General features: G+C 36.8%; 1 protein-coding gene and 1 long non-coding RNA gene across 8 annotated transcripts; both read left to right on the plus strand.

Annotated features, from left to right (window-relative positions):
- Window positions 1-11,577: 11,577 nt before the first annotated feature.
- Window positions 11,578-17,547, plus strand: LOC139702097 (uncharacterized). Its single transcript, XR_011704696.1, has 3 exons — window positions 11,578-12,133; window positions 15,879-15,943; window positions 16,715-17,547. It is a non-coding gene; the product is annotated as an uncharacterized lncRNA (long non-coding RNA).
- A 26,408-nt stretch (window positions 17,548-43,955) lies between these two features.
- Window positions 43,956-121,354, plus strand: Pcmtd1 (protein-L-isoaspartate (D-aspartate) O-methyltransferase domain containing 1). 7 transcript variants are annotated; one of them, XM_027932836.2, is made up of 6 exons: window positions 44,083-44,171; window positions 80,768-81,198; window positions 94,642-94,744; window positions 107,778-107,949; window positions 109,961-110,084; window positions 118,165-121,354. In XM_027932836.2, the coding sequence occupies exons 2-6, from the start codon at window positions 80,892-80,894 to the stop codon at window positions 118,530-118,532; spliced, it is 1,074 nt and encodes a 357-aa protein (XP_027788637.1). In that variant the 5' UTR covers window positions 44,083-44,171; window positions 80,768-80,891; the 3' UTR covers window positions 118,533-121,354. The 7 variants fall into 7 exon arrangements, with proteins under 7 accessions (XP_071458476.1, XP_027788640.2, XP_027788637.1 ...); XM_071602375.1 differs by lacking the exon at window positions 80,768-81,198 and having other exon boundaries at window positions 43,956-44,171; XM_027932837.2 differs by lacking the exons at window positions 44,083-44,171; window positions 80,768-81,198 and adding an exon at window positions 101,744-101,935 and having other exon boundaries at window positions 94,676-94,744.
- Window positions 121,355-121,896: the final 542 nt, after the last annotated feature.

A 121,896-nucleotide genomic window follows, 5' to 3' on the forward strand; every position in this document is an offset into this window, starting at 1 on the left:
CCTTGCTATGTTGCTGAGGCTAACCGGGGGAACTTGCCATCCTCCTGCCTCAGCCTCCTGAATCACTGAGATTACAGGCATGCTCACCATGCCTGGTTTATGAATATATTTTTTAAAAACTCAAGAAAAAAGAAAAGTCTGCTCAGCTGGGTGGAGCAGCACAGGCCTGTAATCCCAGTGGCTTGGGAGGCTGAGACAGGAGAATTGCAAGTTCAAGCCTCAGCAACTGTGAGGCACTAAGCAACTCAGTTGTCTCCAAATAAACTACAAAATAAGGCTGCAGATGTGTCTCAGTGGTCGAGTGCCCCTGAGTTCAATCCCTTGGTACTTGTACCATCACTATTAAATGTTTAACAATCCTCTGGTCCCAGGGAGGACAGGCACAGGAGCAGAGCTACACTGGCTCAGCAAGTCCAGCCCAGGTGGCAGAATGAGAAGCTCATCTTCCACAGAGCAGAATATCCAGTATGGCTTTCAGTCAGACCCAAATGTGTTTCCTCTATCCTATTTCCTTAAGAATTTGGAAACCCTTTGGACAATGTCATCCCTCATTAGGCAAATGACAGAGGTGAAGAAGCCAGAATTGAGTGATCCCATAAACACCCAAGGCTGGCAAGCAAAAAAAAAATCATAACTTTCTTTTTGCCTCCTGCTACGCCCCCCCCCCCCAGCCATTGATTATTTGCTGTAGCTCCTCTGCCAAGTTACAGAGAATTTTGATGAGAACTTTGTAATATTCATACCAACAAAACAGTGATTTTTACCTTTGTTCATGAAGGATGTTTTTGCTTTTTTTTTTTTTTTTTGGTGCTGGGGATGGTACCAATGGCCTCAGCATGGTGAGCATGTGTTCTCACACTAAGCTTCACTACCCAGCCTATTTTAAAATAAAAATTCAGGCTGGGGTTGTAGCTCAGCAGCAGAGTGCTTGCCTAGCATGCGTTTGGCACTGGGTTTGATTCTCAGCACCACATAAAAGTAAATAAAATAAAGGCATTCTGTTCACCTACAACTACAAATTTTTTTTAAAAAAATCCATTACTCTCCAATAGAATACTTTTGGGGAAAATATGTATACTTATGTTTCTAAAATTTGGATTATCATCAATGTTTTCTAAATTTGTATGTTCTCTATTAAGGTTTCGATATTATGTCTAGATTTTTTTTTCTTTCTTTTTCTTGCAGTACTGGTGACTGAACCCCGGGGTGCTCTACCACTGAGCTACATCCCCAGTCCTTTTTAAAAAATGAAAACAACCTTTCTTTAAAAATTTCAAAATTTTGTTTTAAGGTATGATGTCTGAGTGGGCACGGAAGTCTTCATTATATACTAAATGTTTCATTTCAGGCATTTATAGTTAGTAGCTTTCTAGGAATTTAGTGAATCCATAGTATATCCAAGCATTTGTGAAATGACTCATTATGTAATATTTTTACTTTTCAATATTTACATATATATGAATATATAAATACATATATATAAATGTGTGTACATATATACATTCATATATATTATTAGGTTTTGTTTGCTTTGCAGTAAAAGAGATAAAAGCAAGAGCCTCCAGTGCACTAGGTAAGTGCTCTACCACTGAGCTACATCCCCAGATCTTTTTATTTTTAAAATATTATTATTTCATGTTAAAACAGAGTCTCACTAATTTGCTGAGGCTGGCCTCAAACTTGTAATCCTCCTGCCTCAGCCAATCAAGTTGCTGGGATTACAGGTGTGCACCACTGTACCTGGCCAGAGTGTATCTGTCAGCTCAGGCTGCCATAACAAACTACCATAGACTGGTTGGCTTCAAAAATTGAAATTTATTTTCTCAGTTATTTTGTTTTTGTTTTGTAATACTGGGGATCAAACCCAGGGCCTCCCATATGCAAGGCAAGCAATTTACCAGTGACCAATACCTCCAACCCTTATTGTCTTACAGTTTCAAAGCTTGAAATCCAAGTCAGAGTGTCAACAGATAGGTTTTTGGTGAGGTCTCTCTTCCTGGCTTATATAGATGGATATTCTGTCCTATGCACTCAACTATATCCTCCCAAACTTCACAGGTTGATTTATCAAAGATTCTATTTCTGAGTTTTTAAAAAATGTGGTAAGTAAGTGATCTTTCAGGAAGCAATCACTTATCTTAGACTTGTGCTTATCTTCATTTTATCTATAAAGCAGGAAACGATTGTTGAGTGTAAAGCTATAGTGAATTCCGGAGATCCAAAGTTTTCTGTCAACAGCTTTGGCTGGATTGTCTTCACAGTGGATGGGTAAATCCCTGTGATGTGACCGCACAATAAGGATCATCTGCTCTGGGACAACATTTGCATGCTGGTAGGGAGCTGTGTTTATTCGTTACATTTAATTAAGGTATAGGTTCAGCTTCTGTGACCAATCTGTTTTACATTAAATTATAACTTTCCTTCTTGATGTGCTATTTAATGAATAAAATATTTAAACTAGAGTTATGAAATTTTAAATCTATTTATTTATCTTTTGCAGGCAATTTCTTATTTTGATTATCAAATGATAATATCATAAAACATTTCAGAAAAAAAAATTTAGCAAAGAGATAACTCTAGCTGGGCGCTATGGCACATGCTTGTAATCCCAAAGGCTTGGGAGGCTGAGGCAGAAAGATCACAAGTTCAAGACCAGCCTCAGCCATTTAGTGAGGGCCTCAGCAACTTAGCAAGACCCTGTCTCAAAATAAAAATTTTAAAAAGGGGCTGGGGATGTGGCTCAATGGTAGAATGTTTGCCTAGCATGGGTAAGGCACTGGGTTTGATTCTTGGCGCCACATATAAGTAAATACAATAAAGGTCCATTGACAACTAAAAATATTTAAAAAAATACAACTAACTGGCCAAAATTGTGAAAAATAAGCTCTGGTGGGTAGAGCGGCACCTTGCCTTCTCTCATTTCTGTAGTGTGCTCTTTGGTATCTCAGAGTTTACCTAATGCTTGAGATTTAAAGGAAACATTCCACATCGTGAAGCGGCAGGTACACTGGGAGTAGACAGGGCTGGCCAGACATCATTACTCCCCAGCTTTGAATGTCAGCCATACTGATCTGGTGTTACATTTTTTTTTTAAATAGCCAGTTATTTATTTAATACTTAGGAAAGTTATGTTGGCTGAAGGAGAAAAAAATAATCACAGAGTTAACAGAAAACTACTATGATTTATTATTTATTTATCTACAATTTAATCATCTGATCATCCAGACACTGGACAAAACACTGCGGATAACAAAATGCGAAGTCAAGTTGGGGGAGACCCCTACTTATAGCTCTCTAGGGACTTCCAAATCTGTGATCCTGGGTGATGGCTCATCCTGGGTTTACCTAACCTGAGCTCTCCCTGGTCGCACTTTCTAGCCTTCTCTCTGCCCAGTGGTCTCAGAGCTCTTCCTCAGGTGCACCAAGCATGAGTCTCCTTCAGGACTCTTGCGTTGCTGTTTCCTTAGCTAAAAGATTTACACTTAGATGTTATCCCTGCTCCATGCTCTGCCCAAAAGCTATCTCCTGAGACCTGGTAACAATTTTCCACATTTGGAGACTTCTGGTTCCTACGTGGGTCATCTCAGCCTGCTTGCTTCGTGTCTCTCCATAATACTTATCCCTTCTGAAAACATCATAAACCTATTTGTCCACTGATTTACTGTTAATCTCGCCAACTAGAATATGAACTCCATTGAGGACAGAGATTTTGTTTTATGGATGCGGTGTTCCCATGGATTTAAAATAGTGTCTGGAACCTAGACAATAATCAATAAATATTTGTTTGGGTGAATGAATGAATAAAGACATAATTGTTAGGGAGTGGGGAGATAGACATGCCACAAAAAAATTACCACAAGGAGGCACAAAGTCCAAATCCTTTGGGGGAGGTGGTAAAGAGTGAAGTCTTCCCAAACAATGACTTTTAAGAGAACTTTGAAGATAAAGATTTTGGTGCTAGTGGAAAAGTAGAAAGGGGCATCATATTGCTGGAGGGGAATCAACATGTGTAAAGGCATGAAGGTACAGCACTATTAAGTTCAAGGAAAGGTTGGATATTTGGTGCAAATACAAACAAAAGGACATCATACTCTAGTGTTAGAAAGTGGAGAAATCACAACTATCACAATAATAGGCACCAGAATCCTTCACAGAAGTTAGGTCTTGGCTCATTCAAGTCAGATAATATTTTTTCAGGGCTCAAACCCAGGCCAGTTAAATGCTCTATACCCCCAACCCCAAGTTGGATAATATAAGGAGCATTACCAGATTATTTACAAGGATGGATCAGTGATTAAATACACCTACTAGAAATAATGCCATCCCCCAGGAGATTTGGCCATTGAGAGACCTGACAAGCAATGGAAGAATGACCAAAACCCACTGAGGGCAACCAGAAAGGACACTGCCAATTCTCGGGACCTGGTCCCAAAGTAGCAGAGGTACTCAAACCTAGACCTTGCCTTCTCTCAGTTTCCTGTCATGTCTTGCTTTCTCCCATGGGACGAACCTAACTGGAAACCTAAGATGAGAGAATTGTGCTAATGCAGATCCCAGACTTCCTGGGCCACAGAACAGGACAGAGAGAAAATTCCAAGGGACAATGAGAAAGTATCCATTGAAAGGATAAAAGAAACTGAAGTTAAAATGTAAAAGACCAAGCATTGTAAAGCTTCTAAGCTGCAAAGCCTGAGTTAAAATATAAAGGACCAGGTATTGTAAAGTTTCTATGCTACACTCAAAGCCTGAAATTCCTGTGGCAGTTAAGACAATTCCCGGAACATGCCCATGGGAAGGGACTGAGGGAAGGATATGAGGACAGAGAAAAGAGAGAAAAGAACCATTGTATATAGTGTACACAGTGTAGCTTCTCCCCTGGAAAGAACCAAGGATGGCCAGTGATTTAGCACATCCTGGCCAGACACATTGTATGTATGAGTAGGTCATTTATTTATGTTCTTATGGAAACTCATCAGGGAACTAGGAGGTTTCTTATATAGGGCATCTTGGTGGTACTCAGAGATAGCACCATAGAAATAGAATCATGGAGGCAGAACAGGCCCTGAAATTCCTACAAATCTTTCAGGCTGTTGGTTATTGTGAAACACTGCGAAATTGCTAAGGTTTGCCAAATTCTGCCTAGATTTTGCAGTTCCAAAAAGTGGTGGAATTTGCTTTCCAAGCAATGGTCAAAATATACATGCATGTACGTGAAGGGTTGTGGTGGTAGCAGTGCAGAAGTTGGGTTGGAGTGGGAAGAGACCGAGGCAGAGTGAACCCCTCACCTATAGCAAAACCAGTAAGTTTGCCCTTGGATCTTCTTAAATATGTAATATCCCAAATTTAAGTTATAAATGTCATCATTAATAAAATCACTCAGACTCTATGGTTTCACATTTTCTTAGACCTTGTGCTATTTCATTTAAATCTCTCATTTGTTCAACTGCCACTAATCACTTCCTCTGCACATTTTTTTTCTTTTCCTTTTTCTAACTTCAGTTTATTTTGTATAAGAGTAACAACTTCTCTTCTCTCTCCCACACAGTGTGGTACCATGGTTCCTCCAGATCACCTTTCATGCACACTCCTTACCATCTGTTGTTTCTGTGAATTAATTATTCTAACCAGGGAATAATGGTTTCATCTTACTAGTTATAAATTTGTTTAAGAAGCTGGATGCAATAGTGCAGGGCTGTAATCCCAGTGGCTCTGAAGGCTGATTCAGAAGAATCACAAATTTGAGGTCAGCCTTAGGAACTTAGTGAGACCACAGCAACTGAGAGACTCTGTCTCAAAATAAAACAATAAAAAGGGCTAGGGATGTAGCTTAGTGGTAAAGTGTCCCCGGGTTTGATTCCTGTACTCACCCTCACAAAAAATTTTCTTAAATATTCTATTGTGTTGGAAGACAGAAGATAACATTAAAAATAACAAATTGCATTCTTTTATTTTTTTAAAGGAAAACAATGTTTATAAAAGCAAATACTGATTTTTTTCATTAGTATATTTCTTCTTGTTTTTAGCTAAGATCAAAGTAGAATCCTGGGCTGTAACTTGGTAAACTTGAGCACTTTGAAAAGGCCAGAGATTTCATAATATCATCCACATGATCAAAATTGACTGTATATAACCCCAGTGTCCCACATGCTTATCTGTAAAGACATGACTTAATAGGAATGTTGAGATTTGAAAGGCCATTGTCCTTGGTAAGGACAATAACTTCCTAGAATTCAACAGTTTTGTTTCCTGTAATTTTCATTTTTGGGAAACCCATGAGTTTTATGAAATCTGATGTTTATTTATGGTACTGTTTTTAAGAAATTGTCAGACATGAGCCATTTTCTAATACTCATAAAAGGATACAGGTATTGAAGTGGTACCCCCTTTCTCCACAGAAAAGTATTAACTGGGCTTCTCCAGAAATCTTCACCATGGCTGATTTTAGGACTGTCAGCAAAAGAGTCTCTGCAAAAGAGTTCAATTTAGATGAACTTCATATTTTCCTGTCACCCTGTTTCACTTGGCCACTGTCTGGGAGGATACCAGCACTCCAGGTCTGGACACCCCTTACTAGTTTTTCACAAACGTATCCAGTATAGTAGTTTGTAGAAATGTGAAAACACAGCCTCTGGCCTTGAGCTGGGCTTCACAGAGATGTCTACATTTTTAAGTTACAAATGGGCTCCATGGTAATAGCTGGCAGAGGGACAATGCTTTCTTCACTTCTGCAAATCTGACCTTGATAAATGGTCATGAGTAACATGAGATGAATTCTAAAAAGCATGAGATGTTCTTTGGTCTTCACATCTTGCCCTGGTGCTTTAGGATGCTTGGAACTTTGTTATATTTTTGTTACAAAATAAAGTCCTCCTCCTTGTTTCCCCAACTAAGAAAGGTAGAATTGCAATTTGAGGTTACTAATGGCAATAAAGATGGCGGCTGTTCCTCTTGCCCAGGCACAAGGCAGCCTCTACAGAAGAGTGACCATGAGTTTACTTAATGAACTGACATATGGCACTCATCATATGCCTGGCAATTTTCTGAGTGATTTACAAGTAGTGTTGAAGCCAGATTTAAAGATAGGTAGTTAGTATAGTTAGGTAAATCAGGTGCAATATCAAGTAAAATTGAAAATGAAGGCCAAGTTGAGAATGGAGCCCGGGAAAGCAGAGCAGCACTTGGGGAAATTGAAATGTTACTGTTCCAAAGGCCCAGAGCCCATTCTAAAGAAATGTTAAAGGAGCAGCTCTGAGCAAACAGGGAGGTGCTAATCAAAAGCCGCCCCAGACCCTTCCTGCCCAGATTACTCCTCTGACCCATCTGCCCCTCACCTTTTGGGTCTCCCCACCTACATTCTATCACTGCGAGATAACAGAACAAAAGACAGGAACTCTGACAGAAATGCAGGGAAGTGAAAGAAGACCTTATGTATAAAAAAAGGGAAGACCTTCCACGGATTCCACCTATTGGGTCCCCCTCCCCCCACCAGAAGTCTTTTCTGCTGTCCATAATAAAGCTTCTACTTTCCACTCTAAACTTGCCTCGTTATGCTTCTCTGGTGTTATACTTCAGCATTGGGGAAGCGAGGACTTGTCACCAATAAACAGCAATAACAGTGTTCACTTATGGAATCTTTAAGATTAACCTATGAGGTAGTACTATTGTCAGCCCAAGGAAAAATTATTAATAAACATTTCTATTATTACCTCTCCTAATAGTTTTGGACTTCAAATTCTCAGAACTTTGTCACCAAAAACTAACACATCAATAATGAAAAAAAAAATTGCACTAGTAAAAGATGAAGAAATTGGGACAGAAGATATAATTCTAAGTAGAAAATAAAAAGAACATTGGAAAAATCTTCTGTCAGGCCAAGTACAGTGGGGTAGACTTATGCTTGAATTCGGGACCCCCAAAAGACCACCAGAGACCAAGATCTATGTAAGCAGCAGAGAGGTGTTTATTGCGAGCTAGCTCGGTCCTTCACGTGCACACAGCAACTGGTGATGCTGAGAGGCCCCGAGCCCAGGGTTTGCAGCAGTTTCCTACATTCTTTGGGGAAGGCAAGGACCCCACATACATCATAGCATCTCTTAGCACATACATCATAGCATCTCTTAGCAAATCATCACACATGGCGGGAAAATCATAATAAAACAACTCTAAAACATGATTAGCACATTCACTGGCTGGAACAAATTGGGATTCCTTTGAACTGATTGGTTTAAGCCACAAGGGGAGTACTTGATGAACTACATGGTTTCCCAACATATTATCAACCACCATAAACTACTGGGAGGGTCATCTGGCATCCCAGGTATTTTTCCAGTCTCATGCTGATTGATGGCTGCTAGGGGGTTGCCATGGGTCCCCACCTAGCCTGACTGAGTCAGGGACACCTAGCGCAGCAGATCTCTCCTGTTATTTGTAGATAAACAACTCAGCAGGGTGGGTATGTGCCTAGGAGTGCTCTGTGGGTCTTTCCAAGGACAAGGGTCACGCCCCCTCCCTTGGGCAGGTTTTGCTCTGAGGTAGGGGCTGGCTTTTCAATACCTGTAATCCCAGTGACTTGGGAGGCTGAGGCAGGAGGATTCACAATTTTTTTGCCCAGCCTAAGCAACTTTGAGAGATTCTGTCTAAAAATAAATAAAATAAATTTTAAAAGAAGGAAATGGGAATGTAGTTCAGTGGTAAAGCACTTGGGTTCAATTCCCGCTACCCACCCCTGCCAAAAAAAAAAAAAAAAAAAAGAGTTAAGAAAATAAAAATTCTTCTGCTGAGAGTCCCTTGGAACTCTGAAGTAAATTTGGGACACATTAAATGGAAAGGAGTCTTCCTTGTCACATTTGAATAAGAAGTCACACAGGGTGCAGTGGTGCAGGTTCTTAGTAATGGTGAGGTTCTTAGTAACTCAGTGAGATCCTATCTCTAACTTAAAAAAGTAAAAATAGAGCTGGGGATGTGGTTCAGTGATCCAGCACCCCTGAGTTTAATCCCCGGTAACTCTGGGAGTTGTCTGAGACTGCAGTTCCAAATCTTTGGAGGTAGAGCCCCAGGCGCTCTGTTGGAGGCCATCAGTCCTCCATGCCATACTGACTCTGAGACTCTCTCCACATCTCCAAAGCCCAAAAAACAACAATAATTTTAATTTTCAATAAAAGTAGAAATGTTATTCTTCATGTGCTGAACCTACAATTCACCTTATAGTGATAGAATATAATTATGATGTTGAAAGTTTCTCTGAATGGTTCTGCATGGGAGATAATTGACCTTCAAAAATGGACAAAGGGAAGACAGGACATAGCTTATGTGAAAGTACCTCTAAGGAAGACATAGCCTCAAGTTGCTGGGAGCCATTAGCCAAGTAGGTATGACAATTTCCTTGCCAGCGTACCCCATGTTGCTGACATGTTGCAGCGACATTGAATGTAGGTGACCTTGCTCAAGGACCAAGGCAGATTAGGGTGTTCCCGGTTTAAGATAGTCATGTTTAGGGCGTTCCCAGTTTAGGTTCCAGGTTTAAGGTTTAAGATTATTCCTGCTGGGAATAGGGCGTATCCTGCTGCCTGAGTTCCCCTTGAGTTCTCACGGGATTCAGACAGTATATTTTGGAGATAGAAGCCCAGTGGATGTGGATTTGGGCAGAGAACGTGGACTTCCCCAGAACGTGATTGTAGACGGCTGGTGTGAGTTCGGGAATAAAGAGTTGCTGTTTGAATCTACAAGCTGTGTGGTGGCTCGTGATTGTGTGCCCAGCCAGACTGCGGCATCAAGTGACTAAATTTGTGACATCTTTTTACTCTGGATGGATAGAAAAGTGTAATGGTTAATTTGAATTGTCAACTTGATTGGATTAAGAGATGCTGGTGATTAAGAGGCTTCAGAGTATATGCATGAGGCTCTGTCTAGGAATGACTGGCATGGGAATAGCCAACTGAAGTGGAGACCCCCCCCCCCCCCGCAAGTGTGGGCAGCACTGTTCAATAGGATGGTGGCTTGCGTGGATTAAAAATTGGAGGAACAAGGAATCAGCAGAAGCAAGCTTGATTCTTCCTGAACAGGTTCTTGATTGCTGCTGCAATCATCTGAGGATATCAGACTCTCTCTTCTTCACTCTTCCAAAGCGAACTCTACCAGTGATTCTCCAGGGAGTTTCCAGAAGCCTTCGGTCTCAGACTAGGATAGCACCATGAATCCCTCTAGTTCTGGGGCTTCAGCCTCTTGACCATGCAGCTACTGATTCTTCCAGCTCTCCAGCCACCGCCTGTAGACTATCCAGCTTCTGGTTGCATAAGTCAACCTAATAAATCCCCTTTTTATAATCATACTTCCAGTTGATTCTGTTTCTCTAGAGATCCCTGACTAATGCAAAAAGTTTATCTTAAAATAACTTTTTTTTTTTTGTCATAGAAAATCAAATCTTGGTCTTCATGCATGCTAAACAAATGCACTGCTACTGAGCTATGTTATGCTTGAATTCGGGACCCCCCAAAAGACCACCAGAGACCAAGATCGATGTAAGCAGCAAAGAGGTGTTTATTGCGAGCTAGCTCAGTCCTCCATGCACACACACAACAACTGGTGATGCTGAGAGGTCCCGAGCCCAGGATTTGCAGCAGTTTTATGCATTCTTTGGGGGAAGGCAGGGACTTTACATACATCATAGCATCTCTTAGCAAATCATCACACACCACGGGAAAATCATAAAACAACTCTAAAACATGATTAGCACATTCACTGGCGGGAACAAGTTGGGGATTCATTTTAACTGATTGGTTTAAGCAACGAGGGGAGTACTTGCTAAACTAGGTGGCTTCCCCAACATATTATCAACCACCATAAATTACTGGGAGGGTCATCTGGCATCCCAGGTATTTTCCTGGTCTCATGCTGATTGATGGCTACTAGGGGGTTGCTATGGGTCCCCACCTAGCCTGACTGAGTCCGGGAAACCCAGGGCAGCAGATCTCTCCTGTTATTTGTAGATAAACAACTCAGCAGGGTGGATATGTGCCTAGGAGTGCTCTGTGGGTCTTTCCAAAGACAAGGGTCACGCCCACTCCCTTGGACAGGTTTTGCTCTGAGGCTGAGGCTGGTTTTTCAAGCTATATATCAGCAGCCCTAAAACCTAAATTTGTGTGTGTGTGTGTGTGTGTGTGTGTGTGTTTCTTGATACTAGGAATTTAAACCAGGGGCAATTTATCACTGAACCACATTCCTAATCCTGTTTTATTTTTTAAAAATTTAAGATAGTGTCTCACTAAATTGCTTACGGCCTCACTAAGTTGCTGAGGCTGGCCTTGAACTTGCCATCCTTCTGTGTCAGCGTCCTGAGCTACTGAGATCACAGGTGTGCATCATTGCACCTTGCAATGTGTGGCTTTTTTCTCTTAAATTCTTACTACATCCAAATTTAGTAGAAGAATGGAGTATGCGAGATGTGTGTGGGGTGGGGGGGATTGGCATCTACGAACAGTGAAACATATTACATTTTCACTACCTTTTTTTAAGACTCTTAACTATTTAAAAAAATGAAAAATGACAACTGTTGGGTGCAGAGCAGACTGAACTGTGTTGTCTGCAGGGCAGGCTGAACAGATGTTGGCTGCAAGATAGCCCACGCACTCAAACCCCCCTCTATCTGGTCCTTTATCACCTGTTTGTGTCAAGTCTGAACATTCAACCCTGTTCAAGGCTGAACACTTAACCCCCCCTTGGGTCAACAAGGCAGCTTGCAGACCCAGAGGCCCCATTAGATTTGGGCTATAAAAACTCCCTCCTGCCAGGCCCCCCCCTCTCCCTCTCTCTCTTGCTCTCTCTCTCTTGCTCCCTCTCTCTTGCTATCTCTCTTGCTTTCTCTGTCTCTCTCCTGTGTGCGCTTCCTCTCTCTCTCTCTCTCTCTCTCTCTTTCCTTCTTTCCTTTCTCTTTGTTGCACTGCTGCAATAAAGATCTTTTGGTTGCTCCGAGTGTTGTGGTCACTTTCCTTTCATTGGTGCCGAAACCCGGGAGAGGGTTAAAACCCACTTTTGGGTCCCTCTTCCTTCGGAAGTGCCACTCACCGGATGGCCTGAACCCAGGCCTGAACCCATTTTCTCGACTGCCAGAACTCCATCCACCACCGACCTTCGATTGGTGAGTTTCCCCTTCCTGGAGTCCTAAACCCAATGGTGGTGTCAGGAGGATTTGGCCGTTGATTGTCCGGTAAACCTCTTTGCCCATCTGCGGGGAGGAAAACACCCCACCACAGCCTTTAAGGCTACGGTGGCCCTCAGGGACTCCTTCCTAGGGCAGAATAGACTCCTGGGTTCAAAATTATTCCCTTCCCTTCCCAGTTGTTAGTTACCAGCATAGGCTTTGTAGGTCTCCCTCAAAGGACTGTGTAACTTCCAGGGACACATAACAGAGAACTGAACATCACAGTCCACCCAGACCTTCACCATCTCTGTGGCTCTCCTAAAATCCTAGTCCTCACACCTTCAAGACTCGGCTGCTAGAGAGAACCTTACCCTCCCCTTCCTCCCTCTTCCCCTGTCTCTCTCTTTCCCCTCTTTCCGGCTCTGCGAGTCTCCGGCCTCTCCAGGAGGGGTCCTGAAAAGAAAAGCCTTGGGCAAGGTCTCCCACAGCTCCAGCTCCGTCCAGGACGAGAGCTTCGACTGTCAGGATTCAGTGACGATCAATCTCTGCAGCTCGAACCTGCCACTAAGGCACTCCTGATTTTTGGCTCTAGCGGGGACGCCCCTTTTGCCAATAAATCAGTTTCCTCCTTCTCTCTTATACTACGGTTGCGCCTCCTTCCTTCTCCTCTATACCAAGTTTGCGTCCTCTTCCCTCCTCCTTATACTACTTTGCGACATGGGTAATGTGTCCTCTCTGCCGGTAGACTCTCCCCTACAATGCCTCTTGGATAACCTCAAAACCCTCTCCTTGACACCAGACATCAAACCCCCAAAATTGATCAAATATAGCACCCAGGCCTGGCCCACTTATCCCTTAGACAACCAAAGCAGATGGCCCCCCTTTTGGGTCCCTGGATCCCTCCATTCTAAGGGATCTCTACAATTACTGTGGGCATTCGAAAAAATGGGTAAAAAGCTGCTATATCAAAGCGTTCTTCTTGCTTGTGCTCTCTGCACCTCTTGCAGACCTCTGCAAATTCTTCTAGCTTGCAAACCAACACCCACAACCACTGATCCCCAATCTTCTCCTCCTCTGGACTCATCCACTACTTTTGACCCTACTGATGAATCTCCACCCTATCGCCCGGCTCAAATAGGTCCTCACCCTCAACCTTCTGCCCCAGCCCCTCCACTGTCTCCCCCACCTGAACAACCTGACTTCTCCTCTCCACTCACTAGATCAAAAACCTAAACAACCGTCTTTCCTCAAAACATTGCCTGTTTTCTGAGGTAGCAAGTACTGAAGGAATCCCTTCACCCACTCACTCCTCTCTTCTCCTGTCAGCGCCCACACCAGGTGCCACCAGGTCCTCTTACCAGCTAACCCAAAGCTCAAACAAGCTGAGGAAAGCCCTTGGACCCCTATCAGAGATCTGGTGAAAATGGCCTTTAAAGTTGCTTTGTCATCACTGAAAACAGGTTACTAAAAATTGTCGCTTACAGGCTTTTTTGGGATACTCACTCCCATCCTCCCCTCTGCTCTACCTGTTCTGCTGCTCAAGTTTTCCTTGCTAGGGAAAATCCTATTCTTTTACATCACTCCTTCCTCATTCTCAGATCCACCAAGCTACTCTCAGCCCCGCCTTCCTGTCTTCTCCTCCTTACCCAGGCCCACAGAAAAGGCTTAACTGACCTTCTCCAGAAATCTTCACCATGGCTGATTTTAGGACTTTCAACAAAAGAATCTCCACAAAAAGTTCAATGTAGATAAACTTCCTATTTTCCTGTTGCCCTGTTTTACTTGGTCACTGGCTGGAAAAATCAGCACTCAAAAAGTTAGACAGCCCCTTACTAGTTTTTTCACAAAATATGTGAACAAGGCCTCTGGCCTTGAGCTGGGGCTTCACAGAGAAGTCTACATGTCTAAGATAAGGAGGTTACCAACTGGGCTCCATGATAACAGCTGGCAGGGGTGGGGAGGGTGGGGGGAAGAGGAGAGAAAGGGAAAAAAAAGCTCTCCCCCTCCCAAGTGTCCTTAAAGGGTTAACTTGCCCAGAACAGAGGGAAAAAAAAAAAACAAACTGCTTTTTGTGAACTTCTGCAGACTGCAAACTTCTGAGCCCCTTCCCTTACATGTTGGGTACAAAATTCTGAAACAACCTAAACTTGGGGTTCAGGGGATTAATTGATTACAACAGAAGCAGTGCCCTCTAAATCCGGCTGCAACCAAATAAAACTATTTCCCTTTCTTCAGTGCTATCTTAGGTGCCTTGCCTTGTCTGTTCCTACAACAGTATAATTCTATATACTTAAACATTGTTCATGTTTTCATGAAATGGTCAACAGATGTGATTAATTGTGTACTGCAAATAACAAAATATCTCTTATTAAAATGAAATAATTTGCCTCAATTCAGAAATTTACAAGGATTATTTAAAAATGTAAAAAAAGAAAGAGTTAACAAATAGGAAAGAGAAATTAGAAGGTTCTAGGTATGGATTTAATAGAAGGAAAATGTGTTTCTGGATAAGAGAGTCTATTAAGTAAATAAGAGGGTTTAAGTAAGTGCTAAAGAAGGTCTGTATATACAACTATGGTTAAACAACAACTGTTATTTTGCAATATTGTAATATGTTATTTCTTTAAAAGCTAAACTTGATTAATATAAAAACATCAGTAGTAATTGTGGTGCTATTACTCTTCTTTGTATATTAAATGTATTCATATTTTCCAGGTATATGTCATTAAGATAAAAGCTTTAAAAAACTGTATCAAGCTGGTGTTCTCCAAAAGGTTGCATGGTTATTTTAGGCTTATAAAAATAACATATCGGAGATTTATTTATATCATTTAATGTTTTATAACTGGACCTGTTATCAATAAGATTAATATAAAGTTCTATACACTGGGTACAATTTAAATGTAATATACTGTATTACCTAGTATTCATGTGACATCAAGCAATAATATATATAAACTTTATAAAATAATATTAAAAAAAATATCAGCTTCAATACTAGAACACTTTACCTAAGATTTATAAATCTTAGCCTTACCTGAGATAAGGCTGTGCTTCCCATCTTACTACATGTAAGAATGACTCCAAAGTAGGCCAGACTTCAGCTAAAGCCCAAAACTCTTAATTTAGGGTGAAACTGACTTTGCTGGATGTTTATGATCAAGACTTAAAGTTAAATTAAAATGGCCAAGAAAACCAATATTTGTCTCTGGCCCTCTGAGTCAGTCTGAATCCAGGGAACAGGGAACTTCTCTAAAGAGCTTTGCAACTCTGGGCCACATAACCTCCTGATCAGGGAGATTAATGAGACCACTGGAGAATGAAAAGCCAATCAGTGCATTTGCTGTGAATAGGAGGGTCATTGGAGACAGGAGACATCCCTGATGCTTCCAAGGGAAGCCACATGGTCAAGCAAGACCTGGACCCATCCTAGCGCAAATGGCACTAACAGAACTATGAAGCTGCTCTCAGGTTCCCCCACGAGCGACTCCTATGGGAATTCAGCTGACTCTTAACAATAGATAAAAACAAAGTCAATTTTGACCAACTTGGTCTTAAACACCTACCAAAACCAGTTAAGCCAAAACCAGTCATTCCTGGGAGTAATAAAGGACAAGAACAGCTAGAAAAGAGGAGACAGGAACTAAGCCAACAGGCTCCATGGGGAATGTTCAGTTAAGTATGGCCTTGGCTCCTCCCCTCACAGGACCCCTATTAGTCCTCTCTATGTTTCTCCTAATAGGACCATGTCTATTAAATTGCCGACAGAAGTTCATGCAAGATTGCTGGGAGCCATTAGCCAAGTAGGTATGACAATTTCCTTGCCAGCGTACCCCATGTTGCAGTGACATTGAATGTAGGTGACCTTGCTCAAGGACCAAGGCGGATTAGGGCGTTCCCGGTTTAGGTTCCAGGTTTAAGGTTTAAGATTATTCCTGCTGGGAATAGGGCGTATCCTGCTGCCTGAGTTCCCCTTGAGTTCTCACGGGATTCAGACAGTATATTTTGGAGATAGAAGCCCAGTGGAGGTGGATTTGGGCAGAGAACCTGGATTTCCCCAGAACGTGATTGTAGACGGCTGGTGTGAGTTCGGGAATAAAGAGTTGCTGTTTGAATCTACAAGCTGTGTGGTGGCTCGTGATTGTGTGCCCATCCAGACTGCGGCACAAGATCAGATACACAAATTCACCAACAAGCTGGTCAATCAACTACTTCTTTAAGACTACCAGCCCTGATGCCCAAGATGGACACCTACGACTCATGACCAACTCATCTGGCTCCAGAGACTCTGTGCCCATCTAAAACCCTCTCTAACCCTTTTTCCAATTTTCACAACCCCTCTTTCACTTCCTAGGAATGAGAACTACTCTCCAGCACATCCACTCTGCTTATTCTGTCTGCTCTACAGTATCCCCACAAGGAAGCATCAAACCTAAACTCCCCCTGGTACCACCATGTCTCCCACCTTAAAAAGGCACTTGTTCCAAATGTCCAGTCCTGGACTTCCACCATGCCCACCAAACTCAAAATTTCTCGCCAACCCTCTTCTTCTTTTACTAATCATTATTCTCTCTCAAGTTTTTATCTCAAACCACAGATACTGCTTCTACATCAACGTGACATGACACCAGGATGACACCACCCACTCTCAGTTTATGGGTCAAGGCGATTGCCCTTCCACTGGCTGCAATCAGGCTGTCAACCTTAACATTACTGGATTCAACCAAGCCACCTCCAATACTTCCTAGAGTCCCTGCTACAGGACCAGTGGCTGATACCAAGAATCTCCTCCATCTAGGACTGGTTTGATGCCATCGAGGACTTTGGCTTCAAGGAACTTTTATGGACTTTACCCCTACCACAGTAGTTGTCTGTAGTCACTGAGTGTAATTTCTGGCTGCCCTGGTGTTCTCAGACCTGTCCCCCGAACATTCCTCTACTTCCCCTTCTAGGTCTAACGCCGCCCACCATTAAGCAGGAAGAAGCCAGAGGACTTTACGCTTTCCCCTGTGTCACTTAGAAAAACAAAAGGGGAGGAATGTTGGGTGCAGAGCAGGCTGAACAGATGTTGGCTGCAAGATAGCCCACGCACTCAAACCCCCCTCTATCTGGTCCTTTATCACCTGTTTACCTCAAGTCTGAACATTCAACCCTGTTCAAGGCTGAACACTTAACTCCCCCTTGGGTCAACAAGGCAGCTTGCAGACCCAGAGGCCCCATTAGATTTGGGCTATAAAAACTCCCTCCTGCCAGGCCCCCTCTCTCTCCCTCTCTCTCTTGCTCTTTCTCTCTTGCTCTCTCTCTCTTGCTTTCTCTGTCTCTCTCCTGTGTGCGCTTCCTCTCTCTCTCTCTTTCCTTCTTTCCTTTCTCTTTGTTGCACTGCTGCAATAAAGATCTTTTGGTTGCTCCGAGTGTTGTGGTCACTTTCCTTTCAACAACTATTACAATTTCATGTGTTAACTAGTACATACCACAGTTGACTGACATTGAAGATGTTATGCTCGAATTCGGGACCCCCAAAGACCACCAGAGACCCAAGATCAATGTAAGCAGCAAAGAGGTGTTTATTGCGAGCTAGCTCGGTCCTCCGCGCACACACACACAACAACTGGTGATGCTGAGAGGTCCCGAGCCCAGGGTTTGCAGCAGTTTTATACATTCTTTAGAGATGGCAGGGACTTCACATACATCATAGCCTCTTTTAGCAAATCATCACACACCGCGGGAAAATCAAATAACAACTCTAAAACATGATTAGCACATTCACTGGCGGGAACAAGTTGGGTAGGGGTGATTGGTCAGTACAAAAGGGGTATTTATTTGAACTGATTGGTTTAAGCCAAGAGGGGTGTACGTACAGAACTACATGGTTTCCCAACACCATAAACTACTGGGAGGGTCATCTGGCATCCCAGGTATTTCCCTGTCTCATGCTGATTGGTGGCTGCTAGGGGACTGCTATGGATCCCCACCTAGCATGACTGAGTCAGGGACACCTGGCGCAGCAGATCTCTCCGGTTATTTGTAGATAAACAACTTAGCAGGGTGGGAATGTGCTTAAGAGTGCTCTGTGGGTCTTTCCAAGGACAAAGGCCATGTCCCTTCCTTGGACAGGTTTTGCTCTGAGATAGAGGCTGGTTTTTCAAAGACAAATTTAGACTGTTAGTATAGATAGATAAATCCAGTCAGGTCAGATCAAGAAGGCCAATTTTGAGTGAGTCTGGTGGAAGATGGTCCCCTGGGGGATTGAAATGTTAATTCCTTCAGAGCCCCTCCTCCACCCTTATCAAGAAACTCCAACCTGTTGCTAAGGTAACCTGTCCCAGGAATTGCCCCTCCCTATAGAAAGCTATAGGGTTGTTAATGTGTCCTTGGCTGCTCCATCCCACCCTTCCCCCTTCAGCCAGTTTTGGCCATCCCACCAAGAATTTGAAAAACCAGCCTCTACCTCAGAGCAAAGCCTATCCAAGGAAGGAACATGACCTTTGTCCTTGGAAAGACCCACAGAGCACTCCTAGGCACATTCCCACTTTGCTAAGTTGTTTATCTACAAATAACTGGAGAGATCTGCTGTGCCAGGTGTCCCTGACTCAGTCAGGCTAGGTGGGGATCCATAGCAGTCCAGATGACCCTCCCAGTAGTTTATGGTGGTTGATAAAGTATTGGGAAACCTTGTAGTTCAGCAGGTACACCCCTCTTGGCTTAAACCAATCAGTTCAAATGAATCCCCCTCTTGTAGTAATCAATCACTCATACCCAACTAGTTCCCGCCAGTGAATGTGCTAATCATGTTTTATGATTTTCCCGTGGTTTGTGATGATTTGCTAAGAGATGCTATGATGTATGTGAAGTCCCTGCTTTCTCCAAAGAGTGTATAAAACTGCTGCAAACCCTCGTCTCCGGGTCTCTCAGCGTCACCAGTTGCTGTGTGTGCACGTGGAGGACCGAGCTAGCTCACAATAAACACCTCTTTGCTGCTTACATAGATCTTGGTCTCTGGTTGGTCTTTTGGGGGTCCCGAATTCAAGCATAACACAGCTTGATTCCACGCTATTCAAAAGGCACTGTGTCCCTTCCCCTAGGACATTATAGACATCTGCCTCTTGGAAGCTGAGTCATCATGGAAGAAAAGTGAAGAAAAACTTGAAACCCTGGGCTAAGGCCTTGGGCCAGAAGTGCCCAAGTTACCACTGTTCCATTTCTTTGATGAACAGTTAGTCCAACTTCATGGAGGCTGCTGGGAAACATAGCCAGGTGCTGTACCAGGAAAAGGGAGGCTCTGTTCCACATCTTGCAATCCTGATGAAACTACTCCACATGGGTCACTGCTTTGGATCTTAGAATATGAGAGAAAGAGGGGGGAGAGGGGAGGGAGGAGAGAGAAAAAGAGCGGAACAAAGCGGCTGCCCACACAGAGCTCACATTCTAGTGAAGCAAGAGTCAGAAATGCATTCATGACATCAATTCACATAGTGACAAGAGCTATGAAGAAAATAAAACAGGGGCATGTGCAAGGGAGAGTGAAAAGGGGTAGTAAAAGGTAACTGCATAGCATGTGTCATGCTGTGTATCTACTAGAATGATAACTATTAAAACACAGGAGAACATATTTACGTAATTAGAGAAAGAAGTCTTTCTGGATCACATAAGATCAAAATCAGGTATTGTAGGCACCCTTCTGTGGAAGCAAGACATTCTTACAGATCAAATAGAATCTATTAATAGAAATTGAAATCTGGAGTCATTAGAGGTACAGACTGAGAACTGTTCAGTAAGCACTTGAGGTTCTGCAATGAGGAAGTAGCAGAAAAAAAAAAAAAAGCAAGAAAAGGGCCAACAGAACCTACATGAGAGAAGAATGAAAATCCACAACAGATAGGTAGCTGGCTAAGCGTTTCCATTTTAAATGAAGAAAGATGGAAAACAGAAAAGACTTTTTTTGCACGAAGTCAGGCATACTTGAATTACAAACGACACTAAACCTATCCCAAAGTAATTCTTCTCATTAAATCCATTTTATTATCTATATTTATAAAGTCCCCGGTTGAAGAACCCTTCTAATTTAATTATAATTTTATTATAATAATAAAAATGACATTAACCTTAATAGTTTACAGAGATTGGAAAGTGGGAAGGGGAAAAGAGGTGGAGAGAGGGTGGAATAGGAAATGTAGGCATACACAGATTTTTCTTAAAGATAGGAAGATATTGATATCTTAGAAGAAATAAATTTAATAGAATAAAAAAAAATAGGAGAACAGCAACAAGGACTAAGTGAACAGTCTTTGTACCCATCCCTGGAAAAGGGTGGCAATGTCTAATGATGATATTAAACAGCCATGGCTTAGTCCATTTTATGTTGTGTAAGAGATGCCTGAGACTGGGTAATTTATAAAAACAAATAGGTTCATTTAGCTCATGCCACTAGAGACTGGGAAATTCAAGACCAGGAGGCTGTATTTGGTGAGGGTCTTCTGCTGTATCATGATATGCTTGAAAAGAAGTGGAAGGGCAAAAGAGAGAGGATAAAAAAGGAATCAAAAGTTTGATGACAAACTGCTCTTAATATAACTCAATCTCACAGCAATTACATTAACCCCTTTCATGGGGGGAGAGTCCTGGACATCTCTTAAAGGCCCTGCCTCTTCATACCATTGCACTAAAAAGTTAAATTTCAACATGAATTTGTCCTGGTTGACTCACATCCACACCATATTAAGGAGTTAATATAGTTTTAGAGGAAGAAAAGGAACACCACAAGAATTTGTAAAGGAATGATCAAACCTGGTGTTGCCTCCTCGGGAGAGTGGGCCAGAGAATAAAGGAGGATGGGACAAGGGAATATTGATTCTGTGACATCTTGTAGCAAAATTTGATTTCTGTTAACCAAGACACATGTGCTAATATACATTTATTCATTTGGGTGCTTGGGATTAAATCCAGATTCCTTTGCATACCAGGCAGTACTCTATCACAGCTACATTCCCAGGCCTAGCACAAATTTTTAATTTTTTTAAATTTTATTTTTAGTTGTAGATGGACTCATACCTTTATTTTATTTATTTTATGTGGTGCTGAGGATCGAACCCAGTGCCTCGCCCATGCTTGCCTGGCACTCTACCACTGAGCCGCAAACCCAGCCCCAATTTTTAATTTTTTATAAAGATCTTAATTGGCTTTATTTCTGACTCTAGAATCAGGCAATGCTTTGTTTCAAAAAATAGAATGAGTGTTCCCTCTGTTATAACTTGAAAATGGAAATGATAACCTTTCCAGGTATCACTATAAATAAATATCTGAGTCAGGTGGAACATCAGGTAACTGTGACCTGCATAGAATGCTTCTAACAGGTAAGTAAGAATGACTCTAACTATCAATGTGCTACCTGAAAACCTACATCAGACTTTCCTGAGGCAGATGTTGCAAATTAAAATTCCTGAGCTCAACTTGGAACTCTGATTCTGAGAGTGGGAGGTTGCTGAGAATTATCATTTCAATACAATAAAGTTCCTCTTCTCACATTCAAAAAGATTTGGAGATTGGAAAGCATTTTAAATACTAGAATCTGAAAAACCAGCCTCTATCTCAGAGCAAAGCTGTCCAAGGAAGGGACATGGCCTTTGTCCTTGGAAAAACCCATGGAGCACTCCTAGGCACATTCCCACCCTGCTAAGTTGTTTATCTACAGGAGAGATCTGCTGCGCCTGGTGTCCCTGACTCAGTCAGGCTAGGTGGGGATCCATAGCAGTCCCCTAGCAGCCACCAATCAGCATGAGACAGGGAAATACCTGGGATGCCAGATGACCCTCCCAGTAGTTTATGGTGGTTGATAACATATTGGGAAACCATGTAGTTCAGCATGTACACCCCTCGTGGCTTAAACCAATCAGTTCAAACGAATACCCCTTTTGCACTGACCAATCACCCCTACCCAACTTGTTCCCGCCAGTGAATGTGCCAATCATGTTTTAGAGTTGTTATTTGATTTTCCCGAGGTGTGTGATGATTTGCTAAGGGATTCTATGATGTATGTGAAGTCCCTGCCCTCTCCAAAAAATGTACAAAAATGCTGCAAACCCTGGGCTCGGGGCCTCTCAGTGTGCGTGCTGAGGACCGAGCTAGCTCGCAATAAACACCTCTTTGCTGCTTGCATCGATCTTGGGTCTCTGGTGGTCTTTGGGGTTCCCGAATTCGAGCATAACAAATCTACATAAATCTGAGGTGTGAAGGTCACCTCTGTTTGGGATACAATGATACTTTTTATACCAACATTATTTTTTAAATGTAGGCATTAGAGTTAATGCCATACGCAATAGACTGAATGTCTGTATCTCTCTGAACTTCCTATGTTGAAATCATAATTCCCATGGATGGGTATTAAGAGGTGGGCGTTTGGGAGGTGATTAGGAAAGCAGAGCTGCCCTGGATGGGATTAGCACCCTTATAAAAAGATCCCCAGAGAGCTTCCTTGTCTCTTCCACTATGTGAAGATGCAGTGAGAAGACATCTATGCATAAAACAGGAAGTGGGCCTCATGGAGGACTGAATCAGCAGGTACCTGATCTCAGACTTCTCAGCCATCCTAACTACGCAAAATGAATTTTCACTGTATATAAGCTATGTATCTCTCTGTATCCTACGGGTGCTGGGAAACAGATTTGAGATCCCAGCAGAAGAAAGATGTGAGGTGCAATTGGATAATCGACATGCTTTACTGGAAGTCCCAGGGAGAGATCTAACCATAGCCATCTTATAGCCATCTTGGGCCTGCCCCACACTTTGGTATTCTTTTATAGCAGCCTGAACACACTAGGGCACCATAGCTATTAGGTACCTAAATCTGTTGCTACCAGAGCTCCTGGGTCAGTAGTGAAATGGGAAGCATGGGCATGCAGGGTGATTTGGACAGTGATAGGGAGAAAGGACACATCTCTTATATGCAGGAGCAAAGGGGGAGTAGCCACAATTAAGGTCAAGAGTACAGAACAGAGATGGGCACAGTGGCACATGCCTGTAACCCCAGCTAGTTGGGAGGCTGAGGCAGGGGGATTACAAATTTGAGATCAGCCTTGTCAACTTAGGAAGACCCTAAGGGCTGGGGATGTAGCTCAGTGGCTAAGCACTTGCCTACTGTGTGTAAGACCCTGAATCACAGATACAAACTAATAAAACAGAACAGAACAGAGGATGGTTCCAGCGCTATAGCAGGTGAATCATCCAATATCCACTCCAGTGCTTTATGAAGGGAGGAATATATATATTTGGAAATAAGGTAGGACCTCTATTTATTTGACTTGTGGGATCTGGAGCCTAAGGACTATTTCTTTTACTGCAATTATTTTTTTCTCGTGGCCTTTGGCTATTGTTGCCTGAGAAAGAATGTGGTGTTTGAAACAGAAAATGGAATATTAGTATTTTTTTAAGATTCAGACCCAGAAACCATTTTTAATAATTACATGTATTTTTATCAAGTATTTTTAAAAAATTTGTGTGATTGTGTGTATGTGTTGTTGTTTTTGAGACAGAGTCTTGCTATGTCGTCCAGGCTGGTTTTGAAGTATTGTGCTTAAGATATCCTGAGCAACTGAGACTACAGGCACAGGCCACCATTCCTGTCTATCAATCACTTATTAAGCACAGTCTGTGGTTCACTTAACATTTATTGATGACGTGTTTGATATTATGGTGTGAAAGGTAAGAGAAATGTTTGCCCATGAAGATTCAATTAAGAAAGCAAACAAACAATTATGAAAATGGTGAAGAAGTAGTCTTGACTCCAGTTAGAAAAGGTGGTGTACTTTACATGGTAAGTTCAAAGATGGAAATGAATCCACTTGTAGATACATCTGCAACTATAAGTAGCTTGATATCATCAGAAGGTTTGGGGGCTATGAATGATAGTGGTAGGCAGTGGCTCTACCTAGGCTGATCACTGGAATCATCCTCAGAAACTTTTTTTCTTTATTTTATTTGCAAAAACAGGCTGCTGGTTGCAGGATAGTTTGCCAACCTCTTTATAATTCTGAAGACTTTTTTTTTTTTTTTTTTTGGTGTTGTCAGATATGAAATCCAGGACTTTTATGCATTGTAGGTTTATGCTGTACTACTGAGCTACATCCCTACCCCCAGAAACTTTTATAACATTGCAAGGGGTCAGCAAACATGGCCAAGGAGGCAGCTCCAAATGTTTCTCCCTCCATAGGAAAAAAAAAAAAAATCAACCAGAAATGGTTAGAACCAGCTTTGCTAGAACTGTGGAAAATAGCCCACAAGTGAACACTAAATGAAGGAAAAATGGTAGGAAAGCTTGGTGGCATTTTTATTTGCCCTTGTCATACCTCCTCCCAGGTTGGGGTGGTCTTGAAGATAGCACTCTATGTTCCCAGTGTGGACCCTGATCCCTGGTCTGGAGGGAGTAAAGCAGAGCAGACCTTGTTCGCAAAGAATTGAGCATGTCTGTTCAAACCTGTCTGGGGTATTTGAAGTTCTGATACAGAGCAGTTATCAATTTAGAATTTGCAAATGCTGGGAAAGTAGCAAGCATTCCTCAAAACATTGTACAGTGAGCAAACTTTTGTTAGCTTTCCATTACAATAATAATGTACCTCAGATAATTAGCTTTAAAAGGGGAAAGGTTTACTGTGGCTTACAAGTTCAGAATTTCAGTCTATGACCAGTTGGCCTTGTTGCTTTTGGTTGTGGTGAGGCAGCATATCATGGGGAGAATGTGGTAGAGCGACCTGTTCATCTCTTGGTGGCCAGGAAGCAAAAAGAACAAAGAAAGTGCTGGGGTTCCAACTTCCTTTAAGGGCACCCTGCCAATGACATAACTTCCTGTCAGTAGGCCCCACCTCTTAAAAGGTTACACCACCTCCCAATAGTGCCACAGGGTGGAGATAAGCCTTTAATATGTGGACCTCTGGGGGCAGTTCCAAACCATAGCATCCAACAACTCAGATGCATCTCAAAGGCATTATCCTCAGTGAAAAGAAAGAGCCAATCTCAAGAGGTGATTTACTGAATGATTCCATTTACAAAAGAATTTTTACATAAAAAATATGCAGATGGAAAACAAATTAATGGTTTTCAGTGGTTAGGAATGGTAGCAAGGAATGGATATGATTATAAAGGGGTTCCAAAAGAAAGATCTTCATGATGATAGAAGAGTCTGTCTTGATTATAGTGCTGGTTACAGGAATTTACATGTGATAAAATTACATAAAATTATGTACACAGATTGTACCAATGACAAGTTTTTAGTTTTGATGGTGTTTTATAATTATGTATGATATAACTATTGGGGAAAACCAGGTGAACTCTCTCTTCTCTCTTTCCAACTTCCTGTGAATATATAATTATTTCAAAATAAAGAGTGAAAGCTGAATATGGTGGCCCATGCCTATAATCCCAGTGACTTAGGAGGCTGAGACAAGGGGATTTCAAGTTTGAGGCCAGCTTCAGAAACTTGTCTCAAAATAAAAAAGTAAAAGGTCTGGGAACTTGGCTTAGTGGTAAAATACCCCTGGCCTCAATCCCCAGTACAGAAAGATCAAAATAAAAAAGCAAAGCAAAACAAGGGGTTGAGGTTGTGGCTTAGTGGTAGAGAGCTTGCCTAGCAGGTGTGAGGCTCTGGGATTGATCCTCAGCACCACATAAAAATAAATAAATAAAATAAAGATATTGTGTCCATCTACAACTAAAAATATTTAAAAACAGTGAAATGTATTCAAATAAAGAAATGATTAGAAATTTTCAAGAGAATTGAAATATATTGAACAAGGAATATTTTTTTCTTACTAATAAAGAAAAAAGCAGTCTCTAAAAGAAGAAAGACAACAAATAGTCTTTAATAAAGCAATGATGTATGATATAACTAAATGAAAACCTGGGTTGATTTTAAGAAAAAAAAGTTAGATGTAAGAAAGGAGCATCAGTTTGAACAATTCTTATTTATTTATTTATTTCTTGACTTGAACAACAGAAATTTGAATATTTCTTCATAAGTGGTAGATTGATTATTTCTGGAGAAGACAACATTTTCATAGCCTTAATAATAAGATTATGTTTTATGGTTTTCAATTTTTTGGGGTGGGGGGGTACCAGGTATTGAATTCAGGGGCACTGGACCACTGAGTCACACCCCCAGCCCTATTTTGTATTCTATTAGAGACAGGATCTCACTGAATTGCTTAGGGCCTCACTAATTTGCTGAGGCTGGCTTTGAACTTTTGATCCTTCTGCCTTCACCTCCCAGAGCCGCTGGGATTACAGGTGTGTATCACCGCGCCCGGCTGGTTTTCAATTTTTAAGACTTAACTGCTATACTAAAATGTAAGACAGATATGGCTGTAGGACAGAACAAAATGTGGACAACTGTCTGTTGTTTTGACTTAAAATGTATTTTATTTTAAACTGATACATAGTGATTTTTACATTTTTATGGGGAACAGTATGACATTTCAATATGTTTATAAAGTATAATTTTCAGGTCAGTGTAATTGGCATTATCTATCACTTGAAACATTTAGAATTTTATGCTGGGAACTTGGAAAAATCCTCTGGTGCACAGAAGTGAAATCACAGTTTACAAAAGTTGGAAAATAGAAAGGGACAAAGAGGGTGGTGGTGGGTGGGCAGTGCAAGGGAATGAATTTTCAAATTTCAAAGTGCAGAGTCAGGAGAGTCTATCTTTGTGAATGTTACTTTTTAAAGATGTTTTGGTGTATGATTTTGGGTGTTATGGTTTGGATGTGAGATGTCCCCCAAAAGCTCATGTGTGAGACAATACAAGAAGGTTTAGGAGAGAGATGATTAGGTTATGAGAGCCTTGACCCAATCAGTGAATTAATCACCTATGGGATTAATTGAGTGGTAATTGAAGGCAGGTAGGGTGTGGCTGGAGGAAGTGAGGTGTGGCTTTGGGGTATATATTTGTATTTGGCAAGTGGAGCTGTCTCTGCTCTCTGATCATCATGTGAGCTGCTTTCCTGCATCATATTCTTCTCCCAAGTTATTCTGCCTCACCTTGAGCCCCAAGGAATGGAGCCTGCTGCCCATGGATTGAGACCTCTGAAACTGTTAGCCCTCACATAATTTTTTCTCCTTTACAGTTGTTCTGTTTGAGTCCTTTAGTCACAGCAGTGAAAAAGCTGACAAAATATAAAATTATAAAGGTAAAAAGTAAGAAAATAAAAATACTAATAATACTGTAAAGGGGCATTAAATCTAAATCTTTGAAAAAGTCTAAAGTTGATAAAAGCTGATGAATCAATAAATAATGGCATAAGCACCTTGTTAAGATATAAAGAAAGAGCCAGGAGCAGTAGCTACTCAGGAGGCTGAGGCAGGAGGATTACAAGTTCAAGGCCAGCCTCAGTAACTTAGCCAGACCCTCAAAATAAAATAAAAAAAGATTTGGGGATAAAATAGCTCTGTGGCAGAGTGCTTTCTTGGCATGCAAGAGACACTGGATTTGATCACCAGTCCCATGGAGGGAAAAAGATATAAAAGAGTAGTCATAAGAGCTCAAATAAATGATTAAAAATTGTTAAATTAAGCATGGTGGTACATATCTGTACTTACAGTTATTTGGGCTATTTGGGAGGCTGAGGCAGGGGGATTGCAAGTTTGAGATTAGCCATAGCAACTTAGCAAGACCCTGTCTCGAAATAAAAAAGGGTTGAGGGTGTAACTCAGTCATAGGACATATCTGGGTTCAATCCGCAACACAATACACACACACACACACACACACATGTACTAAATTCAAATGGGTCTATTATATATGTGTGTGTATATATATGTAGATATTTTATATGGTATATATTTAAACAGGTGCTATTACATAAATAAGTACTCTTATTAAGGCTCTGCCCTTAGTACTTACAAAATAACTAGTCCTGGCTTTGAAGGGGTACCTATCTATAAGTCTGGTTTTTAATACAAATGGCATTAGCTGCACAGTATGAGATAAATGAAACCACCACTCTAGAACAACTTCTTTGGCTGCTCATATTTTTATGAATAGTAATGTAGAAAACTTGTAAGTCCTCTTGATACACTAATAAGAATTTTTCATTCAATATTTTATTCTACCATATACAGGTGCAAAAATTTTGTATATGTATTTTCAGCCACTCTCAAGTGTACTTGAGGGTGAGGCCTCTGTCTGATACATGTCCTTGCCTTCTTTATAGCACCTAGTGCTCAATAACTCTTTGGTGCAAGCAATGGTTATTTTTCTCTTCCTGTATTATAATAGTATTTGCTTCTAATCAGACAATACTTTTCACTAATGAGTTTGCATTGTATGTTGCAGTTTTGATACTGCATATTGAATTCCATACCAGAGAAAAGAGGTTAGGCATTTTTTTTTCACATATGGGTTTCTTAGTTTAGTCTTTAAAAAGTCAACAAATGGTTAATTTTCACAGAAGATATACTAATAAGACCATTAATGCAAGTATATGAGTTAGCTTATGGCTTTTCTTCTTAGCTACTGTGTAAATTCAAAGGTGTCAATGAAAAAATTCACCCCATTAAACAGGCAAGAAAGACTTTATTCAAAACTATCTCAATACTCCCAGTATAGCAGGGGTAGCTGGGGATTTACACGCAATGGGTAGGCAGGGTGAAGGAGTCAGTGGATGGAAAATTACGAAGACAGGCTTGGTTAGGTATTGTTATGGACTGAATGTTTGTGTGTTCTCCCATCTCTTGTCCCAGATACATATGTTGAAGCCCTAATGCCTTAGTTTGGCTGTATTTAAAGTAACAAATTAATTAAATAAGGTCATAATGGTGGGGTTCTGATGCACTGGGGTTAGTTAGTGTCCTTACAAAAAAGAGTCACATTCTGCCTCTCAGCAAAGAGATCCCATGAGCATACAATGAGAAAGCAGATGTGTAAACTATGTGGGAGAGGTCATCAGAAACCATACATGCTGGGCTGGAGTTGCAGCTCAGTGGTAGAGTGCTTGCCTAGCACATGTGAGGCACTGGGTTCTATATCCAGTACCTCATAAAAATAAATAAATGAAATAAAGGCATCCTGATCTCAGACCTCCTGAATTGTAAGAAAATGTCTGTTGTTTAAGCCACTGGCTCTATGGTATTTTATCATGGCAGTCTGAGCAGACTTATCCAACAACGGTGTTGGGATTCTTGCTAACTGAGCTCAGTAGGCCAAGGGTAAGGCCTAGTCAAGAAGAGGGCTAAAAGTAGCTTAATTAAAGTTTGGCCAGTCCCTCCCTCTTAAGGAAAGAAGAGACATTATTTTTTTCCTCTGAACAATATAAATTAATTTCTTGCTTGGTTGTTTTATGTTTACTAAGGACAAGCTAAACCATCCTGTTGAGATTTGACAGTAGAAAATTTAAAAAAAAATTTTTGTAGTTGTAGATGGACAGAATGCCTTTTTCATTTGTTTGTTCTTATGTGGTACTGAGGATCGAACCCAGCACCCCATGCATGCTAGGCAAGTGCTCTGTCACTAAGCTACAGCCCCAGCCAGACAGTAGAGAAATTTTGCTGAATGGTGCAAGCATATAATGAAGGGCATTTCTATGAAAATAAAAGAAAACCAAAGACAAATAGCTGGATCAGATGATAAACCCCGTTTGAGAGTGCTGATTATGGGCTTGAAATGTTTTCAAAAGATGGAGTAAAGGTGACAGAGGAAATCTAGCTGCAGACCAAGTCCTGGTCTTCAGTTTGAGTGTTTTGGTGATGACAAAGATATCAGAGAGGGTTTGGTAAGATCATCCATGACCATGGTTATTTTGTGAAGCAGGGCATGGCTGATGATGGCGGTCCAGTGAGCATCCCAAGGGACACGAAGTCTGCCTATACATGATCATCTGTGAAAAGTCCTTCAAAATATCTTATTCAGATATCCAGCCTCAGCTCTCAGGGATCTTTTAGATTCAGGGAGAAAGGCCAGGCCAGCTTCAAAACAACTTAGAGACCAGTTAAGAATGTGGAGAGCCAGGTTTTATTTACTTGTTTTTATGGAACTGGGGATTGAACTTCATACCTAGTAGGCAAGCGCTCTGCCACTGAGCTTCATCCCCAGCACCCTACACCTTCATTTTACAAAAAAAAAAATTGAATCAGGATCTTGCTAAATTGTCCAGGTAAGCCTCAAACTTGCAATCTTCCTGCCTCAGCAACCTAAGTAGCAGGGATTACAGGCATGTGACACTCTACCCAGTGACTGACAGGTTTAAGTCAGGAAGGTGTGAGATAGAAAAAAAAATTAGAAATGTTTAGAGAGTTCTAGTCAAATACAAGTAGGAATTGAGAAGAATTTAAAATTTGGCAAGAACTCATAAAATGTGTGAAAGAGTAGAGTCCAGTAGAATTTGCAGGGAGGCAGCAGAACCAGGCATGTTACAGAGTTGAAAATTAGCTCATAGACAACAAACAAGAGTAACATCTGACTGGGTGCCATGAAGCACACCTGTAATCCCAGGAGGCTGAGACAGGAGGATTGCAGTTTCAAAGCCATCAAAGCTCGCAAGAGCGAGGTGCTAAGCAACTCAGTGAGACCCTGTCTCTAAATGAAATACAAAATAGGACTGGGGATGTGGCTCAGTGGTCGAGTGACCCTGAATTCAATCCCCGGTACCTCTGCCCTGTCCCCCCCCCAAAAAAAAAAAAGAGTAACACCTGTTAGCCCACAAGTGTGTATTTTATATTGAAATGTAAGCTTTCTTTCTACAGCCACAACCAATAATTTTCACAAAGGATATGCTAATAGTCCATTAATGCACCTGCAAAAAACACTAAGGGTCTTTATTCCTGGCTACTATTTAAGTTATACAACTGTAAGATAAACATATATGTTTATCTTTTTGGTACTGGGGATTGAACTCAGGGCACTTTATCACTGAACTACATTTTCAGTTCTTCCACCCACCTTTTTGAAAATTTTGAGACAGAGTCTCACTAAGTTGCTAAAGGTCTCACTAAATTGCTGTGGCTTGCCTTGAACTTGTGGTCCTCTGCCTCAACCTCCTCTCTGGGATTGCAGAGTCACTGTCCCCAGCTAGCTAGATATATATTTATAAAGTATGCATTAATGATTTTTAATTTGTTACTGTTAATGTTATTAGACTGAAAGGATCTTGAATCATCTTTTGAATTTTTTCTTGTCTGCTGTTGATTCTTTTTAGTGACAAATAAAACTTTAAACTCCTGACTCTATTAAGTTGGTATCTTCATAGAGTTTTTACCAAGACTCTGACTAAGCATGAAGGTAGTTAAGAAGTGAAGGGACATTCCTCTCCATCTAAGAATATGTTTTTCAGTTTCATAATCCCCCAAATAAATAAACTCTTTGGTATTTGGCTTCTTGTTTGAATATCCACCAGAGATTGTGCTCTTATTTTCAGAAAATGGACAATTACTACCCTCTTGCAGATAGAGTGAGCCACTGGAATAGTTCTGGGTAACGAGTTGTGGACAGAAGCATGTATGTCATTTCTAAGCAAGTTTACTTATTTGATAGCATAAGAAAAATGTAAGAGAACCGAGCAAGGGGCACATGTCTATAATCCCAGCTATATGGGAGGCTGAGGCAGGAGGATGGCAAATTAAAGGCCAGTGGAGGTAATTTGGTGAGACTCTGTCTCAAAATAAAAAGCAGTGGGGATGTAACCCAGTGGTAGAGTGCCCCTGGGTTCAATGCCCAGTCCTGGGTGGGAGGATCCCCAAGCAAAACAAAGAAAAACAATAAAAAAGAAAATGCAAGAGCTCTCTCTGCATCTTTACAGTTGTGGAAAGCACATATTAATGTGGCACTGTTTGGAATGCTGAACCAATCCAGGGAGCAAAGCTGCCCTAGAATATTATCTGATAAGTAAAAAACTGAAGTTAATTAGTTAAACTAATTCATTTTTGTGTTAGATCATCATAACTAGACGAGGCAGATTGATACAGCTTAATGAATCATTTGTTAGCAAAACTAATTTGTCATCCAAACCTGAGAACTTTTGAGAATGAAAGGGGACTCAATTAATAATTACATCAGAATAGCCAGTTTGTAAACTGGGACTATTCTAAGAAAATCAGGATGGTCACCTTACATACATGGTAAGTATGTATACACAAGTGTTGAGACCTCTGACTACCTGAGAGCTTTCCAAGAATATTTTCTAGTAATTAAAGCCACAGTAGATTACACGAGTGTTAGATCGTAAGATAATATAGCTAATGAGGGTAAAAATCTTAGTTTGGAAAGTTTGATGGGCCATCTCAGAGACTTGGGAGGCTGAGGCAGGAGGATCACAAGTTCAAGGACAGTCTCAGTAACTCACTGAGATCTTGTCTCAAAAAATAAAAGGGATATGGGCTGGGGATGTGGCTCAAGCGGTAGCGCGCTCGCCTGGCATGCGTGTGACCCGGGTTCGATCCTCAGCACCACATACAAAGATGTTGTGCCCGCCAAAAAACTAAAAAATAAATGTTAAAAAATTTAAAAAAAAAGGGGGATATAGTTCAGCAGTACAGTGCTTGCCTAGCTTGTGTGAGGTCTGGGTTCAACAGCCAGGATTGGGATCGGGGGTGATTTGGGCTCTTACATATGATCAAATCATTGAAGAGGCTCTGTTGCTCAGGGGCCAAAGATTGTGAAATGCCCACTATCCCTGTTGTAGGGACAAACGAGGCAAGGCACCGAAGATAGCAGGAAACAGTTTTATTTGGCTGCAGCCAGGTTCAGAGGGTACATACAGCCTTTGCTGTAATCAATCAATCCCCTGAACCCCAAGTTCAGGGAGTTTCAGAGTTTTATACCCAGCATGTAAAGGGAGTGGCTCAGAAGTTCACAGTCTGCAAAAGTTCACATAAAAGCAGCTTTTTCTTTCACTGTTCTGGGCAAGTTAACCCTTCAAGGACAACACCTGAGAAGGGAGAGCTTCATCTCCCCTTTCTTTCCTCCCCCTGCCAGCTGTTACCATGGGCCCATTTGTAACTTATCTTAAAAATGTAGACATCTCTGTGAAGCCCAGCTCAAGGCCAGAGGCCTTGTTTGCACATTTCTACAAAGTACTATACTGGATACATTTGTGAAAACTAGTAAGGGGGTGTCCAGCACCTGGAGTGCTGGTATCTTCTAGGCCAGTGGCCAAGTAAACAGGGTGACATGAAAATAGGAAGTTTATCTACAATGGACTCTTTTTCTGACAGTCCTAAAATCAGCCATGGTGAAGAGGGCTTCTCTGTGGGGAAAGGGGGTGCCACTTCATCCCAAGTGACAAGAATCCTTCACTTCTGGAGATTCTGCTGGTTCCATTTTATATCTGGGGCATGAAGAAATGAGGTAAAGCTAGAAACCCAAGATCTGAAGGTCCTGCCTCCCTATGTGAACCAAGCATCCCTCTCCCCTGAGGGCTTATCTCATACTTGAAGATAGTAGGTCTTCCAGCCCTTTGTCAGAAATAGATTTTGTTGCTCAATGCATTCATAATCCTCTCTTTTATTCTTACTCTGAAGAGGGGATATAGCTCAGTTGGTAGAGTGTTTCCCTCACATGTACAAGGTCCTGGGTTCAATCCCTAGCACTACCAAAAAAAAAAAAAAAAAAAAAAAAAAAAAGAAAAGAAAAAGCAACAAAACAACAGAAAACACAACCTCAAAACTTCACCAAGGTGAGAAATCATAACGCTTGGTTACTTGCTGTTGTGGTATGAATTGATCCATTGATGGGAGGTGGCAGAAGGTGAGACCTAGTTGGAGGGAGTAGGACATTTAGGGTATACCCTTTAAGGCTATATTGGATCCTGTTCTCTGCTTTTCAGTCACCATGGAGTGAGCAGTTTTGCTGTTCTGTCTCCCTGCCATGATGTTTTGCATTGCCATGGGCCCAAAGTGATGGGGCCAAGTATGATTAAGTTTCTGAAACCATAAGCCAAAATAAATCTTTCCTCCTTTAAATTGATTTACCTCAGTTATTTTGTCACAGCAGCAGAAAACTAACGCTAAAGCTGCTAAAACAGATTAAGAGAAAGGGAAAAGGTATGGAATAGAAACATAAACTAATATTGCAGAGATATATCTCAACTTTCAGTCTTTTTAAATTTTTTTCCTTTTTCTTTCTTTCTTTATTTTTTTACATACCTGACAATAGTGGAATGCATTACACTCATCATTACCCATTTACAGCACAATTTTTCTTACCTCTGTATATAAAGTATGTTCACGCCAAATTATGCCATTATACATGTACTCCTTTTTTTTTTTTGCATTACAATTCTTAATACACATATATGCCACAATTTTCATATCTCTGTTCAACTTTCAGTCTTTTAACTAGTAACTGAGGGAAGCTAGGGAAATGAAAGTCCTGCCTTTAAATTTAGCTGTACCTTACCCTGAAGGTCTAAATTGCCTATGAGTAATGGGACATCATTTTTAATTTCTTTGCAAGAATTTTAGGTTGAGGGTTTATTTATTTATTTAATGAAGTGTTTACATAAAAATATTCCTGTGCAGGAAAAAAAACTCAGTTTATATAAGAAGCATTTTGTCATGAATTCCTTCATCATATGGTCTTTTCAACATGGTATTAGGTGAGTCCTAGGACTAATAGAACACACTGCACTAAAAGGAAAGGAAAGGTTGGGTCACAGAACAATGCAGATGGAGAAGGCCTGGGTGACATTATAGAGGTGTAGGCACCCACAGTGCATTTACTGAGGTGACCAAAAAGAGCGGGAGGGTGGTTGCCACACATGCTGCTCATGTTACACACTGATTTACGGCCAGTTCTGGCAGCAGAGGCCATGGGGGAAGCGTGATCCAATCACTTGTGCTTTTTGGATTGCGTTTGTCACTTCGCCATGACCTTCAAAGTGAATAACACTGAATACTTTTCCAGAAAGTTTGGGGTTGGCCAACCTCTATAAATATCACTGGAAAGGATATAGAACTTAAAACACACTGATTTTTCCACTATTTTTGCTAAAAGGAATAACATTAATTAGCCTAAGATTTTGCTTTAGGATTTTTCATTTAAAAGTCTCTGTCCTGCCTTAATGGATTTATTGTCATAACCATTATTATTATTATTATTATTATTATATTTATTCTTTAGTTTTAGGTGGACACAATATCTTTATTTTACATTTATGTGGTGCTGAGGATCGAACCCAGTGCCTTGTGCATGCCAGGCAAGCACTCTACCACTGAGCCACAACCCCAGCCCCCATTTTTAATATTATTTTAGCAAACTATTAAATTTAAATGGAATTTTAAAAACACATTATATGAAGATCAGTTAATTCTGGTTAATTCTTGGTAATTATTGTACTTTTCAATCTCTACAGAACAGGAAGAATCTATAAATCAGAATTATCAGTTCATTGTCTGGTCTTATTACTGTGGATCAAAATCTGACCAGGAAAGATGAGTTTATTGACCAAGGAATTCATCACCTTCATTTCAGAATTCAAATGTCAGTTTAAAAAAAGGAACACTAAGTTTTGTCTCCTTGGTGTCTACTGCATCACCTCAACTGGCCAGTCCACTTTTGGGAAAACACATCACAAATTATCGGTCAGCATTACTCTTTGACATCCCTGTCTCTAAAATGACCATTCTTATCATTTCTGTAATTTGAAAGTTCTTATCAGAATTTCCCATCTTGATTCAAATTTGACTTTTGATAAGAAATACTTCTATGAAGCAACAGCATTTTTTTTTTTTTTTTTTTTTTGGTGCTGAGGATTGAACCCAGGGCCTTGTGCATGTGAGGCAAGCACTCTACCAACTGAGCTATATCCCAGCCCTGCTACAACATTTTATTTGTACCCTTACTATTATATCCTGAGTAACTTTCTTCCATGCAGCTCTTTTTCTTTAGAGAGAGAATTTTTTAATATTTATTAAATATTTTTTAGTTTTCGGCAGACACAACATCTTTGTTTGTATGTGGTGCTGAGGATCAAACCCGGGCCGCACGCATGCCAGGCGAGCGCGCTACCGCTTGAGCCACCTCCTCAAGCCCTCCATGCAGTTCTTGAAAACAAGTTTATGTGTTATGCGCCAATTCGGGACCCCAAAAAGACCACCAGAGACCAAAATCGATGTAAGTAGCAAAGAGGTGTTTATCGAGAGCTAGCTTGGTCCTCTGTACACACACAGCAACTGGTGATGCTGAGAGGCCCGGAGCCCAGGGTTTGCAGCAGCTTTATACATTCTTTGGAGAAGGCAGGGACTTCACATACATCATAGCATCTCTTAGCAAATCATCACACACCGCGGGAAAATCAAACAACAACTCTAAAACATGATTAGCACATTCACTGGCAGGAACAAGTTGGGTAGGAGTGATTGGTTAGTACAAGAGGGGGATTCATTTGAACTGACTGGTTTAAGCCACGAGGAGAGTACATGCTGAGCTACATGGTTTCCCAACATGTTATCAGCCACCATAAACTACTGGGAGGGTCATCTGGCATCCCAGGTATTTCCCTGTCTCATGCTGATTGGTGGCTGCTAGGGGGTTGCTATGGGTCCCCACCTAGCCTGACTGAGTCAGGGACACCCAGCAGCAGATCTCTCCTGTTATTTGTAGATAAACAACTCAGCAGGGTGGGTGTGTGCCTAGGAGTGCTCTGTGGGTCTTTCCAAGGACAAAGGTCATGCCCCCTTCCTTGGACAGGCTTTGCTCTGGGGTAGAGGCTGGCTTTTCATATGAAGACAGGAAATATCTCAGAGATTAATGTAATATCCTTAGCATTATCTAGTGTGTCAGGAAATATTTATTGAAATTAATAGTTTCTTTTAAAATACGAATTTAAGCTGGGTATGGTGGTGTGTGCCTGTAATCCCAGCAACTAGGAAGGCTGAGACAGGAAGATTTGTAAGTATTCAAGGTCAGTGGGGCCAATTTAGTAAGACTCTGACTTGAAATAAAAAATAAGTAGGGCTGGGGATGTAGCTCGGTGACAACGTACCCCTGTGTTCATTCCCTAGTACTGCAAAAAACAAAAATTAAAGATTACATAAAAATAAAAAATGAATTTATATGTATATATGTATGTTTGTATATATATGTGTGTGTGTGTGTGTGTGTGTGTGTGTGTATATATATATATATATATATATATATATATATATATATATATATTTATATTTGGCGGTGCTAGAATTGAACCCAAGAACATGCTAGGGGAGCGCTCTACCCCTGAGCTATATTCCAACCTACTTACTATGGTTTTGATAAATTTAGTTTATAATAAAGAATATCTTCATAGGTTTAAAACCATATAAGAGTAATTATAATTTTAGTTAGAGTCACCATTTTCTTTACTGTAGACAATACATTAGAAATGTTTATTTTTCTACAAAAGCCTATTTTGTTGATTTTTTTTTAATTTTAAGAATTAGCCTATCCATATTAAATCTACTATATTTTTCAAGTTATAATTAATAACCTGTCTGTAAAATATGAGGGGCTGATCAGATGATTTCTAAAGGTTTCTATTAGTATTCCTTAATTTCATCTTCCATTTTGTATACAGCTCACTAAAATATAGGTTCCAAGAGAGCAAGAGCCTTTTCAGACTTACTACCTGCTGTTTCTCTTAATGTCCAGTATATCCTACAATATAATAAACAATTGTTGAATGAATCCATCAACTATACTTTTGTCCTTCCTTTCCTAAATGCTTATATATTATGGAAATTCTACCCACTATTTTTCAGTGGATCAACTATCACAAGCAAGCTTTGTGCTCCTGTTAAACTTCTCATAATCTATTTAGACAGAATTGTCAACACAAATTAAATGTGAACACAACTATAAGAAGAGCAATAACAAGATAGTCTAGGCAGGTGATACCAAAGGAAAAGAAGGATTGGCCATCACAAGTTTGAGGTCAGCCTAGGCAACTTAGTGAGACCTATTTAAAAATAAAATAAAAAGAGCTGGGGATGTAGTTCAGTGGTAGAGTGCTTGCCTAGCAAGGGTGAGGCCCTGGGTTCTATCTCTAGCACTATTAAAAGAAAAACTAGTAGAAGAAAAAAGACTAGTTAATTTGGCCTGTGTAAACTTTACTAAATGAAGAATAAGAGGTATAGATGATTTTAAGTTTTCTTTGTCTTCTTTATGTCCTCCCTTTTCTCACTCTTACTTTCTTCCTTCCTTCTTCTTATCAGAAATAAAATACTATATTTATAAAATACAATTCCTATAGTATCTAGGAAGTATGAAATGGGTATATTTCCAGGTTCTTTTTCCATTCTTCACTAGCAAAACACTAATTTTACCAAATTTGAAGGTTATATACCAGTGTAATACTTTTCAAATTCATGAAAAAAACTTGATTAAATGCAACTCTCTGGAAGAGAACTTGGTATAAAAAAAATCTAAAAATGAATCTGAGTCCTGTGTAAAATAAGAGTTTTATCCTTTCTTAAATATTAATTATCTCTAAAAATGGAATGACTTTTTCTACTTACTAGGATCTGAATACTCATGCAGAGAAAAATACATAAGAAATTGAAAAAAAAAGGAGATATAGAAGGTGAAAATTTCATGGAAATATCTTTTTTTTTTTTTTGGTGGCACTGAGGGTTGAACTCAGGTGCTCTAGCACTGAGCTACATTCTCAGCCCCTCCCACTACCTTTTTTTTTTTTTTTTTTTTTTTAAATAAATTTTGAGACAAGGTAATGCTAAGTTGCCCAGGATGGCCTTCCACTTGCAATCCTCCTGTCTCAGCCTCCCAAGTAGCTGGGATTACAGGTGTGTGCCACCATGTCTGGCTGAAAACAGGATATCTCTTTTTCTTTTTTGCCATTTTTCTTTTCTTTTCTTTTTTTTTAAATTTTTATTGTTGGTTGTTCAAAACATTACATAGTTCTTGACATATCATATTTCACACTTTGATTCAAGTGGGTTATGAACTCCCATTTTTTACCCTGGCAGCAGAATACAACAGACACTAGTATGGCAATATGTAAAACAGTGGATGTGTAACCGATGTGATTCTGCAATCCGAAACAGGATATCTTAAATATCATTTTGTCAATAAAATAACAACTTAATTATTGTTATTATTTTATCAACTATGACATATAGTTAGCTACTTAGAGTAAATCCTTCCCTAAATTGTGATTCTAATGAAAAAAATTTATATTTGATATACTCATTATTCAAATATTTCAATTGTTTAAGATAAAATAATTAAAGTTTTTATGTTTTTCTTTAGTATAATGAATTAACCAGCTGAAGAGGAAAAAAGCAGATGTATTTTAAAGTAAATTCTTACAAATTGAGAAATGAGACCTAAAACAATCATTTAAATGTCTTTGATACTATAGTGTCAGATGAAGTAATAAGGAGGGACATACATTATGCATATTTATCACATAATGCATATATATTGTGGCTTAAAGTTATTAGAGATTATATTTGAGTTAATTTCCAATTGGATATAGACTGTACAAATTTTATTTATTCATTTTTTATCTCATTTTAAAAATTTTAATTTGTTATCTATGACAGCAGAATGAATGCATTATAATTCATATTACACATACAGAGCACATTTTTTTTATATCGCTGGTTGTACACTCAAATTTTATTTTTAACATTAAACAAGCCAGAATTTCTGAAGTATTCACTTAAGATTAAATGATTTTAGGAAAGTATATTGTCATAATTTATTTTCAGTTGCACATACAATACCTTAGATTTCAATAGTTACTGAATTTAAGCCATTAAAAACAATCTTAAAAATTTTATGCCTTTCAGGTTTTTTCTGTGATTTTTTTTTTTTTTTTGGTGGAGGGAAATGGTAGACTACAGCAAATTGTGTATATTTACATTTGTTATGTGTCTTACAATAGTAACATTCTCTTAGATTCCAGGTTGCTTTTTCTAAAGACTTATTGTAAAATAACTTTATAAAAATTTTGTCACAGTTTCTGAAAGTATTAGGGAGTTTCAGATAATAGAGAATAGTTATGAAATGCTTGGAAACTACAGGAGTCTGCTATCAACTTGGGTATTTTGGTTGAGCAGTTTTGGAAGGAAAAAAAAAACAAAGAACAGCTAAAATAAAGGTTAAGGCCCAGTATAGTAGCTTTGGTGCACAATTTAGGCAATCTTCCAGTGGGGAAAGGACTGCTTGTGCCGTCTTTTCAGTCATATCCACAAACACACACAGCATTTTTACTGAGAACCATGATGGCAGCAATGCAACAAAAACATACTGTGGCCCAAAGGATTAAGAAAGGTTCATAGTGGAAGAAATCCTGGAGCAAGTCCATGAACAATGGGTGCATTTTCCTCAGCTATTATAGACATTGGCAATATTTAAAATGAAGCATTTTTGTAAAAGGAAGCCTATTTTCTACCCACTCTCATATGTGTGAATCACGTATTTTATATAAAAATCAAAACCTGACAAGTACAGTTTGTGGTTTGAGTCAATGGTTCTCAATATTTAACGTGTATCAGAATCATCCAGAAGGCTTATTAAATTTGTCAGACTGGTCCTAAGAATTTGCACTTCTTGGTTCCTCTGAAATTTGATGTTGCTGGGTCATTAGGGGAGAACTGTCTTGCTCCTTTCCACCATGTGAAGACACAGTAAGAAGCTGCTGTCTATGAACCAGAGTGAGCCCTCACCAGATACCTACATGGTTTTCCAACACATTATCAACCACCATAAACTACTGGGAAGGTCATCTGGCATCCCAGGTATTTCCTTGTCTCATGCATGCTAGGGGTTGCTATGAATCCCCACCTAGTCTGACTGAGTCAGGGACACCCAGAGCAGCAGATTTCTCCAGTTATTTGTAGATAAACAACTTAGCAGGGTGGGAATGTGCCTAGGAGTGCTCTGTGGGTCTTTCCAAGGACAAAGGTCATGTCCCTTCCTTGGACAGGCTTTGCTCTGAGGTAGAGGCTGGTTTTTCAGTTGTAGCAGCCTTAACAGACTAATACAATTATCATCTTCTAAACAAATTAAGTTTTTTTTTTTTTTAATTCATAAGGAAATGCTGATGTGTTGTTTTGCTTTTCAAATAGAGTAAAATTAAGTACAATGAAAATAATTCTTTCAGAGGAAGTATTTGTTTCACTGGCATTTTTTTTTTTTTTTTTTTTTGTGCTGAGGAGTGGGTACAGGTTATGGACCCAACTAAAATAGTACAAGGAAATAAAATTGAAGAATAAACTAGTTTCACATTTAGTAGGATATTAGTTTTGGGTTTTCTCCAAATAGTGCGGATAAAATGAGAGACCCGAGTAACAAACTAGACTTGGCTCTAAAAAACATAGTCAAAACCTATTACATGACACAGGTGTTAGGAAATTACTAAATAATCAAAACAAAACGAAACAACAACAACAACAACAAAACAACAAAAGAAAATAACAAAGCCAAAAAGGTGTTAGGAAGGTACTAGATGTTTTAAGGTAATATTGGCAACACATGGAGACTTCCAATTCTCAAGGCCAAATAAAACAGTGAATGTCATGTCTATATGAAATGTGAACTTCTAGGATGATGAGAGTAGTTTGTATATGGAACATGGTTCAGTTTAATAAATATTTGTTGAATGCTTTATGCATTTAAATAACAGAGTCTTTCTTATATAACAAGGGTTTTCTGCCTACACGGAACTCTGAACAGAGTGCCAAACAGCTATACTACACTTTGAGTATTTTCTGCTTAATAATAAAATTGAAGTGACCCAGTATGAAGAATTATTATAGCAAATGTTACCTCTGTGGCCAGGACCAGACTTGCTCTAACAATGGATCAAGAACATTTAAAATTTAAATTACCATTCAACAATGGGTATTAATTTTGTAGCAAACAATGGGTGCAAAGTATTAATATTGTAGCAAACCAGGCTGTGGAGAGAAACAATGGACACATTGGACACATTAAGAATGCACCCACCCTTTATGGGTTACAGGTAAGTAGGAATACACATTCATAAGAATTAATGATATGCAAAAAGTGTTAAATGGAGACACAATCAGAAATCCTCTGCAGGTGGAGGTGGGTGGCACCCTGAGGTATGTGTAACACAGGAAGGTAGAGTTGATAGCTTGATTATTTGTGGTTCAGCTATTCTCATAAGAGTAACACTTGGTTCTTTTTATTAACAAAGTACTTATTACTAGCCTGATTAAAAATGAAATAACAAAAAAAGCAAAAGAGAAAAATGAACTATATCTAACTTTAATTCAGTAGAAATCTAGTTGTGAAAAATTGCTATAGCAGAAGGGAGAAAGAAAATATACGAAGAAATGAAGGCAAGTCAAAACAGATGTTCAGTGATTTTAGCCCTCTTCTTAATTTAGATTACCATTTGTACTCATTTTGTTTATGGTAAGATATTTTCATGTACTAAAATTTCTGCTTGGAATAGCAGAAAACTAATCCTGTAAAACTTGTTATGCGATCCCATCAGTTAGGAGTGCTCTAGGCTCAGGCAAGAGAGCCAAAGATGGGACTAAATGAATCTGTGACCCCTAGCTATACTACAGAAGACAGATGAGCAGAGATTTTTGCACAGTTCAGAGCACTGGATATGCACTCATACCTTAAATTCAAAATGATGTTGAGCTGAATGGTAGGTCATCTTACTAGCAATTTTGTTCTGAAGTTATTTTATGAGTTGAAGCTTTGACCTTACTAGTGTGTTCTTTCACACACTTTGTACACCATCAGTTGGATCAGTTGCCATAGAAAGCAGTAACCTGGGCATCGAGGGTGTTCTAATTCTAATGTACCTTAAGAACCCTATAAGGGTAGTCTTCAATCATTGATAACAAAGCTGAAAATCAATACAATTCAAGCAATGCGTGCTCTAACAGACTAGTGGTTTGGAGGGGAATATACACAGAAAGACTAGTGAACAGAAAAGCGATGTGACACTGGATATTTAGCAGAGAAATGATACCTTTTATGTGTATTATAATCCATTGAAAAACATTATGTGTAGTATGTAGCTTTCCAGGAGTTAGGGTTAGGGTTAGTCTTAAAAAGCAAGAATAACATTTTTACTGTTCAGGACCATTAGTGGCAGTGCTTTCCTAGCTTGGTTGATCAATATGCCACTCTATCCCCTTCTCAACTTTCTCTTTCCTCTTGATAACGTGTGGTTAAACACACTAAAAGAAACTTGCTTGACACAATATCTTCAGAGTGTTGAATGCTATGCACACTTGGGATGTTCAAGCGCCCACGCCCATAGCTCCCTCCCAGAGTCAGGTCAAGGTCTCAAGAATCTGCAGGTCCACCTTCAGGAACCGGAGGCGAGGCGCCCATGCCACCCGGGGAGGGCGCGCACGCTCTGGAAGCGCTTACGACCGGCGTGGGGGGCGGGACTTTGGGACGCTAAGTGGACACTCTAAAGTGGCCCAATCATGAGAAAAGCCCTGAGCCCTTAGGATCAATTAGTGAGCACCTTCCAAAAGAGCTGCTCAAAAGTTACCCTGCGGGGTATCGCCCCCGACCCAGGAAAGCCCTTTGAAAATGCTTCAACACCCGGGAAGTCTTGTCCCCGGGAGCGGCGGGGACGTCGAGGTGCCTGTTTCCTCAGGACCTCCACAGCCACTGAACACCGACCACACCACGACCGGAGCGCCCAAATGTGGGAAAGAGGGCGGGGAGGCAGAGGCCTTGATCTCGCGGGATCTCCTCCCACCGCTGTGGTCTCCAGGCAGCAGAGCAGGCCTCGCGTTGTTTGGGGATTGGGGCGGGGCGATCCCCAGATGGGCGGATCCAAATGGGGGCGTCCCCAGTCCTTGTTGACTTCGGCCTCCTGAGGAGCGTCAGTCTCTCCTAGGGCTTTCCGCGCATGCCCAACTCTCTGGCGGTACTGGAGGCCGGGACAGTCCGGCTGCCCCCCGGCGCAGGTCCGGGCCCCGCCCCTCCCCCCCGGCGGCGGTGGCGGCGGTGTTGTTGTGGTGGTGGCGGCGGCCGGCGGCCTCGGACCTTGCAGAGTCCTAGTGCCTGGCTCCCGCGCCGCTGTGGCCGGCCGGACCGACCGCCGCGCCACAGGTAACGCCGCTGCCCGGAGGCTTGGGGTTTAGGGTTTGGCGTGTGCCGGGTCGTCGGCGGGGGGGCGCGTTGGGAGACAGACCCCAGGGGTCTGGGCCGGAAGGTCGGGGATCCAGCACCGGGAGGGCTTGGGGGCCGGACGGGGCCTGGATGTCGGGGTCCCGGACATGGAGGGGCGGGAGGCCGGGGACCCGGGGAAGGCCAGGGTGCCGCGTCCTCGAGCCGGTCCTGCGGCTCTGGCCTGGGCTTGGGGACCGCAGAGACCCGAAGCTGGCGTTGGCAGACCCCTGCGGCCCTTTAGGGCCTCCGCAGACCGACCTGGTGACTTTCTGTTGTTTTGGTTTGGAAGCAAAAGAGTCCAACCTACGTCGGGCTGGGGAGAGACTCACGGGATTAGAGCAGGCGCTGGCATTTTCCTCCTGACTTTTTGTTGTTGTTGTTTGAGCGTACTACTGTTTGTGGTAAGTGCCGTGCCTGTCGTGTTCCTTGGGACCTTTTTAAACACCGGCGTAGGGAAGACTCAGGAGTAGAACTAAAAGGGAGTGATTTTGCAGATCCATGATTTTCCTTTCAGTTATTATTTTGTTTCCGTATGCCGCTTTTTAAATTCGAGCAATCATAGCAATGTTTTGAACAAATCAGGAGAATTTGGGTAGGGCGGAGTAGGTTTTTAAGAATAGTTTTTTTTTTTTTAAATTACAAAGTACTATTGAAAAAAATTAAGTTGCCAAACAATGAAGACCCCATACCTTCTCCTCTGACCCCCAATCCCTGATATTTCCTTTATTACTGGGTAACCAGACTTCGACTGTGTGTAGCCGTTCAGGATTTGTGTGTGTGTGTGTGTGTGTGTGTGTGTGTGTGTGTGTGTCCCCGCGCGCGCGCATCTGAGGGTTATGCTTTAGAAACAAAATTTGAGTCATCTGTAGTATATTGTTTTATTGGCCAACAAAACATCACGAACACCCCTCCATTTTATTAACATGCTTTGTTCTTTTTAAAAACTGCATAACTGTAGTTATTTCTTTATCGTTGAACTTGGTTTACAAATTTTCAATTATCAGTTACTTTTAAAAGGCCAGTGCTTTGAAACAATAACGTGGTGAAACTTTCAGAATGTACAAGGCCAGATGTGATACTTTCATATGAAATAGGTTGAGTAATATGTTTACAGAAAGCTTAATGGTAAGTTTACATGGGGCTGGATGACTTCATAAAGCAGGTTATTAAAAGAGTTTACATTTTGTTTTTTCGAGTACATTTTCCCAAATAAATTTATATACCGTATGGTCAGATGAAAACATTTAATTCCTTGAACATAAAGTAGCCGATTTGTGAAAAAAAAAAAAAAAAAAAAAAAAAAAAAAAGGTAAAGTGGAAAACCAGTGGCCCAGAGCTTTGTATTGGGGGGTGCCTGGGGAGAAACACCAGGGTTTAAATATTTTGAAAAGTAAGCCTTAGGGAGTTAAGCTGGAAGTGGAAGTATGGTACTACCTGCTTATTATTAAGACAGAAAGCAAATCCTTGGTGCATTTTGTATTTTTGTGTGCAGAAGAGCTGGAGGCATTGTTGATTTAATTACTAACTTGTGTTTTTTAAAGATGCACTGTTGTGTTCATTTTGGTGCTAGTTTCCAGGGAAAACAGAACTGAGAAAATCATAAACAATGGTCTGCATCTAAGCATGTATAGTCTGAAATCTTAGTCTAACTTGTATAGCATTTTTTTGGGGAACTGTGCTTAAAAGGAATCAAAAACATCCATGGCATTTTAGTTCTTGTTTCTGATAATAGTAGCTTTCTCTTAATACCAAAATAAGTAGCATTTCCCCCATTCTATAGATTAGTAAACAGGCTCTGGGAGATTAAACTTCTTAAGAACCCATTGCTTTTTAAGTAGTGATGTCTGCATATACCCAGGTGTACTTAATTCAAGAACCTGGATTTTTTTTGCTCTGCCTTGTCTCCCATTTATGCATATTGCCTTACAAAACTGTTCATCTTAGTTTTCTTTCTTTGAAATGGCAAAATAGAGATGGAGATAATCATGTACATTGAAAATTGTCTAAAGGATACATAGCCAAAAACTAAAACAGTATCTTTTTTTTTTTTTAACCTTTATTTTATTTATTTTTATGTGGTGCTGGGGATTGAACCCAGGACCTCAACCCCAGCCCTAAAACAGTATCTTTTTATATGAGGTTTCTGGTGATGTATTATTAAAATATTAAACTTGTTTTTATGTTGTTAACCAAGGGATTGTGTTGCGTTAGTCACTGTTCTATGCCATGGTAAATTTATATATCATAAATTGTAGCTCTCACAGCTGTTTATTTTTTACAAAGTTTGATAATCTCATTTCAGTAAGCATTATTTTTATGGATTTAGTTGAACATATAATATGCTAATATACTCAAAAGAACACAAAGAGCTCCCTAAAAAGTCTAGAAAGATTGAAATTGCTTTTTTAATTTTTGGTATTTTAATCTGTTAAAATACATCAATAAGATGTGTGTCATAGTATTTCAGTTTATTTTAGTTTTTTAGCAGATGTGACAATTGTGTAAAGAAGTAGGGAAAATGCTGAAGATAATTAAGTACGTAATATATATTGTAATAAGTATTTGAGAAGAAACCCACAGATATTCAGGATGATAATCAGTCATATTTAAGTGGCATATCTGCTACTGATATCTCTTAGACAGCTGATGTTGGTTTGTTACTAGGTTTTATAGTTGTATGAGACCAAAATATTTCAGCCACAGCAAAGTCTCTTTATACTGTGGAACTCTTGCTCTTTGTGTGTATTTTAAAAAATTAAGAGCTGTCTTATTACTGGTGGAAAGAAATTGAAAGTTTATTTTTCAGTTTAACCTCAAAGTCCTTTTGGGGACATATATTCATGAGTAGTCAGAAATAAATCAACTATTTTTGGTCCTATGAATAATACCAAAAAAGCATCAGTGTTGATCTCTAGAGTTTAAAACCCACTGGCCTTTTTTCTTTGTTTGGGAAATGAACACAAAATTTATTAAGTGCCTAGGGCATTGCAGTATTAGACTCCTATTTAAAAACTAATTTGTATAAAATAGCTATTGTGTAATTGCATAAAGACTCTGCTCCGAGGTAGGTTTTTTTTTTTTTTTTGTGAGAAACTAGTTAACATAAAAAGAGACACCAAAATGGTGGTGGAAGGGGGAGGATCTGAGAATTGGCTGTCAGAGTAGATAATGGAGAGGGATTTCTACAAAGAGGAGTAATCAGTGGAGTCAGATGTGTGCATGGATGTCAGGGAAGATGAGAGCTTGCTTGAGTTACAGTTCTGTGAGCTTCCATATGCTGAAAAAATATCTAATTATAATCATTAGCATGTATTAGCTGTGTCCTGTTAGGGATTGAGTTGGAATAGGTAATACTTCCGTAATCTGTAGGCTCTTGTAAGCCCCTATAATAATCATATTATTATAAGTCAGTTCTTTTTTTTTTAATATTTATTTTTTAGTTTTCGGCGGACACAACATCTTTGTATGTGGTGCTGAGGATCGAACCCAGGCCGCACGCATGCCAGGCGAGCGCGCTACCTCTTGAGCCACATCCCCAGCCCCTCTCCTTAATAAACTCTTGCTGGCTGTCATTTTATTTTTTTTAATGAATAGCTTTGTGTATGTATTCTTTTCCCCTAATTTCCTCAATTATATTAATGAACTTAACATTTTCTTAGTCATCCAGGCTTAAAATCAAAAGACCATTTTTTTTATTTCACATTTTTTATTGGTGCATTATTGTTGTATATGATGGTAGGATTTATTGCTACTCAAAAGGTCATCTTTGATTTTTCACTCTCCTTAGATGTTATTTTTTTGTCATTTTATTGTGCTTCCTGATTCTTCTGCCTCCCTTCCATTTTTTCGAGCAATCATGTGCAAATGAGACATTCCTAATCTCTAGGGGGTTTTGCCATACCATTCATCATGCATATTGCTATTAAACTGTCCTACCTGCATCCTTGAACATTATAGTCTCTGCTTGATGACAAAACAAAAATCCTGAAACAGTTATTGGCTGTGTCTTATGTCAGTCGTTGTCTGGGTGCTTTGTTCTCTTTTGGTCATACTAATTTATGTTGGTAGTTTTTATGATCCCCACTTCACAGGTGAAGAGGTGGAGACTTCACCAGCTCAAAGGAATTGCTAATGGGTAGAAGAGCTCAGATTTTATTTTTAAGCATGTCTTTCTTGAAAGGTTTGTGTTCTTGACCACCGTGCCTCTGCCCAAAGGCTATTTTCATCAAAGCTATAATAAAGTTCCAGTTACTCAGCATTGTTTTTCTGCATTAATTGGCCCCAGTCCATTTTGAAACTTAGTTCTTCTTGTGATCAAACTTATTTTTTAACGTATGTTCTCTGAAGAATGTAAACTTTAAGTTTTACTTAACTTTTTTGGTTATTTATGCATTTTTATTTCTTGGAATTTTTTCTTATCTCCTCAGTGTAAAAGGTTAGCTCATACATGGTTATTCCCCACTCCTACCTTTCCTGTTTGTGTAGTAGTAAAATCTGTCTTTGTTCTTGTAGCCCTTTAATCTTTGATACTTTCTACTCATAATTTGTTTTTTAGTATACTAGCAGTTGTAATTGGAGTATAAGTTTCTGGAAAGCAGAAACAGTGTGTATCTCTCAGTAGTCTGAGCATCTCCCAGTAGCTGCTCAGAAAATATGGGTAAATGAGTATCGAAATGATCACTGTAAACTGCCCCTTTGGCATTTAAGTAGTGTTTGGTTTTAGTGCTGAATGTGTCATCCTCTCACTCATCCCCCACCACAAGCTTATTGGAGTTTTGTGTCTATAGTAACCAGGTTTTATTTTTGTGGGCTGTTATATGAATTCTTTATTTTTCACATTGTTAGGTAATTATTATCAATCATTTATTAAAAATATCAGTTTATGGTGGGGCTCGGTGGCACATACCTGTAATCCCAGCGGCTCTGGAGGTTGAGACAGGAGAATCATGAGTTCAAAGCCAGCCTCAGCAATAGTGAGGCGCTAAGCAACTCAGTGAGACCCTGTCTCTAAATAAAATATAAAATAGGGCTGGGGATGTGGCTCAGTGGTCAAGTGCCCCTGAGTTCAATTCCTAGTTAACTACCCCCCCTCAAATCAAAACTGAACAAAACAAAACAAAACCCAAAACAGTTTATGCATGTGATTTCTTGGTGTTGTATATAAAAATGTGTAAAATTAACATTTTGCGTTTGATTTCTTTTTTATGTTCTTGAGTTGGGCAAGCTTCCTAATGAACTGCAATATTCTCATAAATTGACTTCACAGCTTCTTTTGTGTTTATAGAAATGAAATATGGAATAAAACTATTTTTTACTATGTTGTTTTATTCCTTTTGGTGATATCAGGAAGATCCAACATAGATGACACATCACTTTTAGATTCCTGAAGAACTCATAAAATTTTAGATTTATTTAGATTACCTATAATTGTTAATGGTTATTATGCAGAAGTTAGTTTTTTCTCTTACTTGCCTTTGCAATACATTGTGTTAGTTTAGATACTTAATTCTTGTTTTGCTAATTAAAAATATAATGCTGGTAAGAATCATCAACTTAAGATAGGTTGGTGATAGTGATGTTTGCTTTTTGGAATGCTAAAATGCATGAATGTAAAGTGAGATTGGTTGTCAAGCTAATCAGTTGGTCACTGTCTGCCCTTAACTTAATCACGGTAATCACAAACACTACTTTTAGGTTTTAAGCAAGTTTAAATTATTCATTGATTTAAAAAATAGACAAATAGTTACATGGTTCAAATTTTAAGTGGTACAGAAATATATAGTTTGAAAATGTCTCTTTCTTGGCCTCCTAATTTTTCTACTTAGAGGCAGCTACACATCTCTGAAATGATAGAAACTATTAATTTATATACATACAAATAAGTGTGAATAAACTTCTTTTTCTTTTCATATAGGTAGAGATGAGGCACACTGCAGATTTTCATTTGCATTTGTTACCTGAAAGTATATCTCTTAAATTCCATGTCAATAGATAAATAACTACTCCATTCTTTTAAAAATACTGGCTGCCTCAAAGTATGGTTTTATATATAAGCACAACTTTTAGATTGTATATTTTATTTAACAATATTTTCTGCTGATGGGCATTTAGATTGGTTCCCGATTTAACTATTATAAACTACTGAGGCAACACATTGAAGGAAAAGAAGAAAAAAAAAGTAGGTGATCTTTCTCTGTAGGGAGAATAAAGTTTGAAAGTTGAAATTATTGTGTAGGGGTGAAAAATGTATATTTTTTTCATTGTAAGAATCGAGACCTTAAGAATATGTAGCTGTCTGTTCTGAATATTTTAAATTTGTTTAAATAGACTTTACAATATAATCTTTAATAGTTAAAAGTATGGCTGTGTAGAAATGTGACAAGACAAAAAGTTCTGATGTAATACAGTAAACGGAAGGGGGAAATGTAGCAAAACCTAGTTGTTCAGGTTTGTCTTTGTGTCTCTGTTTCAGTCATTCCTCAGTATGGGGTAAGACCCTTCTGGAATGAGGGTTTTATGATCTGTCAGACAGGGTAGGACAGAGAATTTCCTTATGACCAGCTTTAACACAGAATGGCAGGGGAAGGTCAAAGTAAAATATAGGTTTTTGCGGTTGACCTGGGGAGAGGAGCTTTAGTTCCTGTGATCCACCTTAACGAAGAGGAATTCTAGTTTCTGTGGCCTACCTGGGGAATAAAAGGAATAGGAGAAAGGATCAGAGAAGTTAGAAGATAATTTGCTCTTGAGGCTGTCTGGTTTACTCCAGTTCAAAGTGCTTGTCTTGTAGAAGCATCATTCTTTGCTTTATGTTTTTCTGAGCCCCAACCAATGTTTCTTGGTTACCCCTTTTGTGTGTGTGTGTGTGTGTGCGCGCGCACGCAGGGGGTGGGGGAGCGAGGGAGGTGGAGGGTTGAAACGAGTGATGTTCTGCTAGTGAGCTAGCTACATCCTGAGCCCTCTGCTTTTAAATTAAAAAAAAACAAACAACTTTTTTTTTTTTTTTGGAGACAAGGTCATGTTAAGTTGTTCAATGTGGCTCTCAACTTGTCATTCTTTGGTTCAACCTTTGAGTAACTGGGATTATAAGCATGTGTTCCTTACCTGGCTTTTGGTTTCTTTTCTGACCTGATTAGTGACCTGGATGGAGAGAAATCTGGGATCATGTGAAGACACCTGTTAGAGTCTGTTGATTCTAAGTGACAGTAGTGATGGGTAGTAGCTTCCATGATCAATTGTCCATTCCACAAGATTCAGCCCTGTATGTATTTAGCAGTTCAGTGCTTAGAAATGATACTGACCTGGAAGGTAGTGTTTGGGACTATGGCCTATGTGATGTTTTGGATGTTCTTTGCCTGTCCATGTGTTGGAAGCTTGGTCTCTTTGTGGAAATATGGGAGGTTCTTAGGTCATAGAGCGACCTCCCCTAGAAAGGCACTAAGTTAGTTTTCATGTGACCCCTTGGTAAGATCTGAAAAGAGGTAATTCTTAAAAAATGTTTATTATTGTGAAGGAGTGATTATAAAAAAGCTGAGCCTGCCCCCACCCCTTTTGACTTCCTGTCTTATGATGTAATTTCTTTTCCTACATGGAATACCATCATTGCCATCTGCCATGATGTGATGAAGCCAAGACAGCCTTCACTGTAAGTGAACTGATGCCAGCACTGTGCAGTTGAATATCCAAAACTGTGGGCTAAATAAACCTTTTTTTTTTTTTTTTATAATAAAGTTAGCCTGTCTAAGGTATTTTGTTATAGTAATGAAAATCTAATTCAGCTTGTAATAGTATATATTTAACATGGGAAACGTGTTTGGGGATGAGCTAAAATGCCCGAGTGTCATGTAGAAGAAAATGTCATAGCCTCCAATAAAATATGTTTTATTTTATATGGTCATTACCTTTTTTTTTAAACTTTAAAATTATATGTTCAAAAATGAGATTTTGGGGCTGGGGATGTGGCTCAAGAGGTAGCGCGCTCGCCTGGCATGCGTGCGGCCTGGGTTCAAGCCTCAGCACCACATACAGACAAAGATGTTGTGTCCGCCGAGAACTAAAAATAAATAAATAAATATTAAAAAAAAAATGAGATTTAAACTACTGAAATAGGAGGAATTTGTTTAACTTCAATTATTTCAGTAGCTTTCCATCTATGTCTTTATGAGTTGCCAGAGTAATGGTTTTTCAGAGTTTGGTGTGACTCCTTTCAGACTTTTATATATAAACAAAAACCATATATTTGTGCTGTCTTAAGAGCATCAGAATTCTCTTGAAAACAACTGGTAGGAATGATGAAAGTCAGAATCTTATTGAATAAAGAAGTGAATAAAATGATGATGGGATAAAAGTTAAATTAACAGTGAATGTTCTTTGATTCCTTCAGACCAGAGATGCTATAAATACAGAGTATTATTGTGTCAACTGTAATAGCTAGTTAGATGGTTGATTAGGTTATGTGTGTCACTTAAGGTTTCCCAAGCTGTATATTTTTAAAACTAGTAATAGGAGATTTCAGTATTTTCTGATAGGTCTCAAAAAATTAGATTTTAGGTGTTTAGATATTATGCTACTTCTTTTGAGAGTGGTATGTATGTGCTATTGATTTGGTCCAGTGTGACTTAGTTTTTTTTTTTTTTTTAAGTGGTTCTTGTAATTACCCATTTATGAACCACTATGATTCTCTTTTGATCCCTTATATTGTACTAGACAATGTAAACCTAGACAATGTAAATATAGTATCATTTATTTGATTTTGATTTTCCCCCCTATAATAGTGGTAGGAATTCACTGTATAAAAGACCTTAAAGTATGAAGAAGAGTCAGATTATCAGCAGTGTTACCACCCATTGGTGGTATATCCTTTAATTTAATTGTGTTAATGAAGTTACCAACTTTGAAAAACCTGCCTTTAAGGTCTGCTGCCATATAAGAAATAGATTTGATGATAGAAATATGGAAAATATGGGGCTGCGGTTATAGCTCAATGGTAGAGCACTTGGTTGCGTGTGTGAGGCCCTGATCCTCAGCATCACTTAAAATAAATAAATAAAAATAAAGATATTGTGTCTGTCTATAACTTAAAAAACATTAAGAAAAAAATTATGGAAAATGTGAGTGACTGGAATGTTGTAGGTTAGGAAGTTGTGCTTTTAGTAACCCAGGTTGTGATAAAGCCTTAACATATCAGGGAATTTCTGCACATAAACAGAAATGGTGGTTTAATTGTTGGTTATGGAACCCACTGGTGGATCAATCAATGTACCTCTGTCACTGCCAGTGGATAAATAGTGTAGAACTTTTGTGTGATAAGTATCATTGTATCTTTGTAGTCCATCTTTAAAATACTGAGTGTTGGGGGTATAACTGTGGTAGTCTTGCTTAGTATGCTCAAGGCCCTAGGTTCAATTCCCAATACTGGAAAAAAACAAAAGCAGGGCCTTAAGTTTAGTAGAATGAAATATTTAGAAATGCCACAGCTCAAAAGACAAATGCTAACAGTCTTTGGTTTATAATGAACAATTAGAACAATTGCTTGTTTTATTCCTGTGACACCTGTAAGTGTTTTCACTCTGAATTTTCAATCTTTGTCTTTTTTTTTTTACATTTTATACAGATCATACATTTTTTAAGGGTCATTTTCATATGCATGATGACTTTATAAAGAGTTAGATGAGTCTCTGAAGACATCTCATACACTCTCATTCTTTGTCTTTTGATAACTAGAGTAGATTTCTAAAATCCTGGCTCATCTTCAGACTCAAATATAAGAGTGGATTTTGGAACACATAAAGGAAGTCACTGCAATTTTAGTTTTAAGAAAAAGACTGCAGTGTTCTATAGTGACTTAACATGCATTATAAATCCATCCTGAAAAGTTTCTTTAAATACTTCTAAAACATTTAATGGGAGTGACTTTTCCCTTCAAATAGAGTTATTTGAACTGTTTCTTCTTTCATGAACCAAAGATAACTAGAAATGGATATCGGCAATTATACAGTAATTTATATCTGTATTATACTATATTGTTCTATACTATTGTCTATTTCTGTATTATACTTTTCATGAAACTGATTGGCTTTCAAGGAAAAGAAGGGAAGAAGTCACCAGGCATTTATGGTAGTTGAACAACCTCATTTTTTATGATGAATAGTAAGCTTGCTTTTTCTTTCAAAAAAAATTTTTTTTTTTAGTTGTAGATGGACGCAATGCCTTTATTTATTTTTATGTGGTGCTGAGGATCGAACCCAGTGCTTCACACATGCTGGTAAAGTGCTCCACTACTGAGCTACAACCTCAGCCCAGCTTGCTTTTTCTTGATAATGACTTCTTTTATCACTATTTAGTAATCACTGATTTTATTGTATCTAGCACTTAATAAAATGAATGTAGGCCATACTGAAATCATAAGTCTTGTATTTACACACATACATTTGAACATCTGATGCACAACTTAGAAGGCACCATTTATATAGATAGAGTACAATGTAAATGGCATTCCCTCTATTGCTTCAGGAGAACTCCTGATATTTTTTATTAAGTGGTGGTTTTAGTCAGTTTTTTTCTGCTACTCTGACCAAAACACGGGACAAGAACAATTTTAGAGGAGAAAAAGTTTATTTGGGGCTCACAATTCCAGAGTTCTCAGTCCCTCTGTGGCTGACTCCATTGTTCTGGACCCAAAGTGAGGCAGGACATCATGGCAGAAGGACATGGTGAAGGAAGGCAGCCAGGACACTGTACCAGGAAGGAGAGAGAGAGAGAGAGAGAGAGAGAGAGAGAGAGAGAGAGAGAGAGAGAGAGAGATATCTCCCCTTACCAGGTAAGATATATACCCCAAAGGCACACCCTGGGACCCACTTCTAGCCATACATATCCTACCTTCCTACATTTACTACCCAGTTAATTCCTGTCAGGGGATTAACACACTGATTAAGTTAATACTCTCATAAACCGATCGTTTCACCTCTAAATTTCCTTGCATTGTTTCATACATTTACTTTTGGGGGACACCTAATATCTAAACCATACAATGATGTTTCCTGGGTTTTTCAGGCAGTATATTGAGACCCTGATATTTTTGATGTTAATATTTTCATGTTGTTAAAGAGGCAAGCGAGTATTATTCCCGTTTTATAGATACATGATTTAAGTCTCAAAATGACATCATTTTTCTAAATCCATTTTGTTTTCTGTAAAATATTGGTGATATTGGACTGAGTGATCTATCTAGTGTTTAAGGACAGTTTTGCTATGAGATATACTGAATCTTCAACCTGTTTTGGTTCCTTGTAGTTATAAAGGCTTGATAAAGTTATTTATTCCTTTTCTTAAATTTCCACCCTTGAAAATAATGCTGAGTACATGAAATTTTTTGAAGATTTAAATGCATTAGTGTACTGAAAACACTCCAAAGCTTTATGTGCAATAAGTGTACAGTTAATGGTAGTTGCATTAATAATCAGTAAAAAAGGCAATGTTCTTTGTGAGTTATCTATTTTTTTCAGAGATTATGAGATCACTTACTTGGCAGCAGAAAGTGAGGATGTAATACATCAGCCATATACATTTAAGCAAAGGCCAAATGTGGATCAACTGGTAACTCATTTATCAATATTGTAAACAGTGAGCTGAAGAACCTAGAATAACAAGGAAAAGGAATTGTTACATTGTCAGGAACAGGCTGAGCCAGATTAGGCTTCCTACAATGTGTATAAAATAAAGGAGATTTTATTCATCTGGTTACACAAAAAAAGAAATGAGAAATTACTAAACTTTGGAGTATTTATACTGTGTCTATGATCCATTAGGTATTTCTTTTTGGGTGGTGCTGGTGATTGAACCTAGGGTGTCACTCATGCCAGGCAAGTGTTCTGGTCAGCCACAGCCCTAGCCCATGAGGTGTTCCTGAGGTAGCATTATCACTAATGTTCCTCATAATAACTTTGAACCATCAAGAAATGGTTGAGTGGGAGGGGAAGGGAGGGGGCATGGGGTTAGAAATGATGGTGGAATGTGATGGACATTATTATCCAAAATACATGTATGAAGACACGAATTGGTGTGAATATACTTTATATACAACCAGAGATATGAAAAATTGTGCTCTATATGTGTAATAAGAATTGTAATTCATTCTTCTGTCATATAAATTAAAAAAAATTAATTAAAAAAATAAAGAAATGGTTGAATTAGAACCAACATACTATGGAAAGACTTTCATAAGTTGTTTTTTAATCTTTCGAATCTAGAGTTAGTTACCTGTCCATTAATTCCTTTTACTCTTAATGGTGCTTGATTGAAGTTAAAAAAAAAAAAAAAACCCTAAATTTGAATATGTTTATTATTTGATTTGAATCATAAAATTGAGGTAAGTTGATAGTAAGGTTATTGGTCAGTGGTGAGACAAGTGCTGTGAATTCAGATCTTAATAAATATGTTTGATTCTGGGCCTTTTTCTCATTGTTATTATAAAGTTTATTTGTAAAGGTCAGTGTCTGTTTGTTTCCTTTCAAACCCTTTGGTGCTTTCAGTTAATAGGGAACATTACTAAAATCAGTCCTGCTCCCAAATATTTGTTTGTGTTTGGGCTACTGTATCTCCTCATTTATTTTGTGATACAAAAAAAAAAAAAAAATAGCATTTACCTGCAAGGAGAGATGTATTTTAGAAGGTTGTTTCCTTTTGAGGCCATTAAGATTTTAATACATTCAATACATTAACATTTTGAGAATTTTGAATCTGCTATATATGTCCTAGTGGATGCCTACAGCTAAGAAAAGGGTGGATTGGACTGTCTTATACAGGATATTACTCAAGCTGAACTGAATTTTTGTAAACGCTAAATAAATCCGTAGGATAGCTTTCCTCTATCCTAAAAGTAAGTTTAGTAATTAGAATGAGCCAAAAGCAATTTCAAGCTTGAAGTTTATGTTTAAGTACAATTTCTCCCAATGGTGTAAGGTATTAGAAATGCAGAATTTTTTCTTTTATTTATTTATTTTTTTGAGAATTTTTTAAATATTTACTTTTTTAGTTTTCGGAAGACATAACATCTTTATTTGTATGTGGTGCTGAGGATCGAACCCGGGCCGCACGCATGCCAGGCGAGCGCGCTACCGCTTGAGCCACATCTCCAGCCCGAGTTTTTTCTTTTAAATGAGGAAAATATGATTGCATGGCTTGGTAATTATTATACCAAAAGGTTGATGGTTTATTTGTTGTTTCAGGTTGGTGCTTAAATTTAAAATTGAGTTTTAGGACTTTCATAATGTTCTTGTACACTCTAGTGTAGTATTTATTTCAGTTAGAGGACTTTAGGCCATTTTAAGAATATAACCATGCATTATGTATAGTGAAGATGAATTCCAAATTTCATCAAGCAATAATAAGAGCATCTTCCTTGCTACCTATCTTTGTAGTATCTTTAGTTCTTCACCTGTGTCCTAAATGAGAAATGGAGATGTAAAGATGAATTTAGTCAGCTAGCATTCTTATTTAAGTTGAATTGTGTTTGCTTCCCTATGTAGAGCAGTATTCCTTCCACTCAAGAGTAGAGGGCAAATACAATTTGGGTAGTATGGTAGGTAAATAATGCCCTCTCCTTCTGCCAAGAGGTCCATATTTTAATCACCAGGAACTGAATGTGACCTCATGGCAAAGAGGAATTAAGGTTACAGATGAAATATGGTTGCTAATCAGCTTACTTTAAGGTAGGAAGATTATTGTGGATTATCCTGATGAGCCCAGTGTAATCACAAGGGTCCTTAAAAGTAGAAGAGGGAAGCAAAGTTGACAGAACCAAAGAGAGAGCAGAGTGAGAAGGACCTATTTTTTTTTTTAAAATATTTTTTAGTTGTCAATGGATCTTTTTATTTTATTTATTCATATGTGCGGCTGAGGATTGAACCCAGGGCCTCACACATGCCAGGCAAGCACTCTACCACTGAGCCACAACTCCAGCCCCAAGAAGGACCTATTTTTACGGCTCTGTATTTGGAGATGGAGGAAAAGGCTAGGAGCCAGAGAAAGCAGAGCCAGACACTGCAGTGCAAGGGAACAGATTCTTCCCGAGAGCCTCCAGAAAGGAACAGTCCTGACATCCTTAATCTTAGCCCAGAAAGACCTATATCAGACATCTGACCTTCAGAACTGTAAGAAATACACTTGGGGTAATTTAATTTGTTAAGGCTGAGATAAAAGGAATATGAGTAAGTATATTGTGACCATTTGGTTATTTAGGGAAATGAATGGTATCCAATATTCTATTAAGTTGGGAAAAGTGGGATCATTTTGAAGTTCATCACAGTAATCTAGGAAAAAATCTTAAGAAAGAATAATGTCAGAAAGGGATTTTCACTAAGGCCAGTGGAAGTAACAAAAGGTGGTTTGAAAGTCGAGGGAGGGCATGTTGAAGGTATTGGTTTCAGATATACTGCTTGTTTTTTTATTGGGGATTGAATCCAGGGGAGCTCTACCACTGAACTACATCCCCAGCCATTTTTATTTTTTATTTTAAGACAGGGTCTAGCTAAGTTGCTCAGGCTGGCCTTAAACTGTGATCCTCCTGCCTGAGCTTAAGTTGCTGGGATAACAGACATGCACCACAAAGCCCAGCTTCAGATACTCAAAATTTGAAATGATGGTGGGAATCTCCTTCCCTATGAAGTTAGTTTATAAACTTATTAAAACTTAATTGAATGCACAGAAAAATTTGTACTCAAGAGGGTGATGTTTCAAATCAGTAAAGCCTTAAAATCTCAGAGGTGGTATGTTGAGGGAAGAAAGGACAAAGTTAACAACCATGTAAATAGCTTTTGTGGCAAACCAAAACAGGGGTTCTTATAAATTTTTTTCCAGTGTGGTTGAGAAAGAGCCTAATACTTGAAGAAGTTGTATTTATTGTTCTCAGTAGGACTGTGTCGCCTGAGTTCATTCTAAATATAAGAACACATTTCCATTCTAGGCTCAGGTGTCTCTCGATGACAGTAATGTCATTGGGCAGCACAAATTACAAAAATTTGCTATCTTTAAAAGTAGTTTTTGTTCCTCTAAAACATTATCTTACTGCTTAACACACACCACAATAAAACACATTGTCTTGTGTGACATAAGGCTATCTTTCTGACAGTTACCACTCTTTCATGGTGCTCATTGTATTATATTTTATCACAGTAACAAAGTGTGTGGTTTATTTAGTAACATTTACTGTTGCTTTATTCCAAAATTGTTTTTCTTTTAAATAGGTGGTCTAACAAATTTATTGAATTCTTTAATGCCTGCTTATATATTTGGTTTTCATTCTGTACTCCTACAACCCTGGGTGTACTTTTTTTTCCCCCAGAATTTTTTTTTATTTAAATTTTTTCCTTCAACTTGAAATGTTACTGACGAGGAACAAAAAATAACCTTTACTATTATTAACCCGTGCATTGCTTTAGGAATTTGGGTTACCATTTCTCTGCTTCTTTGGATTTCTGTTTTTAGCCTGCCTATCATGCCTATATGATGAAATTTAAGGAGTTTGTCAATGGATTTATTTTATTCTTTTCCATGTGTGTTAATAATTAAAGAGGTCTGTAGGGGAGAAACAGGGACACGAAAAAGATCATGTGCTTCAGTTAAGAAACTATTCAAGCTCACTTGCAGTAGATGAAATCCCTGAGGCATCCTCCTTTCTAAGTTTGACTGTAGGGTGAATTTCCAGGGCAAGAACTTAAAGATGGCAGTTTTGGTAGCTGCTGCCTTCAGTGGTCTTAGTCACTGTTGGCATCTGACTTCTTTTAGAATGGATAACTTTTTTAACACAGAAAATCTGTTGACAAGTTTTTAAAAAATTTTCCAAGAAGCTAAGATAAACTCCCTTTTACCCCCCCAAAAGGAAGGGAGTATTTGTGTAATGTAGTAATTAAAGTCAAATCCAGGGGATCGTGGATGCTTTGGCTTAGCAAAGATCATATTGTATTTTCAATTCATTTTATTGCCCAACCACTGTCTTTATGTCCAGTGGCCTAATTGTTGTTTTTCTGGTGGTGTTCAGGATTCTTTTACTCTGGGTCCAGTGAGGAAAGGGAAATCACACAGTAATGAGAACAGAGAATGTTTAATGTAAAGAATTACTGTCACAGGCTGTTAGCTAGTAAGAAGTAAAGAGAGCTGTAAAAAATGCACCCTGTACCTGTTAGTGCTGTGATTGAGTAACCAAGCAAGCAGCTAGCCCAGGTTTTGAGATACAGGCCTTGTCAGAGAGGGTTTGTCTATGACTCATTGGACAGCAGAGAAATTGTTGATGGAATTTGATAGAAACTCACTCTCTCTGGTACCAGGAAAATCTGTTTTTAGTGGTTATTGTTACTTGTAGCCTTGTAGGGTGAGAGGAAGCTGTGGGCTGTGGTGCAGCACAGGAACCTGGTGCTGGAGAAATCTGCCAAGCAGTGCCTAGACCAGGAAGTAAAATTCTTCTCTCCTGCAGTGTCTCTCTGGTGCCATCTGCTAAGCATTACCCATTAGTTGAAGTTGATACAGAAAATAGAGTAGTTTTTCTTTGTACCTAATCCCTGGTAGAATTTGGGCAACAAACTGCTGTTCTGGGCTTTTCTTAAAGCGTATGTTCATAGATTTTATACCCTTGCCATCCAGAAACTTTTTCTTGGAAGTAAAGTGTTGGTAGATTCCTTTTGTTTTAGAGGCCAGTTCCTGCCTTTGTTGTTCTCATTTAGCTGATTGTAGTCATTCTCCTGCTTCCTGCATCCTCTCACATTTTTAAATCTAAAAAGGAGTCATGGTCCTGGACCAAATTTTGGGATATTTTTTCCCCTTTAACTATAGTGATAAGATTAATGGCTCTTTTTTATAGCTTTAAGAAGTATTACATAGTTTCTTTGGCTTATTTTAACATAAGGTTTTTGTTCTTGTTTTATAAATAGTAGACAAAAAGAAAGCAGTCACTTTTCATAGCTTTTATTTTATGAAGTGTTGAAAATTAGCCAAGATACTACAGCCATGAATTCTGTCAGTATGGCTTTCAGTGAGTAGTTTTGTCCAATGAAAGTGTAAACTAGGTAATTTTAGGATTTTCTTCTTTCTAATTATTTTTCTTGACCTGCTTTGCACAAATATTAAATTTTTGTTTGGGTTTATATTCACAGGGAAATTATGGGTGCAGATGCTTTTAAAATTTTATAATGGGGTTTCAAGTGTTGTTAATATAGTGTGACTTTAAAAAAATTTTTTTTTAGTTGTCAATGGACCTTTATTTTATTTATTTATATGTGGCGCTGAGAATTGAACCCAGTGCCTCACACAAGCTAGGAAAGTACTCTGCCACTGAGCCACCACTCCAGCCCCTAGTGTGCCTAGCTCTCATTTTGTTGCTGTAATGTAATGTAACAACCAAGAATTCAGAGGCCAAAAAAAGCTCACGTAACCTTATGCTAGCCAGGTTTTATAGGTCAAGGGAATGATTTAGAAAATATTAGTATACATACTCTTAGATTGTTACTCTTAGGTTGTTTTCAGGTTGGCATTCTGAACACATTTTAAAAAATCTCTTGGGCATTTTACCAGTATTTGTGTATTTATAAAACTTTAATATATTTGCTCTTCTCTGAAATGTACTGTTGTTAAACATTGTATAAATAATTCTGAAGAGAATCTGTTTTTATTTTTATTTTTATTTTTTTCCTTTAATTTTTATTGTTGGTTGTTCAAAACATTACATAGTTCTTGACATATCATATTTCACACTTTGATTCAAGTAAGTTATGAACTCCTATTTTGCCCCATATACAGTTTGCAGCATCACATCAGTTACACATCCACTGTTTTACATATTGCTATACTAGTGTCTGTTGTATTCTGCTGCCTTTCCTATCCTCTACTATCCCCCATCCCCTCCCCTCCCATCTTCTCTCTCTATGAAGAGAATCTGTTGCCTCTTTCCTCCTGCTGTGTGTATATATATCTATACATTTTCATGTTAATTAATCTCCCCACTGGCTAGCCTGAGGTCACTGAAATATCAGCTCTTCCAACTTTTTTGGGGACTCTAACATCTCTACTCATTTCTTCTTTGCTTCCTAATTTACAGTGTTATTCAAAACATTGGAAATTACTTACAAGTTTAACTGCTTTATAATTTGATAATACCTTTGTATCAGAAATTTATCTTGTCTATTGTATTCCTAATTAATTTCTCCTGATTTTGAACCCTTGAAGCATTCAGCTTACCATTTTTTCCCCCCACTTCTTTTTTTTTCCCCTTACTTTTTCGAGTGGTATCATTAACTTAACTTGTAAGCTCTTTAGTATTGCTTTTCTCTAATGAAATGTGTTCTTTTTACATCTAATTAATTTAGATTTTGCTCTACTGAGAAGTGAACCCAGGGGTGCTGTACCACTGGGCTTTATCTCTAACCTCTTTTAATTTTTTAAAATTTTTAAAATTTTTTTTTTTATTTTTTTATTAAAGACAGGGTCTTATATAAGACACAGTCTTCTGAAGTAGCTTATTCTCTGGCTATGAACTTGTAATTGTCCTGCTTCAGCCTTCTGCTTCACAGGATTATAGACATGTGTTCATTGTCCCCCACTCTTTTCATATTTTTAAATGACTTGGAAACTAAATTGCTCATTTGCAGTGGTCTTGAATAGTCTCTGTTACACAGCATTATGCTAAGTGAAAGAAATAAGCAGGTGAATAGCATTTAAAACTTTAGTTTGAAATAATTTTTTTTTTTTTTTTTGGTACTGGGGATTGAACTCATGGGCACTTGACCACTGAGCCACATCCCCAGCCCTATTTTGTATTTAATTTAGAGACAGGGTCTCACTGAGTTGCTTAGTGCCTTGCCTTTGCTGAGGCTGGCTTTGAACATGTGATCCTCCTGCTTCAGCTTCCCAAATTGCTGGGATCACAGGCATGGGCCACCAGGCCTGGCTAAATTTTTTTTTTTTTTTTGGTAATGGGGATTGAACCCAGGAGTGCTATACCACTGAGCTATACCCCTTTATTTTTTATTTTGAGACAGGGTCTTGCTAACTTGCTCAGGCTGCCCTCCAACTTGAGATCCTCTGCCTCATCCTCCAAAGTAACTGAGATTATGTGTGTGTGCCACCATTCCCAGCATATCCAGAGGATATTTTAATCATCCTGGAAACAGGAGCTGACAATATAACTGAAAATGTGTCATTAGTTCCATAGACTGTAGGGCCTAAGGTTAAAATTGACTAGAAAACATTAAAGAAATAGGATATTCTTGGCCCTTTGATTTTTTTTCTTTTTCTTTTTTTTTTGGGGGGGGGGAGGGGTTACTGGAGATTGAACTTAGGGGCATTTTACCACTGAACTCCATACCCAGCCCTTTTTATTTTTTAGTGAGACAGGGTCTTACTAAGTTGCTGAGGCTGACCTCAAACATGGGTTCTTCCTGACTCAGCCTCCTAAGCTGCTGGCATTTTAGGCTCGTGCCATCACATTCGCTAAGCCTACCTTGAAGAGGCTATGGTTCAGTGAGTGGGAAACAGAAGAACAGTTTTGTGGAGAGGTGATACAAGATACACCCAAGGTGTTTAAGAGCATAAAGGGACTAAATTCATCATTGAAACCCTGAACCCTCGTGTGACAGTTTTTGGAGATGGGGCTTCTGAAGAAGTAAGAAAGGTTAAATAAGGTCATAAACCTGGGGCCCTGACCCAATGGTATTATTAGTGTTCTTTTAAGAAGAGACATCAGAGAGCTCAGTCATGCTTTCAGGTGCATGTGTACAAATGAGGTCAGATGAGGACACAAGATGTTGTTCATTTTCAAGCTAGAAAGGAAGACCTTACCAGAAACTGACCATGCTGGCATCTTAATCTTAGACTTCTAGTTACCAGAACTGTAAGAAAATACATTTATTAAGCCCCCCACCACCCACCAGTTGGTGGTATTTTGTTATGGGAGTCCAAGTAGACTAAGACAGGTTCATGAATATTCTGGAGGTGGGTTTAGAAAAATTTTTCTAGCAGTAAGGGGCTTATTTATGGTAACTGGTTAGCAAAGAATTTCCAGGTAGAGATTTAATACGGATGAAAAGGCATGGAGACATGACAAAGTATGAGAAGGGGAGAAGGGAACGCCAGTGAAGGCTATGCTATGTCAAGAGATGTTTGGAGGTGCTTTTGAAATGGTATGCAGGGGGGGCTGGGGATGTGGCTCAAGCGGTAGTGCGCTCGCCTGGCATGCGTGCGGCCCGGGTTCGATCCTCAGCACCACATACAAACAAAGATGTTGTGTCCACCGATAACTAAAAAATAAATATTAAAATTCTCAAAAAAAAAAAAAAAAGAAATGGTATGCAGGGTCATATCAGACTATGCATAGTTGGAAATGGGAAAAAGTGGAGCTCAGATATGCATACAGTTGTGTGACTTTGGACATAGACCACAGTTTTAAGCCCAGTTCGGAATTTCTTCCTGAAATTGGTATTGTTTTTTGTTTTGGTTTTCTTTTGTAGCACTGGGTATCAAATGCAAGACCTTGTGCATGGTAGGCAAGCCCTTACCAATGAGCTGTATTTCCCAGCCTTTTTGTAGATATTTTTTGTGAAGAATTAAGAGATTTTTTTTTGAAATGCTTGTTTGTGTACCAGGCATCTAATAATATACCAGTAAAAGGTGGAAAAAATAAGCTGTGTTTGATTCAAAACAAAGGTTGAACTCATTACCCTCTGTTTGTGGAAGTGAATGGGGATTAGTTGTATATTGTATTTATGTGGGGTTTAAAAAGTTGCTTTTTTTGTTTGCTCGTATGTATGTATCTATCTCTGTGGAGGATAAAGCAGGACCTTTGTTGAATGAGGAAGATCTCCAGGAAGATCTGGAGAGAATGGAGAAGCGGGTTATGAGTTTGTTGTAGAGAAGGGAGCGAGAGCTGAATAAAGGCACAGAGATTGCTGGGCATGTTGGCACACACCTGTAATCCCAGCAACTCTTTTGGCTATAGCTGAAGGATCTCAAGTTCAAAGCCCTGTCCCTAACAACTGAGTGAGACCCTGTCTCAAAATAAAAATAACCGAGGATCTAGCTTAGTGGCAAAGCATATCTGGGTTTAATCCCCAGTAGCTCCCCCGCCCCGAAAAAAAAAATTGAGGAACATGAATCTTGAGGGGCACCAATCTAAACAGTAGATTTCCTATAGCACTTTACAAAGATGAGAGATTATTACCTTGGTACAGGATCAGGAGTTTGTAAGATTGGGTGAGACAGAAAGAATGAGAGGTTGAGAGAGTCATTAGCTGAAAGCAGTGTTCATGGGATCTATTTGATTTTTGAAGAAAGTGGTATTAGCAAGTGTCAGCCAGTTATGGCCCACAGGACAAACAAACATGGCCTGTTGCTTTTTTTTTATACAGCCTGTGAACTAAGAATGGTAGTTTTGTTTTTTGGTGGTTGGAAAAAACATCAATATAAAGATATTTTATGATATGAAAATTACGTGGAACTTCAACTTCAGTATCCATAAATGAAATTTTATTGGAATACAGCCATGCGCTTTCATTTACATATGGTCTGTGGCTACTTGTGCCTTAAAGCAGTGGTAAGGTTCAGTAGTTGTGACAGAAAATCTATTGTCTGCAAATTCTAAAATATTTAACATCTGACTTTTTATAGGAAGAATTTACTAATTCTTATGCTAGAATAATAGCAACATTGAATTTAATGACAAGAAAATCAGCAAACTACTAAGATCAGAGAAGGAAAGTAAGGATTCAGACAGGACAGATGGGTAAGTAGTAGATAAAAGTTGAAGGAGTCAAAATGGTTGCTACTTTTGGGAATTAAATAGCTTGTTTTCTAAACATTGAAGAAGCCCATGACTTATGGTAAAAGTTGAGCAGAGAAGACTAAGGTAGAGATGCTGGAGTTCCCAATGAAGGTTAGAAGAATTGATATTTCAGAAAAGGAGGTTAGGAGATAATCATTAATAATTAGTAATTAAAAATGCCAAATATGTTTTTGACAAGTGTTTTAAAAAATCATCAATCTTACAAGGCCATGGGGCTGGGGATGTGGCTCAAGCGGTAGCACGCTCGTCCGGTGTGCGTGTGGCCCGGGTTCGATCCTCAGCACCACATACAAACAAAGATGTTGTGTCCGCCAAAAACTAAAAAATAAATATTAAAAAAAATAAAACTTAATAAAAAAAAATCTTACAAGGCCAAACATTCTCTAATTTTGCATATTTGTAATTGCATATTTTAAAACTTAATTTTATGTTTGCTGGTGGTTTTGTAATTATTCTTGCAAATTCCTGTTGATGACCACATCCTCTGGTTTTTTAAAAAAATTATGTTTATTTGTGAATACTCTTATACATTAGGATGATAATAACCTTCTGCTACATGATGTAACTTTTTTCCCAGTTGTATGTATTCTGATATTTTATCGTGTGTTTGTTTTATCAATGTGCTTTGCCAAATGGAATATTTCATTTTTATGTAGTCCTCAGTCTATCCTTTGTGATTAAATTTTTTGCTTTTTTTTAAACTTAGAATGTCTCTCTGCCTTAAATGAGCTATGTAGTTGTCTCTTTTTCTGGTTATGATTGCTCAGAGGCAGACAGGTGATTGAGCTTTTGTTTTGGTTGCTCAGAGGTAGATGGGTGACTGAACTTTTGAGTAAAATGGTGATTACTTATATATTGTTTGTACTTAGTTTTCTCATAATCTAAACTTCTAGTAATATGTACTTTTCTGGACCTGATTTATATATGACTTCTTATAGACCACTTTAAATCCTTAAAGAATAATGTGTTGGAGATGATAAATTAGAGATGATGGTCATGTACATGGTGTCTGTACTGTAGTCTTCTCTGCTCTTCAACTCTTACCATAATTGTAGGATTTTCAATGTATCGTAAACAGTCTATTCAAAAGAAACAACCATCATGACTTCTAACTCTTGTTAGAATTTTATTTTCTCTTTTTACTTTCAGTCTCTATATATGTCTTGATGAGTTGAGGTGTGAGGTAAGTTTCTTGCAGTAAACAAATTGTTGGGTCTTTTATAATTTAATCAACTAGTCTGAGTCTTAATTGGAGAATTTAGACTGTGTTACTTTTTCCTGTCATTTTGTTGTTTTTCTTCTGATTGTTTAAATAATTATGTTCATTTTCCCCCCTTATTTATTTTAGAGGTTTGATGGTTAATTGAATTAGCAATGTTTGATTCTGTTCTAACTCTCATTTACTTATCTACTCTTCTTTGAGACTTATTCTTGGAAAGAATATTTTTGGTGTGAACTCATTTTTTGTTTATTTTTGACATATCAGTAGAAGAAAACAGATACAGAGCATCTGAAGTGATGAGTAGCCCCCAATTGTACATTTTTACATTGGGATATTCTGTATTTGTATGTTGTTCTTTGTGAATTTACAGCCTTTTAAATAAAATAAGCCCCATTTCAAAAGTCTGACCTAGGAAGAACTGAATTTTGGAGGTGCATAAAGTACTGTAACTTTCAAAATAAAGGATTCCAGCTTGACATGCCTCATCTGGTTCTGTGTAGTTTTATATTCTTTTATCACCTCATATCCTATACTTTAAACTGTAACAGAGTTGCTGCCTACTGTTTCTCCACTTTGTGTTCACACTGTTTTGAAGCCAAGAGGAATAGGAAAATTGAAAGGATGAGGGGGAAGGTGGAGACTGCATCTGTGACTAGATATCTCTTAAAACTTGCCAAATACTGAAATGTGTAACATGAATGCTTCAGAAGGAACTTTCTTTAAAGTGTTGAATTGGAAGAGTAGGGGAAGGAGACAATCTTGAATTATTTTGAGACAGTGTCTTATCACCTATCTGATGAGATAAAGATTTGAGAGTTCAGGAAAATACAAAGGAAAAAAAATTCTTTAATTTTTTTGTAGCTCTTTGGTATATTCAAATTTGAATTGGGTACATTCAAATCCAAAGCAGAAAGCTAGATTTTACCCTCACAGTAGTCAACAGTTATTTATTAAATGGTTGCTAAGACTACAATGGATTTTCTTTTTGTTTTCTGTTTTTGTTTTGCTGTGCTGGGGATTGAACCCAGGGTCTCATCCATGCTAGACAAATGTTGTACCGTGCTAGACAAATGCTATACCCCTAGCCCTGACTGAGATGAAGATAAGACATTATTTTTATGTCTTCACTGAATTTATAGTTTGAAATTAAAAGATGTGTGGAACTGAAGAAAACTGTTTAAGACAGTTTTGCTAAACTGTATAACAAGTATTCTGTAAAAGGGAAAAAAAAGTTAGCAAGGGCAAAAGTTAGCTAATGAGAGCATCTGACTAATCCTTTCTTCCAAGATTCCCAGTGAGTACAAAATGACAACTACTCATTATTTAGGCCTTAAATCTAGTTGATCACAGAATATGGCAAGAAATACCACATTGTGCATTTCAGCCAACTTAGGTGTAAATGTGTATATTCTCCCACCTTCTGTATATCCTGTTCTTGGTTTTTCATCTTGTTACCTCTAACTTCAGGATTTGCATTTCTATTCTTTACTTAATTAGGTGATAATGTCACTAGATTTGAGAACTAGTGCCTTTTATTTCCTCTTTTTGCTTAAAATGAAAGTTTAGAATACTCTGTTTTTATCACAGAAGTGAGGTAATGTATTGGACATCTGCATGTCACAAGTTTTATGTGCAGGATATTATTTAATCTTTACAGATTTATAATGTGGCTATTATTCCCATTTTACAGTAAGAAAACTGAAGATCACAGAGTGTTTCTCCTGAGGATGTATAGATAGTAAATAACATGCTTTCCTCTACTTCTTTATTCCTTTCTGAGAGTACTAAAGGGAGACAAAGTAGGAAATGGGAAGATTAAAGGGAAGGAAAGATCAGAATTGATCATCTTACCAGCTAAAAATTAATTTCATTCAACGTTGGTGTTATAGGTTAGGAACCTTTGAGTAAATTCTGTTTAGAAGGCTATCACAGGTTGGAGTTTAGTTGTGGTTCAGTGATGCAAGACATGAGCTATGTTGGGGGTATTTGAACTTTAATGAAAGGAAGAATGAAGGGGTATGAAGAATCAGAGCCTGGCAGCAAAGATTGACAAACACAAAGTGAATGACTCCTACATGTAAATTGCTACTAAAAAAAAAAAAAAAAAAAAATTAAGGTTTGTGTTTATTAAATAGAAAGTTAAGTAGGTGTTTTGGGGAACTTTTGGCAAGTGAGTAGTGAAACAACCTGTTCTTTCATAATTATTTATATTTTATTACATATATCAGCCCTATCCATGAGAAAAAAATTGTACTCTTTGGTCCATGACTCCCATAACAGGAGCTTTCGGATATGAGGAACATTGTTTGTTCATTTCCTCAAATAGTGTTCTTTGGATCACTGGTCTTTTCCCCCACAGAGCTGGTTGAGCATTGTCCTCACTTGCGGAGAAAGGAGCAGCAAGGAGCACTTGGCTGCTGCTTCCTGGGATCTAGGAGGGAAGGAAAGTGAGTCAGCATTCATTCTGTTCTCCCACTCCATGACATCTGTCTTCTTCCCACCTCCTTTGACTTGTCAGCACTTACCCTCCACAAGGCATTCTCAAGTCGCCTAAAAGATACCACAATACTGAAGATGGCCTTCAGCAGTTCCTTTCTACATCAAATAGATTTAAGGCACGAATCTAAACTTTGGAAGAATAGCAAGAAATGTTTGAAATATTTCATAAATCATTTCAGGTGTGCATATGTGAATGTGCCTTTTTTTGTATACTCCCCCCCACCACCACCCCCACACATACATACATACACTAGGGAGAAAATGCCAAGGAATAAAATTGTGTTTTATGGCTAAATATTGAAGACTTCCTTCTCAGGTAGATGAATATTAAGTGCTTACGCTATTTATTCTATTCAGTCTTTTATTCTGCTTTCTGTTTTTTTTCCTCTTTTTCTCAATTTCTTATTTTGCTTTTATTGTTTATTTTAGGAATTGAACAATTTTAAAATTATTTCCTCTCTGGAAGAGAAAATGGCAGGAATAGGTCAGTAAAAATTGTGACCAAAGTAGTATAAATGTTGAGGGAGGACGGGTAACTAAAACTTCATTGGATTCAAATGCAGGTTTGACTGATGCTGAAATATCAGGGAAATTAGAGCCCTGTGGGAATTGATGAGTCATAGAATTAGTATTTTCATTTCACAGGTGAGGGAATAAATGTTCTGGAGATTTGTGCACATCCAATCAGCAGTGTTGTCTGTGGAAGCAGGAAAGAATTAGATATTGATGTGTATTTGGCAATTTCCCTTGATCAAGATGGGATTATCCAAGAATTAACAAATTATTTTCAAAATATATTTTTTGTAGTACTGGGCACTGAACCCAGAGACCCTCTAATATTGAGCCAGATCCCTACCCCTTTTCATTTTGAGACAGGGTCTTGCTAAGTTGCTGAGGCTGACCTCAAACTTTCAGTCCTCCTACCTCAGTCTCCCTGAGTAGCTAGAACTACAGACATGTACCATCATACCTGGCTAAAATAGTCACTATAATGCAAACTTTGGTTTACAAGCTCCTCAAGTGTACAGTGATTATAATTTATTCAGAATCCTATTATCTTGCAGTTGAGAGATTTTTACATTCTGGTGTATCCATGTGGAGGAATTTCATGCCTTTGGATTTTGGAAGACTATTTGATGGTATGAAAAAGTGCTTACGATTTATTGAGTAAAACTCTGAAAAAATATTTACAGTATAATGCCAATGTTGTGTTTAAAAGAAGTATATAGATACTTAGCAAAGCATCTTTATATAGTAATTGGTTCTGTTTGCTGGGTGGTGGCAAACACCTGTAATCACAGTGACTCGGGAGACTGAGGCAGGAGGATCTCAGGTTTGAGATCAGCCTCAGCAACTTACCAAAGCGCTAAGCAACTTAGGGAGGCCCTATCTTAAAAACAAACAAACAAACAAAAAAAACCAAAAAACAATAAACAAACAAACAAACAAAAAAAACTGGGGCTATAACTCAGTGGTAAAGTGCCCCTGGGTTCAACCCCCAGTACCAAAAAATTATTTCCATTCTACTTTAGGAATAATGTATATCATGAAATAAGCTGTATTTTTGAAGCTCTGTGGTATACATAATTATATGATAATGTTCTTTTTCTGTTCTAGTCTATCTTACTTGTTAAATATATTTTTATTCCTTAGGAAATTATTCTCTATGTGGGTTTTTTTTTTTTTTTCCTTCAGTGTTGTGCATTGAACCCAGGGGTGCTTTACCACTGAGCTTATGTCCCTGAACTATTCATTTGTTTATTGGATTGGGGGTTGATCACAGGGATGCTCTGCTACTGAGATACATCCCCAGTCCTTTTTATTTTGAGACAAGGTCTCCTTTACTTCCCCTGACTGGCCTCCAACTTGAGGTCCTCTTGCCTCAAGCTACTCCAGAGGCTCTCTAGTAGTTGGGATTGCAAGTGTGCATCATGTTCCCCCTTTCTCCATATGTCTTTATTATGCTGCATGTAGTCTCTACACAGAAGACCTTTATTTTCCCCTTGTCAGTTTTGTTTACATAACTCATGTACACAGTTTAGAAAGATCCACAAACCTGGAAGCCAAAGCTTAATAGCCCATTAAAGCTAAAATGAGTCCCTTATTGTTGGATCCTTTTTTAAAAATTCATTTAGTCACTCCCGTTAGTCTCCAATTTTCATTGGAGAATTTAGTCTATTTAAAGTGATTATTGATGGGTAAGAATTTAGTATTGACATTTACTTATTATTATTTTTTTGCTTTGTATTTCTCTTCCCATCTTGCTGACTTTCTTAGCGATATATTTCTTTTTTAGTGGTATTCTTTGTTTCCTTCGATATGTTGTATTTTTGTAGTGATATGCTTTGTGTATCTATTAGAGGATTTTTATTTTTATCTTCTGTATATCTATTAGAGGGTTTTTTTGGTGGTTGCCATAAGGCTCAGATAAAACATCTTACAGTTAAGTTGTAAAATCCTAATTTAAGCCAATTCTACGTTGACATCACTAATACACAAAAACTCTGCAGTTTTACTCCTCTTCCCTATTTTTTTTTTTTTACTTTTTTTTTTTTTTTTTGTTATTAGGGATTGAATCCAGCAGTGCTTTACCACTGCTATATCTTCAGCCTTTTTAAAAATTTTTATTTTGAGGCAGGGTCTTGCCAAGTTGCAGAGGCTGACCTCCAACTTGCTGTCCTTCTGCCCTCGTCTCCCAAGTAGCTTGGATTACAGGTATGCACTGTGCTGGACTGTTTAAGATTTAAAAGAAAAATCTTAAAGTCTACCTAGAAGGAAAAATACCCAGCCAGGCACAGTGGCGCATGCCTGTAATCCCAGCGGCTTCGGAGGCTGAGGCAGGTGGATCACAAGTTCGTGGCCTGTCTCATCAATTTAGCAAGACCTTGTCCCAAAATAAAACATAAAGAGGGCTGAGTATGTGGATCAGTGACTAAGAGTGCCCCTGGGTTCAATCCCTGGTCCCCTCTCCTAAAAATACCCAAGAAGAACCAGGAAACTATCAACTCATTATGAAAAAGCCATTGTAAATCAATCAATATGGGATCGAGAGAAAATAGAAAATTTCTTTCTTTTTTTTTTTTTTTTTGCTATTGATGTCATGTTTTACATCTGCTTAATTGTATATATGTTAACCATTTGTTTATAGATTATTTAATTTGTTTTTTAACTCTTAGATTCAGTGGTTTACATGCCACCTTTACAACATATGAAGGCTCTGAATTGGATTATATATACCTTTTTTTAAAAAATATATTTTATTAGTCGTTGATGGACCTTTATTTATTTATATGTGGTGCTGAGAATTGAACCCAGTGCCTCACACATGCTAGGCAAGCGCTGTACCACTGAGCTACAACCCCAGCCCCTGATTATATATACCTTTACTATTGAACTTTTACTTTCATGTTATATTGTTACTTGTCTTGTTTCAAGATGAAGGACTATTTTTAGAATTTTACATTCTCTCTCAGCTTTGTCTTAGAATGTTTTTATCTTTCAAATTTGAAGGGAACTTGTCAGGGCATAGTATTCTTGGTAGGCTTTTTTCTTTCTTTTTTTTTTTTTTAAAGCAATCTGAATGTCAGCTTCTCCCTGTAAGCTTATATTTCTGTTGAGAAGTCCACTCATAGCCTTATCGGAGATCTTTTATATGTGATGAGTTATTTCTTACTGGTTTCATAATTCTCTGTCTTTGACTTGATTTTTTATTATGATGTGTCTTTAGTATTCAATTCTTAATTGCTCTAGAGTAGGATACTTTGAGCATTCTGAATCTGTATGTCCATGTGCTTCCTAAAATTTGGGAAATTTGCAGACACTATTTTTTTTAAGCTTTCTTTAAAATCCTTTCTCTTCCTCTTCAGTTATTCCCGTAATTTGTAATTTTGTATGTTTGTGTCACATAGACCTCTTATATTGTCTTCACTCTTTTTTAGTTATTTTCCATCTTGTTCCTCTAATTGGCTAATTTTTAAATGTACTTTGAGTTTTCTAATTCTCTATGATCACATTTACTATTGAAAATTTTTTTTCAATTCTGTCTCGGCTTGTGGGATTCCCACTGGAATCACATTAGAGTGAATTTGGTTGGGTCATGTGGATTGGGCTGGGTCCACAGTGGAGATTATGGTTGATGGACCTATTGCCAGGGTTCTAGTAAGCATGGGTTCTATATGGTCCATTGATGGACTGGACTCCAGGACCCTGATCATGGTGCTGACACTAGGACGGAAGTCTGCTTCATGGCCCTATTACCATGGGTACTGATGGGTATAACTTCCCCTGCGTCTTTGGGTGGGCTCCCATTTGACCACTGGAAAGGGTTTGTGTGCTGGGCACATCGCTCCAGAGTATGACTGAGATGGACTGATACCGATACGTGGCTGTTATAGGTTTGCAGCTGAGACCAAGGTCTTTAAGACGGTCTCCAGGTCATGAATTTATGTGTCTTCCAGTGGGTTCTGGGTGAACAAGCCTATTCTCAGACTGTAGTTTCAAGATTCATATTGTACACAAGTTCAGAGCATCAACCTACAGGGCACTACTTGATGTACTTCCCATTGGGCCTCCAGCAGGTAGGACTGCTCAGTCCATAGTTGAGAGGGGCCAGAATCCAGATCCAGAACCACTTGAAAATATGTTGAGGGACAGATAATGACATGCCTGCCGTAGTGACTTAGATTGTTATGTCCCTTGGCAGGATTCTAGCTGGGGAGAACTCCTTCCAGATCATATCTGGAAGGGACTGAAATTAGGCTTCAGGGCTGATACAGAATCTGCTGTGAACCACTGCTGGTGGGCCAGGTTAATTTTAATTTAATTTCTTAGCAGTTCCCTATATGGGCAAGATTGCTCACAAACTACAGATGAGAGGCATTACAACTAACATTCAGGGCCCTTTTAGGCACTGCTGCAAGACAGAGTCCAGGCTCCCAGGGTGCTTGTACAGGTGGGCTAACTTTCTAGGCTATGCAGAGGGGGTGGAGCCAAGACAGGGTTTCTTCAGAATCTGCCTTGAAACAGGCTGTAAGCATGACCTTGTGGCACAGATGGCACGAGCCTCCCTCTGTATACTTGTACAAGCAGAAGTAAGCAGAGACCTCAGCTGAGAGGGCTAGAGCCTAGTTACAGGATAACTTTACACTTAACAGTTGTGATCAGTGTTGGTGGGCAGATAACTCTGTCCAGGGCACTAGTGTGTGTGATTCATCTTGAACTCCTTTCGAGATGGCTTTTGGTAGCATTATCAAGGGCAAACTGGGCTGCATCCACGCCTTTTGGAAAATGGAGCCATTTTGGGGTTTGAAACCAGGAGCAGGATGCTAGGATTAGTTTATAAATCACCATTCTAATTTAAAGGCTTTTAGGGGTTTCCGTTGTTTGCAGGAGGAAGTTTAGCTCAGTGTACATGGCCTGCCTGTCTACCTGACTCCTTTTTATTAGACATGATATGTACTACTTTATATCTATGTACTTTATAGCTCTGCTGTACTATTTGTAGCGTCTTGAGTGGGTGTGTTGCCTCTTGTCTCATTGTCTTTTCACATGCTGTTTCTGCATAACTGAATGCCTTTCTTTCCCTTGTGCCTTTTGTGCTTACCAATGGTTCATTTTCTCTAGCAACATCTTCCAATCCTTCTGTTCTCATCCCCAACATACCTAGATTAGGTGCTCTATAATACTCTTGTATAACTTCATCATAGCTCTTCACTTTTGTTAATTCTAGTGTTAATTAATTGTTAATTCCAGTGTTAATTGTTAATTCCAGTTCTCCAGATGCAGCCTGGAGTCCTTTGGTTTCCACAAGATCCTTTAAGATCTCTGAGAGGTCAAGTACTGGATTTTCTACTGTAATATCTAAAAACACCTTATGTTTTGAAAAATCAGGATAAAAGCATATTACTCAAAACTTATAACCAGTATAACACAAAGAAGTAGCAATATTAATGACATTCTTACCACAGCTAAATCTCTACTTGTATTTGCACTTAGTGTTATAGTCAATATTCACAGCCATAAACCCTAACATTCATCTTCCTTCATCAAGATTTAGACTCTAGTCACTAATTTGTTTCATGTAAATATACGTCTTATCAGAATTTAAAAGTCCAAACCTGGATGTATCTTTTTCATTAATCTGCTGGGGAAAAATGTATTAGCACTTTCTCATTTACATCCACAGCTTCCTCAGATCACTTGATGCCACTATACCAGCATATTGCCTTCTAGAAAAGTGCTCTGTATGATTACAGCTTTTTGCTTAAAGTCTACATAAATTGCTAAGGGTATCTCTTCAGTATGAAGACTCTTAATACTTCCTGATCATTTTAAAGTATAAACATGTAGTATGAGCCACACTTTCTCATTATGGTCACAGTTATTACCCATATTAAGTGGATGAGCTAATTTACATCAAAGAAATAAGCATTTTAGATTGTAAAGGAGTTCCTCCTACCTTCCAGAGATACATTCCAAGACTCTTGGGAGGAATACATAAAACCTTGGGCAGTGTTGCACCCTGTAATTAAGAATCTCTAAACTGAAAATCTGAAATTGAAAATGCTCCAAAATCTGAAGTTTTTTGAGTGTCAATATAATGCCATAGTGGAAAATTCCACACTTTATGTGATGGGTCTTAGTTAAAAGGTAACTAAAAATACTGTATAAAATTACATGCATATAGTGTATATAAAACATAAATGAATGTTTATGTGTTTGATATATTCAAACTTGGGTCTCGTTAATGAGATATTTCATTATACATATGCAAAGTATTCCAAAATCTGAAACATGGTTCCAGGTATTTCCGATAAGAATTCTCTACTTGTATCTGCTAATTTTTTTTCCTGTGTATGTATACCTATGATACGCTTTATAAATTGGGCATAGTAAGAGATTAATAACAATAAGTAATAATACATTGGAACAAGTATAACAATGTACTGTAAAGTTATGTGAATATGGCCTTTTTGTTAAGATATTTGTACTATACTCTTGTGATGTGAGGTGATATATGTAAAGGATGAGATGCAGTGAGGTGAATAACAAAGGCTTTGTTACATAGCCTTATGATAACTAAGATGGTTACTAAGTGAAGGTAGCATATAGAGTGTAGATGTACTAGAGAAAGCGATTATTCACTTCCTGGGTGGGATGGAGCCGGACAGCATGAGATTTCATCATGTTATGATGAAAAACCATGTTGTGAAAACATGGAAAGTGTTCATTTATTTACTTTTCCATTTAATGTTTTCAGACCATTGTTGAGTAGGTAGCTGAAATCAGGGAAAATGAAACCAGAAATCAGGGAAAATGAATCCACAGTTGCAGGGGGACTACTGTATTTTCAGTTTCAGGAAACTTTTCTCATTGATTCCCTCTTGGATATTCTCTCAGCTTTCTATTCAGATTTGCTTATTTGCCTTTTCCTACTAGACTATAGAGAAAGGAGTCTGGCATATCAAGTTTTACACTCTTGTACTGCTTCTTCTTATGTAATGTTTTTTCCCAAGTACTTGGTTTTAGGCATGTTGCTGTAGATCTGAATGAAACAGGTCTTTTAGACACAGGTTATATCATACTTGATGTATCTCTTAAAATGGAAATGGAATTGCTCCTCACCAATATCTCAATCTGATTGACTCTTTTGCCTATAGTAGATATTCTGTTCTGTTTTTTTTTTCCCCCCTTACTGGGGATTTAACCTAGGGATGCTTTACCACTGAACTACTCCCCCAACACCCCCCCCCCCACCTTTTTTTTTTGTTTTGAGACAGGGTCTCACAGAGCTGCTTAAGGCCTTTCTAAATTGCTGAGGCTGGTCTCCAACTTGAGATCCAGCTTCATTTATAGGCATGTGTCACTTGCGCCTGGCTGGTAGATAATTTTCAAAGTGAACTCGTAGGTCTGTAAGAGATCATGAGCATGGAGTTGTGTGTAAATTTTTTGATTTGTTCAGTGTTTAATAGGGAGAGGGTCAGTAAATTTGGTGAGACTGTCAAAAAGTTTCATTCCAAAAGAACACTCTCAAAAAAAACCAAACCAAACCAAACCAAAACAAAACAAAAAAAACAAAAACAGAACCTGAAAACAACAAAAAACAAAAATCACTGGCTTACCAGATCTGTTCCAGTGCTGGCAAAAGGCCAAACTGTAGGTAATTTCTCAATCATCATTTGCTCTCTTGATTCAGTCAGTACCAGCTATTTCCTACAGTTCCCTTACTTCTTTAAATGTTCATGCAGTGTATGCTTTTTTTTTTTTTTTAATAATTTTTATTGTTTAATTTTCTGCAGACACAACATCTTTGTTTGTATGTGGTGCTGAGGATCAAACCCGGGCTGCACGCATGGCAGGCGAGCGTGCTACCGCTTGAGCCACATCCCCAGCCCCGCAGTGTATGCTTTTAAGGAAGCCTTTCTTGATCTCTGGTTATAGGTCCCACTTTGGCTTCCTGTGCTTTATAGCACTCCACCCCTTTACATAAGTGATTTCAAGTGAAAGTGACATGTGATTCTTTCTTTGTAGGCTTATTGTAATTTTTAAGTGAGATAATATGCAGGTAATGTTTAGAATAGTGTCTGTTGGTAAGTGGTGGTAGTTTTTGTTTGATTACTTTTGCCTCTGTTTCACCAAGATTGTAAGGTGTGTAATAAACGACAACATTTACTTATTTTGCTGTGATATTTTTGAACAGAATGAAGTTCAGGCGGAACTAAGAAGGGTCAGATTCTTAAGCTCTTGGAATCAACATGGGGGAAATAATTTTTCAAACTAATAAATTGTGCCATTTATAGTATTAGAACTGTATGTTAATTGTCTGTATAATTAGAATTACTCATCCCCAGCCCTATTTTGTATGTATTTGGAAACAGAGTCTCACTGAGTTGTGTAGCATCTCACCATTGCTGAGGCTGCTTTTGAAATCATCATCCTCCTGCCTCAGCCTCCCAAGCTGCTGGGATTACAGGCCTGTGCCACAATGCCCGTCTCAGAATTACTCTTTAAAGTCATTTGGCAAGTGCCACACTGGGTATACACAGAAATGTCTCCTAGTCTAGTGTAGCCATTTTATTTTTACTTTGGAAAAAGATGAGATGAAAGAATTGACTTGTGCTCAGAGGCCATGTCACTTAAAAAAACTTGAAATGCTAGAGTTGCTCTCAGCAACTCTGGGTACTTCAGCTATAAAAAAAAGTTGTTGAAACAATGACATGTTGAAGGAATAGTGGATTAACATCTCTTCGTTGCATTACATGCTGCAAAATGTACTCATTGGCCAAGGAGGGTATGATAAGCCCTTGTCGCTTTAAAATTATTATTTTGAGGTTGGAGGTAGGAGTAGAGCCATCCAACTTTTTAAAATTGAGCTTGAATAAATTAAATTTAAATGAAATGTGAGTTTAGTGTTTCCTCTTCCTAGAAAGTTCTTTTTAACACGTTTTTCCCCATTTCTTTTTTTGTGTGTGTTATCTTTTTAAAAATTCTAATTTGTTATATATGATAGCAGAATGCATTTCAATTCATAGTACACATGTACAGCACAATTTTTCATATGGTTTTAATTTCCCCATTTCTCTTATTGGTGCATTGTAGTTGCACATAAGGGTGTGGTTTGTTGTTATATATTTATACATGCACACAATATCACACTGTCATTTGGCCTATATCATTCCCCAATATTTCCCCTTTCACATTCTTCCTTCCTCACCCCTGGTCCTTTCCTCTGTTCTAATGGTTTCTCTTCTATTTTCATGAGATTCCTCCTTACACCTTTCTTTTCCTTTTTTCTTTGTACTTTCCACATATGAGAGAAACATGACCCTTGACTTTCTGAGTTTGGCTTATTTTGCTTAACATAATGTTCTCAAGTTTCATCCATTTTCTGCAGATGATATTAAACCATTTTTCTTTATGGCTAAATAAAACTCCATTGTGCATATATACCACATTGTCTTTATTTTGAAAAGTTCTTAAAGAGATTGTAGGAAAGAACAAAGGGAACACAGGCAGAGTTAGTGTACTGACAGGCTCACTCAAGGCTCTGATTGGTTTTCTTATCTAAAGCCAAGAGTAAGGGTGTAACCTTGTCAGAGTTGACTGTTATAACTCTTGTTTTGGCCATGAATATTTCATTTCTTACTTTCCTTCTCTCCTGATTTATTCAAAATTAATACATGAATTTAACTATTAATGGTATAAGGTTAAATAGTATATTCAGTGTTATCTATTGAAATTTATTAGTTTATCAAGGTCCACTTACATTTCCACTTTAAATGCTCAGCTTTATCTGTTAAAGATGTTTATTGTGTGTATTGTTTGTATATAGTAGGGATATATATATATATATATATATATATATATATATATATATATATATATATAACATTTGTTTTAATGCTTAGACAAAGTTGTTAGTAAAGTTTGTGGTCTCATTGTTTATTACAACAAGGTTTACTGAACAAAGCACTGTCTTTGTGTGTATACACACAAACGTGTGAGTCTGGCTTTATTTGCATTTTATATTCATAATATTTAATATTTTAAATTCACGTAGTACATTTTGCAGTTACTCTTTCAACTTAAAGATTCAGAACTAAGGCCTGGCAGTGTCCAGATCAGCACTATACAGAGTGGCAGCCATTGGCCACATGTAGCTATTAAACACTTGAAATATAGCTTGGTTGAGTAATTGAATTTTACATTGCTTTTAATTGAGATGTAGATAGGTAATTGTGACTAGTGGCTGCTATAATGGGCCATAGTACTAGTGACTTCTTTTTCCCCCTTTTTCATTGTACGATGAAACATAAGCCACCTTTTGTGGTTTTGTAAGAATTAAGAAAAAATAGTATACTTAAGACACTTAACATTATGCCTGGAGAAGAATATATTCCTGAAAAACGGTAGTTAATTATAATGGCATATATTTAATAAAATGGAGTTATTTTCCTCTTGAATAGTAACTTATTTGTTTTTATTCTTTCCTTCCAGGATCAGTTTATTTTTGGAAATCAAGTGCAGTATTAAAAAGAAAACAAACCACACTACATTATTGGAAACCATTTCTACTGATCTTATTACATTTTTAAATTTATGATTTGATTTGAATATTATCATGGGAGGAGCTGTGAGTGCTGGGGAAGATAATGATGACTTAATTGATAACCTTAAAGAAGCTCAGTATATCCGTACTGAAAGAGTGGAGCAAGCCTTCAGAGCAATTGATCGTGGAGATTACTATTTGGAAGGCTACAGAGACAATGCTTACAAAGACTTAGCCTGGAAGCATGGAAACATACACTTGTCAGCACCTTGCATTTATTCTGAAGTTATGGAAGCATTGAAACTTCAACCAGGATTATCTTTTCTTAACCTGGGAAGTGGAACCGGATATTTAAGTACAATGGTGGGCTTAATTTTAGGTAATTTTATTTTTGTAAAATTCTATTTAAAAAAAGTAAGTTGATTTTGTAGTACTGTTGGTAATTTCCAGGCTTTGTAACTTTGTATACAGTGTGTTGGAATCTGTGTACTCAAAGTAGTTATCTTCTTTACTCAAATTTGGAAACTCAAAGTAGTAGTAATCTTGTCACTCCTAGCCCTGACCCAGGTAGTTTTTGCACAGATCTAGACTTCTGATAGCTCTTGGAACTATTCTCCAACTCTTAGTCATTGTACTTAAAATTGAGCAGTTGGTAGGCAGAAAACTCAAGAATTATTTAGTATACTTCAGGTAAAGTGTTATTTTTACTGGCTTATGAATCTCATTTTAAATGGAAAGAGAATTATGTCAGTTTTTTTTGTTGGAGACACAGGAGTATGTGCGATATGGAGGGTGTGGCACTGGTGCACCAAAACTAGAGACTGAAGAAAAACACAGAAAAGGATGTGTTCACTAAGATCTTATCAAACTTACTCCATGTTTGTTGTGCCATGCATTGTTTCTGGTGTGATATAGTGGTGATCAAAAGGGACAAAGATTTCTGCTCTCAAGGAGCATACTGGGTGTTTTAGATGAGTGCTAGACATTGTTAAGGTACTATACATATAGCAACTCACTCAGTATTCCTGATAGTCCTTGTAAGTACATACTGTTATACAGATGAGTAAAGTGAGGCACAAACAGATCAAAAAACGACTTGAAGTCTCTGTTAAGGTGGAATACAGGTGGGAAGAGCATGGATGGAGGAAATTCTGCTACAGAGACATTGTGTTAGATGGAGGATGAACTTGAAGTTTAGTGAGTCATTTAGAACAGCCATCACTTTTATCAAAACATTAAGGTAGAAACATAAAGGCACATATCACTTGCTATTGTGGGGAGAGATTAGGAAATGTAAACATCCCTATTTAGCATGATAGGTGTGATAATTGAGGTGTATGCTCAAGTTATAGGAATGAGACTGGTGTAAAATTCATTCTAAAGTGATGAGGCGTCATGGAAAGGTTTTAAATAGAGAATGATGTATCCTCTAGTAGGGTGACTGTCCCAGTGTGGAACTGGAGTCACATTTTGTCACTTTTAAGGCATTTTTGGGGGGGTCTGAAATCCCCTTTTCCTATATACTAACTCCTCTTTTAGTCATGGAATCTGTGAGCTAGTTCATTAAAATAGGTGAGGGAGTACTTTCATTTCTCAACTGGTATAGGTTTTTTTTTTTTTTGGCACTGGAGCACTTAATCACTTAGCCACATCCCCAGCCCTTTTAATATTTTATTTTGAGACAGGGTCTTGTTAAGTTGCTTAGGGCCTCACTAAGTTCTTGAGGCTGGCCTTGAACTTGTGATCCTCCTGAGTAGCTAGGATTATAGGCATGAGCCATAGCACCTGGCTGGGTTAATTTTTTTTTTTTTTTTTTTTTATCATTAGTGTTATTTTATTCTTGCAAAGATAGATGAAATTACAGAGAATTTGGTATCAGATGATATACTGTAGTCATAAAATGAAAAATACAGATAACTTTAAAAAATAAATAGAAAAAGCATTATTGAAGTAATTGAAACAGACACCCTCAGTAAAGGAAGATCTTGGTTCAAGATTGAAATGATATAGGTATCGCTCAGAGAAATCCTTTAACTTAACAAAATGTAAAATAATTCTACAAATTTCCAGACAATAATTTAAAATTGTAAAGTGATTGAATGTAGTAAAAATACTCTAAAATTACAAAAGCCAATGCCAATTTAGTGACTGGGTTAATTCTTGATGTTTAATTACTGCTCAAGAAGATAGCAAACAAAAGAGAAATTTAGACTTTTATATTTAAATTTGATGGTCTTCCTCATTCTGAGATATGAATTTTTTAGCAGCTTGAAACTTCCACATGTCTATCACTTTCATCACCAGAATATCTAGGGTTTATGACAGTCTGCGAAACAAAAGGAAAGTAGTGGGAGTGAGTAAGGAGAGCTGCCACTATTAAAAATGAAAGTTGCTGACCTTAACCAGTACGTTTCTTGCTCTGGCAACTTTCCAGCTCAAGTTCAGTCCTCATAGTGTGTCTAGCCACCCTCAGAATTCATGTTTATCCCGTCTTTGACTTCTCCAGTGCCTGCCAATTGGCTCCTGCTGAGTAAGGTCAGTCTAGCCAAAGGAAGGTTAGCAGATGTGTGCGTCATAATTAGCAACCTTGCTAGCAATGAGGTCTCCTCCTTAGACTCCTTGCTTAGTCCAGTCTCAAAGACATAAGATTCCTGTGGTCAGATGCCCTTGTAGGCAGACCTCAGACTTTATTGTCTTGTCTTTTAATTCATAACCAGAGGGTATTGTGGAAGGAAGTAGACAGCTTGGGTAGATGATCTACAATGTGCTAGGTATTTTCCTCCTGTTATAAAGCTAGAGGGAGTCATGGATCATATATGATCATGACTTCTGGATACTACTCCAAGACCTTTTTGTGTGTGATCCTGCACAGTGAAAACCAAGATTTAATATTCTCCTTTTGATAAAACTATTCATTTAGTGGGAAAGATAAAAATTTTGAAGAAGGCAAGTCAGAACAGTATGTAAATCTTGATTATAGTTTACTTTGATTAAGCTTCTAAGGAAACTTAATCTTTTATCCCCTTGTCCCTTGCCCATTAGCATTTCATGTGTGTTTTAAATCAAAGAAGGGAGGGAACATATTCATAAAAATCACTTAGAACTAGGTCCAAAGAAGGATGCAGTGCACACTGTATTATCTGAGTATAGTGAATCAGATTTGGCACCTTTGCTTCACAGTGACCTTATTAACAGACATTTTCTCCTTAACAAGAACCTATAGCACCATGCTTTTAGCGTTTTTTGGTCTGTCAGTCCCAAGATATGGGTGATAGGATCCATAGGCAAATGGGTCCTACCTGAGGAACCACAACATACTACATACTTTGGAAGAAACCCGGCTGAAGCAGGGAGAGCAGGGCATCTGTGGTTTGGTAACACTATTAGGGAAGATGTCTCCTGGGGAGTTCCCACTTCACTTCAGAGACACACATATAGAGGATCGGCTGTAATCACCTCTTGTTGTTTATAAGGGGAAGTTTGTTTTTTCTTCAGGAAATTTCTTATGAATAAAGTATGCTTGATGCAGTTATCCATAAATTTAATTTTACCCTGTTCGTGGAGAATGGATCACTTGAACTAGAGTTTCTTATTGAGGAATCTTCTTGCTTTTCAAACTGAAGATAAATTTTTTGTGTTTTGCTCACTTCTCCTTGAGGGTCTTCCCAGGACTAAGAATTTTTATAGTGAATTGAGTTATTTAATTGATTCTCTTCTCAGTACTGTCTTTTCATCCTTTCTTAAGGAATTCTACTGAAAAACCGAGTGCAGGAAAAGAGGCCTTCGAGTACTGTACTTTACCTCTGCTAATCAGGATTCAGTTGAATATTAGAATTATGAAGGCAAGTTATTATAATCTCTTCTGATTCAGGATTATATGGTTCTTCTGTGTTCGGTTTCTTTTTGCTTAGGGATTCATTCCCATTTTTCTTATATAATCCATAATATAACAATTATAGATTCTTTAAAAAACCTTATATATATATATAATATATATGGCATGCGCTATAACATTCATTCCTAAATTCATTTTTAAAGATCAAATAGTTGACAAGCAGGAAGTATCTTGTCAGCTTGTAAAGATACTTGCAACAGCTGAATTCTCCAAAAGGGCTGATTAGTTAAGCTCTGTGCTGCCATCCTGTTTGGTTTCCCTACTCTATTTTTTTTACCACAGGATGTTAAATAGTCCTTAATCATCTAACCTTTATTACCTTTGACCTCAGGTACGCATGCTTTCTTGTCTTCATGTATATGCATGCTCAGACTCCCTTCTCTCTCCCTTTCTGTTTAATAAGGTGTGATTTGCATATCATAAAGTTTACATTTATTGTTTGTGCACAATTCAGTGATTTTTAACAGGTACCTACAAAGTTCCTGTAAACATTATCACAGTCCAATTAGAACACACTTCTTTATTCCAAAAACACCCCATGCCCAAGTGATGTACTCCTGACTCTACTCCAGCCCATGGCAACCACATGTATACTTTCTGTCTCCATAGATCAGCATCTTAAGAACCTTTCATATACATCGCATCATAAAATAATGTGGTCTTTTGCATCAGGGTTCTTTCACTTGGCTGTATTTTCAAGTTTTGTACATGCTGTAGCTTGTATGAATTATGGCAGGAAATACTTTTTATAGCAGGAATGTTCTGTTGACTAGATTTACCACATTATGTTTATCCAGGCATCAGTCAATGAATAGTTGAATTACTAGTTTTTGGCTGTTAGGAATAATGTTGCTATGAACATTCAGGTGTATATCATTGTTTTCTTTCAATTGGCTGGATTCTTAGGAGTGGAATTACTGGACTATATAGTAAGTTTATTTAACTTTTTAAGAAATAGATAAACTTCTTTCTGTAATGGTTGCACTGTTTATATTCCCACCAAAGTTGTATGATTGTATGAAGTTCCAGTTTCTAAATATTCTCACTGATAAACGCTGCCCCCCCCCCCCAACTAGCCCACAGTGATGGGAATTGAACCTGTGAGTTTTATGTGCTAAGTACACAATACCACTGAGCTACATCTCCAGCCCTGTTGTTTATAAATAGCCATAAATGGATGTGAATTGTTATCTCGTTTAGTTACAGTATGCCACAAGCCTAATTAATTATGTAGAGCATCAATTTATATGCTTTTTGGTATTGGGAATTGAACCCAGAGGCTTATTTTTTGGTTTTGTTTTATTTTTTTAATTAATTTAATTTTTTTTTTTTTTTTACTAATTGCTTTTATTTTTTAAATATATTACAGTGGTTATTTTTTTATTTTGAGACAGGCCTCTAACTTGTGATCCTTTTTTATTTTGAGGCTGGCCTCTAACTTGTGATCCTCTTGATTCATCCTTCCAAGTTGCTGAGATTACTGGTGTGTGCCACTGTGCCTAGATCATTTTAATTGGGTTCTTATTAATGAGTTGTAGGTATTCTCTATGTGTTTTGAATGTAAGCCTTTATTAGAAATATGATTTTCAAAGCTTTTTGTAATTGACAAGGCTTTTAAAACACTTCTTTAAAAGTGTTTAGGTCCCTAGTTCTTGGCAAGATATAACACATTCTGGAGGTATCAGGATTCCTTCTAAGGTAAATAGTATTTTCTAAATTGAACTAAACCTCAGTTTTTCCTCTGCTCCCCCCCCCCTTTTTTTTTTCTTTTAAGATTTTGTCTTTTTAGGAATTAGTCTTTTTGAAATATGATTTGTTTTGTCCTCTGTGAGCAAAATTATTTTGAAAGCAATGTTTTCTTTAAGGCTAATCACATAAAACTCACTATTGAAACTATTTCTCAGTTCCAGTTAGGCTTCAATGTATCTTTATCCTTATGTCCTGTATTGAGTTCCTACCATTGTTCTATTTTTTAGGACTTTTTTTTTTTCCCCTTCTGACTTCTATTGATTGTGGAGTAGAAATAGATCATTATTGTCAACCATCTCCTTCATTGCTGTCACCTCTAAAAATCAATACTTAGGTGATCTCATTTATGGCTAATATTACTGCTTATCATAGAGCAACAATAGTAATGAAAATAACGAATATTAGGAAGTAATACAGGTTTAAGAAATTTTGCAGTGTCCATAGTAATTTCTTCTGGCTATATTTCTTTATACTATTAGAAAGCATGAGGAAATTCCTTTCATATGAAAAAGTATTTTAGATGGATCTCTGAGCATCTTGTGCTTATCTTTAGGGATTAAGCTTTTCCCAGCCTAGATCATCTGTATAGCAAATGCAGTCAATTCTTATTATTATTTGCAGAATCAGTCTTGGAGAATTTGTCTATTTGTTAAAAATTATTTATAATCCCTAAATTAATACAGCACTTACACAATTATTTGCAGGTTTGTGTAGAGTACCAAAAAACTTGAATTATTTGCTGTATGTTTTCCTAAGGGGTAGGATAAGCCTTAGCTCTCTCTGCCTTTGTGTCTCAGCTGTTATCCAGAAATAAGCAAAAGATGGTGACCCTAGGGGCCAGGACAGTGAAACAATTTCTGCACTGGAGACAATTGACAAGGCTTGAAACTCAAATCTGATGTCAGTTCCTGGGACTTGTTTTCATTTTTGTACAGTAAGAAAAACAGACCACCAGGTTGAATTTTTAAGATTTGATACTGTAATTTATTTGAGATATGTCTGTAGTGTACATTACATATTTTCCCTAGAAACAGTGGTTCAGTGTTTGGTAGTCAGTATTTGTTGGCTTTATAGAACATTACTACAAATAATGAGAATTGGCTGTATATTACTTTCAGACAATTATTAAACTTTTCTGAACTTTGTTTCCTTATGTGTTAAATAATTTGTGAATCTCTATCTTTCAGTATAGGAACTGGCACCTATGGAATTATCTCATCTCTGTGATACAGTCTAACCTAGGCCTGGTTGGATGTTGGTCAGAATGCTTCAGAGCCAGAGATTGATCCATTGTTAGCAGGGTGGCTTAGCCTTTTTATTGGAGTTTTTGATCCTCTGTGGAACCTGCCTTTGCATTTGTTAGGGTTTAGCTCTGGCAGGGTCAGCCCATGGGCCCTCCCACTCCCTTGGCCTTCAAGGATTTTTTTCCTTGGATTTAAAATCTCCTTGTGTTGCCTTTGTAAATGGTTTCTTTGTCCTTTTTTGGAATCTATTTTGGCTTTAGTCTGCAGTAAAGAATGGATCTTTCTTTTGTCTTCAAGTAATCTCTGTATGCGGAGGAGTCACAGATTTCTAGTCCCAAGGTGTGTCTGCTAAGCTCTGGAATTGGGTCTTTTGAGCTGTACTCAAATCTGAATACTTAAGTGGGCAGAATGCCTACATCATATTTCTTCTTAAGTGGGCACAAGGCTTCTTTGAGCCTATCCTCAAGTCAATTCTTTTACTGTCATCTACACAAGACAAAAATTTGAATACACTCTGTTTCTTGGTGAAAGTATTTTTTCTCCTTTCAAATTACTCAAGGCAGAAACTTGAATGTCAGTTTTCTTTGTTTAATTTTATTAGTGCTCATTTGCAGGGCTCACAAATCCAAAATAATCAACAAGAATACTTTGTAATATTTTCCTTCTCTCTCTTTTCCTTTCTTCTATCTTATCTGGTTGCCTCCCCAATTCTACAGTAACTTTATAAAGCCCCAAGGACACCTTGATTTTTCATAATACACATTGGATGTTTATAGTGATGGTAGTTGGCATAAAGTCAGAAGAAAAAATTCTTTAGAAATAGAAGAAAAATGTTAATTGCATTCTATAAGGTTATCCAACAGATTAATAACAATAATATATATATATATATATATATATATATATATTTTTTTTTTTTTTTTTTTTTTTTTTGGTACTGGGGATTGCACTCAACCACTGAGCAACAGCTCTATTTTGTATTTTTATTTAGAGGCAGTATCTCATTGAGTTGCTTAGTGCCTTGCCATTGCTGAGGCTGGCTTTGAACTCATGATCTTTCTGTCTCAGCCTCCTGAGTTGCTGGGATTACAGGCGTGTGCTGCTGTGCCTGGCTAATAAATTAATTTAAAATGTATTTATCTCTAAGATTTATGTTTGTGGAATGCCTTATTCTCTAGTATCAGATATAATACTGTTGACATACAGTGCTTTTTATATAAATACTATTTTGCCATTATGCTTTAAGAAATCAAAGCATGAAGAATAAGCCTTTTATGCTTTGTTAATAGTGTTTGCCTCCATCTTAGTTGCAAACCTTTTGTTTTTTGTGACCATAGCGAAATTTACCTATTTTCTTCATGTTTTAGAGAAACATTTATTATTCTAGACCCTGTGTCAGCTTCAGAGGATACAGCAGTACATAAGATATGTCCCTTTACCATTACATTGTATGCGATGTTTAAGAACTAGTAATAGAAACATAGTGTTGCTCTACTGGCTGTTCTTCATTTAGTTCTGTAAATATGTATTGAGCATTTTTATAAATCAATCATATTCTGGCCCTGGATATCTTTAGGTACTTTAGAGATAAATATTCAGTGAAATAAAAGAGCCAATGAAAATGATTTCTGGGAAAAATGAGATCTGAAGCTGTTCAACTTAGCTTTTTAAATGACATTATATTAAAATTGAACAGATTTTATTTCAGTTTCCTGAATCTGCTTTGGTGGAAACTTAATCTGATTGTAATGTTCCAGTATACATGTGAGATCTAGTCATGGTTGCTCTGGACATTTGTATTTGAATATATTAGCCCTTTGAGTAGAAATATGTAAATGAACTGTCTGTTCTTGTTACTTTTGACATATGAAACATAAATTTACCTAGGGCCTTTGGTCCATTTTCAGTAACTCTTTAAAATCAATATTTTCAATCTGGTGTAAACATGTTTGAAAGGAAGTAGCACTTGGATATCCATTGACAGAGAGAAGCCTGAGGGTTGGAACATATTTCTGGTAAGTCCTGGGACTTATTTCCTACTCCTATAGAGCAGAGAACAAGTCTCTAATCCTGTTAGCATCAGAGTAGTTAAGAGGGTAGTAAAAGTTAACGGTGTTCATCTTAATGTTCTTTTTTCAGTATTACACAGAAACCACAAGAAACATTTCAGCAAGTGTTATTACATTAGAACAATTAATCATGTTAATTATATAGTTAATTAGATATTAAGTATCTAGTAACTGAGACTTTTGCTGATTCTGTTTTCTCCCCTTTCCTGTATCTACCTTTGGACTATTTTGTGTCTGCATTATACTTCATGGAAAGAATGAAACCTACTCTTGTCCACATTTTACTTGTTACTATCTCAGAATACTTCTAGTTACTTATAAAATTATTTATAAAAAGTATTTAGTTACTATTAATAAAGTGTCATTGTAATTTAATGAAAGATATTTTTACACATACATTTTCATCTCATTGACTTTTTTACTAGTTTCATAGAAACCAAATAACTGATTCACCTACTCCCCCTTGTGGTAAATATTTAGAGTTAGCCAAAATGCTTTTACTTGTAGTTATTAACTATCAATACTGTTTTTACCAATGAGAACTGAAATTTAAATAATTTAAAACACATTTTAAGGCTCATTTAGATTGGACTTTTTATGATAATTAGGTTGTGGTTCATGCTGAATGCTGTTTACATTTAGAATTATGTGCATGCGCCTCTCTGAGTAGGATGCAGGCATTTACAGTTTGAATCTGTCTTTTTAATTTATAATTAAAGTAGATATGTAAGTAGATTACATAATTCTCAGGTTATTCTGATATGCAGTCAGGGTTGAGAACCACTTGTGTAAGTTATGATCTTCTATAACTAATTCTGTATGTAAGAATGTGCATCATAATATCTAACAATAGTTTGTCATCTGTCTTGTACTTTCTAGTATATGAAGCACTTTCATATAATCTATACAGTTTTCCTTCCCAAGGATCCCTTTTGTTTAGTAACAACCAGTCTTCAGATAGTAACTAACTAGTTTTAGATTGTATAGCAGTTAAAAGGGAGAACCAGGATTAGTAATCCAGATATCTTGACCTTAAATCCTGCCTTTCTCACCTTATCACAGTCTGCAACTGAACTGATAAATTTTGAATTATTTCATCTTTAGAGTTATTTTCTGGTTATGTTTTAGGGAGTAATTTTTGCCTGTGACTGTGTTCTATGAATCGGCTTTCTACGAAATACTTAACAGTGTGGTGACTTCATACAAACAGTGTAAAGCTCCTAGTGGGGGTTTCCTTGATCTCTGTCAGAGAGCTTTCCTTCTATCCATACTGAGTTGTCGAACTATTGGACATCATGTGAGATTAATATAGATGTAAATAAGAATATAGACAATTTATACCTAAACTTAATATATATTGACTTTTATGAGATATAAGCTTTGGTTATTGACTAATTGAATAAATAAGCTAGATTAGATTGAATTACTACCAAAGAAGTCACCTATATCTTATATTAGAATTTTATTATTTATCATTGCTCATAATAAATGAGCTTTTGTCAGCCTTGATCATTTCTAATAGGATACATAAATATTTCTTATTTGTTTTAATAAACTATTTTCTTTAATGTTTAGCTGTTAAAGATAATAGTCAACCATTAGCATTTTCCTTTTTAAAATATGTTAGAGAAACTAAGACTTATTATTTCATAGACTTTTCTATGAAGTTATATTCAATGTAATGAATATAAATAACATTGGAATCTATTGAATACAAAGTCAAATTTATACCTCATCTGGCTTGTTTTATACATCTTCTTGAGTACTGTTTCATTTTTTCTTTTGACAGTTTGTACCTTTCTATTATATAAATATGAAAGTATTATTTGTTTATTTTATTAGAACATTTATGGTCTTATTTTTTCATTCTTTCACTAGCCCATTGTTTATTGAAAATCCTATTGCATATGATTAAAGCACACTAACAACAAAATCATGTAATGATGAAAATGTTCCTTTTACCCTAGACCTCTCAATCTTCTTTCTCAAAAGCAGCTATAAATGTTTTTTTGTTGTTGTTGTTGTTTGTTTGTTTTCTGTCTCATATTTTCTGGTTGTTCTATTTAATAGAGATGTCAAATATAAGTTGTAATAATCAACATCACACTATAGTTTTATGGTAACATTTTATGTGTTCTAGTTGTATATCAATTTCTAAATAAATATTGTGACATTGCTATTTAAGTTCTGCTTTTTTAAGATGATTTTTGTATTTTAAATTTATTTTCAATATATTAATGTTTTCAGATTATTAGGTAATGATAATAAAAGCTGTGGCTCCATGTTGCTTTAAAATTAAGAAATGCCATCTATTAAAAATAATGGTGTTTTTTTATTCTAGCTTTTTTTTTTTTTTAAAAAAATGGTGTTTAAGCTAGATTTTGACAGTATATTCTACATGTATATTTTCATTGTTATTGAAATTATTTTTATGATTAACCATCTTGTGTTAAGGCAATATGAAAAGCAAATTATGTGAAAAAACATTAAGAAATTAAACTTTAAGCCTTAATTCTGAAAGTTGCCACTTTGTTTTTAGACAGTAAACAGATAGCAGAACAGAGACCAGTGACATCTGTGACGATAGCCTGTCTAGTTCCTTTTGACCTAGAACTCTGAAATTTGGACTCCATCTGTTAATAAGGCAGTGTGGAATATGGAATGAAAGCCTTGATTTTTCAGATTCTTAGCCCCTTTGTTACTTGAACTTACTTGTGCATTGTGCCTTATAGGAAACAAAATGCCAGCAATTTCAACCTTTTAAATTGATTTCTTAACTCTATAGTTCTGATCTTTATATATATATATATTTATTAATATATATAATATATATATTATCTTTATATATATATATATATATATATAAAGAATCTAGTTATACTAGTTAACCAATTATATATATATATATATATAATTGGTTAACTAGTATAATTATATATATATATATAATTGGTTAACTAGTATAACTAGATTCTTAATAGACAGTGAAAATATGTCTCTGTTAACATTTTACATTTAGTGGATTATCTTTAAAGGGTAAATGAGTTATTAGAGTCATTTTACAAAACAGTATTTTCTATACTGTATTCATATTGTGAAAGTAATTATAGTTTGAGCTTTTTTTTTAAATGAGGAAAACTGTTTTTTTTCCTAACATTCTATGTTTTGATCTCTATGAAAATTCAAGTTCTCAAAACATTCAGATCCTATGTTAAGTTTTGTATGTACTTTTCTAAGTTTAATCAGACACTTTTTTAAAATGAAATTTTGTTTTCCTCAGATTGTCTATAATAATAGTAAGGAATTATATCAGGTCTTGAAATGATTTTGCACTTATGTTTTAGTTTCTGGATAAAGGCTACTTATAGTTTATAAGTAAGGAAACAAAAATGCAAAACATTTAAGATTGCTTCAGTCACTTCACTTCTAAAAATATGAAAAGACTGCAAAGAAGTTAATTCTCTTTGTTGAGTTCTTTTTGATTTAATCTACCTAACTCAATACTTTTCAAGTGAAATCAGTTCTTAAAAAAATAACACTAATAGAAAATGACAGCAACATAATAGGTGAAAGCATTATCCTTATCTGATTTTGGCTGAAGATTGCAACTGAACATTTTGGTTAAATTTGTATAGTTTGTGTATTTCCTAAATTACAAACCAATTTATCTTGTACCCTTTTAACATCCAAGCATACTAATTTATGAGTTTTTTCCCCCCTGTGGTCAGTAGAAATTTAAATTTTTTTTTTTAAAGAAAGGAGAGAGAGAGAGAGAATTTTTTTTTTAATATTTATTTTTCAGTTCTCGGCAGACACAACATCTTTGTTTGTATGTGGTGCTGAGGATCGAACCCGGGCCGCACGCATGGCAGGCGAGCGCGCTACCGCTTGAGCCACATCCCCAGCCCTAGAAATTTAAATTGAATTCTTAACTATATAGTTCTATCTATAGGCACTGTTGTTTTTAGTGGCACTAAGAAGATACTTCCAGTTACATACTTCTTAAAAATACAGAAAATAAGTGAAACACACATTACTAGAAGCCCAATCTCAAAAAATGTTGACTGGAAAATACGATCGATTCAGTTGCAGAAGTTAAACTAGCATAACTAGATGTGGTCATGTGTTATTTATATATACAATAGTCTTAGGAAACAGTCCTTATATTCTCACTGTGCTTGTACCAGAGTGAGGAATCAACATCATCTGGAGTTGGGGACTGAGAAAGCCCTCCCTCCTTTCTCGCTCTTCTCCTGGGAGGATATTCCATCCAGGATCATGTGAAAAGGAAATATCAAATGAGAAGTGTGAAGTTTGTGGGAACACTGGGACTCACAGAGCTCTGTGGAGAGTACCTGATGGCCACGTTCTGCTAGACAGTGGGAGCTGTAGTGAATGGAGAATGTAGTGTTGGCCCTGGAGGAATTTAGCATTTATCTGCTGGGAGTGGGATGCTCTGAAGCACTTATATTTTATTTATGTCATCCTGTGGTTTCAAGCTATCCTAGAATCATCAAATTTGAGCAAATGATAAGTGAAAGTATTGGTAAAGAACTTAAACTTCATATGAATATATCATGATTCTTTTGACATTAGTGACCTACCGGATAAGTGACTCTCTTTGGAGACTTGTAGGTTTCAACTTTATGCACCATAGTTTTTTTTTTTTTTTCCAGAAAACTCAGGTGAATTGTTTTTTCCTTTTTTATATTAAAGTAATAATTAGGTTTCCATTAAACTTTAAAGTATTTGCATATTCTAGCCCTCTTTAAACGCTCCTGTGCTAAATAAATGAGCATAAATTAAAAGAGCTCTGTAAGGGCATATTATTAATATTTTTTATAAAAATGCTGCTACGATTGCAGGTCCTTTTGGAATAAATCATGGGATTGAGCTTCATTCAGATGTGGTGGAATATGCCAAGGAAAAACTGGAGAGCTTCATCAAAAATAGTGATAGCTTTGATAAGTAAGTATTCATATCTGCAGTTTTGGTTTGAAAGCACTTGAATAAATAGATATGTATAATATGTCTAGAACACTATAGATTAATATTGATCCTAACTTTCTCAGTTAAATGAAGCAAAATCAGTTATAAATGAGGAAAAAATTAGGAAAGTTACTTTATGCTATCATTGTTCCATGTAATTCTACAGTAAATTATATATAAATAGCATTTATTTAGTAATTTTGTGTTCCTCTCATTTTGTTAGTAATATTCCATTGATTAAACATCACACAAGTATCTTTTGGAAATTAAAAATAAAGATGCTTGTGTTTATAGTACTCTTATTGAACTGGTTTTGAAAATTTTGGTAGTAATTTAATGGTTCTATCTAATTTGATTTGTAACATAAAGTTGGTACCTGTCAGCATACAAAGGGACTTTGTTTTAAATATTTAGTTATTTTATGATATATCCAGAAAAAATTATCACTGAAATACATTGATAAATATCTTATGGTAGGATTGTATGTAAGAAAAATATTATTTTTGTTTTTGGTACTGGAGATTGAACCCAGAGGAGCTTTACTACCTGTCTACTTTCCCAATACGTTTTAAAAAAGTGTTTTTGAGACAAGGCCTTGCTAAATTGCAAAGGCTGGCCTTGAATATGTAATTCTTCAGCCTTAGCCTCCTAAATCCCTGGGATTACAGGTGTGTGCCATTGTTCCTGGCTGAAAGTTTTTTATGGAAACATTGTTTTAAAGAAATATTGCACGGAATTTGGTCCTTGAGCTGGCAGAGAACATTGAGCTGGTGTATAATCTTACTAGAAATCTGCCTTGACAATACTATGGACCAGGGGCTCTTAGCTGAAATCTGTGAGCTGTGAAATTATGTAAATTTGGAGGACTTTCACATCTCTCATTTTTCTTTATAACTTGTCATATTTTCAGAAAGAAAGCCTTAAAAGGATAGAAAATGTAAGCTTAGATCGTAGTCACTTTTTGTAACAAAGTTTATGTAACATTCAGAGTTCCATCTGTGCTTGTTGGGAGTGGACCCTCATCTTCAGCCCTTGGTGGTGACAATCAATGTGAGAAACTTAGGGGAATCTGGATCATAACTGGGGGCTTTTCTCTAGAGAGATTTGGCTTGGAAGATAGTGCTAAGAGACCAGCCAAGAAGACCCTGTGAATATCTTCAGGAGCATGTCTTTTCCTTTTCCTTTCTTTCTTTGCCCTTCTTCCCCTGGTGCTTTTATTCCCCCTTGCCAATGCTGGTTTGTCCCTTTCTCGCAAATGACACTTGAACTCATTGCTAATGTCCTGCAGTGAAATCCTCAGTGCTTCGAGGGAGGGTAAGGTCTTAGGCCTACCTAGATATGATTATAACTGGGTTGGTTATTAAAGACCTCAGTCAGTTCTGAATGCTTGGGAGAGTTGGGGAGTGCTCAGGTTTCTTTCTTTTCTTTTTTTTTTAATATAATTAATTCAATAGATTAAGCCATTGGAATTTTCTGTATCAATTTGCCAAAGAGGATATCTTCTCTTATTTATAATTATCTATAAATAATTAACATTTAATTTGCATTTTCAGTGATTTGCAATTGCTTACTGTGTTGGTTCATATTTTATTTCCAAGAAAAAAACACTTGTCAGAGATAAAAGGTTTTAACCCAAGTTATTTGATTAGAAATTAGGATTCAACTTTAGTATCTTTTGTGTTTTTATCATTTCTGTCTTATGATTTCTAGCAATGGTAAGTGCTTAAGATGTGGACAATGATTATTTTTTATATAGTTTTTAGAACTATAGAATTTTTTGAATTTATTTAATTCCTCATTTGTTTTGATGTTAATATAAATGTATGGCTTTCTGAAGACATTTGAATTTAAAATGTATAAAAGTAATGGTTGTAAAAACATTTAAGGTTTCTTGTAGGGTCTGTTAGTTATTAATAAATTTCATCTATTAATAAAGACAATTCAATTTTGGATCATTAATTAGGTAGAACAGACTTAAATAAGTATCTTAAATTACTGAAGCAACTCAAGTTTATTGCTGATAAGTGGGTATTGTTCTGGGAAACAGTAAAACATCATGATTTTAAAGTTTTTCTATCTTGATGTAATTTAAATATTAATCTGTAACACTTAAATTTGAAAACTGTATATTTGTCTCAATTAAAGAACTTTTTAAAAAGTTGTTTTCATACAGTTGTAAAATCATCAGATTTCAGTGAACTTGTCTTTTTTGAGTTTCATTTTGTTGCTACTAGGTTACACAGGTCTGTTATTCATAAAATGGTAATTCATAAAATGCAATGATATGACTGGTCTAAATGTTTCTCTGTCATTTTATCTTACTGTTTTTAAATAACTAACCCTTATGATACACTTGTATCTAAAGTGTTACATATTTATTTTTGAAACAAATTCTTATATTAATAAGCTAGTTTGAAGAAGACAGTTCAGGAAATTTTATTATCCTGATTTTTTTTTTTTTTTTTTTTTTTGGTGCTGGGGACTGAACTTGGGGCCTTGTGTTTTCTAGGCAAGCACTCTGCCACTGAGCCACATCCCTAGCACTTATTATCCTAAGTTTCAATATTACTGTTACATATTTCAGATTATAAGTGTCATATAAATAAAGTGTCATACATATGAAAATGTTTCATTTTATGTAAAGTAATGAATAGTTGGAAGTTAATCAAAGTTCATAGGTTGTTCAGTGGGTTTGTTTTAAAGTTTCTTTTATATAATTTTGTTTTGGTAACAAATTATAAAAGTATGCTTTTCACTTTTTTTTTTAGTTGGCAAAAGAGGGATATTGTTTTCTTTCTGTTTGTTTTTTAATTAATTATTTTTAAAAATTAGGTATATATGATAGCAGAATGCATTTTGATTGATTGTACACAATTACAGCACAATTTTATATTTCCATGGTTGTATATGATGTAGTGTTACACCATATGTGCAGTCACACATGTACCTGGGTAATGATGTCCATCTCATTCCTCCATCTTTTCTGACCCCATACCCCCTGCCTACCCTACCTCTCCTTTGCCCAAAGTTTCTCTATTTCTCCTATGCGTCCTCCCTCCCTGTCATGGATCAGCTTTTTGTTTTAACGATTCCTTTAAAATTTTTTTATGTTTGAGGATAGTATTTATTTTTAGTAAATTTTCTACTTATTTTCAATTTTAAAAATATATGTGTAGGGCTGTGTCTGTGGCTTAGCCGTATAGTCCTCGCTTAGCATGTGCAAGGCCCTGGGTTTGATCCTAAGTAACATGTAGAAACGAATGAATGAAATAAAGGTATTGTGTCCAACTATAACTAAAAAATAAATACTATAAAAAAAAGTCTGTGTAAAGTAGTATTAAAAATCCCCTTTCCAAGCAATGTCATTGTATTTTAATTGTTTATGGGTCATAAAAAATATACATTTTAATTAATAAAATATGAAGTAGGAAAATTAATTACTAATTATGTATCCCTTAGTATCAGATTATTCTTGATTATGTTTCACATGGAGAAAATGAATAGCTAAAACCTAGTACTCTTCTGTATTTATCTGTTGGTTTGATTTATTTTTTTGTTGTTGTTTAAATCAGTCCCTTTTTCAAAAGTATTGTCATGTTAAGATTTAAACTACACTTTTAAAGCTTTCTTTTTCTTAATTTTTAATTTATTTTTTAAAAATAAATTACAGTGGAATGCATTACAATTCTTACTACACATAGAACACAGTCTTTCATATCTCTGGTTTTATATAAATTGTGTTCACACCAATTTGTGTCTTCATACATGTACTATGGATAATGATGTCCATCACTTAAAGGTTTCTTACACAAATTTATTGGAGTTCAGAGTGAACTCCATGATATAATGGAGGGCTGGAGGAAATCTATAAGTAAATTAGCTTTAGAATATATGATGGTAGTTGACCTTGTAAGAAATATAAATATGTGGCTTTTGTTTGTTTTGGTATTAGGGATTTGTCTTTTTGTTCTGTTTTTGGTGCTGTGGATGGAACCCAGGGGCATGCTACCACTGAGCTACATCCCTACCCCTTTTCTTATTTTTTACTTTGCAACAGCATCTCAGTAAATTGCCCAAGCTGGTCTTGAACTTTGGATATTCCTGTCTTAGCCTTCCCAGTTGCTGAGATTTATAGACACGCATCACCATGCCTGCAAATACTTTTTTGTGTGTAATAAAACTTGGATCCTATGTTATAAAAATGGTATTTCTTCTTTAGATACAAGAATATTTATTGTAGTACATGTCTTTTAAACTTCCTATGTCTTATGTCATCAGCAAATTAATGGGGTGGATACTCTGAATTTACTGTACGTAAAGATGGAAGAATGGGGATCTTTTATCCTTTGATACCTATAGTATTCCCAAACTAACTGAAATTCCCTTTTAAAACACTCTGATTTCAGGGGTCTTCTAAAATATTTGCAAACTTTTTCTGCAAATGTCCAGATATTAAATCTTCTAGGCTTCCTGGGTGAAAAGGTTTTTGTTGCAACCACTGATTTTGTGGGGAAGAAGCAGTCATAGTCACCAAGAAAATGAGTGGAACTGGAGATGTTCTAGTAACTATAAAAACAAGCTGTAGATGGGAGTTGGCCTGCTGTCCACAGTTCGCTGACCTCTGTAATGGTTTTGACATTCTTAAAAACATGCTTTTTTAAAAAAACTCACCCTGATCTAAACAAGTCTTTGGTTCTAACTTGCCTAGGATTTAGAAGCCTTGAAGTCTCTGGCTTTTCTGAGGGAAGGTGGCCACTGGAGAAAATAATTTTATATGACTCAGTATTTGTGCATGTACAGTAAGTGATCTCCCCAACTATTGTTACTTAGGATAATATTTTAGTTAAAGGATCCTAAATTGTAAACATTCACTATGCAAATATTTTATAAATGGTTTGGTGACTAGTAAAACATTTATTGATAGCTGCACATGTGTATTTAATATGTATGCATCTATGTAGTTGATTGGGTTCCCTAGAACTCATAGTTCAGAGAGTGCCATGTCCTTATAAGGCAGTTGGTCAGTAGATCCTGTTATCCTCTTCTCTCCAAGGTGGTTGTAATTATGATTTTGGAAATACTGTAGTAACAGTAGCCAAATGAATGCAGTATGATTTGAATTATTGAGGATTTTCATTCCACATGAATAGAGGACCATTGTTTCTATATTGTCCAGATAAATGAGTCATGAGTAATAGAAATAGTAATGAGGTGATAAAGAAATAGTACCTAATATTCATTGTCTACTCACTAAAATGCCATTAACCATTCTACATTCTTTCCCTACAATCTTGGAGACAGTGTGAGTATCCACATTTCTCAGATGAAAAAACTGAGGATTAGCTAGAGAGCCTGTAACCTGAGTCAGCAAGTCTTTAAACTTAGTTCTGGTTTGGCTCTGATCATGTAAACATCTGTTTATTCTAATCTTTCTTCCTAGAAGTTAGTTGCTATCAATGAATTACAGTATAACAACTTAGCCCATTATGGCATTTGAAGGAGAATTTTTACTTTTTATACTATTATTTCCTTCAGATTAGAATTAAGGAATGTTCTTGAAGTGGTTAAATGCACACCTTGCTCATTAATGATATTTTGGCATGATTTTATTGGTGAGCAGAAGTGGAAAAGGCAATGCACTCCTCATCTTTTATACTTTTTGGAAGATTTAATTGAAGTGTAGTAATATCTTATATCCTAATTTCAAGTTATAGGTTCATTTTCCATGTGATTTGCATTTGAAAATTAAATATTTTTATATTGTGAACTTCTATCACTAGAGTGGTCCACTACTACATCTTTAAGAGAATTATGGCAAACCTTTTTGCTAGATATGATTCATTATACATTCAGTTTTATTTCACAACATTACTGAGATGTTTGTCCATTTTGATATTATGATATTCAGAATTAGTCTAATGAAAATAGTTATAAATTTTAATACATTTTAAAAATCATGACAAACATTCAGATGTTGGAATAGAATCCTTGAAAATAATTGTCAGGGCTATCAGTTACATATATTAACCTCCACTAGAAATGGCTTGGGAAAAGTTTTATGACTTAAAATAAGTCGCGTCTCCCCCACCCCCTCCTGCCCCGCCATACCTGGAATTGAACCCAGAGGTACTTCACCACTGAGCCACATCCCCAGTTGCTTTTTTTTTTTTTTTTTTTTAATTTTTAAAAATTAGAGACAGGCTCTAACTGAGTTGCTTAGGGCTTCAGTAAATTATTGAGGCTGTCTTCAAACTCGTGATCCTCCTGCCTCAGTTTCTAAAGCTGCTGGGATTACAGGCGTGTACCACTGTACTGGCTAAAAAAACATTTTTAAGGAGAGGAATTATTAAAATATGTGAAGTCTCACCTGTATATTACTCTTACCTGTTGCATTTCCTAGAAAATACTTAGAGATTGGCTTTGATCCTACAGATTTCTCTAGTGCTTTATTCAATGAAAAATCACTGTGTTCACTGTCAACACTTTGCTTTGTGAAATGTTTGAGTTATTCTGAAATGAGTTTGATGCAGTTGGAAGGGAAATCACTTGAAAAGGTAAAGTCTTTATTTTGCTTTATTTTAATAGCTTAATTATTGATTTTAAGAGTATTTAAATGGTATAAGTATTTGGAGATCCAGACTTTTGACAGTTCCCTTGTTTTTTTTGCCCCCTGATAGAAAGGTCTGAAGTTTTGTATTGTTTTAACAAAGTAGGCATAGATCTGAAAACTCAAAATGTGTATTTTAACAAATGTTTTAAGAAAAAGATTTTGTAATTCATTTAGCAAGTTGTTTTGGATGAGGTATGAGAACAAGGTAGGATTCTTTTCCCGTGTCCTTGAAATTTCTTTATTCCATTGGAATAATTGTCTAAAATTTCAATGACAGTATCCTGTGGCACCTGGTAAACCAGGTGTGCAAATTGTCAGCCCCCACTTCACAGTGTATTGAAGGGGAATGTTGTTTTTTCTACTCTCAGTCAGCTCCTAGACCTAGACTATCCGTCTAAGAGGGAAGCTACAGGGCAAGGCTAGGTCACCCTGATCTCCTAGCAGCTTATCAAAAGAATTATATGGGCAAGTTGGCAAGGTCCCTGCTGTGAACGAAATCATCTGTTCATCTCAAGATGAAGATATTTCAACATGCACCTGTAAAGAAAACCACTGCTAAGGTAAGTGTTTAGAATCCTGGTCTTATTTTGGGCAACTGTTCATGTTCTAAACCAAGATACTGTGTGTGTTCTATATTTTCTCATAAATGGTTTTTAGTGTACATCTTAATAAGAATATGGCAAATATATTTCCTTCTGCATAAGAGAGTCTAAAAAATCGGGCGCCTTGTCGCACGCCTATAATCCCAGTGACTCCTGTGATCCCTGTGGCTTGGGAGGCGAAGGCAAGGAGGATTGCAAGTTCAAAGCCAGCCTTAGCAATGGTGAGGTGCCAAGCAACTCAGTGATACCCTGTTTTTAAATAAAAATACAAAAATAGGGCTGGGGATGTGCCTCAGTGGTCCAAATTCCCGGTACCAAAAATGAGTCTGAAAAACAATCTATTGATTTTTCAGGTTTAAATCAATAGATGATTATAAAGCCTAGAGCAAATGAACTTGTGGCTATTACACATATTTCAGGACAGTTGAATTCTTTTTTCTTTTCTGTATACAGATACATTTTTGGTAGTGTAATTTAGGAGTATGAATCCTAAATAATCTCTGAGAAATTTTGCTTTGAAAATTTTCTAAAAATAATAAAACGATTGCCAATTTTCATTTTACTTATTAACATAAAATTACAATGTACTTTTTTTTATGTGTGTGATAGTAGGGATCAAACCCAGGGCCTTGTGCAAGTGCTCTACTGCTGAGCTACATCCCTAGCTCCTTATTATATACTTTTAATTCAAGTAAAAATTAGAAAAAGAATTCATGAATCATTCTTTGATTACAAAGTAATTAGAACCACACGAGTTAACATTTTCATAAATTCCTTTTTTATTTCCTTCTCAGATTTCATTTTAGATGTGATTGATGTAAACAGGTGGAATTTGGATTTTATATTTTATTATTTTAAAATTTGATTTACATATGTAAATTTATAAACACAATAGTACCATTTGGTAATAAACTGAGAACTTCTGAGAACTTCTTGCTATAATCTTCTAGAGTTTATAGAAATTGTATTTGTTGTTTAAAATATGTCCTTTGCCTTTATAAGTTTGTAGAAATTTAGGTAAGATATAGCTTTTGGAAGATAGTCAAAACCTAAGGAAGACAAATGTTCTTGTTTTCCTTCTCTCCTTGGAAGACTCTCTAGGAGTTATAATTTACTCTGTTAGAGATAACATCTATGTCTTGAATCAAGTAGTTCAACATAAATATAAATGATCTATAAAGGTTTATCTGAAATATTTTAATTATAGACTTTTGAAAAAAAATCAGCAATATAATTTTGTTCATTCTATAATCAGATTGGTATTAGTCTATTTAATGAAATGCTGTTTATAATAATAACCCATAATATTAGTATCAGAATTTAAGATTCTCAACATTTAAGTTTTTCAACTATTTAAGATTCTTTACCTAGTCAGAAATACTAAAGAATCTCTATAAATTATTAAAAAAGTTAATCCATAAACCATGGGCAGGTTTTCAGAAAAACATAACAATGCAATTTGAAAACTTTTGTTCTTAAAATTAATTGTGAAAGAGTCATATATGATGGGTAAAAAGCCGTAGTTAGAAGTATAATAAATAATCCCCGATAAAACACTTTCTCTCGTAGACATTTTTCTTATAGTACTAAATTGATAGTGGTACAGTTTTCTTGTGGGTTTGGCATATGGGTTCTCTTATGTTCTATATGTTTTTGGTGCCAACATTTTCTTCCAATTTTATATGTGTTTTTCAATTTTTATGATTTTTGCATCTAGAAATAGTCAGTTTTTTGGGGAATATTGTCTTAAGTTCAAGTTTTCAAGATTGAGTGTTCTGGTAAAGAAAATATGCTAAGTAGAAGTGTAAAGACTGCATGCAATTGTTAGTATACAAGTATATCATTAGTATTAGTAGAAATTTACTAGAGATTTGTTTGTTCTCTGCAGTGACCCTTTGATTGAAGTAGATATACTTTTTCTGATCTCCATCAGAAGGGAAAACATTTGTTTATAAGAATAGTAAGGGTGGCTTATTCGAGATCTTTAGAAAGCTCCCCTGCCCCATGCCTTTCAGTTATATGATATTTATTTATTAAAGGCAAAGGTTTATATTGTTCTTTACTATTTAAATTTTGTGTTTTTGGCATGTTAGGAAAAAATCATGTCTTCTATAACATGAAATTGCAGTTATTATAATAAGAAATTTAGTAAAACATGAGCCATTCTATTACTGTAGAGTGCGATAGGCATATACTTTTCCTGTAACTTTATTTTCTAAGCAAATTCCCCTTCTAGCCTTGAGATTTTCGTGATTGTCATATTTAACTTAACAAATTGGGTTCATATTCAAAGTTGGTAAGTTAAAAAGTTTAAGAGCATTCATGTTTATTCTATGGTTTACTTATTTAGTAAGTAAATCTCCTTATCTCCTTAATAGGAGATAGAGATAAAAGTACCTTCAGAAATATTCAAAGAGGTAGCAGGAAAATGTTTCAAAGGGAAGAGTGCATTAATTGGATAAAGTATTTGAGGCACTTGTTTACCTGTAATAAGTAGAAGGGTAGTTTTTTAGTTTTTTTTTTTTAAATGTGACTAACAAAACAAATACACACTAAATATAAAACATAAAAATACAAAGTAACTATTGAGATATTTGAGGTTTTTTTTTTTTTTAACTCATCTGAATTTTATACTTACTTCACTTTGGACTAGCCCTATTTTAAGAGCTACTGTGTTTTCATGTGGCTAGTAACTACCATCTTGGATAGTGTAGCTCTAGATTGTTCTTTCTGAACATCTTTCGTGGCTTATAATAATTTCTCGGGGAACCTTTATTACATCCCCAGATCTGTCAGTTTCCTTTCATCTTCAGTCTTAAGGAATCTTTTTCCTTTCCTTTAAAGTATTTATCACAGTTGTAATTTATACTTTTATGAATTTGGATGTGGGCTTGAGTATATTTCCGATTATATTCCCAGTCACCACCCACAACTGAATCTCAGTAAACAGTATTTGGCTGAAGGAACTATGCAATTACTGCTGTTAGGTAACTTGACCAGTCATGTTTGATTTTAAAATCAGGCACTAAATTCTTTTAAAAACGTTTTTCTGTGATGAGGCTATGTAAGATATCACCAAGGGAGAAGTGATTTTACTTGTAATTTGTTTACCTGTAATGATGTTTTCCTTGGTAATAACAGTTCTGTAACTACCTTGTATTTTAACTAGAAGGGACTTTTTAAAACTATAAATATTATTTTAATGTTTTTAGTTATAGATGGACAGAATACCTTTATCTTGTTTATTTAGTTTTATGTAGTGCTGGGGGTTGAACTCAGGGCCTCACACATGCTAGGCAAGTGCTCTTCCACTGAGCTACCACCCCAGCTCCTATAATTATATTTTTTACTTGATTTAACAAATATGATGTTTAATAACTTAAAATTTTTTGATTGTTTAAATTCCCTGTTCACCTTTATCCTGAAAATTGTTTGATGTAAAATATTAAAAATTTAAAGCATTTAAAATGAATTTTATAAGTATGAAAATTTTTAGATAGAATTTATTAAATAACTTTTTAAAAGAAAAGAATGCTACGCATTTGATAAAAAAATAAAACTCTGGTTCATAGTGTCTAATTACTTAAAAGCAAAAAATTATATTTTGGCCATATTTTAAAAAACAGTTAAGAGATTGCTATATATAGTCTCATATAAGAGAGAAATTAAATGTGATCCCCAATCTAGATAGATTTCATTGTGAAACTGATATTTGGCCTGTATCTTCAAAGAATAGTAAGCATTTATTAAAGAAAGAAGGACAGGGATGGGCTTTTAAGTTAAAGGAACAGTACATGTACAGATACACGGTTTCAAAACACTTCATGTAATGTTTCTCATAAAAAATTAAAAGCAAATAATTCAATCTGGCTGCAGAATATTATGTACAGGTTGGGGAGAGCTAGGGAATGAGTCCAAAGGGGCAATTTGTTGTAGAATCATGGTATTAATCTCTTTTTTGTTGCTGTATCAGAATACCTGAGTCTGATTACTTAATAAAGAAAGAGGGTTATTTTGGATCATGGTTTTAGAGGCTGAAAGTCTAAGCGCATGCAGCAACATTTGGTGGGGGCCTCATGATGCGGTATAACATGGCAGCTGGTGGGAACTTATTTGAGAGAGGTTAGCAGTATATCTGGAAGAGGCCAAACAGTGAGGTGACTCCACTTTCTAACAACTTATTTAGTACTTTGACAGCTAACTTACCCCAATGAGATGGGCAATTTTCCTTTCTGAGGGTTTTCTAATGATTTCCTCCTAGATCCTACCTCTTAAAGAGTTCACTACCTCCCAGCATTGTCAAACTGATGACCAAGTTTCTAGCTCATGAACTTTTGGGAGACACATTCTCACCATATCCAAACCATAGCAATCATCAAGATGTCACATGCTATGCCTGGAGGGTTGAACTTATTCTGTGTAGGAAGAAGGGAAATGATAGAAAACAGACCTGCAAAATTGAGCAGTGAGGTCGTTGTTATAGTAAAAGAAATAATGGGACATGGACTAGCTTAGTGTAAGGATTTAGAGATGAGAGAGTAGATATACACTGATTACCCAACCTTCCAACTTAAACTCTTCCCCTTACCCTGTCTACCAGGTATAAAGGATATTAAGGACAGCACATAATTCTGGTAAACTTTTCTTTAAATGTGTTTATAATGTGTATTTTAGTGAATTTTTAAGGAAACTTATTGTAATTATCAGCAGACATGATATGTATTACAAAGTAAAAGTCACTGTGATTTAAGCTAGTGTCATTTTTTACTGCATGCCAAAGATTTTAATGTAAATTATTTCATTTTCAAAAATAGGTTGATTTTGCTGTATGGTCATATTGACTATAATCAACTAAAAAGGATAAGAATTAGTTTAAAAAGATTACATACCTTATTGGCTTATTAGGGTTTTAATTTATGTCGTATGTTAGTCTTTTCAGTTTTTATCAGAATTTAAGAGATAAAGTAGAAGTCCAGTTAGAATAGTTTGTAAAAGCCTAAGTCTGTTTACCATAAACTAACACTGTAACCAGGAACAAGTGGCCTGGAGGAACTTCTTTGTTGCTTAGGGAGATTCTAGGGGCCAAAGCAGCAGAAGGAAAACAGTGTTCATTTCACTCTCAGTCCAGTTTTGTAATGTTGCTCAGCCAATTTTTATTAGAAAACCTCCTTAATCCTAGTGGTTCCAAGGGATTATGATCAGGACATTGGTCTGTCTGTGTCTGTCTCCAGATCTCTCTTGCTCTCTTTTTTTTGTGGTTCTGGCGATCAAACCCAGGCTACATCCCCAGCCCTTGATATCTTTTCTTGACAAAGTTCTGTCACTGTCACCTCCAGCAAAAAGGTCAAACAAAGATGAATACTTATATAAGCCCTTTTCATTTCCATCGGCCCCTGAAGATTTTTGGAAAACATGGTCTAAAGTTGAGCCTTTTCTCATCTGTTGACTCTTATGATTCTTATGATCCATCATTTTGGCGGTATCACAAAATTGGTGTTGTGATGGGCTTTGCATTATATTCATTGTTTAAGCTTTAACTGGGGTTTCAGTATGGCTAAAAATAGGCTAATGTTTTGAAAACCTGTACCATGAATAACTGATGAGAAAACAACATACTTAACCAATGCTAGCTTCATAAATCTACTTAAATCAAATTTTATAATCAACCATTTTATATACATACATATATATATATATAGTTAATTTTGGTAACTTCACTATTTCAAAAGACTAAATTATGGTAATTTTTAAATTAATGTTTTGTTTAAATGAATTAAAATATATTTGTTTTTCCATGCAGATTTGAGTTCTGTGAACCTGCATTTGTGGTTGGTAATTGCCTCCAGATAGCATCTGACAGTCATCAGTATGATCGAATTTATTGTGGAGCTGGAGTTCAGAAAGACCATGAAAATTACATGAAAATATTACTAAAAGTTGGAGGCATACTAGTTATGCCTATAGAGGATCAGGTAACTTCCACTGTCCTTTTGCTTAGTGTCACAGCAAACAAGTTAGTTGAAGATGAGGAGGTGTTCCTTGGTGAAAGTGAAAAATACATTTTACTTTTTAAAAAAGTACTCTTCACAGGTCTATGTGTATAGAAAAAACTTGAAACAGACTCTAAATTATTTAGGCAGAGTAGATGTAGAAAAAAATTCTGATTGTTGTTAGAGGAGACAGTGGTGCTTGTGCTCCTCCACTCTTGTGTGGCATTCAGCAAGCTGCTCCCTTCTTTGGTTCCCCACCTGGAAAGTGTTGAGTTGAGTGTGATGACCTGGACAAGCTGGCCAGCATCCATCCTTCATAAGTTCTTTGAACATATTGAAAAGAAGTCCTGTTTATGCTTGGTTTGAGCTATTTAACATCTTTAATAGTGAGTTTTAAAATCTTCATTTAGTACTATCTAGACTCATTTGAAAATATTCTTTAGCTATTTATGAACATTATTGAATTTATCTTTTCTTGCCTTGGTTTGGAATTATGAAGTACAATAAATGTATGAAGTACAAATTTATTCAGAAAGAAGAACCTTTTTTTTTTTTTTTAAAATTTTGTACTGGGTTGAACCCAGGGATGCATAACCACTGAGTCACATCTGCAGTCTTTTTTTTTTTTTTTTTTTTGAGACAGTGCTGCTGAGGCTAGGCTTGAATTCATGATCCTCCTTGCCTCAGCCTCTTGAGTCTGGGATTACAAACATGTGTTACCATGCCTGATAAAGAGGACCCTTGAAAATCACATTACCTTTAATGTTTTATAAAAATTCATTTCAAAGAAATACGATCTTTTATATTCATAGTAACCTAAATCTGAGCTGCTTAAAACACTTTGCAGTTTCTATAGTAGAGGTAAATTATCTGAGATAACCGAGACCTAGCATGACAGAGTTTATATATCATAGGAGTCCCTTGACATCACAATATGTCATTTACACCATTACCATGCACTGTGCTCTGGAGCATATTGTTAGTGATTATAAAGGCAGAGTATTAAAAGTATTAGTAAAAACATTCCTGGAAAAATACTACTTGAATACTTCCAAGGTTTAGACTTTCAGTTAAATAATCTTTTCCCCCCATTTTTCTTTAATGTCTTCCAACATTTAAAATATTTCCTGCTTGGTGTGGTGGCGCACGCATACCTGTAATCCCAGCGGCTTGGGGGGCTGGGGTAGGAGGATCACGAGTTCAAAGGCAGCCTCAGCAAAAGTGAGGCGCTAAGCAACTCAGTAAGCTCCTATCTTAAATAAAATACAAAATGAGTTTGGAAATTTGACTCAGTGGCCAAGTGCCCCTGAGTTCAATCCCTGGTACCCTGCCCTCCCCCCATTTTCTTATCAATATTTTATTAAACATTTGTGCTATAAAATTTTACAAATACCAAATACAGTAATGGGCTCTTTTTTATAATGAGTTGAAGATACTGGTTCAACTTGAACAAATTACATGCTGAACTATTTTTTTTTCCCCTAGGACTGTTGATGGTTATTTGCTGAGTTGGTAAAACTCCTAGTCATTTTGTGATTGTGTTTACTTGTGAAATATCAAGCCAGGGTTAGAATTAGATTCTAATTCAATAGCATCATGGAAAAGCCTGAAGTCAACTTGTTGGTACAGTTACAAAATATAGTTTTGTTAAAATGCTTTAGCCAAATGACTGATTCTATGAGATATATATTTTGGGAGGTAATATCATGTATAGATTATGGTACCACTAGAAGATATCATACTTAACTATAACATGCAGACTCACCTGGCCATGTTTGGATATCCCATTTGGATTGAACTATTTATCTCAAACAGCAAATGTTTTTAATTCCTTTTATATTAATTTATGATTCCTAAATGGAAGTAATGTAGTTGCATTTAACTATAAATATAGTTCTCACTGACAATTATTCCTTTAAAACAAAAATTTGACTATAAAGTGATCACATTACCAGAATTAAGCAATTATCTTTTTTTTTATTCCTCTAAATAGTTAACACAGATTATGCGAACTGGACAAAATACTTGGGAAAGTAAAAATATTCTTGCTGTTTCATTTGCTCCACTTGTACAACCGAGTAAGAATGATAATGGCAAACCAGATTCTGTGGGACTCCGTAAGTAGATCTTTGAACTTTCTCACTGAATTGTCACTTAATAGTGTTAACTCATACACTTGGGATTTAATAGACTATATAATTATAAAGAATGAGTTAAATGTGCTATAATGTGTTCAGTGGACTTACTTACCATTTAAAAAAAATAAAGCCCCTACCTTGTGCAGGACATTGTGAATTGCTTTCACAGGAACATGGAAAGGGGGCAGGTCAAACCAAATGTGAACTTATTAATTATAGCTTGTGCTAGAAAGCAACTGGTTGTGAGGAAGAGTATCCACTTTAGGTGTGGTGGTAAGGAAAACCTTTCTGCTGAGGCAACATCTGATTATAACTGGAAAAGAGACTGCCATGTCAAGACTTAGTGGCAGCATTTTCTCTACAGAAAGACAAAAGACTTCAGGAAAAAAAAAAGCTTGAAGGTTCCCACTCCAGGAATAAGGTCCAGGATGATGGAAATTCATTGGTTGGGCTGTGGAGGATGGATTATCATTGGGGAAATAGAGGAAACAGGCCAGTTTCAAGTCTTTTCTCATATCTAAGGAGAAAGCTGGATATGGTGTGGCTATTCTTTGAAGGCAGAAAAGTAGTAGACTGTGTGGGAAGTATGGGTGGGGGAAAAAGGAATCAGTTTTCCCTTGCCGTTAACTGAGTAATTCCATTACTGTTTGGAAGACTGGAGTGGCATAATTTGGAAGTAGATGTAGAAGGAAAAGACATTTTCTTTTGGCCACCTATTAGGTTGGGGTGCCTGTTAGCATAAAATTGGGGTGTCAGTCACATGGGTGCAAACCTACTGTACAACAGAAGCATGAATTGAAAATCTTCAACAAAAACATGGCATTTTAAGCTATAGTTCAATGAAAATGGTTGAGTATGGTTGACTTCATAAGGGGAGAAAAGAGTTACAGAAGAGCTGTTAGAATTGGATCTATGATTCACCAAATTTAGAGATAAAACAGGAAGACAAATTAGTGAAGGGGAGAGACCAGAGAGGTAGGGGGACTAGGTTATACAGGCTGTCAAAGATTAAGAAAGAAAAATTTAAAAATGGAGGGAATGCTCACCTTTCTGTAGCTAATACCATCTTGAGAAAGGAGAGTAGCATTAGTTTGGCATATATCATGGTTTTGTTAACAGCTAAATAAAATCCTTTACCAAAAATGAACTTATTGATTTAGTTTGCTTTTATTTCATAGGAATCTGGCTTTATATTTTGTTTTCAATTTATTTGTTTTTACTTTCTTTTGAGCTGTATGACTTAGGGACCTTTTAAGATGGTCTCTTAAAAAATTATATGGGGTAATATTAGTAAAGTGCTTGTCTCAGAGCCTGGTATGTAAAAATTGCTTAATAAAAAGTGATGTGGGATTTTGAGAAGATCAGTAAATTATACCTGTTTTTCCCTGTCCCAAGTTTTTACCAATAGAGAAATGATAGGGATTGAGATGTCAGCTTTGTTAGCAAGAAAACTTACTGGAAGGAAAAAGCTAGGTCTGTACCTTTAAGTTAGACAGGCTCACCCACCCAGTTAAGAGTTGGCACTGGCCATACTCCTACCATCGGAGTCTACACTTTAAATACATACATGAGCAGAAACCAATTAGTGTGTGAAGCCTGGGGGAGCACCAGAGTCTCACGTGGTCAGCTGCTGCTTACTGTAACTGTACAAGCCATCCCTATTGCCCTGGAAAGAAGTGAGTGGGGTGAGATACGTAGAAGCCCATGGGGCCATGTGGTGTCTCCCTCAGGGAGTGTCAATTGCTTGGAGGAGGTATGTTCACCCGACCCTGGATAGTGCTTCATGAGCTATCTTATCTAATGGGAGCCACTACACTTTAAATACATACATGAGCAGAAACCAATTAGTGTGTGAAGCCTGGAGGAGCACCAGAGTCTCACGTGGTCAGCTGACTCTGTGCTGTTACTTTGATTTCATCTAGAATGAGATAAGCACTCAGTTCTAAAAAAATTTTTTGAAATGGTCATGATTTAGAAAATGTTCTCAACCATTTTTTTTTTTTTTAAAATGCTTGTTGGTTGAAGTCAGCCAAACTCTGAAAGTCAGGAGTTGTATGTTTTCTCTCATAAGTGGAAGCTAGAAAGGATAAAGAAAAGTTGGTGGAGGGATCTCCTAAAAATCCAAGGGATATCAGTGGAGCAGAGGAAAGGGATCAGGGGGAGGGAAGAAGAATGGGAAAGGGAAATACTGGGGAATAATATTGACCACAGTATATTGTTACAGCATGTGCATATATAAATATGTAGTAATCCTATTATGTATAATTATAATGCAAAGTTATAATTATAGTGGAATTATATGCTTATTGATATTATATATTTTGGCTACTTATAGAAAATCCTTGAATTAAATTCTGTAAAAAATTCACATAAAATAGGAAGATTAAAAATAAGAATAATTTTTAAAAAAGCTTATTAAAAGGGAGACTTATTCTGTTAGAAGTGTAAAGTTACTGAGCTATGTTAAATATAAGCTTCTTTCTAGTCTAGTCAAAGAGGGTACATGCTGGATGTATCCTGGGACTAGGAAAGTACCATCTAGCAGGAGAATCAGATGGCTGCCTGCACTTGTAACTGTTTACATTATGATCATTCCATAAAGTCTACTTTTAGTAGACCCAACATATTTACTATAGATAATATTATGTTGTAGTTATTAAGTACCTAATTAATTTTTTTTCTAAAAGCAGGAATAATAACACAGTAAAACTGTTTTCTACTATTTTTAAAACAGTTGATTAGTGACTAATTTATCATAACCAGATGGAAAGTAATAAAAGTAGTGAAAAAATTCTCTGACACAGTTTGATTTTGACAGTGGCCTTACCTTAAGCAACATGCATAGCACATATAAGCATAATACCTCTAGAGTCCCCTGTGGATTTTGTATAATAGCTATATTTCACTTTGTAACTGATACTGTCAAAAGAGTCAGAATTTTATCTATAGTCATTTCCTTTTTTTTTAATGTGACAGTCTTCCAAGTTTGGTTTCTGTTAAAGAAGTTTTAATTATAAATGTAATTTTATAGTAATATAATTTAAGCATGACATGCTGTGAAAGGAGCAATTTTCAGTCAGTCATGGTGGTAAATACCTATAATCCCAGTGACTCAGGAGGCTAAGGCAGGAGGATCACAAATTTGAGGCCAACTTCAGCAACTTAACAAGGTCCTCAGCAACTTAGTGAGACCCTGTCTCAAAAAAGGAGTGAGGCTATTGCTCATTGGTAAAGTACCCCTGGGTTAAATCCTTACCAAAAAGAAGAAGCAATTTCCATTCCCCCACATTTTAAGGGTGTCAACACAAATAACCTAAGTAGCTGATGAGACTATTATTGGTTGGGTTGAGTATTTATAATGTGAATTGTAAAATAGAAATAAATTCAGGATACAACAGAGTGTGGATGGCTAAATTTTTAAAAAATCCATTATACCTCTGAAATACTTAGAGATGAAATAAATATGTCTAAATATTATCACAATAATCTGGGGAGGGAATGGTAAGAGTATGAGGGTGTTGATGTGATGATAATAGTCATGAGGGAGAATTGGTGAAACTGAGAGCCAGGTGTACAGGAGTTTATCATACTGACTCTTCCCGTACGTATTTGAAGTTTTTGTAATAAAAAGGAAAAAAGTAATCAGTTATCAACAGCAATTTATAAAACTGAGTTAGGAACTCTGCGATTTATTTTATCAGAATACTGTAACTTCATTAAGGACCAACTGGACTCAACATAGAAAAAGGTTCAGACCTGAGTTTAGTGACTTAATATATTTAGAAGTCCTAAAATAGCATTTATATGAGCTCCATTTAAAAGTTCTTTTGAATAACATAAATACATTTAGGTAATTATCAGTCCTACCTATAGTAATATAGGTAGTAATATATAGTCCTACCTATAGTAAAAACATTTAGGTAATTCTCAGTGCTACCTATAGTCCTATGAATAGTAATATTCACAGAATGAAAAAGATTGAAAATCACTATTTGCCAAAATTTTGTAGGATGTATGGAGATTAAGAACATTCTTTCTAATTAGGGGACATTCTATTAATTATAGGGAATTAAAATCTACAAAAAAAAAAAAGTTAAATCCTATGCTGAATGTTTCTTATAGCAATAAAATTGTTTATGTTGAATAGCTTATTAGAATGGAGTTGCAATTTTTACTCTGGTCCAGTAATCGTTATTCAACTTAGAAGTCATATTTGTTTCTGTGCTTTTATTTGTGTGTATGTGCAGATGAAATTCTAAAAATAAGGACATGTTATTTAAAGTTCATGGACAGAAGAGACTTTATAAATTGTGGAACTGTATAACATTGAGCTATATACATTCTTTAATAGGTCAAGCCAAAAACATCAGTTTTATGTGGTTCAACCCAAATAAAATGTTCCTTCCAATCTTTGTTGATAAATGAAAGTGAAAGTCCTGACCCCTAAGTTACTGTAAAACCTATGTTGAGCCTCCATTTTGGGGAAAAAATGGCGCTTAAATGTGTAGGTTAGAGATAACCTTAACTGTTAGTTTGAAGTGAAGGCTTTATACTTAAAATAAATTTTTATATCACAGGATTAGTATTGTTTGGTCTATCATTCCTATCTCATAACTAGAAGCATTATAAACAAGGGAGTGTTAAGAAATAGAGGACATGGGGGATATTCAGATAGGTCTGACCAAGAATTACCTCAATGTTTTATGTTATTCAAATGAGCTCATGTTAAAGCCACCAAATTCAAGCCTGAACCTTTTTCTATGTTGAGTCCAGTTGGTCCTTAATGAAGTTACAGTATTCTGATAGTTTAGGATTGAAAGATTCTTCTCTGGATAGCAGACATTGTTGGCAGTGGAAGGAAATTATTTTGTTGTTGACAGAGAATACAGTAATGAGAGAAGTTTGAAAACAGACAGATGAGAAGGTTAATACAATTTCTATTTCATAGGTTCTTTATAATTTTAAAAACTTGAAAAAAACAGATTTATTCTCTACCCTCTCTCTTTTTGCAGAATGCTCTCGTCTCAGGCCTCTCCTCTCCTCTTTGTGTATCCTTCCCATGTACTTTCCTCCAGCTCTTGGTCTTTGCATTTCAACCTGGGCTGCTGATTCCCATATTGCTGTCTCCAACACTGGTGTTGTACCTAAGCCTCAGGGTCAGGATCTGCTTTTAGTTAGAAAGAAATCATAGAGTTTTCAGTCAACACCCACATTTGGGCCCCACCTCAGTCACTTAGGACCTTGAGCAAATTGTGTAACCTCTTATTATTAAGTGAGTTCTTACATAAAAACATTATAAGTGGTCGCTAGTATGACATGGTAGTTATCATGATTCTTGAAATCTCCATTTTGGGAAAGAAATAGACACCTTAGGTTTAACACGAATAGAACATACTTTTTCATTTCCTTCTTTTCATCCTGTTTGCCTCTCTGATTTTGTCATGCTAGTAATATCACCAGTTTCTGCCCAGTTGCTCAGGCCATGTTTTAGTTGATGCTCCTCCCCTGTCGTCTCTGACAACCAATCTCTATCTCTATCCTATCTTCAAAATACATCTGAAATTTATCCATTTCCATTTCTTTCCAACTCTGCTGCTACTGGTCTGTCAGTGTTTGGTCATGTATGTTGATTACCCAAGTGTTCTAGCAGATGTCCTGCTCCAAACTTCCATCTCTCAGACTCACCCTGTACTAGTAGACCAATTTTTTTGTTTGTTTTTGATTGAATTCCAAACCTCATCTACAGTAGCCTCCTTTCAGTCCTTCAACCTGCTATGCTCATGTACCTATTAGGTCTTTGCTATTTACATGGCTGTTCCTCATCTCTTTAAGATCCTGGCTCAGACATAACCTCCCCAAGTGAGACCATCATGACCACTTGGTCAAACGTAACCATTCCCCTAAGTAACTTTATATTATATGATTGCTGCCCCCCACCAAATTACGTGGTGTTCCCCTTTCTCCGCTGCAATTATTTTCTATTTACCTATCTCCTCCCCATCTATGTAAGCACCACAAATGCCAGGACTTTTCTTGTCTAAGTCACTCACTGTGTCTAGAGGAGTTCTTAAGTTTTGGCCTATAGTTTAACAAATATATATTGAGTGAATATTGAATAACAGTCAACAATTGTAGAAGGGTAGCAAAGCAGGCTGATTTTACACATTTTAACATAAAAGGAATGACCACATTCACAAAAGTAGGCAGTGGCAGAAGCAGGATTTGAACTCGGATTCGTTTATGTTTTTTCAATCTCCATTCCATATAGTAGTGGGCAGGTCCAGACCAGTTTCCAGCTGAATATGCTCAATGTGATGCTTTGGAATTATTTGCATTTCAGGTTTCATAGAGGGTTGGAAAAAGAGCTAAAGAGAGGTTTATAATGGACAGTAGGTGTGTGCTACAAGATCTTGGAATTACCTTTTAAAGTCTCGTATCACAAAGTTCAATTAAAAAAAAATTCTTATTTACTACTTCACAGTGTATCTGATAGATGATAGAATGTAAATCTGACCACTGTGGTTAGTGAGAAAAACAGGAAGTACATTGTGATCCCTGGGCAGGGTGACACGCTATGCAGGACCCAAAACCTACAGGTCCTTGAGGAGAACATGGGAAGCTGACAGTTATAATTCCTCTCTTCTGGAGCTCACAGGTTAAGGGAAAGATGGCAATATCTAAAATAGGCAGAATTTTAGACTTTAGAACCAAAAAGTTCAGAAAAAGGGTGTCCAGAAAAGAGTACCAAGAATGAAGAGATAATGAAAGTAAATGGTTTGTAATGCTGCTGAAATGAACAGGATTATGGTTTTTAAAAAAATTTTTTTTTTTATAAAATGGAATTTGGTGGGGGGAAGTGGTCAGATTTATACTCTATCAGACACACTGTGAAGTAGTAAATAAGAATTTTTTTTTAAATTGAACTTTGTGGTAAGAGACTTTAAAGGGTAATTCAAAGATCTTGTAGCACATACCTCTACTACCCATTATAAACTTCTCTTTAGCTCTTTTTCCAACTCTCTATGAAACCTGAAATACAAATAATTCCAAAGCATCACACTCAGCATGTTCAGCTAGAAACTGATTTACACTACTAGTCTGGACCTGCCCACTACTATATGAAATGGAGGTTGAAACAATGTAAATGAATCCGAGTTCAAATCCTGCTTCTGCCACTGTCTAGTTTTGGTGGATGGACCGAGTATCTTTATTTATTTATTCTTATGTGGTGCTGAGGATTGAACCCAGTGCCTCACACATGTGAGGCAAGTGCTCTAGAGCTACAACCCCATCCCCGGGATTATGTTTTCCCAGCCCCAGGATTATGTTTTATTTATTTTTAGACTTTGGAGAAGGATCCTTGGTAATAGTTTTGTTTCCATAAGGTTGGAAAGTAGGAGACACCAGTTTCAAGTGGGGCATAGAAAATTTATTTCTCTAAAGTACTGGGAACAGGCTAAAATATTCATTCTCTAGAAGAGTATGTGTACTAAGGGAGATAGGAGTGAAGCAGACATGAGATTGTACCAACTGTATGACGTAAAAATCAGTAACTTAAAAACTGTCTGTGGTGTTTGAGCTGCTAATGTTATTCACAGCATAACATCTCCTTGCCATGGAGTAGGTCTACTTGGTGATTCACAGAAGGTAGAAGCTTATGTGAGTGTGATAGCTTTATAGTACAGACAGAGGCAACTATTCAAATGCTGCTTTTGAGTTTTGTGACCAGTTGGTCCTTTTCATGTGATACAAATGTCACCATGGGTAAAGTCTCTTTCCTGTTCTTGTCACTTTATCACTTTGTTCTCACTTACCCTGTTTCTAACCTTTTGTTTATCCTTTCAGAGGACCTTTATGTATACACATGGCAACACCACATACCCTCATGCTTTTAACCTCTCTCCATTGCCACTTTCCTTGTACCTAGAATGTAATACGTACCCCGAAACTCAGTTTTAATAGTTTTTGCTTTTTCTAAAATTTGCTAGAAAAATGTGTTCTATGTAGAAATTAACAAATGTATAATGTTTTCTTTTTTGTGCTTTTTGTTTGTTTTTAGCTCCCTGTGCTGTCAGGAATCTACAGGACTTGGCTCGTATTTACATTCGGCGCACACTTAGAAATTTCATAAATGATGAGATGCAGGCCAAGGGGATTCCTCAAAGGGCTCCACCTAAGAGGAAAAGAAAGCGAGTTAAACAGAGAATCAACACTTATGTGTTTGTGGGTAATCAGCTCATTCCTCAGCCTTTAGACAGTGAGGAGGATGAAAAAATGGAAGAAGATAACAAAGAAGAGGATGAGAAAGATCATAATGAAGCCATGAAGCCAGAGGAGCCACCACAGAATTTACTGAGGGAAAAAATCATGAAGCTGCCCCTCCCTGAGTCTTTGAAAGCTTACTTGACATATTTTAGAGACAAATAACTTATATCAAAAAGAATGCCTACTGATGATTCCTTTAGTCTTGAAAATGTAGCGTTTATTAGGAGTTAAAAGAAAGAATTATTTGTTTCATCAGAGTGAATCATAGTGGAAAAAAATATAACTTGTTTCTCTTAGTAACAAAGATGATGTATTCAGTGATGAAAAAGAAACTCTTTTATAAAAATCTATTTTTCTTTAAATCTTGGGAAAATGCTGTTTTAACTCAGTGATTTCAAAGAGGAATGCAGCAATAGTCAAGACTTTGTGTAATATAAGTCCCTTTCTGATTCCCTACAGATTTGTAGAGGTGAGGGTTAGATTTAATTTTATATAAGTAATTGTTAAGCATATATAATCTGATTTGAATTGCAGTTGTTTGCATTTCCTCTATGAAAACTTTCTTATCTAATAAGGAAATCAAATGCTTTGTAGACCTATTTACCTTACTTTTGTTGCAATCACTGTTGCTGAGTTGCTGTAGATATGTTCCGGGCAATATATGAGTGCAATAATAATACAAGATATTGAGTAATTTAGCTTTAAAAAACCCACAAATTTCATGAAATTTTACAGCCCTGCAGCTTTTACTTTTGAATTTATTGCCAAAAGACATGGGGAAAATACCTGCTTCTCTTATAGAGATTTTAAGAGCACAGCAAGTGAATATTAAAGTAGAACGTATATACTTAATACAACTCAATTTGTATGGACCCTTTACATTTTCAGTATTTAAAAATAATGAGGTTATCTTAACTCAGAATTTTCAAAGGTAGTATATTTAGGATTGTTTTTCTGTAGTTCACTGTACAAAGTATTTGGTTTTAAAAAAAAAATCTATCATCCTCTCTGACTATAATAGCATAGAGAAAAGAGTGAATAAATAAGCACGAGTGATCACCACTTTCTCAGATAGCTCCGAATAGCAGGGCCAGAGCAGATGTGGTCAGCTGATGCACTTTAGCAAATGGGACTTCTAGCCTATCTGTATATTTAACTTTACAAGATAGGGATAAACTTGCCTATATTTGCTTTGGATCTTTCTAGTGTAAGAAATATTCACAGAACTTGTATGTAGACACATTTGTGTTAAAAATCTGGTTCAGAATCATAGTGTAATCTTTGGGACCTACACCATGTGCATTCAACTTCTTCCCATATTTTTCTGTTTCTTTGGTAAAATTATATATTCATTTTTGCTTAATGTTGCATACTTAAGCTACATAGTGTATCAGTGACAAAACAGGTAATTAATGTCGTTATTAGGATTTTTTTTTCCTCTTAAGGCTTGGAAACACTCATTCCTTGTTAAAATGTACAATGTAATATATTTACTACTTAGTGTTAACATGGATCATGTATTTTTTAAAGGGAAAAATTTGAAATTGCCATTTATTACCACCAGCATCATATTAAAACAGTTGCTCAGATTTTCTTATGGAAACTCAAATCATTGTATAGTGAAAGACTGTTATCTCTTTACTAAGATTCAAATATTGTTTTCAAAAATCTTAGCTGTAGTAATTCCACATATCTAAAACACTTGTTTGGGGTGGGTACCTAACTCAGTGGTGGACCCCTTGACTAGCATGTGTGAAGCCCTGGGTTCTGTGCTCAGAACCACAAAAACAATAACAAGCAATTGTTTGAAATGATCTAGACACAAAATTGCCCCCAATCATTTTAGTAATGTGAAAGAAAATTTCTTGGAAGGTATTCGTTTTATACTCATGGCTGGGAAATGGAATGGGGGACTCTAAATTTTTTCTTAGATAATTATTAAACTTTTATTAAGAAATTCCCCATCTCATTTCTAAGAAAAAGAATCAGTTTTATGCTTTTGTTATCTGTTACAAATATTCATTTAATTCTTGAGTTGTTTCAGAAGTTTAATCATGAATTCCTGGTACCCACATATTTTTATCTAGAAAACCTAGGAAGAGTTTTCATCTTGTCTAATTCCCTACTCCCATTTTTTAAAAAAATTGTTATTTGAGCTGGTGCCAGATGCGTAAAAATACACATTTTTTTTGTTGTTGTTGATGCTCTTACCCATTTGGTAAAATTTTTGTTAAGGATATATTTGAAGATGGACATTTTCATATTGTCTTTCATTCTGTTGACCTTAGCAAAATGTATAGTAGATTTTCATGATCACTGCTTATTTTTTTTGTCATTGAACTGTATCTTTTGTGTTCTTAAATGCATTTATTTTACAGGTATGACTTTTATCGTTGACTTTAAATAAAGAGGTAGAAATAAAATATGAAAATTCAAGTGAGAGCCTTCTTATCTATTATGCAAATATATTGGAATAAGAATATTTTGGGTTTGTGTTTTTAATGAATTCATATTTACTTGATTATAGAAAATTATGCTTTTATCAGTAGAGAAGTAGCAAATGAAGATGAAATAGAAAATGAATGTGATGGGGAATATCATGGAATTTTATAGATAGATAAATGAGGCATTTGATTTTGCAAATGAGAAAGTAGGCCTAGAGTGGTGGCATGTTTTGCTAGTTATATAGCTAGTTGGAGAAAGGGCTTGAAATAGTATTCAGCATTAGCGAAATCCCAAGAATCTGGCAATGATACCATAACTACTGAGAAGCTAATTTAAATCTGTACTGCTTACTGGTTGATACATGTGGTTCTGATATTAATGAAAAAAACTAAAATAGCATACATAGTGATTATAATAAAATACAAAAAGCATATTGATTTCTAGCTGTTTGAGATAATAAAATTGAAACAAAGCCTGTTGAATCATTGGAAGACTTGGAAAGTCATTTTAAATAAAAAATCACATATAATTAAGCATCATTTTCTAGTGGCCTGGCATTTCTTTCTTTCTTTTTAAAAAACTTATGAATTTAGATGATCTCAATATACCTGTGGATGTAGGTGAATTATGGTTTATGGTGGTCCGTGTTTGAACATCTTTGTTCAAACTTCTTTGTGCCTATTGCCAGCTCTGAAGGATGTAGTTTTTTTTTTTGGTAGTGGGTGGCAGGGTAACAGGGATTAAACTCAAGGGCACTCAACCCACTGAGCCATGTACCCAGCCCTATTTTGTATTGTATTTAGAGACAGGGTCTCACTGAGTTTCTTAGCACCTCGCTTTTGCTTTGGCTGGCTTTGAGCTCTATCCTCCTGCCTCTGCCTCCCAAGCTGCTGGGTTTACAGGCGTGAGCCACCATGTCCAGCTAAAGATGTAGTTTTATAAAAATTATTTTAATAAAATACTCATATATATAAAGTCTTTTTATAAAATACATGTAAAGTACCAGGAATAAGTTCAGTGTAGGTGCATGTGTACATACTGTAAGGTTGGACTATTAGCATAACCAACGTCTGTGTGCCCC

The sequence above is a fragment of the Marmota flaviventris genome, chromosome 15, assembly GCF_047511675.1.
Source record: "Marmota flaviventris isolate mMarFla1 chromosome 15, mMarFla1.hap1, whole genome shotgun sequence".
Taxonomy (NCBI): domain Eukaryota; kingdom Metazoa; phylum Chordata; class Mammalia; order Rodentia; family Sciuridae; genus Marmota; species Marmota flaviventris.

Excerpts from the sequence above, each read along its gene's own strand:
- Pcmtd1 (XM_027932836.2), top strand. The coding sequence starts at position 80,892 with ATGGGAGGAGCTGTGAGTGCTGGGGAAGATAATGATGACTTAATTGAT. Across the intron at positions 81,199-94,641 it reads AATGGTGGGCTTAATTTTAG|GTCCTTTTGGAATAAATCAT; the intron begins GTAATTTTATTT and ends CTACGATTGCAG. Across the intron at positions 94,745-107,777 it reads AATAGTGATAGCTTTGATAA|ATTTGAGTTCTGTGAACCTG; the intron begins GTAAGTATTCAT and ends TTTTCCATGCAG.